This window comes from Nuphar pumila, chromosome 2 (assembly GCF_984573655.1).
Source record: "Nuphar pumila chromosome 2, dmNupPumi1.hap1.1, whole genome shotgun sequence".
NCBI lineage: Eukaryota > Viridiplantae > Streptophyta > Magnoliopsida > Nymphaeales > Nymphaeaceae > Nuphar > Nuphar pumila.
In genome coordinates this window covers 31,362,445-31,506,623 of record NC_143250.1, presented here as the reverse complement: position 1 = coordinate 31,506,623, position 144,179 = coordinate 31,362,445, and the positions used below count along the sequence as shown (strand labels likewise).

The 144,179-nt window shown below is 37.7% G+C and overlaps 3 protein-coding genes and 2 pseudogenes across 7 annotated transcripts in view; 3 read left to right on the top strand and 2 right to left on the bottom strand.

Moving 5' to 3' along the window:
* Positions 1–18,818: 18,818 nt before the first annotated feature.
* Positions 18,819–28,329, bottom strand: LOC149845168 (uncharacterized). 4 transcript variants are annotated; one of them, XM_089995570.1, is made up of 10 exons: positions 28,194–28,329; positions 27,732–27,846; positions 27,483–27,609; positions 27,278–27,355; positions 23,065–23,431; positions 22,723–22,835; positions 22,085–22,249; positions 21,851–21,990; positions 19,370–19,462; positions 18,819–19,268 (listed from the first exon to the last, which is right to left on the bottom strand). In XM_089995570.1, the coding sequence occupies exons 2-10, from the start codon at positions 27,797–27,799 to the stop codon at positions 19,109–19,111; spliced, it is 1,311 nt and encodes a 436-aa protein (XP_089851696.1). In that variant the 5' UTR covers positions 27,800–27,846; positions 28,194–28,329; the 3' UTR covers positions 18,819–19,108. The 4 variants fall into 4 exon arrangements, with proteins under 4 accessions (XP_089851696.1, XP_089851697.1, XP_089851698.1 ...); XM_089995571.1 differs by lacking the exon at positions 28,194–28,329 and adding an exon at positions 23,643–23,871; XM_089995572.1 differs by lacking the exons at positions 27,483–27,609; positions 28,194–28,329 and adding an exon at positions 23,643–23,871 and having other exon boundaries at positions 27,732–27,755.
* A 27,467-nt stretch (positions 28,330–55,796) lies between these two features.
* Positions 55,797–107,561, top strand: LOC149845167 (chromo domain-containing protein LHP1-like). Of its 2 annotated transcripts, XM_089995569.1 has the most exons (6): positions 55,800–56,128; positions 56,267–56,292; positions 56,400–56,486; positions 56,598–56,728; positions 56,816–57,434; positions 107,214–107,561. In XM_089995569.1, the coding sequence occupies exons 1-6, from the start codon at positions 55,868–55,870 to the stop codon at positions 107,224–107,226; spliced, it is 1,137 nt and encodes a 378-aa protein (XP_089851695.1). In that variant the 5' UTR covers positions 55,800–55,867; the 3' UTR covers positions 107,227–107,561. The 2 variants fall into 2 exon arrangements, with proteins under 2 accessions (XP_089851694.1, XP_089851695.1); XM_089995568.1 differs by having other exon boundaries at positions 55,797–56,128; positions 56,598–57,434.
* A 15,021-nt stretch (positions 107,562–122,582) lies between these two features.
* Positions 122,583–130,280, bottom strand: LOC149845166 (NADH dehydrogenase [ubiquinone] 1 beta subcomplex subunit 7 pseudogene; annotated as a pseudogene).
* Positions 127,013–133,147, top strand: LOC149845165 (DEAD-box ATP-dependent RNA helicase 41-like; annotated as a pseudogene).
* A 6,171-nt stretch (positions 133,148–139,318) lies between these two features.
* LOC149845164 (DEAD-box ATP-dependent RNA helicase 41-like) overlaps positions 139,319–144,179 on the top strand; it is a 5,387-nt gene continuing 526 nt past the window's right edge. Inside the window, exons 1-2 of the mRNA XM_089997493.1 lie at positions 139,319–139,619; positions 142,469–144,179. The exon at positions 142,469–144,179 is cut by the window's right edge and continues 526 nt beyond it. Of these exons, the coding sequence (XP_089853619.1) occupies positions 139,325–139,619; positions 142,469–144,012 (1,839 nt within the window). The 5' untranslated portion in view covers positions 139,319–139,324 and the 3' untranslated portion in view covers positions 144,013–144,179. The remainder of the gene's footprint in view (positions 139,620–142,468) is intronic.

Below are 144,179 nucleotides of genomic sequence, written 5' to 3'. Positions count from 1 at the left end.
AAGCGTGATATTCTCAGGGTAATACCTACCCTAAAACTCTGAAACTCTACCCTCAATCATCGTATCATACATCAATCTCTTACGTGCAATCATGTCATGTTACATCATAAATTAGAAAATATGCATAATCAATTTTAAGCATCATACTTGTACTTTATAGATTCCTAAGCATGCAAAACAGAGTCCATTTGCAATAAACAAATTAGCATACTTAAAGCACTTATAATCACATTGGAAGATGCCTAAACTAGCTAGCATGTGTTTTAATCAACTAAGGAGAAATTTATAAATGCTCACTTACTTGGAACGCTTAATTCTACTTTCTAAAATATATCCTTAGCCTTACGCAAGTTTTGAATTGAAATCAATGAATACCTTGTATTATTATTTACAGTATCATCTTAAAATGACCAAAATACCTTTAGACTAAAATATTCAAACTCTAACTTCATTCTTTACGAGTTTGTCCTCATATCTCTTACTAATGGATTCTGCTCAAGTAGTAGAATCTACAGATTCAATAATCATATGAATCCTACTTTGGGATACCAAGTTATGTCGTGTTTATCATTTAGGCATATTAAGGGCAAAATGGTCAATTTGCTCTTTCAATCATTCATAACGACCTCTATGTCATCTTGGTGCTATGTCACTTTAAAATTCATATCCAAATTTTGATTTGGACCCTAGATTCGATATACCTGGTCCAAACCTGTTTGTGATGGTTTACTACAAGAAAAACTCTAATTAACGACGAAAATTTGTGACAGATTTTTTTCATCGCAAATTTGCAATGGATTAGCTAGAGAAAACTATATGTTGCTAACATTCGAATTATTTGCGGAATTAGCGACAAAAAAAATTATATTAAGAATCCATCGCTAATTAGTGAAGAATTCATGATGAAACAATTTTGTCTCAAACTCCGTCGCAACTTAGCGACGGATCAACGGTAGAAATTTTCTGTCGTGAATCCGGCACTAATTATCGATGGATTCGCGATGGAATTTTTTTGTCGCTAAATTTCCCCGTAAAACCCTAATGTGAGCCCCTTTCTTTCCCTTTTTGTTTCATCCTTTGCCCATCGCCCGTCGACCTCCCCCTTTGATTTAGTCCCCCTCTTACTTCTGCTCCCCTCTCTTTCGCTCTCATCATTTTTTCTGTCGGCGAGCCTCGTCTGGCAACCCCCTTCCGACCTCACTCTGTCTCCCTCTTCTGATTCTGGTCTCTCTCGTCTGTTGACACCAACACCGACTCCTTTCAGGTAACCCCGACTCTCCTCGCTCTTTCCTTTTTCACCGGCTGGTGAGCCCCTTTCTTTCCTTCTGTTTCCTTTTTCGCCAAGGAGGGGATGAGCCCCCTAACTGTCTCTCGGTCTTACGGGATGCGAGAGAGGAGCTCGGCCCCCTCTCTGTTCTTTTTTTGCCAGGGAGGGGTCGAGCCCCCTCCCTGTCTCCCTATCTTACAGAATACGAGGGAGGGGCTCACCCCCATCCCTGTTTTTTTTTTAGCTAGGGAGGGGCCGAGCCCCCTCCTTGTCTTACGTGATGCGGGGGAGGGGATCGACCCCCTCCCTGTTCTTTTTTTGCTAAGGAGGGGTCGAGCCACCTCCCTGTCTCCCTATCTTACGGGATGCGAGGGAGGGGCTCGACCTCCTCCCTATTCTTTTTTTGTCAGAGAGAGGTCGAGCCCCCCCTCCCTGTCTCCCTGTCTTACGGGATGTGAGGGAGGGGCTCGGCCCCCTCCCTGTTCTTTTTTTCCAGGGAGGGGCCAAGCCACCACCCTGTCTTCTTGTCTTACGGGATGCAAGGGAGGGGCTCGTCCCCCTCCCTGTTCTTTTTTCGCTAGGAAGGGGCTAAGCCCGCTCCCTATCTTACGAGATGCGAGGGAGTAGATTATTTTATATTATATTGTTTTATGTATTTATACTTTGTAAGTACGTAGCTGAGCTAATTGTGCGATGCTTAGTGCTAAGCATCGCATGCGGTTAAAAATGCAGTGCAAAAAGAAGTAAGAAAAAAATGCAAAGGCAAAAGCAATGCAAATCGGGTAAATACCTGTGATGAGTAAGTGATGCAAGCGCATCACAGGTTGTTTAATTTCTTGGATGCAACACTTTTCTGTTCACACACTCACTTAGTTGTGGATATCTAGAACTGCTTTGATAGAGTTTGAAGATCATGTTGAGTATGATTTTAATGTATAAAAATAGAAGTGTTTTTATTTTTGGAGTTTGGATTTCATGTTATTCATTGTAGTAGTTAGCGGGATATTGGAGTGTGTTTGTTGCAGGTACATGTTTGACATTGTTTTGGTATGAATGATTTGAATGTATTACAATATTTGATGTGACTGTATCCATGCTTTCATGAAGTTATTTTCAATTTGATTATGCCTTCCATGTGAAATTGTATCATGAAAACATGCTTCAAATAAATGTATCGTGTTATGAATGGGTTTGCACATGAAAATGAATGATAAGTTATCAATTCTTCAAACATACTTCAAACGAATGGTTTTGCGTATGAAAATATTAAGTTATCAATGCATGCATCATAGTTCTTGTGATTGAATGACATTATATATATATATATATGTGTGTGTGTGTGTGTGTGTGTGATATATATCAAATCATTACATTCACCATGAATGCATAATAAATTAGATATTTTTTCATCATAGCATTCTTATGATTCTCTTTTAACTTGTTAGGATAATATATGTATCATCATAGGACAAAATGGCTACAAACCGTGAATAGATGTACCATAGGATAGTTGACAATGAAGTATCGCTTGAATATATGGATGGTGTTGATAGATTTATTGAATTTGTAATAGATGGTGTTGACAGTTGAGATTTTCAGATGGATACATCTCTAACATTGCTCGGGTTGTGAAGATAGACGAGGGACAATTATATGAGTTGAAGAGCCATGATTGTCATATTATCATGCAACGGTTGATTCCCCTAGCATTCCATAATATGTTAGACAAACCTATATGAGGGGTATTATCTGAGTAAGTAGATTTTTTAGAATATTGTGTGCATTGAAAGTTGTAGTAACTGAGGTAAAGAATCTAAAGGATTCTGTCGTCACTACAAATTTTCAGCTAGAGAAGATATTTCCTCCAACATTTTTTGATGTTATGAAACATGTGATCATACACTTGCCATATGAACTTAGGGTTGGTGGTCTTGTGCAATATCGGTGGATGTACCCATTTGAAAGGTAAATTTTTTTTTATATTTTTTTTCTAGTGCTATTGGAAATTTATTGTATTACGAGATGTATATTGTTGACATATGCATGTTTGACCTCAAAAAAAAAAGGTTTGGAATAAAGCAAGAGTAGAGGGTTCAATTTGTGAAACGTACACTTTAGAAGAGATTTTAAATTTCTTATCTATGTACTTTGAGCTTCACATTCCAACACGTTACACTTGCCCACCTCATAATGATGATGGAGAACAAGTTATTGTGGCTGACAAACTATCGATATTTAAACCACTTGGGAATGCCTTTGGCAGTTGCCGGTCAAGACTCTTGAAAGATTGAGAGCAAGGTGCAACACAAATCTATATCCTTTTTAATTGCTCAGAGATCGACCCCTACATCGAGTAAGTATACATAATATGTTATACTAAGTTCTCTACGTACATGGTTCGGTAATAGAATTATTTATTAAGTGCAGACGATTTGATCTGCAGTTGCGAAGAGAACTTCCTCATCTCACTGATTCAGAATTACAAAAAGAACGTGAAAATAAGTTTGTGGTATGGTTGAAAGAGTTGGTAAGAACGATGACATGCATTCTTTCTGTGTAAACAACAATATGTTACTTAATTGGTCATATTTACAGTCATTGTTTATGCTTGTAGGTTTGTCGTGGTGATGTTAATGATCAAGGAATATGTGATTTACAAAATGGTCTGACCAAAGTTGTGCAATGTTACAATGGATACATTGTAAATGGTTATTGATTCCATACAAAAGACTACGATGTAAACAAGTCAACGATGAATAGTGGCGTGTGTGTCAAGGATAGCAGTTACGTTGAAAATGAACTTGATTACTACAGTGCTATAGAAGAAATAATGGAGTTGACTTACTTAGGCATAAATAACAGGGTGACTTTATTCAAGTGTCATTGGTTTGATCCCACAGCAACAAGAGTCGACAAAGCCTCAGGCATTGTGGAGGTGAATCATAAATCAAGGTTTGGAATATATGAACCATTCATATTAGCATCGCAAGCTCAACAAGTTTACTATACTTCATATTTGAATACAAGGAAGTCAAATAGAAATGAATGGTGGGTGGTTCTAAATGTGAAGTCTAAACTATACCCCGAGTATGATCAGTTACAGGAAGACAAGATTGTTGAAGAGGGTGATTACTATCAATCAAATGATATGTATGACTTCTCTTATGGTTACGATGTCACACATAGTCTGCATGTCACATCTCCATTATCCGATGGCACACGTATGGAAAAATGTGATCCAAATGATATACTAAATGGATGGGCGCCCAATGAAGAAAAAAAGGACGAAGAGGAGGAGGAGGAAGAAGAAGAATATGAAAGTCAAACAAGTGATGAGGAAGCATACTCGAGATAGTGAAATATATTTTGTAATACATACCTTATGTTTGATGTGAATGATTTAAATGATTTGAATATATTGAAATGTATTGCAATGATTTGAATAATTTGAATGTATTGTAATGTTTGATGTGAATGATTTAAATGATTTGAATGTATTGCAATGTTTGATGATAATGATTTACAATATATTGCAATGATTTGATGTGAATGATTTGAATGTATTGTAATGTTTGAATGTATTGCATGAAGTTATTTTCGATTTGATTATGTATTCATGAAGATATAGAGTTGTGTAACTGATCCAAATAAATTTTTTATTTGATAGAGTATGGTTCGTGAAGGTCACAGTGGTCGAGCACCCAGTGGTAGTCAGTATCAGCCTTCATCTTCATGGGCTATTTTGATAGGTATATCATTTAACTAATTATATACTTGATTAGTTTAAATGTGCATTATGTGAATTTTTAACTCAATTTTTTATAGGTGGTGTTTCGCCTGCACATGACCCACCTACACCATCTATTCATACACGTAACGAGACAACGCCGGATGCAGGGTCTTCTCAGTCTGACACATGATGACTCATTCAAATAGTGTATATCGATAGTCGATCGTAAGTATTTCATTATCACTTGTCTAATACTTATATTATAAATAGTATATATCGACAATCGATTGTTAATGTGTATCAATTCATATGCAGCGCGAGGTTCGAACCGCAAGTAGTAGTACAAGAAATTAGGAAGTCACTACTGCAGCATCTTTTAGGACCGACCACTCAATGGAAAGAGTACCTGAAGGAGGTGTTGGATAGATTATTGTTCTTATTCATGGTATGCAATCGTTTATCATAACTAATGTGTTTTATATTTAATTTTTTGTTATAGTCATGTGTGTTAACTTTCTGAAAGTATTTATAGGCTTCGCATCGCTTTGCGAATGTGAACGAGAAGAAGGATGCAAGGGTAGTGTGGCAGAAGGTGGTTGTCAATCGATTTGCCGACATGTTGTATAATAAGAAGACTGCAGCAATAAAAGCAGCTGGTGGGATAGATGATCTATTGTAGTGGAAGGGCAATGACCCTTCTATTATCATGAGAGATTATTGGGAGGGAATGTGCGACAAGTGGGCAAGCAATGAATTTTGAAATCGCTCAGCAAACGCTGTATAAAACCGAGTGAAGATGCCCAATGCCTATCTACACACAGGTGGATCTAGGACTTTTGGGAGCCACCAGAAGAAAATGGTAACTCGTCAATATATATTATCAAATTTATAAGTATTTTTGCATACTTTTAATTGATTTTTTTTATCATTTAACCTTACAGAAAGCAGAAAAATGAGGCATTGTGCCTTCCATTGATGTGTTTGTTGAAACACATAAACGTAAGAGCACGAAAGAGTTTGTATCAGAAAAGGCGAAAACAACATCGGTATGTATGTATTGTATTAATAAACATTATAATATACAAGTTACTATGAATTATATTATCATAAATATTGTAATTCTTAATTATTAATTCATATTGTAATCATTACTTTATAAGAGTCATACGAGCAACAGATGGTAGAGCGATATGGCGATGACTCCACTCAACATCCGTCTTTTGATCCTGCAACATGGGTGACTGCAATCGGTGAACCCAAAAAGGGTCATGTGTTCGGGTTTGGGAGTAACATGAACACCACACCAGTTGTTGCCTCCTGCAGCCAGGGCTCTCAGAGTTCTCCCACCAGCATCAACTCTCACCATCCGATTAACCCTGTTATGTCTTGGGATGGTGTCTGTCAGCGTCTTGAGGACAAAATGCGTGACTTTTTATATGAAGTCATTCTCAACCTTGTCTATAATGAGTTGTGCTACTTTTTTCAGGACAGGAGAACTTCGTCTGAATTCAACATGAACTCCAGTGCCCGTTAGGTATAAAGATTCATGTAATTTGTTTCATGTTGTTAGATTTTAACCTAGTATATGCATGATATAACACATATAAGCATGATTTCATCACTATAAAATTTTTTGACTGCCTTATAACACATATATGTACGATTGAATCACTATGAAAGTTTTTTGACAACCTTAGAACACATACAAGCATTCTTTCATCACTATGACAATTTTAGAACACATATGAGCATGATATTAGCATATATGAAAGTTTTTTTACTGCCTTATAACATATATATGCATGATTGAATCAATATGAAAGTTTTTTGACAACCTTAAAACACATATATGCATGATTGAATAACTATGAAAGTTTTTTTACTGTCTTAGAACACATGTGAGCATGATTGAATCACTATGAAAGTTTTTTGACAACCTTAGAACATATATGAGCATGATATTAGCATATATGAAAGTTTTTTTACTGCCTTATAACACATATATGCATGATTGAATCAATATGAAAGTTTTTTAACAACCTTAGAACACATATATGTATGATTGAATCACTATGAAAGTTTTTTGACAACCTTAGAACACATATAAGCATGATTTCATCACTATGAAATTGTTTTACTGCCTTAGAACACATATATGCATGATTGAATCACTATACAATTTTTTTACTGCCTTAGAACACATATATGCATGATTGAATCACTATGAAAGTTTTTTGACAACCTTAGAACACATACAAGCATGATTTCATCACTATAAAAAAATTTAGACTGCCTTATAACATATATATGCATGATTATGATACATAACACATTTATTTGACAGCCTTATAAACATTATATATATGCATGAATCACTGTGACATTTTTTTGACAACCTTAGAACACATATCTGCATGATTGAATCACTATAATTTTTTTTTGTCAGTCTTAGAACACATATCTAAGTTTTGTTATTATCCTTCACTTTATTGTTAGTCTATGTGTCATTTAGCCATTTACTTTGATTGCATTAGACTAGGTGCATTGCATATAATTTATTTCATTATATTTTGTTTATCAATACTAATATTTTGGTTTTCTTGTAGGATGCTGGAGATGATCAATGTAAAGGAGCTGATGGAGGCATGGATGGAGAGGCAGATCGAGACAATGAAGCGGATGATGCCCCAAATCTTGGCGAGGATTAGATTCATCTGTTTAATTTGTTTCACGTACTTGTAACTAATTAGAACTTGGCAAGGACTGTACTGTAACTTATAACTCTTGTTAAATTTGTTTCATCTGCTTTGTATATATATTTTTTATGTGTACTTAGTTTTTTATACATAGGTTATATAAATTATATAACGAGAAATTTTTCTCGGTATTCATATTTCAAAAAAAAAAATTACAATTTGCGATGGATATTATCCGTCGCTAATATCTATCGCCAATTTAAATCAGTCGATGTTTTGAGATAGAATTTAATCTGTCGCTAATCCCTCGCTAAATTGGTGACAGACATTAGCGATAAATACGTATTCGTTGTTAAATTTTAGCGACGGATTAACGATGGAATACATTCTTTCGCAAAACCAAATCAGTCCTTATTTAGTGACGGATTAGCAACAGACATTATCCATCGCTAATTAGCGATGGATTGGCGACAGATAAATTCTATCGCATTTTAGCGACCAGGATTATGTGATGATCGATTTCCATCGTTAATTTGTCGCTAATCCGTCGCTAAATATGTTAGCGATGGATTAGCAACAGATAGTGTTCGTCGCTAATCCGCATTTTTCTTGTAGTGGTTTGGCATAAGCACAACGTCTGTGTTGGGCATTCTTGGATTTTGTACTAACTCCACTAAGTCCACTTATTTTCAGATCCATTTGGGTATTTGCAATCCAAGTTGTGTTTTTCACCCAACTTGGATCTAGTGTGATTGGAAAAATCGAGGACTTTACTATCTCGATTTTTCCACTGCAGTCACCCACTCATGTGCACCCATATTTATATATTCACATATATATATATATATATATATATATATATATATATCAAAATCTAATTTTGATTTGACCCACATCGAGGCCTGACTTGGTCTAGACCGAGTTGGTCTACCCTTAATACCATTCAGGCTCAGTCTATCTGTACCGAGTTATCAAGAAAACAGACCCTAACTCGGTCTGTCTAGACCGAGTTGGTCTGCTATGGCCAAATAGATAACAGACTGAGTCAGTCTATCATGGTATACAGACCTGACTCGGTTCATTAAGATCGAGTCGGTATGTAAGAGCACTCAGACCTTGGCTCAGTTTGTGCTGACATGACTCAGTCTAGGTCATGCCCAAACCGAGCAGTATGGCCAACTCGGTCTGCAGAAATGCTGACCGAGTCTGCCATGCACTATTTCTACAACATTTCGGGCAACACCATTGTTGCTGAACTACTGCAATTTCTGTAGATGGGGCGGCGCTGCTGGCGATCGTCAATCGTCTGCAGCTGCCATCCTATTTTTTTCTAGTGCCTGAGGTGATTTGGGAAAGGGATGAACCTCCTGCCTCCTTGCAGTAGGTGGTCCTCCCCTCCCCGTTTTCGTCACCAACGGGTGGCAATAGCAGAGAAAAAAACCCTCTTTTGCTTCATTTCTTCTACTGTAAGGCACGGATAGGGTTCTCCATGTCCTTGTTTTGCTGCAACTCATCGACAACCGTGAGGTATCCAGTGACCTCTATATTAAAACAATGAGAGGGAGAGGGCTTACCTGTCGGCGACTAGTGGTGGGTCCTCTCCCACTCCTCGCTCCCTCTCTACTCCTCTGGTGTTTGAGTAGGGAAAGGGGAGGAGGCACACCCTTGGCCTTTATAGCCATGGGGGGTCGGTTACCCCCCCCCCCCCCCCCCTCTCGTATTAATTGGGGGAACCCCCTCTTCCTCTCCCACAATCTGATTTGTGAGAGAGGAAGGGGCGGTGGTTCCCCCTCCTCCCGTAACCCCCCCCCCCCCCCCCACGATGGAAGGTGCATTACAATTTCACCCTCCTTACAAAAAGATTCATCCTGAATCTTTCTCAAAAACAATTAAGGAAACTGTGTGTGCATATCTGCCTCATTCCTCCATGTAGCCTCATCCTTACTGTGATACTTTCATCTCACTAAGACCATTGGGACAACCTTGTTTCTGAGCTTGTGCTTCTTAAATTCAAATACCTCAATTGGTTCTTCCCGAATACTTAAATCTTCTTGGATGTCTAACACTAATTCTACTGTATCCAATATATGTGAAGGGTCGGGTACTTACTTTTTTAACATGGATACATGAAATACGTTATGTATTTTTGGAAAGTGATGGAGGTAGTGCCAACTGATAGGTTGTATATCCTATCCTTTTCAAAATTTTGAATAGCCACATATATCTAGGACTTAATTTGTCATTCTTTTCGAACCTCATTACCCCTTTAAATGGTGATATCCTAAAAAAGACATGATCACCTATCTCAAACTTCAACTCTTGTTGACTCTTATCTGCATAACTTTTATGACGACTCTGAGCTGCTTATAGTCTTTCATGTATGAATCTCATCTGCTTCTCTATTTGTTGAAACAACTCAGGTCCTAAGATTTTTCTTTCAGTAACTTGGTCCCAGCATAGAGGCGTTCTACAACGTATCTCATATAAGAATTCATAGGGAGCCATCCCAATACTAGCTTGAAAACTGTTGTTATATGCAAATTCAATTAGCAGCAGAATTTCATGCCACGAGTTGTGATACTCCAGTGTACAAGCTTGCAACATAGCCTCTAGTGTCTGGATGGTTCTTTTTTACTGCCCATTCCTCGGTGGGTGAAAAGCTATGCTCGTTTTCAACTGAGTTTTCATTGCTTCTTGAAAGCTTTGCCAAAACTTGGAGGTAAATTTTGAATCTCTATCAGAAACAATGGAATCTGAAACTCTGTGCAATCTTACTATCTCTCTTATAAAAAGATGAGTCAATTGTTCAAAAGAACATGTTTTACACGCGAGAAATTTGCAGACTTAGTCAGTATATCTACAATCACCTAAATCACATTTAATCCCTCTCTTATCTTAGAGAATTCTGTAACAAAATCCATCGTGATATCTGTCCATTTTCATATAGGGATAGGTAGTAGTTGCAATAGTCCACCCAACCTCTGGTATTCGATCTTTACTTGCTGACATATTAAGCATCTACTCACAAACTTAGTAACATCCCTCTTCATTCCCTTCCACCAGAAATTATTCTTTAAATCTCTATACATCATTGTACTTTCAGGGTGAATAAAATACCTGAAATGATGTGCCTTGGCAAGCAATTGTTTCTTAAGTTCCTCATTCTTAGTAATACATACCCGATCCTAAAATCTTAGCATACCTTGGTCGTCCACTTTGAAATTTGGATCTTCACCATTAATTATTATTGACCTGATTCCTTCTAACTCTTGATCTAAGAGTTGTTTTTCTTTTATTTTGTCCCCAATTTCTAACCCTAGGATCATCTGGACAAACATCAGTCGACCCGAAAGATATTTCACCTTTATTTTTTATTCTACAATGCCCACCAGCAGATTTAATATGGATAGTCTCGTGATTGATTTTGCTTTTTGACTGAGTGTGTCAGCTACTACATTAGCTTTTCTCGGATGATATTTCAGTTGAAAGTCATAATCTTTGAGTAATTCTAGCCATCACCTTTGTCTCATATTCAATTCTTTTTTAGAGAACAAATATTTAAAACTTTGATGGTCAGTGAATACCTCAAATTATTCTCTATATAAGTAGTGTCGCCATATTTTGAGTGCAAACACTACTGCATCCAATTTTAGGTCATGAGTTGGATAATTTATCTCATGCACCTTTAGTTGTCTTAAGGCATATGCGATAACGCTATTGTGTTGCATCAAGATGCAACCCAATCCTTTATGTGATGCATCACTATAAACGGTAAAACCTCTACTGTCAAAAGGCAAAACTAACACTGGTGCAGTGGTTAATCACTTCTTAATCTCTTAAAAGCTTTTCTCGCACTTTTCATTTCATTCGAACTTCATATTTTTTTTTGTCAGCTTAGTCATGGGAGTTGCCAATATTGAAAATCCTCCACAAAGCATCTATAATAACCAGCTAACCCCAAGAAACTTCAAGTTTTTATAGCATTCTTAGGTGTAGGCCAGTTAGTTACTGCTTCAACTTTTGGTGGATCCACCATCACTCTTTCTTTACTAATGATATATCCCAAAAATGAAACTTGATCAAGCCAGAATGCACACTTAGAGAACTTAGCATATAACTTATGATTTCTAAGTATTTGTAACACGATTCTCAAGTATTCTGCATGTTGTTCCTTACTAGCCGAATATACGAAGATGTCATCCATGAATACCACCATGAACTTATCCAGAAGTGGTTTGAAAACTTTGTTCATTAAATCCATGAATGAAACTGAGGCATTCGTCAACCCTAAGGGCATGACCAAGAACTCATAATGACCACATCTTGAGCAAAAAGTTGTCTTGACAATATCCTCTTCCCGAATCTTTAGTTGATGATACCTAGAACATAGATCCAATTTAAAAAAATAGGCCGCACCTTATTGTTGATCAAATAAATCATCTATCCTTGGCAGAGGATACTTGTTCTTTATTGTCACTGTGTTTAATTTCCTATAGTCGACGCACATACACAATGATCTATCTGTCTTTTTCACGTACAAGATCGGTGTACTCCAATGTGATACTGATGGTCGGATAAATCTGATATCCAGCAACTCCTGCAGTTGATCTTTGAGTTCTTTGAACTCAGCAGGTTCCATCCTATATGGAGGAATGGAAATGGGTGTTGTACCTAGAGCTAGATTTATCTGGAAATCGACTTCCCTATCCAGTGGAATTCCTGGAAGTTCTTCGAGAAAAACAACTATGAATTCTCGTACAATTTCTACCTCTATGACTGAAAGTTTATCGTTGACTTCAATCTTCATATAAGTCAAGTATCCAATACAGCCCTTCTGTAGATACTATTTGGCTTCAAGACATGAGATGATTTTCGGTTTTGCAAGTTTTCTAACACCCTAAGAAGTAAAAGTAGGGGTTCCAGGGTGTTGAAAACTTATATTTTTTCTTCGACAATCAACGGTTGCATGATGGTTAGATAACCAATTTATGCCCAAGATAACGTCCACTTCCTTAAAGTCTAATATCTGGAGGTCTACCGACAATAGACGTTCTTTGACTTGTACCATACATCTTTGGATGATTTCATCTGCATACACTGACTTTCCTACTGGTGTCGCTACTTGGTATTTTATTTCTAGAGGTACAGGTAAAACAGGTAATAGTACCACAAAAGTAGGGGCAGTGAAACTATGTGTAGCACCTAAATCAAAGAGAACATATGCACTAACACCAAAAATTTAGAGTGTACCTTCCACTATGTTTGGGTTAGCCAAGGCTTCCTACAAAGTCGCTGCATAAACACGACCTGGAGCAACTGGTTTCTCTCTGGGTTTTGCTCCTTATCCCTGTACTGGCTGGAGACATTTCCTTGCAATGTGTCACATTTATCCATAATTGTAACATTTGATATTATTTTCATCGCAACGACCTTCATGCCAAAAACCACAGGTCCTACAATTGTTGTTTCTCTTGGAAGGTGGTCATCGGTATCGAGGTTTCTTAGCGTTTTGGTTGTTCAGGATTCTTTCTCTGTTGCTTATTGTTATTTTCTACACTGCTTCCCTCTTATGGCTTCGAAGATCTGTCGTTGCCTTGCCTCTTCTTGAAAACCTTCAGGATAATGAACTAGTTTGTCCATATTGTACTTGCTTGGGTTTCTTCTGTGCCTCTAGTTTTGTTGTTCGGGCATTCCAAAACTGATAACGAGATGCCATCTCCACCAACTTGTCGAACCTTTGAATTTGCAGAGGTCCCACCATCCTCAGAATTTCAGGCTTTAGTTTGCGCTCGTATAGCTTGCATTTTTGTTTTTCAGTAGATACTAAAGCCTTCGTAATTTTGGATAGTGAATTGAACTTGGCGGTGTAAGTCGCTACACTCATGTTTCCTTAATTGAGCTTTCTAAACTCTTCTTATTTCTTCATCCTCTCAATCGTAGGAAAGAATTGTCTGTAAAACTTGTTCCTGAAGGTGATCCAGAGAACATACTCTCTGCTACCCAGGACATCTTTGATGGATCGCCACCAGTACTCAGCATCCCCAATTAAGTTGGATGTCGTGACCCATGCTTTCTGGTCCTTTGAACATTATATCACATTTAGTGTTTTCTTTGCTTGCATCATCCATTTCTCTATTGCTACTCCTCCAAGAGTTTTGTCGAAGGTGGGCACTCTCATATTCTTGAACTTTTCAGCCCAAGAACTACTTTCTGACGCTACTTGATTTTGGCTTTGATATAGTGAATTTTGTAATAACTCATACAAAATTCTTTCTGTGGTATAGCCGGGAGGGAGTCACACCACTACCAACTGTAGCACGTTCGTGCCAAGGTGAAACCGGTAAAGCACCTCCACCTTCTACTCTCATGCTCCTTAGAGGTAGGTTGCCTGATGCCTGTGGAGACACAGGACCAACGGGGCTTGCAACACTTCTCCTTGCAGAAACCTCATTCACATGTCTCACTTAAGAAGGGTCTGCTTGTCTCCTGCTTACTTAGAAACCTCTTGACTGGTATGATATTTCCTGACAAGTCCTCATACTACAACATTAGTAGAGTGATTACTAAAGGATTACATTTACTTATTTATATTCTCACAAGTTCACACATTTGTTAAAAGAAATTTACTATTTGTTAAGAAAAACAATGTTTTTATAACTTTTTACGGGTTTTTTTATAATATAACCCATTACTTACTATAAACATTAGGCCTCCATAGGCATTTATTACATGACTTAAACAAAATATCATACAAACACTAAGGTGTCGGGGTACGGAGGGGTGTAAATAGGGTCTTCTTCTTCCTCAGAGTTTTTAGGAACTCTAACTGGTGCTGGCACTGCCATATTGCTAAAGGCACGTAGGTAGGCATGCCTATTCATATGGCCTCTGCCTCTCCTCAGTAGGGTCATTCCTCGAAGAGGTTGCGCTGATTCTCTTATTTGTTCATCTTCTATGATATTAGTGCCCTTGTCTTGTTGCATCATCGACCTTTGAACACCCTCGTGACAGAAAGTATCGGGTTGCTCCTGACTTTTTCTGCTATTGGTAGGTGTAGTGTTGCTTGGATCTGTCCTATTTTGGCCGAAGCGAGGCCTTCTGCAGCCCAAACAACATGTTTCAGCTCCCCTACCACCTTGATTTTCCTGTGAACCTCTTCTGACGTGCCTGTATGAAGGACATCCTCGTAACCTTGGCAATTCTCCAACGGGTGGTTGGGGTGGTGTTACTCCTTCCTCGCATTCATTGTGCCCACAGTTATTGATTGTGACTGAAACTAAGGCTGGAAAAGAAATGAGAGGTATCATACTCTTCATTGCCCTAGTGACATCCAGTATGGTCGTCACAAAGAGCGAAAGAGCAAAGACCATCTGATCCGTCTAGATCACTTCAGGATGTCTCAGCCTGCCAGAGCTCCTACTGCCTCTATGGTCGCTCTCATTGTCACTATCATTGTTAGTGTTCATTCTTGCTAACAAGAGGCACTCATAAATTCAGGACTTACATGAACCTTCATATGACTCTTTTGCCACTTATACATTTGGATGTAATTGTAATTATCATTCTTTTAGAACCTTCAAATTATTTCAAATCCAAACAAAATTTTTCTTTTAAAATCTAACTTTTTTCTCAACAAAACTGGCTTTGATGCCACTTGTAACGACTTGATTCGGAGCCTCTTGAGCTCGGGTTCATGGACGTTAATTCCCAGAGAGAAATTACTATATAATCTCAAGAATCAACTCAAAATATTGCCAGAATTTTTTTTTTTCATTTAATACTTAAAGGTCCATACATTCATTTTTTTGCAATAACCATCCAAATGCATAAACAAAATAAAAGAGTAGAGACAAACCATACTTTGATGTGGCTGATGTAATAGAGTCATTTTAGGTCCAGTGAGTGATGGTAGCAGTTCCTAAACCTACAGTTGTAATAAAAAAAGGGGATGAGTCTACAACCCAATAAGATTCTATTTACAAATAGACACGACTGTTGCAACTGTAGTAAGCTCTAACCTCCTAGTCTTAGTTTATTTTGTTACTTTACACACATGTTATTTATGAGTTTTACCCCCTTTACCGCATTTCTAACATCATTCTCAGACACCTCTATTCTATTCGGCTATTTTGGACATAGCCTTCTCGGGCGTAGCAACCCATATAGACAACTCTGAGTCTACGATGTTGGCCAGATATATGAACCACTCACAACAACGTAGTCCAAACTGACCCAGACTACGGACATAGGTATTGCAACAGCTTGCCAATTGTAAGTCAAGAGCGAAGGAGTTCAATCGATAGCTAGCTGAAGAGTCAGGGTGGTTATACCTGCCCCCAAGGTGTCTCAAGGAGCTATACTTGCCCCCAAGGTTTTGTGGTTCATGCTACATCCTACATGTATCCAGTGGATAATGTTTTAACCCCTAAGGGTCACCTAGGAATGTCTGAGATATTCTTAGGTTACTCACGAGGTATACACCTCAATATTGCCCCAGACCATGCCTCCTAGTAGAGTTCTTCATCATACACTGTATAGTCATCCTATACACAATTTTCACTGAACATTCACATCTTGAAGTCAGTGCGTTATACAACCATCAATGTATGTCTACTAACTACATCTTTACATATCTAAACTATTAAAGATGCCAACCCATTAAAGATAAATTCATGACACTTACAAAGCCCCCCAAGGCATAAGTGTGATATTTCTAGGGTAATACCTACTATGAGACTCTGGAACTCTACCCTCAATTCTCGTATCATACATCAATCTCTTACATGCAATCATGTCATATTACATCATAAATCAAGAAATATGCATGATCAGGTTTAAGTATCATACTTGCACTTTGTAGATTCCTAAGCATGCAAAACAGAGTGCATTCACAATAAATAAATTAGCATAATTAAAGCACTTAAAATCACATTGAAAGATGCATAAACTAGCTAGCATGTGTTTTAATCAACTAAGGAGGAATTTGTAAATGTTCACTTACCTAGAACGCTTAATTTCACTTTCTAAAATATATTTTTAGCCTTACGAAAGTTTTGAACTGAAATCAATGAATACTTTGTATTATTATTTACAGTCTCATCTTAAAATAACCAAAATACCCTTAAACTAAAATATCCAAACTATGACTTCATTCTTTAAGAGTTTGTCCCCACATTCCCTACTAATGGATTCTACTCAAGTAGTAGAATCCATAGATTCAATAATCACCTGAATCCTACTTCAAGGTACCAAGTTATGTCGTGTTTATCATTTAGGCATACTAAGGGTAAAATGGTCTTTTTGCTCTTTCAACCAATCATAATGACCTCTATGTCATCTTGGTGTTATGTCACTTTAAGATTCACATCCAAATTTTGATTTGGACCCTGGATCTGATATGCCTGATTCAAACTTGTTTGTGATGGTTTGGCATAAGCATAGCGTCCGTGTTGGGCATTCTTGGATTTTGGACTAACTCCACTAAGTCCACTTATTTTTATATCCATTTGGGTATCCGCAATCCATTTTGCATCCAACTTGGATCTGGTGCGTATTGGAAAAATCGAGGTCTTTACTATCTCGGTTTTTCCACTGCACTTGCCCACTCATACGCACCCATATATATATATATATATATATATATATATATATATATATATATATATATATATATATATATATATATATAAAATCTAATTTTGATTTAACCCACATCGAGGCCCAACTTGGTCTAGACTTGGTCTACCCTTAATACCATTCAGGCTCGGTTTGTTCGTACTGAGTTATCAAGAAAATAGATCCCAACTCGGTCTGTCCAAACCGAGTCGGTATGCTATGGACAAATAGACCTGAACGGGTCCTAACAGACTGAGTCAGTCTGTCATGATATACAGACCCGACTCAATCTGTTAAAACCGAGTCGGTCTGTCAGAGCACTCAGACCTTGGCTCAATTTGCACTGACTTGGTTCGGTTCGGGTCATGCCCAAACCGAGCAGTATGGCCAACTCGGTCTGCAAAAAACATAGACCAAATCTGTCATGCACTATTTCTACAACAGTTCCAGCAACACCATTGTTGTCAAACTACTGCAATTTCTGCAGATGGAGCAGTGCCACTGGCGATCGTCAATCGCCTGCGACTGTCGTCATTTTTTTTTGTTGTTCCTGCAACGATGAGGGCAGCGACCGAACCTTTTGCCTCCTTGCAGCAGGCGGTCTTCCCCTCCCTATTTTCGTCACCAGCATGTGGCAATAGCAGAGCGAAAACCCCTTTATTGCTCCCTTTCTTCTACTGCAAAGCATGGATAGGGTTCTCCCTGTCCTTGTTTTGCTACAACTCGGTGACAACCGTGAGGTTGCCAACGACCTCTATATTAAAACAACGAGAGAAAGAGGGGGCTTACTATCGACGATGGGTCTTCTATTGCTTTTCCCTTCTTGCTCCCTCTTTCCTCCTCTAGTGTTTGAATAAAGAAAGGGGAGAAGGCCCACCCATGGCTTTTATAGCCATGGAGGATCGGTTACCCCCTACCCCTTCTCATATTAATTGGGGGAACCCCCCCTTCCTCTCCCATGATCTGATTCGTGGGAGAGGAAGGGGTGGTGGTTCCCCACCCCCCACCCCCCACCCCCCCCCCACCCCCCCATGGGGGGGTGCGTTACAGCTTCCCTTGAAAGCTTGAACAGATCTTAATTGTTCGGAGATGTCCTGACCGTGAACACTCCAAATTGTAGAACTCGACTCCATCACACCCACCGATTGGTACCCAAACATCAGTGGATGACCACATGAGAAAAAAGAGCATTACCCAATCTTTTTTGAAATTGTTAGAAAAGATAATCAGAGTGTTCGAAGATTCGTATGGGCTCATAAGCTAGATAATGCAAATAAGGCTGGTCTCATAGGATCACGGTATACTTTTTATCGGTCTCTCTTTTTTTAACATGGAAAATCCAAACCGGAGTCAGAGACCTGGCCGATCTGGTCTTAGCCTGCCTTACTTACAGTTGCTGTCCCAGCAGCACAAACTCCTTGGGCACTCCCTTCACCCCTAGGAAGCCTCTTGCTTCGCCTTGCAGAAAGGGGCACCCACACGGGCACTTGTTTTTGCCGATGCTAATATGTCAAAGGTTAAGTTTTTGAAGTTGCATTACTCAAGGAGCAACTAAATATGACTTTACATTAGTAGAAGAGTTGGGAGCCGTCCCAGCCGCATAAAACTCCTTGGGCACCCCCTTGACCCCTAGGAAGCCTCCTGCTTCGCCTTGCAGAAAGGGGCACCCACACGGGTTCTTGTTTTTGCCAATGCTAATATGTCAAGGATAAGCTTTTGTAGTTGCATAATTCAAGGAGCAACATAAAGATGACTTTACATTAGTAGAAGACTGATTGGAAAAACCATGTAAAATGAACATTAAGGAACTGTTGATTTGCTAGATTTTTCCAATATTTTCCAGGATGATTCGATCCGTAGAAGATGCAGCTTCTCCACAAATGTTTCTAAAACCTCTGCCTCTTCTGCTGGCGCAAATGCCATGCATATGCTAAGCTCTTGGACTGCTTCTACATATCTCCTGAACAAACAGTGAAATGATCCAATAAATACATACTGATGCTTTGTTTGATTCCTTTTGCTCCCCACTGCTCTGAGAGAGAGAGAGAGCAACAACATTACCTGCTGTGGTAGAGAAGCAAACCATGGTCTCTCCTCAAAGCCCAATTAAGAGGTTGGAGAATCAACAGCCTCTCTGATGCCATGATAGCCAATCTGAGGTTCAAAACATCAGGTTGAAAGCAGTCAATAGAGAATAAAAAAAGTTCTGATACTCAAAGATTCGTTGCAAGAAGCACGTGCCAGTTTCTCTACTTAGGATGCATGAAAAGCAGAGTGCCTATGGAGCCTGTAAAGCAACTAAAATATCCTGCAAGATATTCATATGAATGCTGAAGACAGTTGATCTCTCATTTCTAAATCCTAAGTGACATCAAAGATTATAAGAACTAAGTTCACACGGATGAAAAGATTGTGATTATGTAGAGAGAGCAAAGCTAAGACATTTATTAGGTCTAATTCCATATCCACTGGAATGAGATGGTATTTCAGCCTTATCCCTGCTAACCACACGGGAAACTGCAATGAATATCTTTTTATTGTATTCTGTCATAAGGATGGAGTTTGGCATTGAATGGAGAAAATGGTCGAGGAAGTGGATCTGTGAAGCTCACTGTATTGAATGAACTCAATGCAATGAATTTAGGTTTTCATCATATTTAGTAACTGAATTCTCACATATAATGACTGATCAGGTCCAAATGTAGAACATGCATTTGAGCAATAAGCCAGCTACATCGTACTTTCAGACAAATGCAGGAAATAGGAACAAGATCTTGGCTAAAAGTCCAAAACTTTCTTTTAAGGTAACAAAGTACAGATAACATAGCACAGTACCTTTCTTAATAAACCAAGAAAAAAGTTGTCATGGGTTTGATGCAGGAATGCAAGCCCATGTATGCAGGAATAGCTGTCTGCAAGTTCTCATGCAAATCCATGCAAAAAACATACAACACAAACACATGGATTGAATTCATACATGAGAAAAGTATATATCAAAAAATACCTATAGCATATAGAGAAACAAAATGTGTTCAGATGTGGTTTATAAGCAGATGAACATGTAAATAATTACTCTAAACTTCAATATTGGCACACTGATCATTTTTCATATTTGAGAACATCTTCAAACAGTAAATCATAAACATTCTACTGATATGTACTAGTGATAAAGTAAGCTTAAGCATAAATGTTCTGCACACTTTTATTTATAAGAATTTGTTTTACAACCTCCTCTGCCCATGGCTCCCAGTCATGATGCTAATCCCACCTGTTATCATTCTTTTTGTAGCCACAAACTTCATCCCTCATCTTGATCCCCAACTGGACCATTCTTATGCTTCCACACTGGACTCGGTGCTTACTAGTAGATTCCCAAAATAAAAGGGTATTTTCATTCTTATAGAGCGCATCACCTCTTTGATACTCTCATTGAGTCATCATTTGATTTTTAGATAGAAATATGTGCATGAAACGGCAAGACATGGCTACTTGAATTCCCTTATCCTTTACTTGATTAATCAACAGCACAAAGCTCAGCTTTGGAACAGTAAGATGTTCTATGTAACCGTCCACAAACAAAAGTTGGAAGGCTCTTTAGCGCGTAGGGAAAAAAGCAACTCTTTTCCCTTTCCCCCTGACTTCCCAAAATTGTCACAGCATCTGATACTTGTGACTAATGATACATGAATATACATACACATATACTTATGTTTGTGACTATGCGAATTCAAATTTCACAATATAAGTCAATAAAGCATGAATATCCTCTTAAAAATTGCAAATTCCTGAATGGAAATTTTAAACCATAATAAACAATAAATAATATATCTAACTTGGAAATTGACATCTACATAATCAATGATAAATTTAAAGAAAAAGGTAATTAGAAAGTAAAAGGGTAAATGAAAAAGCTGCCCAACTTAATCAGCTATTCACATAAGAGCCACCAACCTTCGTTTATTACATTTAGTGGCTTGTGTTTTCCATCAAATACACAATTGGTCTTAAAACATTTAATTGACAATTGTTGACCCAAAAAAATGACTAAAATGTCCTGAACATTATTTTCCTAACAAAAATAAGTTGGGTGGTTCTTTGTGATAGCCTATAATTTTTCTGGCTTTTTGTAATTAACCCAAAATAAAAGATTGTGTCCACTAAAAAACATGGATGAAGTTAGAGACATGTAGCTGACCATGTCGGATCAGGTTTGGCTGTGTCCATGAAGTGTCATGGCATGCCAGGTGCCCATGTAGGTTTCATGTCATGTTGACTTTGGACACACACGCAAAATGTTGGTTCATTTCACATGATGGATAGCATAAGGAGCACATGAAACTGATTATTAGTAAGGACATTCATACAGGAAGCTTCCATGAGATCAATATCTCAGGAAAATTATTGTTTAGTTCTATATTAATCCATGTGCCTCAGAGTCCTTTTTATCAGAAAACTGAAATTCAACCAATATCAAAGGAACCGTGTGCAGTGTACACTAAGCAAGAAATTACACAAATAAATTCCAAGGGCAAAATTTTATACCTCATCTCTTGGGGGCGCAATAAAGGTGGCCAAGAACCTTCAATATTTCTAGAATTGTCAGGACTATTATAAACAGGCCTGAGTGGAGAAGTCAACATCAATCCATGATTCATCCTTGAAGCACGTTTCCAGTGAAGCCTCTGTAAAAGGATACCGTAAGCAAGGATATTGAGAAAATTTATGTTAATAGTGTTATCTCATGAAGACTGTTGTTTTTGTATCTATTAGAATTACAATCAAATTGGCTAATGCAATCCCAATGATGTCTCTATTTGTCACAACTTCAAGCCCTTGAAGTGACTTGCTGTCCAAGTCGTAGGCCTTTGATCTAGGATCTTCAACACACTGTCCATTTATAACAGCAAACAAGTTGTGCCCTGATGATGCCTTGAAAAGTTCCTGAGAACGGAGATTGAGAAAACAAACCATCAGCAAATCAGCATGCAAGTCTTTCAAGGCAAGAGAGAAAAAGGAAAGAAATTTTGCAATTTCAGTATAATGGAAGATGAGAATATGCAAACCTACAAGAACAATTAAAAAGATGGAAGAGCTAAGAACTTGACAATTCGACACAAAAACTCTAATTTATAATATTACAAGAAACATTCAACAAAGTCAAAAGTTGTCCACGTGAAAGTTGACAGCCTCCAGAAACCCATTTAACAGTAACCCAAACTAAAAGGTTTTCAGATGATAAGACATTTTGCAAGAACATGTAACTACTAGACTGAGACTGCTGGAGGTGTTGTTAACAGAGAATAGCACTCCTGCTTGGAGTGGCTTCAGAGTTCCAACTTCAAAAAATTCTACAGTTTTTCATAGCCATTATCAACGCATTCAGTATGAAGTACAAATAAACTTATGCAACGTACCTCCAGACTATAGATGTTAGGCCATATCAAAAAATCTTCCCCAACTCGAGATCCCACCATGTTAATGCCTAGTCTTCGACAAACTTCAATGTAAATTATGCTAAGGATGATAGCTGCCAACAAATGAATAGCTATTCCAGGTAAGCTTAATAAATAACAATCTCTGATCATTCAGTAAATGGCACACACATTCAAGTGAGCATATAAAATAAGAGACTGTTCACAGGGAAAAACTCAAACCTAGCTCATTATTCAAGCAAGAATTTAAACATAAAATGAAAAAGGAACACTGCAAATAAGTGGGTAGACATAGTAAGGAAATAAAGAAAAAGAAAAACATACTGCTGCTGAATCCAGATCTTAATGCAGTGTGCAAATATGAAAACTTTGAATCCACCAGAACAGGAGACCTTTTGAATCTTCTTGTTTCAAAAAGAACTACATTCACAGCTTCTAAAACCTGCACCAAATGGCAACCAATATCTCTCGAGATTAATTCTGCTTCTACTTCCGTTGCAATAACATCCAGCTCTTCCAGCCAGCCAGAAATGTTCTTGCCAGCCATAGGAATATCTTCAACATTATCCCATCCATATTTCACTTCAACAGGGAATGGTGAATCTTTCCGTTCATTTGAAAATGAAAAATCATCCATATCTCGGTTAAAAGAAGCAAAAGCTTCATCTTCAGCTGCAATAAACAGCAAGGCCTGCAGAAGACATGTTGCATAGTTCAGCAATCATGTTTCCCAGATGAAAGAAGTAAAGGATAAAAATTTCTGATCCAGAAGATATATAACCACTGAAGTCAATATAGCAAGCAAAGACACAAGTTTATGTCTCTAGCCATTTTGCCAGAATCTGCAAGGTGTTTCCACAAAAAAATATATCAAAAGAATCAAGCAATAGATATAGACCTACCCTTAGGTTGTGCTTTACTCTATTAAATCCCCCAATGTGAAAGGAGAGAGATTCTTCCAACTCTTTGAAACCTAAGATTTTCATCCAATTCATTACATTTTTCTCCGAAATGGCTCAGTCCCTCTGTGTGGGAAAACAGATTCTTCTTTCTGACTCTGAGACCTAGGTTTTTCACCCAAATCATTCCATTTTCCTTCAAAAAAAGCTCAGCTGTTTGCACTTTAGAAAGCTGGAAGGAGTAAAACAGAAGAGAAAATCAACTTATCATCAAACAATTTATGAAATAATATTCTTGCATTTTTTTCTAAAATTGCTTCCTATAAAGATAAGTTTTAGGGGCTTCTACCTTTTTGGTGTTTGAAGCAATGTTCTGAAAATTTAACAGAGCTTAAGGTGGTTTGCTTGAGGATTAAATTAATTGAATTGAACAAATCAAACAGAATTTTTTAGATAGTAAAATGTTTCACTGAGAAAATAGTTGAAGACATTATCATGAATGACTTTCGAAGTGTTTCCCAGGATATAGTTCAAAACAGAACCCACATTCATTTCCTAAAGGCAACCTAGATGGGTCAACACAGGTGTAAAAAATCTAAAACATGTCAAAGAAAATTTCAGAGTTAGTAGAAAATGCATCAAAAGAAAAAAGGATTTCAGGTCCATTGTTGCCTTCATTTCTTGGAATCAATTCAATAATTAAAAAAGTTTTGGATAGGTTTCAGATCCATTTGAAGGGTAGCAAAAATGTACAAAAAGAATTTAAAAGTTTTGAAATAGAATAGGAAGGATTAAATATTCACATATTGTTCTAACTCAGTTTAAATTTATCTTTAACAAAAAAAATATGAAGGGACTAGACACCTTTCAAAAGTTGTGTTGATGTTAGATACGTGAATTTAATAAAAATTGGCCTCCAATAGTGTTAACTGATTTTATCATTCTTTTCAAATAAAATCAGGATGAACAAAAAAAATGATAAAATGAAAATATTACATTCATTTTGTTAATTTGTCATTTTGCAATTAAAATGTCGTGAAAATGATGCATATATTTATCACCAGTGGAAGATATAAAGTATTTTCTAATGAAAGATTGAACAAGCAAATAACAGAACACTAACAAATGGTTCGGTTTAAATTTACATTTTGAAATAAAAAAAACCACGAGAATAGCCTCCCTTCAAAAGTTACATGGTTGGAATGTAGAAGAATATTAAAGCATGTGAATCTTCTGAGATAGGAAAATGGAGGTTTGAAGAAAATAAAGCAAATTTTCATGCATGCTAGGGAGAAAACCCCCACACCAACAGTGGCATGAATGAGAAAACCATGCATATGGTAGAAGTTTACCACATTTTTTTTCCGAAACAATGACTCCTAAAGAATAGTGAAGATGCAGATGATAGGTTAACCTATTTCTTACTACTATAACTGCTGCCCTTGATTCCAGTACAGCACAAAATTTCAACCTTTGACAAGTGGGACTTGTGTAAATTGTTCAGTAATCATTTTTCAAGAGACCCTACAAAACTTGACAACCTTTCTCATAAATTCAAATAAAGTTGTGTTTGATAACCAAATGTCCTGCTATCTATGTCACATGAATACTCCAATTTGGCCCCCATATCTCGTCCCCAAATATACTGGTCATATTGAAAACCATAGAAATGGGCATATCCATGTGACATAGCCTGCCATGGTGGATAGATGGCCAGAAAACAGGCTGAGATTGCCAATCAATTTCCTTGTTTTTTTTCAAATCTTCATTGTGAAGGACACTGGTACTTGCCCAAGATCCCTGGCAATCTTTGCCTGATATTTTCTAGAGGGAGATATTATGTGGATCCAACAGGGAAAGTTCTCCAAAAGTCCTTTATAAGAATTTACTCCAAGTTTATTACCAACTATATTTCATAAGGACACTTTTTCCAATTTTATCATAATTTTCTAATTAATTTGAAAGACATAAACCATACATCAAGATTCATTCTCAAAAAGAACAAAAGAAAGAAACAGCCTCTGCACAGATTTCGTTTATGCTCTCCCATAGTGGAAAAATATACCATCCCATTAATATACACAAATTCCATTATAGTCCTAAATACATATATATCTTTTACTGTTTTTTAGCACATGCTGACATTTCAACAGAAATTTATGAGATGCAGGACAAGATTACCCAAAGGATGGCTACACAATAGCTGACCATCAAAGGTAATGCAGCATTATAAGCAGGAAAACAAGAAAAAATTTACTCAAATGTAGGTTATCTTGCAGAATCGCAACACCCGCTTGCACAGGTATCATAGGCTAGTGGGCTTTGACCATTCTTAATGCTTAATATTAGCTTTCCCTGTCTTTTTTTCTTGCTGTTTTTTCCACGTTGTTTTAGCAAGGATTTAACGCACTACCACAAGTCTAATCATAAGATGCATTGAGTGGCAATCCCATGGACAGAATCAATGTCACCTTATCAAACAGAAAAGGATCATCAAACCATGGTAAAAGTGTGAAACTTGCCAGCATTCTCAACAAGTGACAAGCATGATCACCATGTAAATAATGTTTTATTAAGGCTCTATATATAAAATGGATTGGTTATGCATTAAATTTCAGCTTTCAAGACTGTGCTTAGCCAAGTGAAACAAATGACTGCATGACAAGTTGTGCAATAATTATATATGTTTCATGATAATTACATAGAAAATATCAGCGAATATCATTCTGACTTCCAATAGCTTAAAAACACTAAATCATGGAAACTATAAACCAGTTAAAAGTACCTTTAGATCTAACACTACAACCAGCAAAAGAAACATTCACAACAGGTATCTAAGCTGAATGTCCAACCAAAGGAGATACAGATAAACACATAACTTGATCAGCCCATAACAAAAACTCTAGTAACATTGTCACTTCACCCCGATGGCCAAACGGGGAGTGAAACAGAACCAAATCAGAAAACCAACACATCGACATATGAGCCAGGATGGACCTGGCTCATTGGCTTGAAAAACTTGATAAATTTGGCTTAACAGGGCCAAGAAGCAAGTTCCCTTGCAGGAAAATACTCAGAGAGCAAGACTCAAGATACAACATCAATTTAGACAGAAGTGAAACAGCAAATAGATAGCTTAATCTGTCATAATGCAAAATACAACACATACAGATCAAGGCCCCATGCTAGACAAAAGGGGAAATCTCATCATCTTAGCCACCGGAAACTAAAAATCAAAAACTTGTAATAACATTTTCTCCAATCAAATACATTTGCACAAAGCAAAATGGCCCAGTATAATCATACATATCCTCTCAAGGCCAAAATACATCTCATCAAGAATAAAGCTGAGCTTCAGGCACATTTATAAAAATGCAGCAATATTTAGCTTAAATAACTTTAAAATAACAAAGAGGATGACCATTATGTAACCATGCACGGGGCCACCATAAGAAGAAACCTCTGCCATGCCCACAGGAACATGAAATCGAGAGGGGAAGTGGACTATTAACACTGGAAAACTTGACCAAGATAAGAAGCATAAGGAAAGAAAGAGAGCCACAGAATCCGGTACACGTCGACGATAATATCAAATTTTTTACTTGGATTCAGATCCACAAAAAGAGAGGACACGATACCTTAGCAAGTGAAATATCACTGTCCTTGTTCGCGAAGGAGATCTCCTGAGTGAACTTCTGCCTTGCCATCTTAAGAACCTAAAATTTCCAAGTAAAACAAAAACAATACTCCTCTGAGATATAAGGGGGAATAGGGGATGGAGGAGAAAGTAAAAACGAAAGCACCAACCACCGCATTTCTATGGAGAATTCCAGAGAGAGAAACCTTGGTGTAAGAATTTTCTGTCTGGCTAGGCTCGTTGAGAGTAGAGGCGGCAGCAAGCGGCCCGAAGACCACCCGTCGTCTTCCTTGACTCGAGAAATCAGTCGTGGCCGTTGCCATCGTTTTGTTACTACAACCCCACCAAGGATTGATCCTGAGCTCGTAATATCAAAACCAATACATACATATCCACGCATACCCACATAATCAAAACAAACAAAAAACGGTTGTTGGTCATCATCCAATCCTTACCGGAGAGGCAAGCTCCCCTTGGTCGAATAAACGCATGCAGCAATCGTCGGACGCAACAGAGACGCCATAGAGAGAGGGAGAGAGAGATCAAAGGATCACGCGTTGTTGCTGGCTCCTACGAGGAAAAACGATTCGTTGTAGTAAGAGAAATAGTTTATGGTGACGATAGGAACAGGAGAGGTCGAGTGACGCTTTGGTGGTGTCACCATCGAAGAAGAAGAAGAAGAAGAAGAAGAAGAGTCAATGCCTCCTCCAAGACACCTGGCCTCGACGAAGGCAAAGGACAGACCCCACAACATCACTACCACCAACGAATAACGAGAGAAGAGAATCACGAATTGGACTCTGCAGAAGGGCAGAAGCAAGGCACCACAATATCGGCCTTCGATAGAACCGACGGGTTCCAAGAAATGAACGAATGGTGGGAGCTTTAAAGAGTGAAATGAATGAGAGAGTTCACACCCCTGAATCCCTTCCTTCTTGACCAGTCCCCCTCGCCTTCTCTGGTGGTCTTCATTCTTGAATATCTCTCACAATGATAAGGAGGACGAAGGCGAAGCTTTGGAAAAGAAAAAAAGTGATTGTGGACAATGATGTCGCTTGACAGACGTGTCCTTTGCTTTCATATAAAGGCCTTTTCTTTTCTTTTCTTTAAAATTGTTGTGCATTTCTTTGTCGCTCATAATGTCGTAAGAATCGGCTCGATCCATGAATCGTTCTCCAAACTATTCAGCTGAATTGGGCCATATTGATTCGGAGCTTAATTGATTTCAATAGCTCAACCTCTAAAGAATTAACTTTGTTCATCTTTATTTTCTTTTAATGAGTAGGTTCAGGTCATGTGTATCTCGATTTTCTGTGCAGATATGATACATATGGGGTGATTCAGGCCTATACTGCCTGTAAAATTAGCACTCTCTCTCTCTCTCAACAGTATATATGGATTAATGGAGCTAAGGTTACCTTTGGTTATATTTTTGAAAAATGAAAATACTGTTCAAGAGATTCACTTTAAACATCTCTCGTAGATCTAAATCTTATTTTTGAGCTTTGTAATAACTCATTTTTTATGAGGTTGATCATGTGTCAAAAAGTTTAAATGAGATTCACTTTCTAAATCTAGGTTAAAACTGGGTGATGTGCAATGGATGATGACGTTTTTTATTATATCTAAAAAAAAAAAAAGATTAACGGAGTCGCTCTTTTCAGCTTTGGAACGGTTTCTATTATTACACGGAGCACTAACGGCGTGTATGCGGGTGATGATAGCTGTCTGACATCAAAAACAGAAATCGAGTGCGTCGCTTGCCCTGTGATGACGTCATCCGCTTGGCATAAGGTGAGAGGTGAGGTAGGGGGGGGGGGTGGAATGAATGATTGCTTTGAGTAGAGTTTTGGAATATCCGCTGGCATCTTGAAACTGTTTTACTTTTACGTTTAGAAGAGTTATGATATTTATTTGCTACTACATTGTTTAGTATTAAATGCTAATCTTGGAATATGATTGGGCTCTATAAGCCATCATTTACATTATTTTTGTATTTTCTTGTTTAAGATAATCTTTTTTTTTAAATTAATGTTTTTATTTTTGAATTTCTTTTAGGAAATCGAAAGTTAAAAAAACAGCTAATTTAAACTATTGGAATCAATTTTATTCAGGCCGGTTATGTGAATCATTTTAAAAAACAATTCTGTTGAAAAAACAAATTCTAATTAACATTTGTTTAAAATGCACATATTTCTGCCCCAACCCCCTTCTAATTGGGGGTAGAAATTCATGAGTCTATTGAATAATGAGTCTCAGATTTTCAATTTAGGGCGGATTCACATGGTTAGAAAAATGAATGAGTCCAGCATTTGGATCCCTCATATTACCCCTTGGATTTGAAAGTTGGATCTAAGGTACTATGATATATAGTTGAATTCAAAATCTAGTATTTGATGAAGGTAGATGAGAAAATGTTTCTTGTTGACTATGTTTTGTAAATTTTAATTGGAAAATCATTGATGCAAGTTGTATTCACTCAATCTGGCCTTATAGATGTGTTCAACATGTCTTGTTTGCTAGGAAACATATTTTGGATCATATGTTTTTGACATAAAAATACGGATTTTTTATTTTTAAAATTTTGGCACATTTTGGGTTGTTGATTTTTTAAGTCCAAAGAAAATGTATACATGTTGCAAGTATAGTTGCATAGAAATTCTATTTTGCCCTAAGTATCTCATTTTAGGCATACCAATACCTGGTATTGATATCGATATGAAACTAGTTTAAAAAACACTGAAACCAGTTTTAGAAATGCCAAGAAACTCATCTTTTAAAATATAACAAACCCGTCTCTGGTACAAGTGAAACCAGTACCAAACCCGGTTTCATCTGATGGTGGCAGTCATTGTATCCCTCTCAAATAAGGTGAGTAATAGGACATCTACATCCTCTCATAAACTGTTCTTTTATATGTAGATCTGTCTTATTTCTATTGAAACCATCAGTCGGCCTATCACACTTTCATTGTAGTTGTCATGAGAAGTTATTTCTATTTATTTAATTCAAACCTGATTTTTGTACTTTTTATATTAATTTCATAGTTAAGGTTCTAGAAGACACACAAGATATCATGCTCACAGTTGCATCTACTTTTAGCTAAATTTTGCAAGTGGCAGCCACAATATTAGCTTGAGATTGTTTGTCTATTGTCTTAAAATATTTTGCTTTTACACGTAGTTTGAGCCATTGGCCCAATGCTATAACATACATGGTGAAATGATGTAATATTTTAATTTTTTTAAGTTGGCAGTTTTGCTTTAATTCTTAGCATTTTTTTATCTTAACATATGTGATGTCATTCCTCTTATAACACAAATGATGAGATTTAATTTTCATGAACTCATCAATTTTATTAGAAACTTGTACCATCATCAAAGAAACCACATATCAAAACCTTGTATCAATGTCTATTGGAGACCAGTACCATAAATTTTAGATGCATGTTTCAATGAAAACTTACCCGAAACTTTTAAGGGCCTTGCATGCCAGTATCCGTCTTTGGCAATTATGGTTGCAACTACATGACCTAGGGCTTATTTTCTAACAAACTATATAGATGGCATTTGTAAGGTTAGTTCCACAAAAGAATCGCAAAAAATGAAAATAAATTGTATTTTCTAATACATTGTATGTACAAAATATATATATATATATATATATATATATATAGAGAGAGAGAGAGAGAGAGAGATGTGCAAATTCCAGACCATTTAACTTCCTAACCATCATAGACTCATTTAAAAAACATATTTGCATATATTTTTTACTTAATATAAACTTGTAGACGCGAACTCTATGCTTTATTTAGTAAAAAACATGTATTAGTATAAGCATTTTTCATGTTTAGATGTGTTTTTAGATCAACAAAAAGATAAACTGTTCATATTACATCGAAAAACTTGATTAAATTATCAATGGAGTTTTTGCTGCAGGTAACCATGTGTTGGGAAGTTGCAAGTTCAAAACCCAATGATAGGTTGTGAAACTAGTGGAGGTCTGCCTAACCCAGCTTGCTTATAAAAAAACTTAATTTTGTTAAATTAATTTAATCTAAAGCATAGTTCTTAGTGAATAAGTAATGATAAAACACACCATAAGTTTGGATTAAGCAAAAAACACATGCAAATGAGTTTTTGAAAGGGACATAGAATGGCGTGGGACATAAATGGTTTGGAACAAAATTGGAAAACTCGCCAAGTTGACTTGTCATCTCGGATCGGACAGTCACCGGGTCAAAAAAACTAATGTAACTCGTTCTTGACCAATCCCGCCCAAATTTTTGCATTGAATCTGCTGAGTCTCTCTCTCTCTCTCTCTCTACGATGACTGGACCAGAAAGGAAACCTCAATCTGGTCAAGTTCTTTTTTTTTGTATATGAGGATATAGGCTGAGTGGACTTATTTCGAAGGTTATTGAGCATTCGCTCTCGTTGGAGAGTTTGCCCCCATTATCCAGCCAAAGTTGAAGAACCCTTTAATCTCTCTCTCTCTCTCTCTCTCTCTCTCTCTCTCTCTCTCTCTCTCTCTAAAGCGATATGTGAATTTTTGGCATTTTCTTTTCACTGTTTCTGACTTGAAATAGTGTCACAGACAACCATATGTTCATATATGGCGAGTTGCCATTTCGCCCTTTTCTCTCCTGCCTGCAATGGGCTTTTTTATTGCTCTTTTTAGTTTTTTAAATTTTATTTTTATTTTTTTATTAAAAAGGGTGAATCGGGGGCACCTTTTGAAGCATTTGTTTTTTTCTTCGTATTATTGTCATTTTTTTGTCCTCTCTCTCTCCCCCCATAATTCAAATGTTTTGTTTATATTTAAGAAAAAATATCTAAAATAGTATAAGATATTAAAATATTTTTAAAGATTTTTATTTAATATATACACATATATATTTTTAAATATATATGTAAGAAATTCAAATTTCAAATGAATATACTCTTTAAAAAACATTCTTGTATTTATGAATATATGTTTGTTATGATTTTTTGATAAAACTAAACAGAAATAGTCACGGAGTCAGGTTTGGCCGATCCGATACCGAGTTCGAGAATGTGAACCATGGTTTGAAACCTACTCATCTCTCTCTCTCTCTCTCTCTCTCTCTCTCTCTCTCTCTCTCTCTCTATATATATATATATATATATATATATATATATATATATATATAGGCTATTCAAAGTTAAGATGATGAGATCAATAAGCTATAGACTGAGTTAGAGAGAGATTTGACCAAATTTTTCCAAAACCGCATCCAGGAGGGCCTCATTCTCTATAAAGGGCATGTAGTTTTGCTTATGAGAGCCGATATGATTGATGATTTGCTACGTTACTACCATAACTCAGTCATTGAAGGTGATGAAAGGTTTAAGAAGACCTACCAAGGTGTCAAGGGGACATTCTATTTCAGTATGAAGGGAAGAATCAACCAATGTCTAAGAGTGTGCCCTACTTGTCAAAAGAACAAGAACATCAAACCTCTGGTAGGGGTCTGCCTAACCCGAGCTTTCTCTATCAAAAAATAGTGTTTGATCAAATCTTGTTAGCGGCAGAAAACTATGTAATGTGTGCAACAACAAAAATAATCATTAAATAGCAAACAATGCTTGTAGTTTTTTTTTTTTGAACATAGAACAATGCTTGTAAGTATATAGGTTAAATTGTAGAATGTTGCAACCATTCTTGGTGCACCAATCTTCATTTCCTTGGCTTTGTTTTGGAGCATATTACAGTAGTATTTGTAGTGTAATCCGAGACGATCATCTGATGTGGCACTCATCTCAGGGATTTAGCTGCCGTTTGAAAGGAGTTGAAGCCAGTCGACATTTTAGGCTAAGAATCTGCAGACTCCAATTCTTTCAAAATACCCATTTGAACTTCTCTTAAAATGGAGGTATTTGCAACCCCTTCAATCACAAGTATTCTGGTGGGTTCTTAAATTTTTGATGTTTCAAAATTTCTATCTCATTTACTTCAATAAATCTTATATTCACCTATTTTACTTCAATAAACAATAAAATTTTACCTCAATAAATCTTAAATTTTTATGTTATATATACATTATATATATAATATTATAGAGTATATATATACATATAGGCCTTGCTACGGCCTAATTTATAGGCCGTAGCCCAGCCCAAATACCATGGTACTGGTTTCCAAACATAGTGAGGAATCAGTAGTTACCAGTCTGAATCCTCGAAGAAGTTGTTTATGCTTTTAAATAAAAAAGGGAGTCCACAACTCCTCTCAAATCTATTTTTTCTTGAATTCCGATAGCTCTACGCTCCTAAACTCTTTCCAAGCTGAAAGAAAGAAAACACTATGATGATGCAAGTTGCAGGAAAACCAAAATGCAGGGGTTGTATATCCAGCTTTGTCTGACGTGTCATGAGGTTGATATGCCATGTCATGCCACGACAGTCCGCCTAACCCACGCAGTCACGACAATCACGAGAGTCTTCTGGCTGTACTTGTCCACGTATGGTGGGCCCATGTAATAAATGCAGGTGGGGCAAACTGGATCCGAGAGTCCAGTCCATTCACAAAGCCCATTATAGGGATGTAAATGGTTTGGATTCAGACGGGATGTGGCCAATACCATATCCGACTGATCATGTCAGCTAAAACTAATTGGAATTTGGATGGTGAAAAGCTCGAAACAGATCCACCTTTCTACATGTAAATGGATTCTGATATTTGTTAAATTCAGATATTTGTCAGATTCAGTAGCAAATAATCAAAAACCATATCCGCAACTGATTATAATCTGATATCATTTTGGTTAACCAAATGCAACTAAATGAAATCAAATTTGGTCGGAAAAATCCGATTCATTGACATCCCTAAGGCCCTACCCCATTCTCATCTTAACTCTTCACGGTGGTTTTGGATATTTTCTGATTTGGGAAAAAACAGTCTCTGACTGAACGCACCACCCTGTTCGTTAGATCTTATGGCAAGGAATTCTGGTTCTAAGTTAAACTGGAACTGGTTTAGGTTGGATCTAGCTATGTGGACCCAGATCCAGGTCTGTGGAGTATTGATGGTAAAACGGGTAACTCTCGGGTTGGGTTATCGTCTTTCCCTGGCTGGTTAATTCAGCTCAGTTTCACTAATCTCGCCAACTTCGATCTAATAATATGGACCCAGATCCAAGTCGTGGAATATTGGTAGAGTAAGCTTGATATGATGGTAAAACGGGTAACTCCTGTCTTGGCACAGCTGGTTAATACAACTTAATGTCACGACTCTCTCCCTTAGCGATGGAAAATCTGATTTTTCTAGTGAGAAAAACTTTTTTTTTTTTTGAAAGGCAAGCTGGGGTTAGGCAGACCCCTACCAGATTTCTATTCAATGGTATACAGTATTACAATAACATCATCCCTGCCATGGGTCCAATATGGGAGGTGATCCTTCCAGGATTTGCTGACACTAACCTCGCTAGGAATGGAACTATGCAGTTAAGAGTTATATTTAGATTTTTGAACAGTAATCCTATCAAAGCTATACAAAAAATGCCTCACTTGGTGAGGAATGAGATTATCGTTACCTTTTACTTCCAACAGTTGTTTGGTTTTAGCAACAACGTCCTCTGAGTTCTGCATAACCCTCAACACATGCTCTCTTGCCATAAGAATAGTCTCAGTTAATCTTACCAGCTGACTTTCATCTCCAAAATTCTGTCGATTTTGAGCATTCCAATATGAACCAAAAGAGAATCTGAAAGGTTCTTTCCCAGCTTCACCGGGCGACCTTATCCTTTAATTTGATTGAGATCCAAGGCGAATCTCATTCCTTAAATTCCCTGTGAGTCTCCATTTTTGTAACGCCACCGAGGTGAGTTATGCTCACCTGGGGCGGTTACTCTCCTATGAATGGAAAGTGAGGAGAGGGAGGGGGGAAACACCTCCCTCAATAAGGAAGGAGTTGCTCCTCACCCATGGCTAGCCATGGGCCCCCTCTCTCTTTTTCCCTGTCGATTTTGGTATAGGGAAGAGAGAGGAGACACGAAGAGAGAAAGAGGGAAGAAGAGCAGTGGCGGACCGTCGGCCAAGTAAGTACCTCTTCTCCTATTTTTTTGAAAAAAAAGGGGCCTACAATCGTGCGATTGCTGGCGATTTAGAGAGGTGTAGGAACAAAGAGGACCTCGTCCTTGATGCTTAAATCGATGGTGAGGCATAGAGGGGGTTCCCTCTGTCCTCACAACTGGCAAGTTGCCGATGACAAAAAAAAAATGGCAAGGGCAAGGGGCGAACTCTGTCATCTGTCGTTCGTGGTGGGAGGTGCAGAGGGGTTCATCCCCTCTGTAGTTGTCGACGACCTGAGATTTCAAAGAAAACAACAAAGCAGAACACGATGGTGGTGCTGCATTCAAGTGGACGATGAGGGGTGCCCTGCAGCAACCATGAGATTGCCAGAGGCAGCTGCACAACATAGAATTGGGGAGACAGAGTCGACCCCGAGCATCGAGCAGACTCGGTCTACACTTAACGATAGATTGAGTTGGCCGTATCGCTCGGTCTGGGTACGACCCAGACCGAGTCGGGTCAGTAGACGATCGGGATGACTCGGTTTGGGTGTGCCCAGACCGAGTAAAAAAAAAACACTTTTGACAGACCGAGTCAGGTCTGAGTATTTTTGGCAGAACATCTTGGTCTGAACTGATGGAGTCGAGTCTGATTTGCCTTTGGGAGACCAACTCGGTCTGAACAGAACGAGTCGTGTCTGTTTTCTTGACAAATCGGCTCAGAGCATATCGATTCAGATCCATAATCGGGGCAAACCGACTCGGGTCTGCTTTCGTCAGACTGATGCGGTCCAGACCGAGTTAGGTCTATTGTTGTTAAACTGACTCAGTCCAGATCGAGTTGGGCCAGTGCTTAAGACAGATCCACTCGGACTAGACCAAGTCTAGTCTGATAGACCGACTTGGTCTAGACCGAGTTGGCCATGTTTTAGAATAAAAACTAATTGAATAAATAAATAAATAATATATATATGTACGTAAGTGGATATAGACATGTGTACGAAGCGGAGTAAAAATCAAGATGGTGAAGACCTCAATTTTCTCAATATGAGTCGGATTCAGGTTTGGATCCAAACTCAGATCAGATATCGTGTACATAAAGAAAATCCAAAACTAATTGAATCCATTTGGGTTTAGTCAAAATCTAAATTTTTTCATCGTTAATGTCATACTTGTACCAAACCATCATGAAAAGATATAGATTAGGCGTACATGATCAAAGATCTAGTCAGGTTTATAGTTGAAAACTTAAATGATACACATTAGAATAAGAGTGGATCTGGATTCGAAATGCAATCGAAAGATCCAGTTAAACCAGATCTAAACTATAGTGAATGCAAATTAGGTGCGGTGTAAAGACAATAAATCTGAAAAATTTTACGTAAACCCAGGGATGATTAAAGAGTAAAATGACTATTTTGCCCTTGATATGCCCGATTAGTAAACGAGACAACTTTTTATCCTGATATCAAATTCAAGTAATTTTTGTATCTTTGGATTCTTCCCTTTGAGTAGGATCCATTAACAAGGGATGTGATGACAAACTCTAAGAAAATAGAGTGAGAGTTTGGTATTAATACATACGGGTATCTTTATAATTTTTTATAAAGATGAGACTTTAAATAATGATACAGGATTTTTGTCCATTTCAGATTAGAACTTATGAGAAGTCTAAGGTTATTCCTTAGATTTAGAATTTAAGCATTCCAGGTAAGTAAACATTTACAAATTTCTCTTTAGTTAAATAAAATACATGTTGATTAGTTTAGGCATCCTGCAATATGATTTGTGTGTTAGTTTTATTTTATTTTGAATAGAACAACTATTTAGCATGCTTATAAATCCATAACCTTGATGTTGTGTATGATGCTTAAATATGATGATACATGTTACATGTCTCTTGATTTATAACATGATTTAAATTATGAATATATCCTATGTGAAAATAATCATGACATTACTGGATATAAAAGATTGATGTATGACTTTGAGAAATAAGTGTAGGGTTCTAGAATTTCATGATAGGATCTATCATGAGAATGGCATGCTTATGCCTTGGGAGAGACGTTATAAGTGTCATGAAGTGACGACTTGACTCTGCAGTGAAATATTATCCTTAAATATACGACTTGTGTATATGTGTTAAAAAGAGTTAGTGAACATACATGGATGATTGTATAAGACACTAACTTAATAAATGAAAGTTGAACAAATAATGTGCATTAGATAACAATATAGTGCATAATAAGGAACTCTACTAGGTGAGGCATGGTCTATGGTACTATTTGGGGTGTGTACCTCGTTCGTACCTTAGGATTTGCTTAGAAGTTTGTAAGTGACCCTTAGGGGTTAAAACATCGCCCATTAGACACATGTAGGATGTAGTATGAACCATAAAACCTTGGGAGCAGATATAGCTTATCGACACCTTGGAGGCAAGTATAGCTCCTTGAGTACCTTGGGGGCAAGTATAATCTCTCAAGCTCTTCGACTAGCTACCGATGAGCACTTTATGGCTCTCGGCTTATAACCGACGAGCAACTACAATACTTGTGAGTCCATAGTCTGGACTGGTTTGAATTATGTTATTGTGAGTGGTTCATATTGTAAACACCCTAAATTTTCTTCATAAATTTTCAGACACCCTCTCTCGCAGATGTCAACCTCTGTAGGTCAGTATAAGAGTCTAACCCTAAATATGTCTTAGTTTAGGTATCATTTCACCCTATTTTGTCAAAAAATATCATTTTATCCCTAGGTCAACTTAGATCTTAGCCAGTCAGAGTCGACCAAGCTCATTTTTTAGTTCAGAACAGTTAGAATGTCAGTCATTTCTAGCTTCCCTAAACTCACGATGAGCGAACCCTATTTATTTCTAACCATTTCAGCTAAAATTAGTTAATTTCTCAAGAAATTAGCTCGTTTCTATCTTGAATCCCACCCAATTATACCCGAGTCTGTCAACTCCAGTCGACCTTATTCTCTTAAGTCTAACCTCAGCTCATCAAGAGTTCAAGTGACTCAGTTCTAGTTCAAATTCCATTTTCATAGTCTCGGAGTCTATTTTAACCCATTTTGGCTCATTTCAGCTAAAATTGAGCTAACCCTTGTTAGTTGAGCTAGCGTTTGAGCTCCAGATTTAATTCATCTCAGTATTATTGATCTTTATTTTATCTCAAATCGAGTGCATTTCTGTCACCCACTTCACTCCAGTGGTCATTTCTCTAAGAATTGTATCATTTCTTAATTACTCAATTGGGGAATTTGTTTGAGTTAGTATCTTTTTAGTTCATCCAAGTTTACAAACCCTAGGATTTAGTTTAAACCACTCAAATCTAGTCCAAACCTCAGTCTTCAGTGTCACTCCATACCCTGCAGGGCCAAAATCATTTCTCGAACCATGTTGTTTGGAACTTCATTTTAAAATTCCCCCAGCTGGTACAACCACTAATTGAAGCTTGGATCAATCCCCTTCCTAAAAATTTTAGTTATATCTAAGACTCAATTCACATTTGGATCGGATCTAAAATCGGGTCTGATGTTCAATAAGCTGGAGAGGGTTCGGTCGATCTCGTTCATTGGAGATCACCCGCAGCTCCGACTGCTCCTCTCCCTCACTCTCATTTTCTCAGAGAAACAAAAAGGGGAACCCGATTAGGGTTTCCTTTTCATTTTTACTTGTAAGCATTTATTTAAAATAAATAATTTCAGTTTTGGTGCTAAATTTTTTAAAAAAAATTAGATCAAGCCTTATATATTATTAATAGATTTTCCCAAATAACACAACTAAAAACACAAAAATGGGTTGCGGGTTGACGGGTTCGTGTAAACGGGTTGGCATACCCCTAACACGAACATGAACCGTTTAATAAATGGGTTAGGCGGGTTGACCCGTTTACGACATGAACCCGTTTAAGCTAAACCCTAACCCGGCTAAGAAGCGGGTTGGCGGGTCGGGTTGGCGGATTGGGTCAGAATTTGTCACCCCTAATTGATATTATGCATGATCAAAGGACCACCGTAGAGGATGGTGAACCATGTCTACAAGCCAACGTCAATGATAAAGCTAGGTACAAGTTTTAATTTATGCTTAAGATAATTATGCAATTATTGTATTTTTATATATATGTTTAATCTTGAACATTGAAAATGTAGAAATATTGAATGCATGGATGGGTTAGAAGAGTTAGATATAATGAATCTTGACTTGGTTTATATAATCGATGGGTCAATTAGTAGTAGTAGTCGAAAATTGGATGATATTGATGATGATAACTATATCATGTGGATGGGAGAGGACGAAGACAATGGTGACATGGGACAAATAAAGGCAAGTAAAAGCGATGGACGAACGACATTTGAGAAGTTGAAGCCTTGGTATATTATAGAAGTTATATTAACATTTGTTGGCATAAGAACTGCTTTATATTTTTACACTAATGAGACATTATTGAATAGGTTTTTGTTTAATGGATTCTCATATAATGAAAAGCAATTGAAAATCATTGAAGTGGAGTCATCTCATTTATATAATCAATTGTGTAACGAACCACTTAATGATTGTGAACAATTTCAGTGGCTAACAACAAGCTCAAACGATCGAGAAATTGCTATCGGTAAAAGGTTTAATGATATCCATCATTATTACCAGTTTTTGAAAGATCATGTCATAAAAAATGACTATAAAGCAAAATTCTCAAAGAGCTACGATAATAGAGTCATTATTGTATGCACGAGACCAAACTCTAGAGTATAGTTGTTTGCCTGTGGAAGATCTATTGCACAAAGATGCACAGAGCAGGGTTATTTCAAGTGAAGAAATATCAAAACAAGTTTGCATGTGGTGGATTACTGGGCAATCTTGTGTTGGAAAAAGTGTCTTTCAAGTAGATTTCATAGCTCGGTTAGGACGACCGACTAGTGTGTTCTTCATCTTCAACAAGGAGACTCTTGTCAATGCAGTCTTGAACGATGTTCTTTAAGACAAAACAGTGGTCGGTGTCTTGCCCTACTGCCCGATGGAATTTGCAGAACTGATTCATGAATCTTCTCATGATCGTGGGAGAGTTTGTGGCTCTTGGGAGCTTTACTAATTCCTTGGTCAACATATATTCAAGGACTTCGTCGAGTGACTGCTTTAGAGGAGTAAACTTGCGATCGTTACTCTAACCGTCACATTTTATCTTTTCTTTCTACTGAAAGTTGGACTGAACGGGTTTGTTGTTTTGCTTAGAAGACTTCTCCTTCTGACCTGCATGGTTGTCCTTGCTACCTTTGTTGTCATTGTTGTCGGAGGTGGCAGAGAGGGTGAAGTTTGTCTAATTCTTTGAATCTTGATTGTTATTGACGAGTGTAATACTTTTATAGACTCCGTTCTCCATCCCCATCTCGAGTCACTCGGCTCGTTCAGTAAGTTCAATGAAAGACTTAGAAGGTGAGGTGAAAATAAGGCTTCTTAGGGGTTACGAGAAGTTGTTCAGGATAATTTGGAGAGTGTGCTCCTCTAAGATGGGGTTTCTCATTTTCTTGCAAGTGCCCCTCCATCTGTAGATTAAGTTTTTGGCTTTTTCATTATCTCTCTACTTTATATTGTAAAGATGATTGAGTGTTGGTTGTGCTTCAGTGTTGAATAGGAATCACTCGATGAAAAGATTGACCACTTTATCGAACTCCCGCAACTCAATTAGATTAATGTGCTCGAAGTACCACTTAGTTGTGGTGCCTTCTAAGCTGCATGGAAAACATCTGCACAAAGCCCGATTGTCTCTCTTGAATCAGTTGCATTCAACGAAGAACATGGCCAGGTGAGCTTTAGGATTGTCAGTCCTATCGAATTTGACAAATTTATAGGAGAGATCTTTCAGACTATCATCCCCTTCAAGGCCATCATAGAAGTCCTAACTTATGTAGGTTTTCTTGCTTTTATCGTGGGCCTGCAGGTCCTTGACCATCCTAGTCACTTCCTTCAGCAGAAGCTGGATCGGATCATCGACTGCAGGGGTCTTGTAACACCTCAAAATTTTTAACCTTAATTATAGTTCAAATATTGAAATTTTGAGACCATTTTTTTTTATAAGTATAAGTAAATCAGATCTTATAATGCGAAAACAATTTTTAAAAACGGTTAAGACTTTGGGCGTGGTTACACTAAAGCTAACAATCAAATCAAAATATACGGGATATACACATTTCAAACCACGTACAATATAAGACTGAAATATAAAGAGTTTTAATTTCATTTTAAATCAGAGTATGAAAACAATACATCATTATCTACATGATCAAGCACTTAAAACGAAAAGATCATGAATACGAAGATCGCAAGGTAAGAGTGAACCCTCGAGGATGCAGCTCGACCAGCCCTTCGCTCCAACTAAAGATCATACTTTACCTGCATTACCTGTCCCCCATAAAACGGGGTCAGACTCGCTAAAGTCTGGTAAAGCAATCCAAACTCAAACTTAAAGAAAACATATCAAGCATTTAAAGGTAAAGATATATTATTTATCCATCGTCAAGTGATAGACAAGGAAACAACGCCTTATTAGTCATTCATTTCAAGCATTCGAACATAAAGCATTTAAAAGCATTTTATCAATTAATATTCTATTCAACCTTAACTCACGTAATAAAGCATAATCCATATGCATTCAAGTCATCGCATATATATATATAAGACATTCAGATCATTGCATCATTTTCATATGCATTCATAATTTTTATAAATAATAAGTCAAATCACATTTGATCATTCCAACGTGAAACACACGCACATACTTTATAAGTAATTTAGTTAGATATTCATGATACACATCAATCATGATAAATAGGTGTGATATATTTACTCAGACAATCATAATGCAATCATTGGCAATAAAACTATGTTGGTGTGATGTATCATTCACCTAATAAGTCAAAACTAGTTATTTATAGGCGTGATGTGTCATTCACCTATACACTAACATAAGCATCACAATCATAACCTCATATCAAGATCTAAAATCAATAAGAATCCGATTATCATATCTTAGTTCAAAATATAATCATGCTATAATAGAAAAGTCAAATCTATAGATTCATAACTGGCTATCTCAATCAACTCAAAAGATCATCACAATTCATCATAACATTTCATTTATTCATAATAAAGATTTACAAAATCCACGCCGGATCATCTGGTCTGGGAAATGTAGAACCTCACAAGGAGTTATCGCTCCAGACGGATGATCTGTCTGGTCTTGGACAATGCACTTCCTCACAGGAATATATCATCTTCGCGGGCTACCCGCTCTTGGACAATGCACTCCCTCATAGAGACTTACCGCTCTAGCCGGATTACCTGATCTGATCATACACACCTTCACAGACAATCCTTTAGGAACAGTTCCTTAATGGGTACCATATCGAGTGAAAACTATTATGATACATGCATCAATACAATTGATCACTCTTAGGGTAGTTAACTATCAACACATGCACAAGCATGTATACAATCAAAACATCACATCATACATCACTTCATATGACATTAAAATTATAAAATCACACATTTAACCAATAAGGCTTCATGAACCAAAGTTTACTATTGAACTTAAACATTTATCGCATGCATTCATAATTTTATTTCACGTGGCATTTAAATCATATCATACATAAGCATATTATCTTACGCATCATATCATCGCCACAAATAATATTGCACTTCATAAATTGAACCTCGAAGCATGTGTAAACAAAACATGAGTTCTATGCATGCATACATGAACATGCATATTTCATAATACGAAGCAACTAAACCTCAACATACATAACTCCTACGTAGTTCAAAATTTACACACATGATAAAAGTCATATGCATTTTTCACCACATGAATCGATATATTACCTTAGATATAATTGTGTAAGGGTTGGTCAAAATCTCATTGACCATCCTACCATACATCATACGTATATATTTCTCAAGCAAATAAGACATACAAGTTCAAAACAATTTATAACATTCGCATGCATTCTTCCAAATAAGAATAAATGAGTCCATCATATGACAAGACAATATATATATAACATCTATAGTATGCATCGAACATGACTTATACATATTCATAGTAGTTATATGTGCACCATGTATCAAATTCATACAAACACACAAAGTAACATAGTATGCGTAAACCAAAGTATGATGACACACATTGCATACATATTATACATTCATAAGTGCGCAACCATTTAAACCCACACACAGGTGTACCTATACCAAACACACTCCATATTCTACTAACTACAATTATGACAAGCACGATCTCCGAACTACAATCACAAGAGTGCTAGATATCCACAACTAAGTGAAGTGTGTGAACATAACTTGTATTTGCAATTCATTTAGATATTCAGGGCAATATCAAACATGCTCTCTATAAGTTCAGTTAAGGTATCTTACCTTAATAATGTGAAGAACAATGAATCGAAACTCAAAAGATCGACCAGTTTTAAAGTTCACAAAGATCGCTACCCTAGCAATACAACGGACGCTTCGCGTGCGATCGCAAATGTCAAAAACTCAAAAAATGCCAATTATAACAAGATTAGCCAAAAATAGTTAATTACCTTATAAATCATCACCGAGAGCCAAATAACACACAAATATACTTCAATAATTTACAAACTCCATCAAAAATATATTTAAATATATAATATATATATATATATATATAAATAGTAATTTATAGCCCAAAATAGTTCTATTGCAAATTATACCCTGATTGGCTTGAACAACTGAATATGTAATAAATAAATAAATAAAATTCAAAAGCTAGAAACATATTTCTAATTTGGAGATAAAAAAATGAGTTCTTTATTTATTAATAATCCTTAAAAATTATGGGTTTTACATCCTACCCCACTTAAAAGAAATTTCGTCCTCGAAATTTATACAATCATTTAAACAGGTGGGAGTATTCATCAAGTCATTGACCCTTCTTATCCAAACCATCTGGCGAAAAAACGATCACAAAATAAATATGAGTCTCAGGCATATTTTTAAGTTAACATCAATAACATTTCAAACATCACAAATCATACAGATCTTTCATATTTAATATTGACACCTTTCATATATGTGCATCTACAGGATTTAAAAATGAATACTTTACTTGCAACGGTCGTCTTACTCGCATCTCGGGGCCACTGTTACCAAACTGCTCTGATACCAATTGTAACACCCCAAAATTTTTAACCTTAATTATAGTTCAAATATTAAAATTTTGAGACCAATTTTTTTATAAGTATAAGTAAATCAGATCTTATAATACGGAAACAATTTTTAAAAACGGTTAAGACTTTGGGCACGATTACACTAAAGATAACAATCAAATCAAAATGTACGGGATATACACATTTCAAACCACGTATAATATAAGATTGAAATATGAAGAGTCTTAATTTCATTTTAAATCAGAGCATGAAAACAATACTTCAGTATCTACATGATCAAGTACTTAAAATGAAAAGATCATGAATACCAAGATCGCAAGGTAAGAGTGAACCCTCGAGGATGCATCTCGACCATCCCTTCACTCCAACTATAAATCATACTTTACCTGCATTACCTGTCCCCCATAAAACGAGGTCAGACTTCCTAAAGTCTGGTAAAGCAATCCAAACTCAAACTTAAAGAAAACATATCAAACATTTAAAGGTAAATATATACTATTTATCCATCGTCAAGTGATAGACAAGGGAACAATGTCCTATGAGTCATTCATTTCAAACATTCGAACATAAAGTATTTAAAAGCATTTTATCAATTAATATTCTATTCAACCTTAACTCACGTAATAAAGCATAATCTATATGCATTTAAGTCATACAAGTCATTATATATATATATATATATATATATATATATATATATATATATATATATGCATATAAGGCATTTAGATCATTACATCATTTTCATATGCATTCATAATTCTTATAAACAACAAGTCCAATCACATTTGACCATTCCAACATGAAACACACGCACATACCTTATAAGTAATTTAGTTAGATATTCATGATACACATCAATCATGATACATAGGTATGATATATTTACTCAGACAATAATAATGCAATCATTTGCAATAAAACTATGTTGGCGTGATGTATCATTCACCTAATAAGTCAAAACTAGTTATTTATAGGCGTGATGTGTCATTCACTTATACACTAACATAAGCATCACAATCATAACCTCATATCAAGAACTAAAATCAATAAGAATCTGATTATCATATCTTAGTTCAATATATAATCATGCTAAAATAGAAAAAGCCAAATCTATAGATTCATAATTGGCTATCTCAATCAACTCAAAAGATCATCACAATTCATCATAACATTTCATTTATTCATAATAAAGGTTTACAAAATCCACGCCGGATCACCTAGTCTGGGAAATGTAGAACCTCACAAGGAGTTATCGCCCTAGAAGAATGATCTGCCTGGTCTTGGACAATGCACTTCCTCACAGAAATATACCGTCTTCGCGGGCTACCCGCTCTTGGACAATGCACTCCCTCACATAGACTTACCGCTCTAGCTGGATTACCTGATCTGGTCATACACACCCTCACAGACAATCCTTTGGGTACAGTTCCTCAATGAGTACCATATCGAGTGAAAACTATTGTGATACATGCATCAATACAATTGATCACTCTTAGGGTAGATAGCCATCAACACGGGCATAAGCATGTATACAATCAAAGCATCACATCATACATCACTTTATATGGCATTAAAATTATAAAATCACACATTTAACCAATAAGGCTTCATGAACCAAAGTTTATTATTGAACTTAAACATTTATCGCATGCATTCATAATTTTATTTCACGTGGCATTTAAATCATATCATACATAAACATATTATCCTACGCATCATATCATCGCCACAAAGAACATTGCACTTCATAAATTGAACCTCGAAGCATGCGTAAACAAAACATGAGTTCTATGCATGCATACATGAGCATGCATATTTTATAATACGAAGCAACTAAACCTCAACATACATAACCAGTGTTGTGAGAGGCGTACGCCTCAGTACCTGAAGCGTACGCCTCAGTACCTGAAGCGTACGCCTCAGTACCTGAAGCGTACGCCTCAGTACCTGAAGCGCACGCTCAAAGTACTGAGGCGTTGCTGTGATGCGCCCCTCATCAACCTCCGACCAGTTGTGACCACCGGAGTTGCTGTGCTGCAGCTGCTGCTCAGTCTTCTCCGACCACCAGACGACCAGCATATCCCTCGCTTCTGTATCAGCTGGGCGCATGGTCCTCTTACTACCTCCCCTCCCACCGCTTCACTTCCATACCAGTTGTGAGAGGCGTACGCCTCAGAGGCGAAGCGCAGGCTCAACGCCTCGCTTCGCCTCATCGCATTTAACAACCTTGTACATAACTCTTACATAGTTCGAGATTTGCACACACGATAAAAGTCATATACATTTTTCACTACATGAATCGATATATCACCTTAGATATAATTGTGTAAAGGTTGGTCAAAATCTCATTGACCATCCTACCATACATCATACGTATATATTTCTCAAGCAAATAAGACATACAAGTTCAAAACAATTTATAACATTCGCATGCATTCTTCCAAATAAGAATAAATGAGTCCATCATATGACAAGATAATATATATATATAACATCTACAGTATGCATCGAACATGACTTTTACATATCCATAGTAGTTATATGTGCACCATGTATCAAATTCATACAAACACACAAAGTAACATAGTATGTGCAAACCAAAGTATGATGACACACATTGCGTACATATTATACATTCATAAGTGCACAGAGATTTAAACCTATACACAGATGTACCTACAACAAACATACTCCATATTCCGCTAACTATAATCATGACAAGCATGATCTCCGAACTACAATCACAAGAGTGCTAGAAATCCACAACTAAGTGAAGTGTGTGAGCATAACTTGTATTTGCAATTCATTTAGATATTCAGGGCAATATCATGCTTATAAAATTAGTGCTTAAACATGCTCTCTATAAGTTCAGTTAAGGTATCTTACCTTAATAATGTGAAGAACAGTGAATTGAAACTCAAAAGACCGACGAGTTTTAAAGTTCACAAAGATCGCTACCCAAGCAATACGAACCCTTTGTGTGCGATCGCAAATGCCAAAAACTCAAAAAATGCCAATTATAATAATATTAGCCAAAAATATAAATTACCCTATAAATCATTACCAAGAGCCAAATAACACACAAATACACTCCAATAATTTACAAACTCCATCAAAAATATATTTAAATATAATATATATATATATATATATAGAAATAGTGATTTATAGCCCAAAATAGTTCTATAAATGCAAATTATACTCTGATTGGCTTGAATGAACCAATGAATATATAATAAATAAATAAATAAAATTCAAAAGTTAGAAACACATTTCTAATTTGGAGATAAAAAATGAGTTCTTTATTTATTAATAATCCTTAAAAATGATGGGTTTTACAGTTCTGCTTCTTCAACTGGTTAATAGATTTGGGCTCTTGAATGAACAACTTCTGTTCTTCTTTAGAATCTTCTTCCATTGAATCTACACCTTCAGCCTCGTTGTCCCGCTGAACCTTTTTCTGAGCAAGTTGATGTGTTTCTTGATGGTTTTGCCCTTAGTCTTCTTCTTGGATCACACCTTTCCTGAGCTAGTGTCATCTCTTTGATTGCATCTTGGCCATCATCTTCTAGAATAAGGTATACATGGCAGGATTGATGTCATCGCCATCTTGTTGACCCTATCTTCTGGCCAAACTTGGGGAACTCATCCTTTCTTGCTCACTGCTAATATCGCTGATGCGCTGATATGGTGCAGTATTCTTGCCTGATCTGGTCTGAACCACTCAACAATGCCGATACTCTCTGTAAGATAAAATGGGTGTTCAGGATAAGAAAAAAATTTTGAGGGCAACAATTTGATTGAAAAGGAGAAGAGAAAAATCTGATGAGATCTGGTTGGCAATTCTGAAAGGATATCCCTTTACCAGGGATTGGGTTGTCACTGAAATTATGATAATTGTGTTGTTACTTCGATGAAGGAAGTACACAACTAAGGTGAACCCTAAAGGGAAGGTGGGCGGATAAATTTCTACTGCCATGATCATGGAATTCACAAGAAAATAAGGTGAACAGATTTTGAAAATAGGATTGAAATCCATGAGTAAACACATGATTTTTCTTAAGAAAAATAGCATGCAAGATCAAAATAAGGCTGAAAAATCGAGATCTAGAGGAAAGGAAGGATGAAAAATCGCCTAAAGTTTTGAAGGGAAATAGTGGATTTTTGAAAAATTATCCAGTTTTTTTAAAAAAATTATTAGAAAATAAAGAAAAATAACTAAAATGCATTTAATCACATCCTACACAATCAAGTATGCGCATACAACATTCCCTAAAAGGCTGACTCTAATTACACCAAATTTTGAAATGGTTGTAGGACCTTAATCCTAACTCTAAGGTTCTAATCATTTGTGTCCAATCATTCTATGTCGATATACTCGAGCCAAGATTCGATGTGCATGGCATAAAAATATTTTCTCTGGTCTAGACTCATGTTTTCCAACATCTTTGAGCACCTGCCGATATACTTTGGACTATGGCCCTCGGTACGTGGTAGGGGGGATCAACCCAAATAGGTGGCCCAGTTGTAAGACTTTGTCCCGAACTATGGTTATGAAAGAAAGACCAACAACATGGTGGCCAAGTAAAAGTAGGTGGGGTTATTTTTTAAATATGATCAATATACAAGAAAACAGAAGGCTCTAATGACCTAAAGACGTAGAATTTTTGAAATTTTTTAAGAAGCAAACATTATTTTCAATCAGATCCTAGATTGAGGAGGATTGTATGAGACCCAAGTCTAAGTGAGCATGAATAATGCCTCCTCAATTGGTCCTACCAAACCATGCCTAAGTTTACATGCAATCCATGCCAGTTGGGTTTGATTCTAGGTTCCTAGGTTCACATGAAATAAAATTGACATTCTAGAACACGATTTTGACAAATTGAATAGAGCAAAACACTAGATTGATCAGGCGGAGACAGGTCCCATCAAGGTCGCCAAACCTGTTATCATTGCAAAATTTTACTTTTGTAAGTCAAACTGACCTTTGAAAAAGATCTTAAAAATAACTCGCCTCTATTTTAAAATGCGAGAAAATTCTGAAGAATGGGATTCGCTTATCGATATGAGGTTCAACCATTCCTGACACCATAATCAGGGGTGATCGAACTAAGGATCAATCATGTGTTTTGTTTTACTCAACTATCTAAATCGATGTTCTATTTCTTAAATGCACACAGAATCAAGCATGTGCCATGACCTTGAAAAATTTTGACTGAAAACATGATGTATGCTTCAAGTATTGGAAAATACTTGAAGAAAAGATACTTTGAAAATCGCGAATCACATTGGGAGAATACTTTTAAAGAAAAGAAAAATTGATTTTTGAAGAAATCCTCATGTTTTGAGAAAATCGATTTTGAAGAAGATTCAAATAACTCTCAGAAAATTGATTTCTCTGAATTTGAACTCTGAAATTGGGAAATATTGAAGCTTGGAAAATTATGAATCTAGACTTAAAAAAGTATTTGAAAAGGGAAACTATTCTGAGAAAATTGATTTCTGAAGAAAGCTTGGATGATTTTGATGTTTTGAAAAATTTGATTTCTGAAGAAAATCCAAGTGACTCTAAGAAAATTGATTTTTCTGAGATTTGTTCTGAAATAAATCACCAAGGATGGGCATGTGGCCCTAGGAAATATTTCCATTATGTGATATAAATCTAGATGATGCATGGATGCAATTTGAGAAAATATTTTCTGAATAATTTTAAGAAAAATCATTGATAAAAAGAATTTTTGTACCTTATAGAATTAGGATGAAATAAATTTGCCATATATTCCTGACTATGACCATGAATATGTATTGAATATAGTTCATTTGATTTTAAAAAGGAAAAATACTTAGAAAACCTTTGAAAATATGCAATAATTTCTAAAAATAGCCTAAGAGTGTAGGCCAATTGTGGCTTAAAAGAAGATGATAAATTTGGATATTGTTCGTATTCTGACTGTGGCCATAAATATGAACTCAATCAAGTTTATTAACTTCTTAGAAGCGAGTGCATGTGTCATTCGAGTAGGCCATTGTAGATTTGAATATGCATGAATCATCATACATCACACGATTAATATCATTGAAAATAAACTATATGCAAATACAACCCTAATTTCAGTAGAAAAATAAATTCTTATTCTAATATTTATATCAATAATTGAATTAAAATAAAGAAAAAAGAAAAAAAAATAAACTCTTGAGCTTTCCTATGAATTTAGCAAATTCATTAGTGGATAAATATTGACTTTTTGAGATTTATCCAACAATATCTGAAATTGAGGAATTTATCCGGATATAAGCCTTTTTCCATGCCTCATTGAGATAAACATAATAAAAGATGACATAAAATTAAGTAAATAATAAAAATAAATAACTTTGAAATTCAAAATTTTAGGAAATATGACCAAAATACCCTTAAAATTTGACCTTATTTGTAAAATAAGGTTAAAAATAATATTTTTCAGAAAATGTTTTTGGAAAATGCTTAATCTGGAGATCAAACAAATTCAAAATGATGCAAAATCGGGTGGAGGGCACCCTGATATGATTATAAACATGATCAAATCCTAAAAATATAAACTTTTAATTAAAAATTCAAAATATTATGAAAAAAATGATTTTTGCCCATATTTCAGTTGAATCAGGACTCCACAGACATCCTGTTTTTATGAAATAACTAAATAATGCATCAAATGAATTTTCAAATTAATAAAAGTTGACATGAGCACTTATAATAACCCTAAAATCAAAATTCAATCAAAAAATATAAATTTTGAGATTATTTTGATATAAAAATCAATAAAAAAAGAAATATACGATTTTACCTGCGGTCACGTATCTGTCACAGTGTCAGGTCCGAATTAGATATCAAACAACCATATAAATTTTAAAAAGTTTAAAGAGTAAAACTAGATAGATGAACAAAAATAACCTTATTTACAGATTAGAAAAAACATCTTCGGTTAGGGAGATATAATTCAGACAATACGTACCTGATTCCGGCCTATATGTAACGATGTAAAACAAATAGATTCAGTTTGAGGTGCCAGGAAATAAATCAAATAGTCTTCAAAATTTATAAAATTTTACAGAGACATACTAAAGATTTTGATAGAAACAATTTTTTATATGGATTGGAGAAATCATCTTCGGTTAGAGAGATATCACTCCAGCAATATGGCCTAGGGTTTAAGCAAGCTTATCGCTTCCTGAAAAATAGATTCTAATTTCGGTTTAAATAAAAATAGAACTCAACCACCAAAATTTATAAAAAAATTAATTATTGCAGTAGACAACATGAGGAGTATACTGATTTTTATGGATTGTCGATTGGATCTTGAACGAGGGAGATATGACTTTCGAAAGATGCTCTTGAATTTTCATAGCATTTTTCTGACTCAGAAAATAGGTTCCAACTTTGATTTTTGAAAACAGGGTTACAGACATCTAAAAATCTTGATTTTTTTATTAAAAATTTCAAACATATGCATGATTTCAGCATAAAAAAATTCAGATTTTATTGGCAAACATAAACTGACAAAATAAATACATAAACAGACGACCAGATTTGCAAATAACGAATCTAAAACCCTAGAATAAAATAGAATTGATTATACATGCTAAAAACATAAAAAAATATATAAATAATAGAACGAATCATGATTTGATGCTTAAACAACTAAAATAAACATTAATATGATGAAATAAACAAAAAAATCAGAGAGGCACAGTTGGAAATTTGATTTAGCCATTAAAAGAGAGATTTGACCTATAAAAAGGTCGAATCTTGATCTTTGGGGGGCATTTAGCATAATAAACGTATCATCAATGATTCTAATGGATCAAAAATATGAAAATAACCATAGATGATCTGTAGATCATTAGCTTGAATCATTTTTTGCGTCTGTTGAACGAAAAAAAGTGAAAAGAGCATACACATAGGGGGCGACAATGGTGAAAACACATAAAAAATAAGCAAAAGAAGAAGAAGAAGAAAAGCTTACCATGGTTTCACCAATAGAGGAAGAAGGAGGTTGAAAAAGAGGAGAGATAACAACTCAATTTGAGAGAGAGGATGCCTTGGTCGACCCCCCATAGCCCCTTTTTATAGTTTTTTTTAACTGTTAATTAGAGATTTTTTTTTAAACTCCTCTTAATTAATCCAAGGGGGGCAGTTTTGCTTGGTAGTCTTAACCTAACTAAAACTCCAATTAGTCAACACTAATTAAACCTAATTAAGACTCCTAATTAACTTAAAACATTCTCAAATGTGGCGCCACCTACTGTGGACCCATATTTGATTTTTAAAGCCCTAATTACAAGATTTAAAAAGTCAAAATAAAGGTTGAGTTTTAAAATCAATTTTGACTTTTAAAATTCCTAATTTAATTAGAACACTAACTAAACTTGAACTAGCCTATACTTCTTCAAATGTGGCGCCACCTACTATGGGTCCCATTTGATTTTTCAGAAAATGATTTTGAAAAAAAAAAGATTTTGAAAGAAGTTAAAATGAAAACTAGATTTTGAAAATAAAAGTTTTTAAATCAACTAGAGTCCTAAATGAGTTGAAAATCTCTCAAATGTGGCACCAATTGTGTGGGCCTCACATTTGGGTTTTGAAAAGGTTTAAATAAAGATTAAAATGAATTTTTAAAATAAGGTTAAAGTCATCAAATAAAAAACAAAAGTTTAAACAAAACCCTAAGCTAACTAAAACTCCAGACTAGAGTCCTAAACTGACTAAAACTTTGAGATAGAGTCCTAAACTGACTAAAATTTTGAAATTTGGTTTTTTTGAAAGACAAATGAAGAGGTTTTAAAAGATTTTCTCAAAAATTAATAAAAATGAAGTCAGAATTAGAGTCCTAAACCAACTGAAACTCCAGAACAAAGTCCTAATTTGACTAAAACTCTAAAATTTTATTTTCTTTTGAAAGATTTTAAAAGGTTTTATTGAAAACAGATAAAAGTAGAGATAAAAGATGAGATTAAAATAGAGTCCTAAACCGACTGAAACTCTGAAATAACTAAAATTTGAGAAATCTAAATGAAAGAAGTGATCCAGAAGTGACGCCACCTAGATGGGTCCTATCCGAGAATTGAGACTAGTTAAAAATTGAGTTTAAAATGAATCAAGACCGTTTTCTAAGAAAAATATTTTGAAATAGAGGAATATAAGATCCTGGAGGTTGACAAATGGCAAATATCGATCTAAAACCCAGGTTTTTGAAATTGATTTCGAAAGAAAAGTTTTAAAATAGAGTTTGGATTTGATATTTTGAAAAATAAGAGTGCTAGATCTAAAAAATGACATGAAATAACATGAATTGCAATAAAATGACAAGAAATCATATGAAATGATATGCAAAATGCAGACTCTGGATGAGGGATTTGAAGTCCCGGGCCCCTGGGAGAGACAAGCAATTGAAAATTCCCGTCCGAGGATAAACAAAGCAATGACAGAGACGGTGAGGGTTTCCCACCTCGTGCAGTGGCTTACTTTTGGCAACGCGGGTAGCCCTGCTGCCAATATGCTTCTCTATTCCGTTAGCATCCATGGTCGCCCTCCTTTGATCAGGTGATTTTTCCATCGAATTCGACTCCTGCTGAGTTATCAGCATGATCTACAACTCCTACGTCTATCTCCATCGTTTGATTCATTAGAGGATCTTTATCGTCGCCAATCTCCTCATTCTCCAACTAGACAAGTTATTGGGTTATTCGGGTCAGTTATCGTGTCTATGCTATCGGGTCGACCCATTTAATAAACGTGTCGTCGTATCATGTAATATTGTTGTGTCAACCCGACCCATTTATTAAACAGGTTAACCGTGTCGTGTCGGGTTACTCGTTTAATAAATGGGTCATGTTCGTGTTTGCCACATCTGACCCGTTTAATAAATGGGTCATGTTCGTGTTGAGGTATTCTGACCCGCCAACTCGACTCGATTGCCACCCCTAATATCAATTGTTCATTTTTCATTGCCCGCACATCGAAGATCCACATTTTTCAAAGAACTGAGCTCGATCGATGGTGTCTGTAACACATATTCAATGTTTCAAATTTTGAGATTAATAGGAAGTTCACACATAAATTTTATGCGACCTTTGTGATATCCTTAAGAAAAAATGTGCGTAACTCCTTTTAAGTGGTTATTTGCGTTACCCATTATGCGAAGATCGTTGGTTCATCACATGCGAGAATTAAAAAGGTCATAGTGAATTTGGGTATTTATGATTTTGAACATTGAAAGAATAGCGAAAATTACAAAATATTTGTGAAAAGAGATCATAGTTTTGGTATAGTACAATTATTTTTCAATTAAATAAAGTAATTGTCATCTACCTAACAATTTGGTATGTATACTTTGAATTTAACAAGGTAATCTGACCCGTTTACATATTAAAACATGTTTTGTTAACTAATTTAACCCAATTTCTCTTTAGTTTTTTTTTCATTTGACTTAAACTTGATAAAGATCAAACAAGATCCAATTATGCCAAATAGTAAGGACTAGACTGAAACCTAGTATGACGGGTTTTGCTCCTAATATGCTCGGTTGCCCGTTCTATGACCGGGAACTCTAGTACCAAAAAGCTGAAACTTGTCATAAATGTGAAAGAGACGAAAATTGCTTTGATCACAAGTAGAATCAACAATCACAGTAGAGAAAGTGGAAGTGTGATTGTTGGTCACAAGGTCAATCTTGTAACCAACTTTCACAATATTCAAAACAATCTTATGCTACACTCATCTGGTGGGTAGCAATGCCCATGAGGGCCTACACTCGTCTGGTGGGTCGGACTTGTAAAATTCACTAAGTTGACAGGACGTCACACAAGTTTGAAAACTGTGAACGAAAGGTCAAAGCTGGTGTACTTTCCTGTGGGCGTTGGTATCTCAAAGGTTTTATCAACTGGAGCCAATGCGAAGTCGGTGATAAGGAGGTTTTATCATTGGATTAAAAAAAAATTTTATGACAATCATAAAGTTAATCACAAGTGCTTTTCTCATGTTTCACGAACCTTAAGAAAATGTTTAATTGCTGTTTACTATCAGGATCTTTAGAAAATCTAAGGAAACACGGAGCGTTGCTGCCTGAAAATTATGCCGCAAGGAAACTCTCCTTCATTCTGGTGTCGTGTCTTCTATGCTATATGAACAGATCATATCGTGTCAATTTCTTCGTGTCTTTGTGACAGACGAACAGTCCGAAAAGATGAGAGCTAATTTGGGGTGAAATAGCGAAGAAAGAAAAAAAAATTCGGAAGGCGCCACGCCATCTGCCTCGATCTGTGTGCATACGTCAGTGGGGTTCTTGCGGTTTGAGAGAGAGAGCAGCCATGAAGCAGTCGAAGAAGGCCTCAGCAGCGAGCACTCCGGAATCGGCGCAATCCAAGGAGCAAGAGAAAGGTAAGGAGAAGATGGTGGAGGAGAACGAAGGAGGAGGGAGGGGAGAAGAAGAGGAGAACCCTCCCGAGGAAGAGGACTACGCTGATCCCGAGGAGGAAGAGCAGGAGGCCCAGCTGCGCGCCTTGGAGCGATCCAAACTCGACGATGGATTCTACGAAATCGAAGATGTTCGGAAGAAGCGGACGCGAAAGGTATTGTGGAGAGAGAGAGAGAGAGAGAGAGAGAGAGAGAGAGAGAGAGAGAGAGAGAGAGAGAGTTTTGTTGGGTTGGGTTTCCTTTGGCTTAATCACCTTTCATTTTTTTGCGGGTTTGTTTGTTTATTTTTACAGGGTCAGGTCCAGTACCTCATAAAATGGTACAAGTTCCTTCTTATTCTTGTGTGAATTTTGCTCTGTTGGTTTCTTCTTCTTTGACAAATAATTGGGTTCTCTATGTTTTGCCGTTTTGCTCCTCTTTCTCAAGGCGGGGATGGCCGGAGACGGCAAATACGTGGGAACCAGTCGAGAACCTTCAGAATTGCTGTGACGTACTCGAGGCTTTCGAAGAGCGGTTCGTTTTGCTCCCTGTGTGTGTGTGTGTGTGCGCGCGCGTGTGGGGGTGTTTTTCATGGCTGAAGTTATGAGCCAAAATTTTCCTGTTTTTGGGAATGTCAATTGTTAGGTCTTCCCAGTCCAGCCGGAAGCACAGAAGGAAAACTCAGTATTTCTCCAAGAAAAGAAGAACAGTGCCTTTTGCCTCTCATTCCCGTGCCAGTGACGGGGCTGTGGAAAACGACGAAGAATCAGTTGAAGGTGACGACCACGGTGAATCTGCTACAGAGGGTAATAATCCTCCGGCATTGTCTGCTGATGTTGTTGATGGTCTTGCTCGTGACTCAGGGGTACAGGAGGAAGAGGAGGAGGCACACCCGGATGTTATGGCCAAAGAGGGGGAAGGCGAGGAGCCCGTGTCTACTTCGACGAGAATCACCAATGCTGATGCCGATTCTGGCAATCCTTTCTGCGGGGCTGATACTGATAATAGTGCTGTTAAGAAAGGTGACGAGAAACAAGAGGCCGGTGGACAGCAGGTTATTAAGGGTACTGAAAATGATAAGGAAGAGAGAAGTGCTGCTGGTATTTCAATCCACTTCCAAGATATCGGTAGCTCTCTGCCTCTGATCAATCGTGATGATGGTTCCACCAATAGGCCCAACTTGCAAGATGGGCAAAACAATCGATTCACAAGCGCTAAAAAGCGAAAGTCAGGCAATGTTAAGTGGTTCAAACAAGATCCTCCTTGTGTTGAACAGAAAGAATCCAACTCGAGCCATGTGGCTGATCCTTGCGTGGATAAAGATGGCGTTCCACCTACTGAATCCATGGGAGATGAAGGAATCAACGCTATGAAGGATAGAGAGCTCTCGAGTTCCACCACTCGAATTATTAAGGCCATTACTTACACCACTTCGACGACCACCAACATCCAGGAAGTTGCTGTATCATTCAGGGCATTGAGGTATGGATATGATATACTCAATTTCTTTTCTTTGTTCCCTTGCATTGCCTAGATATTCTACTGTGTCATGCCGTGGCATTATGCTACACAGTGATGCATATACTTCAGTTAAGCATGACCAAATGCTTCATATTCATGGGTTGACTCATTGACTGTGTTTTTGAAATCGGTTCTATCATGAAAGATTTATCTGAGGTGTCCTAGGTCTGAGATGCAATTACTTGGCTTACGGTTTATTGCATTTCCAGTTGCCAAATTCTCAGCCCACAAGTACTCCACACACTTGGTTAGGTGGGCTGGCTTAAGGCATTCAAGTTAAAGGATGTCCAGACTCGAGAAGTTGATATCCGGTGTGTGCGCCACTTGCTGCACCAAAGCCAACGGGAAACTCATGGAGTTTTACATTGCTAACAATAACACAGGCTATGGTCCAATGCTGTAAAAATAGTATTGTATATTCATGAACCAATATGATTTAGTAAAAAGAGTCACTTTAATCAACTTGTATTGCATGATATGAGTTTGTATTAAACTGTATCATATAGTCGTATTGTATGAGTTGGCTTTTATCGAAAACTTAAAGTTCCTAGTGGTCAGGAAGGTGGCATCCAACCTGTTTTTTGTTACGAACTGTCCTGAAGCCATTTTGGATCCAAATCCGCCCAAGAGACCCAGTCCGACAGGGACCGAAGGACCTCCTTTCCTATTTTGATTCTTATTTTTGGTCTTTTACCTCTTTTAGGACTCTTAGGTACTCTATAAATAAGTGTTATTATTCTTGATTAATTATGAATAAAATTAGTGAATTAATTTTTGTTGTTGTCCCTGTTCTTGAGCCATACTCTTAGAGGGAACACCTTTTCTTTCTCTTCTCTTTCACGTTTTCCTTAGCAGCAACCCACTCAAATAGGGATGGCAGTGGACCGGGGCGGGGGCAGGGGACAAGGTCTCCACCCCACCCCGTTTCTGAATTTTAACCTCCACCCCCGCCTCCATCCCCGCACGGGGATGGATTTTAACCTGCACCCCCCCTCCATCCCCGTTTCATGTCCTCCATCCCCGGTCCAAACGGGGGTGAGGCGGGCCCCCGTTTCCCCTTAGTCTATAGTCATTCCTTAAAGAATTGGGGACGGGGCAGGGCAGGGCTAGGCGGGGATTGGGACGGGGCGGGGCGGGGAAAAGCGTAAGTCCATCCCCGCACGGGGATAGATTTTAACCTTCATCCCCACCTCCATTCCCGTTTCATGCCCTTCATCCCCAGTCCAAACGGGGCGAGGTGGGGCGGAGCCCCGTTGTCCCCTGGTCCACTGCCATCCCTACACTCAGATGGATCAATATTTTCCCTTTGCCCTGTTGTTGGCCCTATCTGACGTAAAGCCTAGCTAGATCGAGAACAAATTTATATCTTTCCTAGCTTTTCCTTACGTTAGAGCCTTCTTGAGGTCGAATTTGTCGAAACCATCCCTCTCTAGGGGTCAAGTTTCTATTAGTGGTATCAAAGCATCACTTTTGGGAAAGAGTGTCAACCAGCCGGACTACCCTGGTCTACACAACAATGGCTTGTTAATATATATATATATATATATATATATATATATATATATATATATATATATATATATATATATATATATATATGCCCAACATGAGCATTTTGGTTATTTCACATTATGTAACTAGGTTAGTTAGAATAGTTTTTCTTTTCTTTTTTAAATTTAATTGGCCATTAGGGGCTCTATGGAAATTACCCATAGAGCCATTGGGATTGCTCCTAACGTCTCCATGGGAGCTCCCTAGGCTCCCCCTTGTATGTATTGATGTGTATAAATAGGGACATATTGTCCCCATTTATTTTAACGCCTCTTGCTAAGCATTTCATTAGTAAAATCCTTATTTTTATATTTTGTTGCATTCCCTAGTTGACTTAGTGTTATCCATAGTGGATTTGTGGTTGTGCATATTGCATTATGCTTTTGTATGCCCTTAGTTGGCTTCTATGTCACATGGGTGCGGGGGTGCGGCACTTTCAACAAACATGGGTGCGAGGGTGCGGCAAAAAAAAACACATATATATATATATAATTTTTAAGTTTTAACAATTAACAACATTTAATGAAATAAAAAACAATTATCACAATATCATCAAATCAATTCATCATCATGCATGCAATAAATCAAATTAACAATTTACAATTCTATTCTACATCATAAAAACCAACACCACAATTATAAAAACAATCAAATAAGTAAAGCAGAAAAGAAGTAAATTATATAGTATACTAACAAAAGAAGCAAAAAATACATAATTACATACCAAAAGTATATCCTACACAACGTATATGGCGATGAGGTAATTATATACCAAAAGTATATCCTACAAAAGTTCAACAACACTAGCAGCAGAACTCACATGTGGGAATGAGGATGATGCAAGTCCTTTCCCTTTATTCGTTATTTTTGTCCTTAAAACACAAAAAAATAGTCAAAACCCATTCTTATATCAAAAAATGTGAATCAGTTGGACAAATTCACTTTCATTCTGAATTTTCAATGCACATTCAAGACTGCAACAATAATATAAAAACATCGAATGAAACCTGCACTATTGTAGTATCTTCTAAGCATATTCACAATAAACAAACTTTCTTGTGCAACACCACTGATGGAAATGTGGAAGATTAAAGCTTGTTCCTATGTTTCTTGTGCAACACCACTGATGGAAACTTAGACTAATTGAGATACATTGATAGGCCTCTGATGTTGGGAGCTGATTGGAGATGACCAACCACAACTCCAAACTGCCTAAGAGTTCTATGTGGTCATCATCTTGATGATTAATGATTGGGAAACAATTAAAAAGCTTTGTTGCTTACATGGTCACAACTAACAAATGAATGCAATGAATAGTCACAACCCTTTAAAGAAAGGGAGTAAAAAGGGGGGGAAATTATCTTAAGAAACTTATGAACATAATGGTATAGATTTATATATAAGTGGCACTTGCACCAATATAGGAATCTTTGGTATTAGAAATTTTATAAGCCTAACTATTCGTTGACTAGTTATTTCTTAGGAACACCCCCAGAAAAAATAAGTGACAGAACACAAGTCACATTTACACTCAAAAAACAACTCGCATCTCAAAATTTTCAGCTCATTAAAGTCAGGGTGGTGCTGCAATGACAGAACAAACACTCCATAACAACATATGGCCGGCTATAGGGTCGAATGAGATAGGTCCCACTATCCTAAACGAGGTCCTCCAGTTCGAACACAAGAAGGTTATCTCCTAGCTTGCTTATCAGAGAAAAAACATAACTTGTCATTAACAGGTTAATCGTTTAAAGATTACAAGAAACCTATGTTTTACAGAATAATTAACTTTATAATGTTTTAATAACGGCTCACGCTTTCATTGACAACTTTACAGAATATCAGAAACCTATTCATAATGGCCATTTTCTGGCACACATATAGGGCCCAATGTTCACATAACAGTTCCAAAAAATAGCAGAAACCAACAAGAAGATAACCTGGGTACAGGTGCCTTTGCGGGTGTAGGTTTGCAGGTAAGGGTACAGTGATTGAGAGTGAGACTGAGAGTGAGAGAAGAGAGACTGAGAGTGATGGAGAGCTCGTGAGATTGAGAGAGAGAGAGAGAGAGCGAGTGAGAGTGGGAGAGAGAGAGACATACCTGATAAGTGAGTAGGAGCGGCCGGAAGGAGTCAGAGAACATCGGCGTCGACGAAGTCATCGGAGGCGATGTCGGCGTCAGCTTCAGGAGGGAGGTTGGGGAGGAGGATTAGGGCAAAAGTATTTTGCCCTAATCCTCCTCCTCTCAAGCAATAAAACATTGATTTTTTTTTTCAGTCTTAAATTTGGACAAAAATGACCCTGGGTGCGTTGACCGCACCAGGTGCCTCACCCGCACGTGCACCTGCGTCGCGTCGTCGCGGGTGCGGCACCCGGTTGGCCGAATCCCCGTGACTTAGGTTGGCTTGTATTTATCTTTCGCTCATTTTATTACATTGTATCAGAGCCATAGTTTTCTTGATCTTGTAGAAAGTGTTCGTGTTCGTGTTCGTGTTTGTGTTTGTGTTTGTGAAGAAGCATCCAAAAGTGTTCGTGTGTTCATGGTGCTTGCAAGTGGCCATACTCTTCTATACTTTTCTCCTCTCTCTATCATTCAAATAGAGCATGAACACAAAATTGACCTTTCCTTCAAACTCAATGATACTAACTACATGATCTGGGCCTCCACTATGGAGAACAACCTCAAAGAAAAGAAGCTTTGGGGATACGTGATGAGCACGATTCTCGAACCTCAACTCAAGCTCACCAAACTTGAAGGAGGTCAAGAAAATGCTCTTTAAGGGATGCTCGATCCAAAGCTATTGAAGATCATAAATAAAAAATAGAAGATTGGGAGAGTAACCATGCTAAGATTCTTGCATGGTTCATGAATAATGTTGAAATGAAAATTTGTGCTAATATTGCCAAATTTACAAAGGCAAATGATGCTTGGTTGTTCATGAAAGACATGTCCACTCAAAAAGATCTTGCAAGACAATATTACTTGTAAGAGAAAATTAGAACCAAGCATGGGGACATGAATGTTCATAATTTCTTTAGTGCATTATCCCCTCTTTGGGATGAATTGACACTATTAAAGCCTAAGTGGGTGGCCACCGAAGACGTGAAACTTAGGCAGGAACAAATGAAAAAAGAGTAATTTTTTCAATTTTTGTATGGATTACGTTCGGAGTTTGAACAAGGTCTTCTCTCCTTCATAGGACATCTTCACTTCCTTTGGAAGATGTCGTTGCCGAAGTATGCCAAAAAGAAACTCGTCTTGGCATGGCTAAAAGAGGAGATGAAGTAATGGCCATATCTAGGCCCTGGAACAATGTTAGATCTTATAGACCTCCACAATTTGGGCGGCAAAATGGCTCATGGATCAACAACTATAGAGGATTAAAAAAGCCTATGTCATTTTTACAGTAAGCCAAGTCACATTAAACCACTTTGTCCAAAGCTTAGAAACAAGGTGACTTTCGTAGAAGAATCCACACCAAAGAAAGCGGAAGAAGGCAAAAGTGGAGGAGAACTAAAAGACACTCTGGTAATTAACTATGACGCTTCAACAAATGCTCAAATCTTAATCTTCTACATCGGGTACCGCCATTGCTTCCACTTCTTATCCCGGTGAGTGCTCATGGATTCTTAACTCGGGAGCTTCCTTTCATATGACCTTGCATGAGATTGCTTTGTCTGACGTGTGCACTAACCCAAATTTGCCTTGTGTTTCCACGGCAACATTTTTAAAAATTAAAAGTATTAGAAATTTAAATTCTTAAAACTTTTTTGTTCAAAAAATTAGGATTGTTCCTAAGTTAAATTTAAGCATTTTTTCTGTATCTCAACTTACTGACCATGGATATGAAATTTCCTCTTCATCTAAAAGTTGCTTTATGTAGGATCTTCAGTCAGAGAAATGGATCGGGCAAAGCCATAGGAGGGGAGATTTCTATTTCATTGATTCTTTATCTCTTCCACCAAAATATTTTTTTAATTATGTCCAAGATAATGATATTGAAACTTGGCATAAAAGATTTGAACATCCAAACTATTCAAAAATGTATCTTTTTCCTTTTAAGAAAAAGTTTTGTAAAGAAAAAGGTGTGCAAAGCAGTGTTATTAAAAACGCGCCTCAAGGCGCAAAAAGCGCGCCTCGCTTCAAGGCGAAGGGCTTTATGCTTTGAGGCGTACGAGTAAAGCGCAAAAGCCCTGAGGCGTGCGCCTTATATGCCTTGAGGCGCACGCCTTGAGGCGAGTCGCGCCTTAGGATGAGGCGCATATGCCTCATTACTTTTGGTCAAATGAGGGTCAAAACCCTCATTTGACCAAAAATTAGGGTTTAAACATAAAGGGGTCGGGGGCCCTTTATGTTTAAGCCCCTCGTTTTTTTCTCACCCCACTCTCTCTCGGGTTTTTTTTTCTCACAGCAGTCTCTCTCTCTCGCCTCTCACAACATTCTCTCTCTCGTGGTGGAGACCCGAAACAGTTACGCTCTCTCTCTCTCGTTTCTAGTTTTTTCTCTTTCTCTCTCATTCTCCTCTTCTTCTTCTTATCTCTTCTCCTTCTCAGCGCATTTACACGTCTTCCTCAAGGTAGCTTGTGCACGTAAGTCTCAAGCTACCCTTATCACTCATTCTTTTGCCTTTCTATTCCTCTAAATTGTGAACTTTTTTCGTTGGCAATGCAAAATGAGAACTTGTCATTTGTTTGCCTTCATGCTTCTTAAGCAGTAAAATTGAGTCAGTTGATTGATGAAATACAAATTAGTATGCACTATTGAATATTTACTTTGCAGATTATTACAATTTATGTAGTATGGATTTAATGATTGATGAATATTATTGTGTTGTATGACTGAATATTTGTTCATTTATTCTTTCTGAAACCATTATCACAGTTTAAATCTTTTTTTTTGCGGGGTAACTTTCAGTCATAGTCATGTCTTGGTTGTAGGTAAAATCTTTGTTCTTGGGATATTATAAGCTTTTAGATAAATCTTGGCAAAAATCTCTGTACTAAAAAATACAATATAACAATAATAGTAAAATAAGTAGGTTTCAGTATTTTTTTTTTCAATAATGTAAAGAGAACACGAAAAATCTCTTAAAAATAAAAATAGAAACTAAGAGTACTTGTATTTAAGTTATAGAAAGCATAAGCAAGGGAAAGTTCTGTAAATATAGTGATAAATATCAGGGTATTTTAGAAATGTTTTCAACTTTTTTTTTGAGATCTTTTTTTTTTTAATTATACCACATGATAATTTCATAATATTTTCAGAAATATTGCATATATTGTGGCGATATTTTGAATATGATTTGAAATTGTTGATGTCTCTTTTTGATAAAATGATTTTTGAAAAGATTTTTAAATGAAAAGTAATGTGAAAACCAGACACCAAATATAAAACCGGTTCTCACAAGTGGTGGAGACCGGGTCGAACTCAGGGAACGGGGGATACTTGTATTCAAAACACGCAACTAAACTACGCTTTATTGCCAAATGAAAAAGTACTAAGAAAGTAAAGCTAATTTACTATTAAACAAATGAATATCCTACGCAGATGGTTTAAAATGGTTTTATTACAAACCCAAAAATTGAATTAAATTCCTAAATTCTAAAAGAAAAGCAAAAGGTGTCTTCTATGCTCGTGCTTCGTGTCGCGTGTCGGGCGCGCGCACAAGATATCACTTGCTTGCTTTCTCCACGTCTTCCTGCACAATTCAAAAGCACACGAGCAACACAAGAGCTATACGAAAGATATACTATTTGAATTGCAAAATTATGAAAAATATACCAAACGAATGCTAATGGTAAAAGCTAATGCAAATAATTAAAATACTAAACAACAACAACTACACCTTCATCCCCAAAAAATGGGGTCGGCGATATGAACCAAAAAATAAAATCATTTCGGGTCTTCCACATGAATCCTTCTCCTCCAATCATTTCTATCCAATGCCATGTCCTCGGTGAGGTTCAAAGCATTCATATCCTTTCTTATCATCTCCATCCAAGTCTTCTTAGGCCTACCCCGACCTCTTTTAACTAATATATTATCCCATTTCTCCATCCTTCTAACTGGAGCATCATTAGGCCTTCGCCGAATATGTCCAAACCATCGTAAACGATTCTCTCTCATCTTATTTTCAATGGATGCAACACCTACCTTCTTACGTATCACCCCATTTCAAATCTTATCTTTTATTGTATTTCCACACATCCATCTAAGCATACGCATCTCAGCTACACTCATTTTTTGAATATGATGTCTCTTGGCAGCCCAACATTCCGTACCATATAGTAAAGTGGGCCTAATTGTCGTCCTATAAAACTTTCCCTTCAACCGCAGCAACTAAAAAAAATAAACACTCAGCAACAATGTGAAACAACGTGAAAACAGCTAATGAATGAAATGCAAACAAGTAAACAACACATACTAGCCATATGCAAATGCGAGTAAACAACAAATGCTAAGCGAATGCACAAGATTGCAAATGCAAAATTAAGATGCAAGAACGAAATGTGAAAAGTGTAACCGCAAATGTAAAAGAAAAATATGAAATTCAGGATCACAATGCAATGAAATGCTGGTAAATGAACAACTCTAGAATATGAGATGAATAAAATGAAACTCAACAAATACGAGGAAAATGCATATGCGATTATAGAAAAAAAAACAATTCATAGACTAGCTAAGATGTGAAAATCAAAGGCACAAGCTGCCTTGAAAATGAAATAAAAAAAACCTAATGCTGTAAAAATAGGACCCAGCCGTGAAAATCAAAGGCACAAGTTGCCTTGAGGATGGAAAATCAAAATCAAGTGCCCTGAATGGCTTTCGGGTGGACTCAGTAGAGTGGCCTGCCGGAGATGAGGCTCAGGTGGACTCAGGTGCTCAGCCGTGAAATAAAGTTTAAAATCTGCCCTGAAATGAATTTCAGGTGCCGTGAGTGACTCAGGTGGACTCAGGTGCCGTGAAATTGAAAAACGAATAATTGCAGTTGCTGTGAAGAAGTTCACGACAAGAACAGAGAAAGCACGATGGATGCTTTCCCGGTAGGGGATTCCGGCAGGCTGAAACAGATCCGGCGAATGTAGTGGATTCCAGCCAGAGATCTGAAGGGGATTCCGGCGAATGAAAACCGGTTCAAGCAGAAGATGAAGATTACGGTGGATCTCCAGCAGCAGAGGTGATGAGTCCAGTAGAACACACAGGAAAAGGATTTCACGGTGAAATCAAAGGCATTCACCGTGAATTCAATTGCAGATTCCTACGGCAGATTCGATTGATCTGATTAGCAATTCCGGCGGATCTGGTTTCACAGATGAGCTGAAGATTTCGGCAGATCTAAAACTACCAGCTGATGAATTAGATACAGATTTCACAGTAAATCTGTCTGAAATTTACAGAATCTTCCATTCCTGGTGGAATTTCCAGAGGCACTTCACTGTAAACACAGGTTTCACGATAATGCAAAGTGATTTTCACGGTGAATCAAAACTTCACCGTGAAAATCACATCTGATCTTGATTCACAATGCAAGTGAAACCGTTAGATTTTGGATACTTCACTGCAAATACAGAACAGATGCATAGCTGATGATTATATGCAGTATGACAAATCAATTTATTTAATGATGCTAATACTGATTCGATGATGAAAATGAAGGATAGAGCGTGAAATGAAAGATGCAATGAACTAGTTGCAATGAACTACACTAAATGAAATAGAATTTACAGAAAAAAAAATCAGAATTCGTGAGATGAGAAGAAGGGAAGCGAAGAGAGAAGAAGAAAGCAATGCTTACCGTGGCTGGACTGGGTTGAGGAAAGAAGCGGCTTCTCCCTTGTCGTCGACGGAACCCGGTGAGAAATCTAGAACTCTGGTGAAGGAGGGAAGAAGAAGGAAAGAGGGGGAAAGAAGAGAGGGGTTGAGAGGAAGAGGGGTTCACGTATTGGCAAAGAAGGACCCCCTCTCCTTCCCCTAAGTGGGTTTTTTAAAGGAAAAAGTTTTCAAAAACACTGCCTCTTATTTCACCTAAATTCCGAAAAAAGGCTTCCTGCAAATTGCTTTCTCTAAAAACTAGTTTCTACACTATTTAACCTAGACTACTTTTACTACACTTTCTAAGAATTTTTCTGAACTAAATCTACTTAAAATCCAACTACTACAAGTGACTAACTTCTAAAAAATTATTAAATCGCAAAATTAACTCGCAATTTATGTTTTTTTCAAAATTTACCTTTTTCGCACATTTTCTCGAAACTAACGATAAATGTGGGAATTTAATAGAATTATTTATCGGATCATGCATGCATTAATATTATTTAAATGCTAAAATAAATGCATGATCAAATACCCCCATGCTTATCATTTGCTAATCCTCGAGCAAGTTGAAGCAAAACTGCAAGAATCAACAACTACTTAAACTAACTCACTTTCGTAGGAATCACGATTGCATTTAGCACATGCAATATGCCCTTTCAATCCCTAGGTAAGGTCTCGTGAGGGTTTGCAGTGATGCTACCTACAAACATCTCTGTCATGTATGCAAAATATTACACATTTTCAAAAGTAGTAGGTAATTAAAGACTTTGTTTTTACAAATATTTCCTGTTATTACATAATCAAAACATAATTAGTCTTTTATATACCACCACAGAAAAAGAATTTCTTTTACTTTTCTAAATATCATAATTATTTATGTTTTATTCTCGAAAAATTAAATAAATACAAGTTATTATTTATTCATCCTCGCTCATATGTTTTCTGCACAGGTTTTCTCAATCACACTTCTAAGTAGTGAACTTTTTCTTTTTCAGCTCTTTTAATTTTCAATTTTTCATGCTTTTTCTTTTTTTCGCACTTATTTTTATTTTATGGCTTGTGTATGGTCTGCTTTTATGCCCTGTGCAATGTCAATACAACAACAACAACAACAACTACGCCTCTAAAAACATTAGATTTCGAATAACATTCATAAGTTCAAACTCTTTCTTTAAAGACCTACTTTTCGTGAAAAATATGTAAATATGTGCAACGTAGACAGAAATATCAAGGTGTGCAAACTACATCCTCCCCTATGCTTGAATGACACTCTCCCAGTGGCACTCCCCCATGCTTATATGAAACTAAGTAAATGCACATGCAACATAATAAATGAGGGAAAATAGTAGAATCAACCTGACATGAATTATGAATACACATTCTACGAGTACACAGAAGGAAATATGCACATGACATGAAAACTCACGAATGAAAAGAAAAAGAAAAACCTAAGAAAATCTACAAATCCTAAGGGTAAATCTAATAATATACAAGATATGGACTGCCTCCCATAAAACGCTAAGTTTCACGTCCCCAGTCAGAGGAATCTCTGGAAAAACCTTCATCGTCCATGAGATCAATGGACATGAAGTCTCGCTCAATCGGGCTCTCTGAAGAAAAGAGTGTCATCTATGACACTGCGCACTGTGTTCTCGCCCACTCTACCCCTAAAAGTGGTATCATGACTCTCGCTACAGAAAGAACGGAGGTTAGTCTCCTCTGGGAGACTATTCTCAAAAGGAGAGTCTAGGACCAATCGACTATCACTGAATGTAGAATCAAACAAAGGATGAATATGATCTTGCTTGACTAGGTCAAGCATCTTTTGCATTCGCATCTCTTGCTTGCTGTAAGCAATCGATGGTCCTAATGTTTGAGAAACTGGGGTTCGGTGAATATATGATGATAATGCATGCTGCGGGCCTTGCCCCTTCTCCTGAGGCCGAATGAAGGAGATCGACTCGTCAGTGGCTATGACATTGGGATCATGAGTCGATTCTTGAATGGGGTGACACACCTTCTCATTCCTAAGGGATGTAACTGATTTGACCTGCGCAGGGTGTGAAATTGTAGGGTGCAGGTCAAATGACATGGAATTCTCTTCCTTGGGGATGACAACAGGTTGACTAAATAGGTTTTCCTTGCTTTGTCTGCTGAAGGTCTCAGCCAACTGTCCCATTTGAGTCTCTAGCTTGGCTATCGACTGTGTATGAGAACAAAGAGTGACTTTAATGTCAGAAAAAACCTCTAACATCTTCTCCTGAAATGATATGCTCGATGTGGGCTCCTGAGGAGAAGGCAAACTATACTGGGGGTGGACCTATGGAACAATAGGACGCGAGTAACCTTGTGAAAAGTTACTCTGTCTAAGCTGTGTCTGGGAGGGCTGATGGATTGGTTTCGCCATTCTGGGTTATATGTAGGTGCAAATGAATCGTGCACGGGTCTAGCGAAACCTTGGGCAGCCTTCACCTGCTCCTGAACGAATTCAGGATATATCGGTGCTGTCGAACACTCTGAAACACAGTGTGCAGGGCTAGCGCATAGCTCGCAGACTCTTCCTACTGGACTTCGTGAAGAATTGGTTAGAAATTGATCTAATTTTCTAGACAACTGGTCAACTTTGGTTTGCAAATCTCGCTCGGACCCTACTTTGGAAATCCCTACTTTCCTAGGATCATTAGGCACAGATGTAGTACTATCGAGCCGTGAAGACAAGGCATGATGCATCGCGTTCTCACTCAAGGTCTCAAATAAAGACCAAGCCTCGTCCTCACTCTTGAGCATGAAAGTGCTCCCACACGACGAATCAACCATTTGACGCTTCTTCTCAGTAAGACCGTCATAGAAATATTGCAGCAGTTGCCAACGGGGCACCTGGTGGTGGAGACACTTGCGGAAAAGATCCTTCATCCTCTCCTAAGTCTCGTGAAACAATTCTCCCTCTATTTGCGAAAAGCTGGTGATGGTCTTTCGATACTGATTCGTCTTACCAATTGAGAAATATTTATTTAGGAACTCCCTTTGCATATGTTCCCAAGTGGTAATTTGAACTGTATCTAACGCCTTCAGCCAATGCTTGACTTTATCCTTCAGAGAGAAGGGAAACAAGGTTAACCTCATAGCATCGTCTCCAAAATTGTTGATTCGCACTGTCGAACAAATCTCAAGGAATTCGTCGAGATGATAATATGGGTCTTCATTACTAAGGCCATAAAACGAAGGTAGCATCTGGATCACACTAGCCTTAATCTCAAAGTGGTTCGCTCCTACGTCAGGTCTCGTGATGCAGGAGGCAAGAATATACGTATTGGGCATGAAGTACTCCCTAAGGGGACGAATCATCTGCTGATCCTCAGCCATGATTGTAGATCTCTGGGCTCTCCTAATAAGGGATTCTGGGTCTTCAATCGGCTCTACCAGCTCGGGGTCAAGCGAGCGTCGCCCTTGCATACACCACGAGGTAGACCGGTATAGCATACGTCCTAATTTGGGGTTTTCTATCTAACCAACGCGTTAGTAGCCAAACCACAAAGCGAGTAAAAAAAACAAATACTGAAAACGAGAAACAAACAAACACCACACACTTGCACTCAACAGGATATTTGCGAAAAGCAAACTATGAGCACGGTACCAATCGTGCACAGTCACCTCTAAGGGAATCCTATAGGTGGGTTGTGCAGGAAAAGTAAACTGTTCCCTACGTTGTGCAAACACGTGGTTCTAATCCTAAGTACGAAAAGCAAATTAAACAATCTTAATTAATCCACTAAACCATCTTAATTAAAGAATTGAATTAAACTAACAACCTAAAATACGAGAACAAACACAAGGCAATAAAGTGAATACTTGTATTTCGCCGTTTCTCGGCAACAACGCCAAAAATTTGATGTCTCTTTTTGATAAAATGATTTTTGAAAAGATTTTTAAATGAAAAGTAATGTGAAAACCAGACACCAAATATAAAACCGGGTCGAACTCAGGGAACGAGGGATACTTGTATTCAAAACACGCAACTAAACTATGCTTTATTGCCAAATGAAAAAGTACTAGGAAAGTAAAGTTAATTAACTATTACAACAAATGAATACCCTACACAGATGGTTTAAAATGATTTTATTACAAACCAAAAAATTGAATTAAATTCCTAAGTTCTAAAAGAAAAGCAAAAGGTGTCTTCTACGCTCGTGCCTCGTGTCGCGTGTCGGACGTGCGCACAAGATATCACTTGCTTGCTTTCTCCACGCCTTCTTGTACAATTCAAAAGCACACGAGCAACACAAGAGCTATACGAAAGATATACTATTTGAATTGCAAAATTATGAAAAATATACCAAACGAATGCTAATGCTAAAAGCTAATGCAAATAATTCAAATACTAAACAACCAAAAAAAATAAACACTCAGCAACAATGTGAAACAACGTGAAAACAGCTAATGAATGAAATGCAAACAAGTAAACAGCACATACTAGACATATGCAAATGCGAGTAAACAACAAATGCTAAGCGAATGCACAAGATTGCAAATGCAAAATTAAGATGCAAGAACAAAATGTGAAAAGTGTAACCGCAAATGTAAGAAAAATATGAAATTCAGGATCACAATGCAATGAAATGCTGGTAAATGAACAACTCTAGAATATGAGATGAATAAAATGAAACTCAACAAATACGAGGAAAATGCATATGCGATTATAGAAAAAAAAAACAATTCATAGACTAGCTAAGATGATGTGAAAATCAAAGGCACAAGTTGCCTTGAAAATGAAATAAAAAAAACCTAATGCTGTAAAAATAGGACCCAGCCGTGAAAATCAAAGGCACAAGTTGCCTTGAGGATGGAAAATCAAAATCAAGTGCCCTGAATGGCTTTCGGGTGGACTCAGTAGAGTGGCCTGCCGGAGATGAGGCTCAGGTGGACTCAGGTGCTCAGCCGTGAAATAAAGTTTAAAATCTGCCCTGAAATGAATTTCAGGTGCCGTGAGTGACTCAGGTGGACTCAGGTGCCGTGAAATTCAAAAACGAATAATTGCAGTTGCTGTGAAGAAGTTCACGACAAGAACAGAGAAAGCACGATGGATGCTTTCACGGTAGGGGATTCCGGCAGGCTGAAACAGATCCGGCGAATGTAGTGGATTCCAGCCAGAGATCTGAAGGGGATTCCGGCGAATGCAAACCGGTTCAAGCAGAAGATGAAGATTACGGTGGATCTCCAGCAGAACACACAGGAAAAGGATTTCACGGTGAAATCAAAGGCATTCACCGTGAATTCAATTGCAGATTCCTACGGCAGATTCGATTGATCCGATTAGCAATTCTGGCGGATCTGGTTTCACAGATGAGCTGAAGATTTCGGCAGATCTAAAACTACCAGCTGATGAATTAGATACAGATTTCACAGTAAATCTGTCTGAAATTTACAGAATCTTCCGTTTCTGGTGGAATTTCCAGAGGCACTTCACTGTAAACACAGGTTTCACGATAATGCAAAGTGATTTTCACGGTGAATCAAAACTTCACCGTGAAAATCACATCTGATTTTGATTCACAATGCAAGTGAAACCGTTAGATTTTGGATACTTCACTGCAAATACAGAACAGATGCATAGCTGATGATTATATGCAGTATGACAAATCAATTTATTTAATGATGCTAATACTGATTCGATGATGAAAATGAAGGATAGAGCGTGAAATGAAAGATGCAATGAACTAGTTGCAATGAACTACACTAAATGAAATAGAATTTACAGAAAAAAAAATCAGAATTCGTGAGATGAGAAGAAGGGAATCAAAGAGAGAAGAAGAAAGCAATGCTTATCGTGGCTGGACTGGGTTGAGGAAAGAAGCGGCTTCTCCCTTGTCGTCGACGGAACCCGGTGAGAAATCTAGAACTCTGGTGAAGGAGGGAAGAAGAAGGAAAGAGGGGGAAAGAAGAGAGGGGTTGAGAGGAAGAGGGGTTCACTTATTGGCAAAGAAGGACCCCCTCTCCTTCCCCTAAGTGGGTTTTTTAAAGGAAAAAGTTTTCAAAAACACTCGCTCTTATTTCACCTAAATTCCGAAAAAAGGCTTTCTGCAAATTGCTTTCTCTAAAAACTAGTTTCTACACTATTTAGCCTAGACTACTTTTACTACACTTTCTAAGAATTTTTCCTCTTTATTTTTCCGAACTAAATCTACTTAAAATCCAACTACTACAAGTGACTAGCTTCTAAAAAATTATTAAATCGCAGAATTAACTCGCAATTTCTGCTTTTTTCAAATTTTACCTTTTTCGCACATTTTTTCGAAACTAACGATAAATGTGGGAATTTAATACAATTATTTATCGGATCATGCATGAATTAATATGATTTAAATGCTAAAATAAATGCATGATCAATTGTATTAGGGTCTGTGGAGAATTCTGGAAATTTGTGACCTTGCCTTTTCACCAAGAAGGGGTCTATCACTAGATTCACTACAACAAATTGACTCACTAGCAACGACCCTGAATCGTTGCCTAAAGTAGCCCCAACTGTCATCATTTGAAGCAGTGACAGACCATGTCCGTCACGGGAAAACCCGTTGCACAAAAAGTTTGAATCGATTAGCCTTGTTCCATTTTAACTCTTTTCGCTTGGCTTAGTTCACATTTTTTGGTTAAAGATCTTGTGCACTTTTTGGTTTCTCGTATACACAAGCATGTATGCATTCATTATTCAGATTGCAACTGCTATTAGTTTATTGTTTGTTTGTGCATTTGTTGACTATTGAATTATTGAATCATAAAATGCAGCAAAATCTTTTTCTGTTATTTTGAGTGTCTTTTATCAAAGAATGGTACTTGTAATCTAAATCTTTGTGTTAATATATATTTTCTTATATGCATTTTTGCAGTTGAACAATGGGAAAAGATGTAGGATGGGTTCATGGAGCTAAAGTTTTAAATCCCACTAAAGATCCCAAACTCGTAAGACATGTAATTTGCAATTACTGTCATAAACAGACTACAAGAGGCATCTCATCACTTAGCTAACACAAAACATGGTGTAAGCATGTGCGAAACGGTTCCACCTGATGTGAAAAGATTTTTTCAGAATCATCTAAGGGATCAGAAGAAAAAAAAACAAGAGGAAGAACAAAACAAGTTGAATATCGGGAGGAGTGTTTATTTTGGATCATCAACAAGCGATAATGTGAACAAAGAAACCAGTGGATCATGTAGTGATGCAAAAACAAACACAGGTGGTCCTATGGATCTCTTTGTGAACAAAGAAGCACGACAAACCACAATAAACACTGTTTTCAAAAGGGATGAAAGAAAAATGTATGTCGTGCCATTGATAGACTTTTTTATGCAAATGCCTTATCATTTAATCTTTGCAACAGTCCATATTTTGGTGCAATATTAGAAGCTATTGCAAATTATGGGCGAGGGTTCAAATCGCCTTCTTATCACGAGATCAGAACATGGATTTTGAAGGACGAGGTAGATTGTACTCACGAAATTTTAAAAGAGTTCAAAAATGAATGGTCAAAGGTTGGTTGCAGCATTATGGCAGATGGTTGGATAAATGAAAAAGCAGACAACTTAATTAATTTTCTTGTGAACATCTCATCTGAGATAGTATTTTTGAAGTCCGTTGACATCAGCGACATGGAAAAAACTTGTGTAAATTTGTGTAAGTTGTTTAAAGAAGTTGTTAAAAAAGTTGGTGAAAGTAATGTGGTGCAATTCATTGCCGATAATGCACCAAATTATGTGGCACCTGAGAATATGTTAACAGTAGGAAAAACATGTTTTTGGACACTATGTGCGGCGCATTGCTTGGATCTTATGTTAGAAGATATTGGAAAGATATCAATTTTTAAAGATACAGTGGAAAAGACAAAAAAAATCCAAGATATATTTATAGTCATGCATGGGTATTAAATTCGATGAGAAAGTTCAAAAAAAAAAAAAACTTCTACGTCTAGCCGTCACTCGTTTTGCCACAACATATTTCATGCTTCATAGTATTTGATGTTATAAGAAAGAGTTGTCGAGGTTCTTATCTTCAAATTTTAGGTCATCTAATTACTATAAGAAATCTGATGCTAAGAACATTTCTTATATTGTTCTTAATGATCATAAGTTTTGGGCTGTCATATCATATGCAATTAAAGTTATACTGTCTCTCGTGAAAGTGTTGCGATTAGTTGATGCAGATGAACCTGCTATAAGATTTTTGTACGAGGCAATGAATAGAGCAAAGGAGAAAATTGCTTCAAACCTTGACAAGGTTGGAAGAAAATATAAATCTATTTGGGATATCATTGATAGACGATGAGACTTGCAACTTTCATAAGCCTTTGCATGCAACTGCCTATTATTTACATCCACATTTTCATTATGCTGACAACTTCAAACCGGATGGAGAAGTTATTGTTAGAACTTGAGTTCTGGTGCTGATATGCAATGAGGAGAAAATAAGAAGAAAAGATAACAGAAGAAGAAAACACTAAAGTAGAGGAAGGAGTTGCAGAGAGGCTTTGGGCTGCAAGTAATTTTATCATGGACATATCTGTCCTACAACAAAACATAGAATTACATGTGTGTCCCCAGTAAACACGTCAAACACGTAGTTCTGAGTTCGGGTCTGGATCAGACCCAAACCGAACCCAGACTGAATTCACGACACTTAATAGCCTCCCTCAAGTTGTGCATGGTCTTGTACCATGGACAACTTGTTCTTGAAGAACCAGAATCTGCTTTTCGTCAAACCCTTTATAAATAAATCTGCCACCTGGTCTTCCGTAGGTATGAAATGAGGCTCAATCTCTTTGTCTTCAACCTTTTGTCGAATGAAGTGCTGATCTATCTCAAGATGTTTTGTTTATCGAACCCAGACTGAATTCACGACACTTAATAGCCTCCCTCAAGTTGTGCATGGTCTTATACCATGGACAACTTGTTCTTTAAGAACCAGAATATGCTTTTCGTCATACCCCTTGTAAATAAATCTGCTACCTGGTCTTCCGTAGGTATGAAATGAGGCTCAATCTCTTTGTCTTCAACCTTCTGTCGAATGAAGTGCTGATCTATCTCAAGATGTTTTGTTTTACTGTGGAAAATAGGATTAAAAGATATTTTGATGGCACTTTGGTTGTCACACAATAAGATAGATTTTGAGATCCGTTCCTGCAATTCATTCAACAAATGCCTTGTCCAGGTAGCTTCAGCAGTTGCAGCAACCATTGATCGGTGTTCAGCTTCAATACTTGATCTAGCTATTGCCTTTTGTTTTCTACTGCTCCAGGATACTAAGTTTTCCTCAAGAAAGATGCAATACCCGGAAACCGACCTCCTTTTATCAGGATCTCCTGCCCAATCCGCATCACTGTAGATCATTACATCATGCATGCCCCCTTCTTTCCAACTTTTCTTATATATCAACCCATCTCCAATGGTACCTTTTAAATACCTCAACACACGTTTGACGACATCCCTGTGTCCTGTTCGCGGCTCATGCATGTGTAAGATTGTGCCCAGCGTCATTGGGTTGGTGCAGAGAAGGGAGAAGACGCCTGTGAGAGAGAGGGAGGCTGCGACAATGAGTGGTACGATCCTCAACAACAGGATCGTGCCTTATATGTTATACTTATATTAAAATTAGATTGGGTCCGGATATTACATTATGTTACATTAGATCCAGACCCAATACAAACAATAGAATAAATACATGGATTTCGGGTCCAGATCCAAACCCATAATAGGTACAATGATACAACGATCCAGTCAGTCTTAATATCCTCCCTCAAGTTGTGCATGGTCATGCACCATGGACAACTTGCTCTTGAAGAACCAAAATTGTATATTGGTAAGACCTTTAGTGAACAAATCCGCCACCTGATCAGCCATCCGAATATAAGCAGATTCAACTTCCCTGTCTTCTGCTTTTTGCCAAATAAAATGTTGATCAATCTCTATATGCTTTGTACGGCTATGATGAATGGGATTGAAGGAAATCTGGATGGCACTCTGATTATCACACAAAAGAGTAGTGGGTAGAATGGTTTCTCCTAATTCTACCAAAAGATGTCTCAGCCATGTAACCTCTGTTGTATCTGCTGCCATAGACCTATACTCAGCCTCTGTACTGGATCGTGCAACTGCACGCTGTTTCTTGCTACTCCATGCTATTAAGTTTCCATCAATAAAAACACAATAGCCAGACACTGACCTTCTGTCATCTGGATCTCCAGCCCAGTCAGCATCTGCATGCACAATTAGTCTATGTTGCTCTCCTTTGGTCTTAGATTGATGGTAAACTAAGCCATCCCCAAGTGTTCCCTTTAAGTACCGAAGAATTCTCTTGACAGCATTCATATGTTCTGTGCGTGGATCATGCATGAATTGTGAAACTTGATTCACTGCATACACAATATCAGGTCTAGTGAAAGTGAGATATTGAAGCATACCCACGAGGTTGCGATATTGTTTGGGATCTCCATATGCCTCCCCATCTAGAACACTGAGTTCATAATTCAATACACTAGGAGTGGACAAAGGTTTACAATCCTTCATACCTGCCTTATCCAGTAAATCCAAGGTATATTTGTGTTGAGTTAGCGAAAGATATCTATCCCGATGGTCTACTTCAACTCCCAAGAAATAACGCAAAACCCCCAAATCTTTCATCTTGAACTTTCGACTCAAGAGAGTCTTTGTAACTTCTATATGTTCATCAGAATTCCCAGTGATAATAATATCATCTACATATATGAGAAGTAAAGTACTGACCTGACGATCTCGAAAAATGAATAAGGAATGATTGAGATAAGATCAAATGAATCCACGTCGTTGAACTTCGATAGAGAAGCTATCGAACCAAGAACGAGAGGCCTGCTTTAGCCCATAGATGGCTCTTCGTAATTTACAAACATGAGTGTTGGGATTGCATTATGCATAACCAGGAGGCTGCTCCATATATACTTCTTCTTTCAGACTGTCATGCAAAAATGCATTTTTGACATTGAGCTGATTGAGAGTCCGACCATATTGAACCGACAAAGATAAAATTAATCGAATTGTTCTCATCTTGACCACTGGGCTAAAGGTCTCATCATAGTCTTGCCCATATTCTTGAGTAAAGCCTTTGGCTACAAGTCTTGCCTTGTAGCGTTCAATGGATCCATCAGGTTTGTACTTGATCTTATAGACCCATTTAGAACCTACAACATTTTTGTTTGAGGGTCTAGGGACAATCTCCCAAGTTCCACATTCATGCAAGGCTTCCATCTCCTCATTCATGGCTTTAATCCACTTGGTTGACATGTATGCATCCGAGAAGCTGACATGTTCATCTTGCTTTTCAATCTGAGAAACAAATAATTGCAGATCTGTAGAGAAGTTATAACTGACCCATCTCTCAATAGGATGGCGAATTCTTCAGTTCGTCTGGGCTGCACATCAATTGGCTGATCATTATTCTTGTTTCGTCGTACATAGACGATTCCTTGAAATTTTGCGGCATCTGAAGTAGATATGCTAGGAACCTACGCATTTCTCAATTCTTCCATGTGAAGTTTAATACCGGTCTCACTCGGTTCAACAGGTGGCATGATCTGAGGTTCAATACCGGTCTCACTTGGTTCAACAAGTGGCGTGTGACATGAGGAAGCATCATATGTGTCTATCTGGTTAAGCAACTCAGTGGCAAGCCACAGTTGGTACCACTCAACGGCCTCATTGTGTCCATCTATACTTCCTGGGTGCTAAACAATGGTTTCATCAAACACAACATTTCGTGAGACTTTGATGCGATGAGTGATGGGGTCATAGCATCGATACCCTTTGTATTGGTCAGCATATCCCACAAACTTGCACACACATGCCTTGTCCTGAAACTTATTTCGTTGAGAGTTATCAATATGAACGTAACATATACAGCCAAACACTCGCAACTCATTATAATCGGGTTGAATCCCGAAAAGAGCAAAATAAGGGGTTTGGTTCTTTAGCAATGTCATGGGTAGACGATTTATGATATACACAGCTGAGTGGAAGGCCTCAGTCCACAAACTCACGGGAATGTGAGTGTCATGCAACATACTCAAGACACTTTCTACAATGTGCCGATGTTTTCTTTCCGCCACACCATTTTGTTGTGGTGTATGTGGGTAAGATATACGACGACTTATTCCATTATCTTGAATAAATTCAGTAAATTCCTTTGATAGATACTCACCTCCTTCATCACATTGAAAATGCTGAATTTTAGACAAGAATTGATTATAGACTGAAGCGAAAATGAACGAAAGAGTTTGAACACTTCAGATTTATGTTTCATAAAATAAATCCAAGTATATCTGGAGTAGCTATCAATAAAGGTTACGTAATAGCGACTTCTGGATAAAGAAGTTTGTGGGGCAGGACCTCAAACATCAGAATACACAATTTCAAAAGGTACTGAAGCTCTTTGATTTATTGAATTAAAAGGAATGACATGACTCTTGCATATTTGACAACTGGAACAAAGTGGAGTATCAGACTCAACACTCAGACTAGACTCTGGAACAAGTCCACTCGACACAGGGTTATTACACTGAGATAAACTAAAACAATCTTTAGACGACACTGGATGGACTGGCTGAACGACAAATGAATTTGATGAAGCACCACGAACATAAGAAGAAGAAAGTTCCTTGAGGATATACATGTTTTCTTGTCGTTCTTCTTCAACGAGCGTCTTCTTCCTGAGAAGATCCTTGACACATATAGAAGGAGTGAATTCAACAAAAGAATTAGTATCATCAACAAGACAAGTTTAGAGACAGAGACAATATTCTTGACAATACTTGGAGAATGATAGACATTGGACAAATTTAGAGAAGAATTAGGGAGGGAAAGGTTAACATTTCCAGTGTGAGATATAGAGTGAAGAGTACCATCTCCAGTTTTAATATGAAATTTTCCGCGATAAGGAACGAGTTTTAAAATCTTACCGACATCACCTGTCACATGCGCTGCAGCCCCAGAATCAATGTACCAGGTTCCTTGCTCATTTTGCTTAAAGCTTAAACTTGAAAGAGCAGATATCAGAAGATTCTTCACATTATCCTTTTCATCATCCTTCGAGCCTTCTCCTATTCTTCCTCTGTGAGAGGATCCTGCACCATTGAATTTTCCCTTGTTTTGTGGATTGAATCAACAATTAGCTTTGATGTGCCTCCTTTTGTTGCATTGAAAACATGTCGGTATGTTTCTAGAGCTCTGATTCCCTGGGAAAGAATTAGGTGACACGTTGGGCGTGGGCAACAATCCTCATCCTCCTTGACTATTCCTTCTCTGTCCACGTCCACCTCAAAAGCCTCCACGTCCTCGTCCTGACATCATCCCTGTAACCAATACATCATGGTGGCTCGAGTGCATCTCTTCTCCTCGAATAGTAACTTCATATTGTAATAGCTTCGCGCGAAGATCCTCAAAACTTGGTAAAAAAGGAAGGCATAGGAGGGATGTGACTAACATGTGATAATCAGATCCAAGACCATTTAGTGCCTGTTGAACTTTTTCTTTGTCAGGAATTTCATAGCCCACCATGGCGAGTTGATCAGTGATGGTCTTGACTTTATTCATGTACTCTGTGATTGACAAGTTTTCCTTCTTTAAGAGCTGAAATTCTTTCTTCAAATGTAGGATTCTGGCCTCTGAAATCTGTGAATAGGTTTGCGCCAACCTCTGCCATAGCTCCGTAGCGGAGCATTCATCGGGAATGCCCACTAATACCTCTTGGGAAAGAGTAGAAGTAATATATGCCACAACCGCCTAATCCTTTCTCCTCCATACTGTGAATTCTGAATTACGAACCGATTTGTTGGAAACCTCCCCTTTATCATCTCTCTCTTCTTGCAAAACAAACTCTGGTGGTGTAGGGACATCCATCAAGATATCCAGAGAGATCCAAACTCCTAATAAAAGGCAATATTTGCCTCTTTCAAGTTAAGTAATTCGAGTGGGTGAGTTTCTCAGAAATAAGTTGACCAAGGAAGCTAGATGGAAGGGAAGGAGAATTCATGAAGGGAATAAGAATAAATGGAATTGAAGAACGAGAAATATATCAACAAGACAGTCCCACAAGTTAGAGAAACAATCGGTGTTCATGACCCTTTTTTTTTAGGAACGGGTCACTGCTTCTCGAATACCTTTAGTGGACTGCACAATTAGTACTGGTCAGAAGCTCCACAGATTATCACAAACTCCAAAATATAACGTCAGGTTGGACAAAATTGGGTATACGAGTTTGAAACCCAATAGATGTTGTAAGATGAGAGTTCCGATGTGAAGAGTCAGAACTGATGTTAATGCAAGGTAGATGCACCAATCAGATCTGATGCACCAATCAGATCCAGAAGCAACGATGAAGGGGTAAAAGATTTTTTTTTTTGTGTTTGCAATGGAAAGACACGAACTCAGACCTGGAACATAAGATGAATCTCTCGAGTTACTTTCTGGAATCGGATTCACGCCCTTGAACTGAAATCAGATGCGATCCCGCTCTGATACCATGTAAGATTGTGCCCAACGTCGTTGGGTTGGTGCAAAGAAGGGAGAAGACGCCTGTGAGAGAGAGGGAGGCTGCGGCAATGAGTGGTACGATCCTCAACAACAGGATCGTGCCCTATATGTTATACTTATATTAAAATTAGATTGGGTCTGGATATTACATTATGTTACATTAGATCCAGACCCAATACAAACAATAGAATAAATACATGGATTTCGGATCCAGATCCAAACCCATAATAGGTATAATGATACAACGATCCAGTCAGTCTTAATAGCATGAACTGTGATACTTGATTGACAAAATAAACAATGTCAGGACGAGTAAAGGTAAGATATTGAAGCATACCAACTACACTTCGATATCTTGTAGGATCTGGGTACAAATCTCTATCCTGTGAACTAAGTTTTTGATGTAAGACACTCTGTGTAGACAAAGGTTTGCAATCTTGCATACCGAATTTCTTCAATAAATCTAGTGTGTATTTATGTTGTGTCAGTGTCAGGCAACCCTCCTCCCTGTCTACCTCGACTCCAAGGAAATAACGCAAACCTCCTAAGTCTTTCATCTTAAACCTTTGACTTAAGAGTCTCTTTATTTCTTCAATGTAGTTCATCGAGTTCCCTGTGACAATAATGTCATCAACGTATATCAACAACAAGGTGGTGATGTTTTTACCCTTGAATATAAACAATGAGTGATCCAAGAGAGATCGACAAAACTCAGGTTTCTGTATTTCTAAGGAGAAACTTTTAAACCACGAGCGTGAGGCCTGCTTTAAACCATATGTGGCTCTTTTTAGTCTGCATACATGTGTGCTTGGGTCTCCCTCAGCATATCCTGAAGGTTGTTCCATGTAAACTTCTTCCTTCAAGTCTCCATGAAGGAATGCATTTTTGACATCTAACTGACTCAATGTCCTTTCATGTTTGGCAGCTAAAGACAATATAATTCTTATTGTCCTCATTTTAACCACGGGACTAAAGGTTTCATCATAATTCTGGCCATATGCTTGTGTAAACCCCTTTGCAACAAGTCTTGCTTTGTATCGTTCTATGGTGCCATCGGGTTTGCATTTAATTTTATAAACCCACTTGGAATCAACAACATTTTTGTTAGGAGGTCTGGAAACAATGTCTGACATTCATGAAGGGCTTCCACTTCTTCATTCATGGCCTCAATCCATTTATTTGATTTCATTGCTTGATGAAACCCCACGGGTTCATCATGCTTATCAACCTGAGATAAAAAGAGTTGAAGATCCATGGAAAAATTATTGTAACTGACCCACCTGTCAATAGGATGTCTGATTCTATTTGAACTCCTCAAGTTTCTAGCAGACACATAAGTGTCTGGTTCAAGGTGAGAAACAGGAGGAGCACCTTTTTCTCTTCGCACATACACATACCCTTTGAATTTATCAATTTGATGAGATTGTGGGTCTGTCCCTCCTTCAGCATATGAAGCTCCACTGACCTGGTAAGCATGCTTGATTTGAGTCAATGTCATTTCGGTCAGCCGACTGTGTTTCCTGAGTGCACTGGGATGAACAATCACCATAAACACTTGCAAATAATTCTGCATTCATCCATGGATGATAAACTTCTTCTTTGGGAATTCTTTGACATGTATCAAAAGATGCATTTCCAAAATTATTCTCATCAAACACAACATTCCTAGAGATTTTAACACGTTTAGTCATGGGATCATAACACTGATACCCTTTGTAATCATCGGCATATCCCACGAATCTACACTTGGAAGCCTTTGGTTGAAATTTATTTCTGAGAGAATCATCAATATGAACATAGCAAGTGCATCCAAATACACGCAGAGCATCATAATTAGGCTGAATGCCGAAAAGAGAAAAATATGGTGTACTATTTTGTAAAACTATAATGGGCAAACGATTTATAATATAGACTGCAGAATGGAATGCCTCTGTCCACAAACCAATGGGAAGATTGCTATCATGCTCATGGCCATTTCAACAATATGTCTATGCTTTCTCTCAGCAATCCCATTTTGTTGTGGCTCATGTGGACAAGACACTCTACGCTTTATTCCATTACTTTGGAGAAAATCAATAAAATCCTTCGATATATACTCACCACCTCCATCACAGTGAAAATGCATGATATTGGTAGAGAAATGGTTTTGAACAAAGGCATGAAAGTTACGAAATATGTGAAAGTTTCAGACTTGTGTTTCATAAAGAATATCCAAGTATAACAAGAATAACTGTCAATAAAGATGAGATGATATCTGCTGCTAGAATAAGAACAGACGGGTGCAGGACCCCAAACATCAGAATAAACAATTTCAAAAGGTCTTGAAGCTCTTTTATTTATAGAATCAAAAGGAAGAACATGACTCTTACGCATTTGACAACTGGAGCACTTTTTATTGTTTTCCTCAGGAGTTAAACTTGATTTAAGTATTAATTTACTTGATACAAGTTTCTCAAGAAAAGAATGATTGCAGTGACCAAGATGATCATGCCAAAGACTTGGCTTATGACATTTAGAAAGGCTAAAAGCAGACTCAAGACCTGACACATATAATTTAGATTGAAAAGACTTGGACTTCAATAAGGGCTTCAAGACGGAACTTGTATGCGCAAATGGATCTTCCTTGAAGATATACATATTTTCTTTTCGCTCCCCTTCAGCGAATGTCTCCCTCGTTTGAAGATCCTTGACATACACAAAAGAGGGAGTGAATTCAACATAAGAATGTATATCATCAACAAGTTTAGACACAGAAATAATGTTTTTTTTATGTTAGGAGCATGAATGACATTTGACAAATTGTGAGATGATGTGGATAAAGGAATGATTGCATCACCAATGTGAGAAATATGATGGTGAAATCCATCTCCAGTAACAATACTATTTTTACCAAAGTAAGGAACAGAGCTCGAGAGCTTACCAACATCCCCCGTAACATGGGTCGCTGCTCCTGAATCAACATACCATCATCCTTGATCATTCTGCTTCAAATGCAACCCAAACAATGTTGCCAACAAAAGTTGTTTTACCTCCCCATCAATTTTGGTAACATTATCTTCCTTATTGCTTTCAGTGTTTTGCAACTTTCCTTTATTTTGAGGATTAAACCAGCAATTTGCTTTAACATGTCCCTTTTTATTGCATAGGTAGCATGTCGGGACAACTCTTTGATTTTGGTTCCTCGCATTGGAGTTGAACGGCATATTGGGTGTGGGAAGCAAACCTGGACCGACAAATCTACCACGACCTCTTCCTCCTTTGAAGCTATTTCCTCCACGACCACGACCAAAGGAGAACCCAGTAGCTAAAACATCTTGGGAGTCAGATTGAGCACCAGAATCTTCAGCAATGCCTTTCAACGACATTTCGTATTGAAGGAGTTTTGCTCGAAGGTCCTCAAACGTGGGAAGCATAGCAATGATGTCACCAATACATGAAAATCTGGGCCCAAACCATTCAATGTCTGTTGTACATTATCCTTGTCTGGCACTTCACATCCAATAATGGCAAGTTGATCTGTAATAGTCTTCACCTTATTCAAATAGTCCATAATAGATAGATTGCCTTTCTTGAGAAGCTGAAATTCACGCTTGAGGAACAAAACTCTGGCTTCAAATATTTGGGAATATGTCCGTGTCAACTGGTTCCACAATTCCATCGTTGTATAGTCATCGAGAATAACAACTAGTACTTCCTGAGACAGGGTAGATGTAATATAGGCAATTAATGCCTGGTCTTTTCTCATCCAAGAAACATAATCTGAGCTTCGAACAAGCTTAGTAGATGCAACACCTAGTGCGTCTGTTTCCTCCTTTGCGATGAACTCCGGTGGGGTTGGAATTGATCCATCCAGGTGACCAAAGAGATCTTGACTCCGGATAAAAGGAACTATTTGTCTCTTCCAGGTCAGGAAATTGGAATTATTTAATTTCTCATAGACAAGTTGATTAAGGAAGTTTGATGACAAACCAAACTGGTTTAAAGAAAGGAGCAATGAAATAGCTAATCAAACTTGGAAATAATGTGACTGTTTAAAAACAGTCCAAAAGTGAACTGGTTGTAACAAATTTTTTTTAACAGATGTTAGATCACGAGAAAATTCAAGTAATCAATACAATATGCATGAATCAAGTCACCTGAACATGCCGTGTTCGATTAGCGTTAATTGGCAAAAGAGAACGTGATTCCAAAATCATGATAAAGGTGTTTACAGACTGATTAAGAATCAGTTTTGAGATGAGAGAACCAGAAAACAGAATCTAAGAAAAAAAAAGGTTTATCTTGGAATACGATAACAATTTCAGAAGGGAACTCTATTCGAGAAGATAACGATTCAAGAAATCAAGATGAGAAAGGATGTGTCACGATTCAAGAAGGTACCGATTCAAGAAAATGACTCAAGATGGAAATACAATAGGTTTTAGAAACTTGTGAACAAACATTAAGAAAAACACATGTTTCAGTCTTTTAGATGGAAACACAAAAACTTTTTCAAGAAGAGATGGCGGCAAGGAGAAGAGATCGTATTTTTTTTGTTTGAGGAAATACGATAACATAGAAGAAATAGTGGGGGAAGGATGTTTTCCTGACTGAAATCAAAAGATCTCTTTGTTCATACCTTTTTGGAAGCAATACTGAGCCCTAGACCCAACCTTGCTTTGATATCATGTTAGAACTTGAGTTCTGGTGCTGATCTGCAATGAGGAGAAAGTAAGAAGAAAAGATAACAGAAGAAGAAAACGTTGAAGTAGAGGAATGAGACACAGAGAGGCTTTGGGCTGCAAGGGTTCACACTTGAATTAATTCAGCGTGACCTGATGATACATTATATTTAACTATTAGGTTACAAGTAATTTTATCATGGACATATCTGTCCTACAACAAAACATAGAATTACATGCGTGTCTCTAGTAAACACGTCAAACACGCAGTTCTGAGTTCGGGTCTGGATTAGATCCAAACCGAACCCAGACTGAATTCATGACACTTAATAGTTATGAGTGACTTTTATGATTGTGTTGAAAAATTGGTTTCTGATGCAAATGTTTGGTTGAAAATTACAACACAAGTCGATGCATTTAAAAAGACAAAGGGGTTGTTTGGTAGAGAGACAACTATTACAACAAGAAAATTAAGAAGTCCTGGTAAGTTTGTAATTATGTTGTTTGTTAATTATGACATTCTTAATGTTTTTATCAATTTTGTATTGTTTTATTTGAATGCAGCTGATTGGTGGAGTTCATTTGGGCACGAAAATCCTAAGTTGATGAATTTTGCAATTCGAATTCTAAGTTTGACATGCAGTGCATCGGGCTGTGAGATGAACTGGAGTACTTTCTCATTGGTTTGTGACTTTGTATTTTATTTTTGAAATACATTTTTATAAGTGTAATTATCTTATAATTGATTATCAATTATTTGAAATTATAAGTGCATACAAAACGGAGAAATAGACTTGAACAAGAGAAGATGAATGCATTGGTTTTCGTAATGTACAATATGAAATTGGTTACATCATATAGAGTCAGACGATGAGTGGATTGTGGAGAAGGAAGATCCAGTGTTGCCTAGTGATCCCAATTGGTTGGAGGATTCATGGTTGGATCCGAACTTCGACATAAATGCCATTGAGCATGTGCTTATTGAAAAAGTTACTTCACCTCATGATTCAGAAACTAATTCTAGGCAAGACAGGTCTTTAAGAGATCAAGGTAAAGCTAAATTCCTTTTACCTTGCTATGAATATAAATATATATTTTTAATTACATAAAATAAGTATTTAATACATGATTTTTTATTGTAGGAAAAAGAAAAGCAAAAGAAGTGACCGAGGATATGGAGGAAAAAAGTGCAAATGATGAAGAGTCACATAATGAAGATGAAGGAGAACCTATTTATATGGATTCCTCAGATGATGACATTGAAGACTTTAGATATTGATGATGACAAGACACAAGAAGAGCCTAGGCCCTAATTCATATCATAGACTTATGACCATTTATATGTTTTATTAGGTCTTTCAATTGCAATTGTGAATGTTAACACTCTTATTTTGAAGAGTTTTGAACAAATATATTAACATTTGGTTGTTAATGCTAACATGCATTTTCTAATTATGACATTGTATTGTTAATGCTAAGATGCATTTCGTTGTTAATGTTAATTTTTTATTTAATGAATGCCCATGTTTTATTTTTTAGATACTTACATAGATCAAGTTGTTGCATTAATGTTACTTTTACATGTTAATCTCATATTTTTTCAGTATTTATTTGAGATTTTTTATTTCCTGTTGGTTGTTGCTTCATCAATAAAGATTTTTTTATTTTTTTATAATTTTAAATATTTTTTATAGTTTTTTTAAGTTAATTTTTTTTGAGGCTTACGCTTTACGCCTCGCCTCAGATTTTGGTGGAGCGCCTCGCTACGCCTCAACACTTTTCACAACACTGGTGCAAAGATTGTATACTTGGCAAAATGAAATCTATGCCTTTTCCAAATAGAACTTTTATCTCTAAAAGACCTTTTGAGTTAGTGCATTCAGATGTTTGGGGTCCTCCGGTTATATCGAAAAGAGGTTATTCATATTATGTGACATTTATAGATGGTTTTACTAAATATGTATGAGTCTACTTTGTCAATTTAAAATTCGATGTATTTTTCTTTTTTAAAGAATTTCATATGATATTCAAAAATCAATTTCAAAGCAACATTTTCATACTTAGATCCGATTCGGGTGAAGAATATTTGTCAAATGAATTTGCTATCAACGGTCTTGTCCTAGAACTCCCCAACAAAATGAGCTAGCGGAAAGAAAACATAGACATATTTTAGAAACCGCTAAGACCCTTCTTATTGTTAAAATATATAAATATACATGTATTGTAACTTGTAACTGAAATACCTAGCAAGGGTATTTCAGTCTTTTCACTGTAATAGGTGTCAGCCCATTAGGGGTTGAAAACCCTTTTTCACCTTTTTATTTTTTGTTTTTTATAATTTTTTGTTTTTGACTGTTGGGCCAACTCCAATATAGCTGTTGGAGCTGCTCTAAACCGGTCATATTCCGTTGGGAGCAGCCCAACAGCCATATTGGCTGCCCCCTTTAGCCTCTTGTATTATAAATAGGCCTCATGGCCTTTGTATTATTTCATCTCTTTCTCAAGAGAGTTTTGTATGCAATATACTTTCTCATTTGACCCTTGTGTGGGCGGTGTGATTATTCAATCAAGTGTTACCACTTGATTGAGGTGTGTGTTCTTGCATATTCATTGGATTCGATCTACTTCATTACATGGTATCAAAGCTTGGGTGTTCCAAAAGCCATTTTTAGAGAAGATCGTGAGCTTGGCAAAATACAACAAATCACGAATTGTTGCATCGGGAAGCGAACCACTTCGAAAAAAAAAGTCTTGTATTTTCTTCCTCGTTCTCTCTTTCTCTCTCTATCCACTTGTTGTAAATGGAGAATGAGAGGGAGGTAATAGTCCCCATTCCCATACGCTTAAATGACACAAACTATGTGATGTGGGCATCTATAGTAAAACATAAAATATGGGAAAAGGGACTTTGGGGATTGGTTGATGGCACCGAAAAGGAGCCTAAACCCATTCTTACAAAAATCGAGAATGGAAAAGAAGTTGCGCTTCAAGGAGAGGAAATGGCTAAAGCCGTTTCCGACTATGAGAAAAGATGGAAGGAATGAAGGATGGGTCATTCCAAAATTATTGGATGACTCATCAATAGTGTGAACATCCACAAGTGTTCTAGTTTGGCGAAGTTTGACTTCGCTAGTGATGCATGGAAATACCTTAAAGACATGTATAGTCTTAAGGATATCGCACATATATGTAACGTCCAAAACAAAGTAAGGACCATGACTCAAGAAGAGATGATCATAAGGGAATACTACAATGCTCTCTCTCTCCTTTGGGATAAATTGACTCTTCTTGAACCAAAGTGGCATTGCCCGCAAGATGTTGAACTCTGCGAAAATCAAATCAAAGCGGAGCATTTCTATCAATTCATAAATGGTCTTAGGCCCGAATTTGAAGGAACTAAATTCGCTCTTCTTCATAGAGGAGGGGTCCCTTCCATAGTTGAAACTCTTGAAGAATTAACGATGAAAGAAAATAGATTGCAAAAAGTCATCCACTTCTAAAGATGAAGAATCCGTGCTTGCTATGTCAAAGCCCGGAAATTATACCAAGAGTGTAAACCACCTCATTTTTTAAGAAATAAGAATGATAGAAATCCCAACAACTATGAAAGAGATGTGATCATGATTTTAAAAGGAGTGAAAAAATTATTTGTTATCATTGTTATGAACCGGGACACATCAAACCTTTTTGTCTCAAAAGAAAGGAGGATCATAAAAAAGACAAAAGAGTGACTTCTGTTGAAAGGAGTGAAATGGACGACTTCAAATGCATCGACTCGCTCTCTTTAGCTCAACTAATGGAGGCACTACAACCTATGCTTAAAGCTCAAGCTACTTCTTATTCGGAAGCGGCCATATCTACAAGTGACAGCCATGGTAAGACCTCTTGGATCCTTGACTCTAGTGCTTCATTTCATATGACCCCTAATGAGTCTATATTGACCGAATGCAAGTTTAATCCAAATGATTCTTGTGTTTCAACTGCCGATGGCACATCTTTGAAAATTAAAAGTTTTGGTATTTATCAAAAAACACATATCTTTCGCATACCAAACATTAGAGTAGTACCAAAATTAAATTTAAATCTTTTATCAGTTTCTCAAATTGCGGATTATGGTTACAAAATAGTTTTTTCATCAAATGATTGTCTAATACAAGATCTCCAGTCCGAAAAGCCGATTGGGCGAGGCCATAAAAGATGAGATCTCTATGTCATGGACAATCTTAAATTACCAAAACATTTTTTTTGTAATTTTGTGGAAAAGAAAGATATAAAAATTTAGCACAAAAGACTAGGCCACCCTAGTGTGATCAAATTACAATTGTTTTCATTTCTTTCAAATCGTAAAGAGAAAAATTTTGTATGTGAAGATTGCATTCTTGGCAAAATGAAGTCTTTACCTTTTGTACCAAGACACCTTATAACTAAGAATCCATTTGAATTAGTGCATTCAGATGTATGGGGATCGACTCCGGTCGTGTCCAAAGGAGGTACTTCCTATTATGTTGTGTTTGTAGACGATTATAGTAGACACTCTTGGATATTCTTTCTAAAACACAAATCAGAAGTACTTGATTATTTTAAAAAATTGCATAGTTATATAAAAAATAAATTTAAAACCAATATTCAGATCTTTAGAACTGATTCTGGGGGAGAATTTGTGTCAAAAGAGTTTGAAAATTATCTTGACCTAAATGGGATTGTTCATTAAAAATCGTGTTCATAGACTCCTCAACAAAATGGACTTGCCGAAAGAAAGCACAGACACATTATTGAGACCACTAGAACACTTCTAGTATCTAGAAATGTTCCAAAAGATTTTTGTGCCAAAGCCGTCTTTATGGCGATCTATTTGATAAATAGAATGCCTTCAAAAAATATTAACCTATTGAAAAACTTTGTAAAATGTATCCTGATTACAAAAGGTTAAGGGTCTTCGGATGCAAGTGTTTTGTTCTTACCAACAAGAATGATAAACTCTCTCCTAAAGCAATTCCTTGTGTGTTTTTAGGCTATGCCGAAAACCAAAAATGATATAGGTGTTATGACATTGAAAGAAACAAATTGTATGTTTCTCGAAATGGTACATTCCTTGAAAATGAAAACGGTTTTAGCAAAGAAAAAATCGAAGAGAGTTGTGATTATTCGTTCCTCTTTGACCTAGTCAATGATAAGTGTGAAAATATTCATGAAAGTGAAGATATGCATGAGGCAAATAAGAATGTGAGAATAAATCTTGATGATATAGACTTATCTCACAATAATTTACAAACCTATGCTCGACGTACCGAAGGTCACCCACCATGTACCCTAGAAAGATACTCTCAAAATCAAGAAGAAGATTCTTCTAACCTTAGAAAATCTATAAGAATTTCAAAAGCTCCTAGTAGATTTGTATCGTATAATTCTTTTGAATCAAGGTATAGATCGTGTCTAATGGCCATTCACTCGTATTTTGAACCTCAATCATATCATGAGGCTAAACATCATCAAGAATGGGTTAAGGCCATGAACGATGAGTTAGAAGCATTAGAAAGAGCAAAAACTTGGAAAATCCAAACATTACCTAAACGAAGAAAAACTATAGGATGCAGATGAGTATACAAGGTAAAAACCAAGTACGATGGAACATTAGAAAGATATAAAGCTAGGTTAGTGGCCAAATGATACAATCAAGAATATGGGATAGACTATGATGAGACGTTTGCCCCAGTCGCTCGAATGACCACTGTTAGAACTCTCATTGCTATAACATCGATTGGGAAATGACCTATATTTCAAATGGATGTTAAAAATGCAATTTTAAATGGTAATATAGATGAAGAGGTGTACATGAATCCTTCATCAGGCTTGACTTTAGCACATGAAAAAACTCTTCGGTTACGTAAGGCCTTATATGGCTTGAAACAAGCCCTCAAAGCTTGGTATGATAGGTTTAGTAATGTGATGACACAACTTTATTTTAAATCTTACTTTACTGACACTGCATTGTTTGTTAAGTCTTCTAATGCAGGAATGATGATCCTACTTCTTTACGTAGATGATATGATAATCACATGAGATGATAAGCAAGAAGTTAACCATATCAAAGATGTGCTTAAAGCCAACTTTGATATGACAAATATTGGTTTTTTACGATACTTTTTTAGAATAGAAGTTGCTTACTCACATCGTGGTTATTTTTTGTCACAGACTAAATACGCAACGGTGAACATTGAAAGATCAGGACTCTCGGATGAAAAATTGGTCGATACTCTGGAAGTCATAAATGCTAAAATGAAGAAAGATGATGGAGAGCTCTTGCAAGATCCAACACCCTACAAACAAATGATTAGGGCTTTGTCTTGTCTTTCTATTACCCGTTCTGATATATCTCATGCTATTCATTCTGCTAGTCAATTTCAGCATGCTCTTACTATAGTGCATATGAGCGCTGTAATGAGAATTGTTAGATATATTAAAAAATCTGTTAATCTTGGCTTGTTTTTATCCTCCTCCTCACTAGAAGTCATTGCATATTCTGATTCTGATTTGGGAGGGGATGTCAATGATAGACGCTCAACCACTGGGTTATGTGTATTTGTAGGTGACTCCCTAATTTCATGGCGATGCAAAAAGCAACAGAAGGTGTCACTCTCCTCCACTGAAGCTGAGTATCGTGCTATGGCGACAACTACGGTTGAGTGAGTGTGTCTAAGACAACTTTTCGAAGACTTGGGGGTTCATATTGCAGAACCTTCAAGATTATGTTGTGATAACAAGAGCGTTGCATACGTTGCAAGCAATCATACATTTCATGAGAGGACAAAACACATTGAGATGGATTGCCACTACGTTCGTGAAGAATTTTTGAGAAAGACCATCACATTGCCCTATGTTTCGTTTGAATATCAAGTAGCAGACTTCTTCACCAAAGCACTTCCGTATCCAAGATTTCACTTCTTACTTGGCAAACTCTCGATTGTTCCACCATGAGTTTGAGGGGGAGTGTTAAAATATATAAATATACATGTATTGTAACTGAAATACCCATCAAGGGTATTTCAGTCTTTTCACTGTAATAGGTGTCATCCCATTAGGGACTGACAACCCTTTTTCACCTTTTTATTTTTTGTTTTTTATAATTTTTTGTTTTTGACTGTTGGGCCAGCTCCAATATAGCTGTTGGAGCTGCTCCCAATAGTCATAAATATGATCGTTGGGAGCAGCCCAACAGCCATATTGGCTGCCCCCTTTAGCCTCTTGTATTATAAATAGGCCTCATGGCCTTTGTATTATTTCATCTCTTTTTCAAGAGAGTTTTGTATGCAATATACTTTCTCATTTGACCCTTGTGTGGGTGGTGTGATTATTCAATCAAGTGTTCCCACTTGATTGAGGTGTGTGTTCTTGCATATTCATCGGATTCGATCCACTTTATTATACTTATTTCTAAGGATATTCCAAAATCTTTTTGGGTCGAAGCCGTTTTAACTTCAACATATTTAATAAATCGAATGCTATCATCATCCTTGCAAAACATTCTCCTTGTGAAAAGTTATTTAGAATGTTACTAGACTTCAAAAGATTACAGATTTTTGGTTGTAAATGTTTTGTACTCCTACACAAAAGAGATAAATTATCCCCAAAAGTCATTGAATGTGTTTTCATTGGATATGGAGAAAGTCAAAAGGGATATAGATGTTTAGACTTCAAAAACAACAAACTTTATGTTTCTAAAGATGTGACTTTATTAGAAAATAAGAATTGATTTTGATAAAAGAAATAAAAAAAGGAAGTAGACCATGACTTTTTATTTGATCTTGCTCCTAGAAATGATAATTATAACGAGTCTTTGAATAATGATAATCATCCTGGTAGTGAGTATAGAACCTTGTAATAGTTATACTAAGGATAGTGATATAGTAGATGAGAGATCTACTAAAGATATGTGTTTATACCCGGTGTGAGGAAAGTAACCCTCAAAATGCTTTAGTAAAGTATTCTTCTCTAGAAGAAGAATCTTTAAATAAAAATTTAGAGATTGACCATAATTCTTCTATAGAAGAATCTGGCCTTAGAAGATCTAGTCATCCTTCCATTCCACCTAATATGTTTGTGTCTTATGACTCCTTGTCCCCATACTGTAGGGCATGCTTAATAACATTACACTCTTATCATGAACCATCTAATTATAATGAAGCTAAAACTTCTCTTATTGGAATGAAGCTATGAATGTGAAATTAGATGCTCTTATGAAAGCCAAAACATGGGAAATAACTACTTTACTTTTAGAAAAGAAAACCATAGATTGTAGATGCGTGTTTAAGGTTAAAACCAAGAGTGATGAAAGTCTAAAGAGATATAAAGCAAGGTTAGTTGCCAAAGGCTATTCTCAAGAATACAGGATTGAATATGAAAAAATATTTGCCCCAATAGCTAGGATGACTAGTGTTAGAACCTTAATAAGCTTTCATAAAAAAATGACCTATCTATCAACTAGACGTCAAAAATGTTTTTCTTTATGGAGCATTAAATGAGAAAGTTTATATGGATCCCCTACCGGGCTTTGGTATTGACAAAGGAAAAATTCTTAGATTAAAAAAGACGTTATATGGTCTCAAACAGACTCCTAAAGCCTAGTATGATAGATTTAATAGTGTTATGATTCATTTGGGTTTTCATTCTTGTTATATTGACACAACTCTTTTTGTTAAAAGTGCAGATACCAATGTTGTTATTCTTTTGCTAGATGTGGATGACGTGATAATAACAAAAAATAATGAATAAGGAGTTAATGAAATTAAAAATGTTTTAAAAAAATTGATATGTTTGACTTGAGATTTTAAAGGTATTTTTTAGGTATTGAAGTCGCCTACTCTCCAGTGGGCTATATTCTTTCTCAGATGAAACTTTCCTTGTGATAATTGTGCTAAGTTTGGGATTACAAATGACAAGAAAGTGGAGACACCTAAAGTTGTCAATGCAAAGCTGAGACTTGAAGATGAGACACTTTTAACAATCACCAGACCAAACATAGCTCATGTTGTTCACTCTGCCTGTCAGTTTCAACATGCTCCAACCACTGTACTGCGTTGCGGATTATGAGGTATATAAAGAATTCTATAAATAAAGGGTTTTTCTTATCCTCATCTTTATATTTGCTTGCTTATACTGATGCTGATTGGGGAGGAAATTCGAATGATAGGGTTTCAACCATTGTTTTTTATGTTTTTCTAGGGGATTCCTTGATTTTGTGTAGGTGCAAGAAGCAACAAAAGGTGTCAGTATCATCTATTAAAGCTGAATATAGGGCTATGGCTACAACTATGAAACTTGTATGACTAAAGAATCTTCTTAGAGATATGAAAATAGACATCTTTAGACCTTTGGAAATGTGTTGCGACAACAAGAGTGTCATCTACATTGCCTTTCATGAGCGCACCAATCATATCGAAATGGATTGCCATTATGTACGAGATGAATATTTGAAAGGGGTTATCGAGCTTCCATATGTTATTTCTAAGTATCAACTTGTTTACTTCTTCACCAAATCTCTTGTTGCACCTCGTTTCATATTCTTACTTCACAAACTTTCAGTGTATACACTGTAAGTTTGAGGAGGGGTGTTAAAATATGTATATATTTATATATATATAAATAAATAAATGAATAAATTATATATATATTATTTATTTATGTATTTATTTATATATATCTATAAATAAATAATATATATATATATATATATTATGCCCAACATGGGCATTTTGATCATTTCACATTATGTAACTAGGTTAGTTCTATAGTAGTAGGTTAGTTAGAATAGTTTTTCTTTTTCTTATTTTTGTAATTTAATTGGCCATTAGGAGCTCTATGGGAATTACCCATAGAGCCGTTGGGATTGCTCCCAACTGTGGCGAACGCTCCCGCTCAAAATCCGACCTGTTTTTTTTATATTTAAAAGGAGTATGGAAAGCAATTGAATGAAACTTGGTTTCGATTTCAAGAGAAAACATTCTCAACTCTAAACCGAACTCAAGATTCAAAACCAACTAATCATTTTCTTTTCATTCAAAGGAAAGTTCATCCATATATTGTCCATCTACAAAATCTTATGAACTACAAATATTCATTTACAAAATGTCAAAATTCAAAACACATGAAAGTCCTTAATTTAAAGAAGAACAAAGCAGAAGAACATAATTAAGGATTTGATTAAAAGATTTTTAACACAAAGTTTTGTAAACAGGAACACAATAGAAGAACTATTTCTAGAAAGGTTCCTTTGAATCCCGATTGAAAGAAAATTCATTCACATTTAAGAATTCATTGTACAGTGGAATTTAAAATATTTCATTAATGTATTTCGAAAGTTCACATATAAAAACTTAGGTGAACTACAAGTAACCTTTTACAAAATCTTCCACATCAGATAATAACAAAGACAATCTCAATCACACAAAAGGGACAAGTCTCATATCACGTACTACCCATCATATTCATATCACAAAATCCACTCAGGAGTAGACTCTCCCAAGCATAGGAGTCGACTCTCCTGGTTCACGAGTCGACCCTCGGGCCAAACTATGCTAAAAACACATGTTTGAGTCAACTCCTCTCTCTACTTCCCACATCCCTGCATGGCCTGAGCTCAACCGCCACAAAGCTTGCCTGATGGAGGAGCTGAACTGCCGACCCTGTCGTGTCCCTCTTAGCCTCCTGCTCTACCGTCTCCCCCTTCTCTACAAGCACTGGCAACTGCCTCTCAGCTCGTGGAGGGCCGCGAGGAGTCGTCTTGCTTGAGATCGTCTGTGCTAACCTCTCCCTCACCCTCCTTTCTGCCGCCTTCTGCACCCGCACCTCCTCCCTTTGCGCCAACATCAACAACCACCTCCCCGCGAAAATCGGCCATCAGCGCTCCCATCGCTGGCTGAGGCCACCCGCTGGCTGAAAAAGACTCGCAGGGTGTCGCCCTGTGCTAGCTCTGTAATGAGATATGCGAAAATACAAAGAGTGCTATAAGCACTTACAATGTCCTACAATGAACAAACAAAAGAGACAATAGCCAAGTTCACAAAGGGACAACACAACACAAAAAATAAATGTCTCTTTATTGAAAGAGAGAGAGCTCTCAAGAATGCATATTACAAAGGGGTTCACCTCTATTTATACAAGAAGAAGAAAGAAAGGGAGGCCACAAGGGCCTCAAAAGGTGCGCCAAAAAGGGGCTCCCATAGAGTCGTTGGGAGCCCCCAACGATTCTATGGTGGGCCCCTTTTATGTGGCATAAAATATGAAAATAAAAAACAAAATTAAAATAAATAAAGAAAATAAAAAGAGGAAAAAAACAAGTACCCATATCAGGTATTGTATGAAATGACCATAATACCCCTATCGGGTATTATGGTGTATATATATATATACATATAATGATAAATATATTTTAACAAGCACCACCCCCTCTCTCAGCCTCTACTACTGCCTGCCGTCATTGTCAGAGATGTGCGATCCGTCTTGCTCGATAGCCTGCCGGACGAAGCCTGCCCCACCCCTCCTTCCTCTCTTCAGTTTCTCGTAGAACCAGGCAAGGCCGTCAAGGGTTTGGCCACCGACTGGACCCTATCCGATGACCACTTGCCGGACAGGGTAGGCTGTCGCGAGCCACTCTCGCCTACAAGATTCTTCTCACCATTACCAGACAGAGGGTTCACCCCTTCATAACGAGGGTTGACAGTGGTGGATGCTCGTCCCACCATCCTTCTCATATCGGCAGTGCAGAACCCCACCAGTTGGGTGGTCACTGCTGGGGGAAATCCGGTCTATCATTCGCCGACTGGATCTTGCCGGCTGCCACCCCTCCAACCGGCCAATGGGGCAGCCAGTAGGAATGCACATGAGCCAGGCTTAGACTTGCTTAGCTCGACTCAGATAAAAAAACTAGATGTTCAAGCTTGAGCCGAGCTTGAACAACTTTTGTCCAAACTCGGCTCGAGCCAAGCTTGAACAACTTTTGTCCAAACTCGGCTCGAGCCAAGCATTTTTATTAAAAAATTTTTTGAACTGCAATGGAAACAGCGAGTTTCGAACTACCCACCTCCTCCGTGGATGGTTAACACCTTACCCGTCTGAGCAAGGCTGCTTGCTGTGTCAAATTTGCAAATATAAAATATACATATACTATATTTTGTGCATTATATAACTACACAAACTGAGCTTAATCAGGCTAATCGAGCTCAACCGAGCTTGATTGCCCGATCAAGCTCGGCTCGTTTATGTGTACCAAGCTTGAGCTTGTTTTCAAGCTTGGCTCGTTTATCTACCTGAACGAGTTCGAGCCGAGCTTAAATGAATTGAACTTGAGCCGAGCCCGATTTAGCTCGGCTCGTTGTGCATCCCTAGCGGTTGGTGTTTGGGAGAAACAAGCGGTGGGAAGTAGCCCCACCGCCTTTCCTCATGAGGGTGGGAGACCACCCGATGCGTGGGTGGTTGGATCTGGTTCGATTCATTACCGGTTCGATCCCCTTCCATCCGGTTCAGACCCTCCCAAGTTTGGTTTAACCTGGTTCTTGGATTCATCACCTTATTTCAGCGGGTCATAACCTAATCCAACTTCAACCATGGCCAAATTCACCTCGAATAGACCCGTTTTCTGCCTCAAACCCATCAAATCCGACCTACCCCTACCTATCCAGGCTCTAACTCAATCTATGGTCCAAAATTAGGCATTACCTTAACCCCACCTAGTTCATATCCAAACCAAGATCGGGCCCGTACTTTACATGTCCCAAGACCCAATCTCATCAAGGCATGTGGGAAAACCACACACTTAGTGTTTGACCCCGGATGTCACAAGGATCGGTTGCGGTAGCAATTTTCAGAGAGCTCTCGCCTTGAGGACAAGGCGAGTTTGAGAGGGGTGTATTGTTACGAACTGTCCCAGATTTGACCCCGAGAAGCCATTTTGGATCTAGATCCACCTAAGAGACCCAGTCTGACAAGGACCGGAGGTCTCTCCTATTTGGATTCTTATTTTTGGTCTTTTACTTCTTTTAGGACTTTTAGATAGACTCTATAAATAAATGTTATTGTTGATCAATTATGAATGAAATTAGTGATTTGTTTTTTTTTTGTTCTCTCTGTGATTGAGCCCTAGTCCTAGAGGTAACACCTTTTCTCCATCTCATCTTTCACGTTTTCCTTAGCAACAACTTACCTAGAGGGATCAATATTCTCTCTTTACCCTGCTGTTGGCCATATTTGACGCAAAGCCTAGTCACATCGAGAACAAATTTCTCTCTTTCTCAGCCTTTCCCTACGCCAAAGCCTTCTTGAGGTCGGATTTCTATCATTTTTTGGTGGGGGAGAGGTAAAGGTCATTTTGACCCTATTTTCACATTCAAAGCTTGATATACACTTTTTCTTAATGTTTTTGGATCAAACCACCCAAAAAATTTGCGGATTTGCCTAAAATCAAGTCCTAGAGATTGTTTTTTGCCAGATATGCTCGAAACCAACCTTGGGAAAGTGTTTTTGAATAAATTTTTCCTCAAAACGAGCCCTAAGGATGTGTTTTGTATGAGATCTACATGGTATGAGCTTGAAAGTTTATGCAAGGATCTTCGATTTTTAGGGTGAACAAGGGTCTTAAAACTCAAAAACATGAGATAAAAGGTTGAATCTACCTTTTCTTAAGGTGTTTTTGCTATATACATATTGGGGAAAGGATTGCTTGAAGAGATCTAGCTTGGGTGCATTGTTCCTCGATGTATGACAGGAATTGGTTGGTTAACTGATGCAAGCACCGCAAGAATGATATTCTTGGAGTTTTTTTTTTAATGAAGCACCATTTGGTTGGCACTTAACAAAATGTTGTGCCATGCATCTCTAGAAGGTTGTTAAAAGTTGTGACGTGGCAGATGAATGAGCTGTTTCAGGAGAATCAGAGAAAGAAAATAAAAAAAACAAAAGGAAGCAACAGAAATTGGAGGTTGGAACATATCACAACCATAGATGAAGTGCTTCTTGATGAGTATGGGACCTTTGAGGTGAATGGCTGTGTTGGAGCAAGTGTCGGTGTCCTGAAGAGGAAGATGTGCAAATTCTTCAGCTATAGGGGCAAGGTCATGGTTATAACTGTTAATAGTGGCACTCGGCAGTGTACCACTTCCTACCACTAGGGAGAGGAGTAGCTTCAGAAAGAGGGTTTATGAGCCAGGGCACGGGATTGATAATTATTTCCGGCTTAAGACGACCTCATGTACCTAATCTAATACATATATTTCCATGGCTTATAAACAAATGATCAGACATACATACTTAGTAGTTGGGTACTTCTTTTATGATGCTTGCATGCTATACAATGCAACAAATTCTTTTAACTTTCAGGCTATGGCTGATGCCATTACCAACATAGGGCCTGGTTCTAAGATGTCTTAATCACACATTGACTGGCAAAATTCTGAATCAAGTAGTATGGTGAGCTCAAAGAGTCTTAGAAGACTACAAGTTGCAACATTGTGGCAGATGGATGGACGGACAACAGAGAAAGAAATTTGGTAAACTTTTCAGTCTTTTGCCCAAAGGAAATCAAGTTTGAAAGGTCTATCAATATGTTAGACAAAAGACAACAGATGAACTGGCCAATATATTTTCGGAGGTGATAGAGGAGGTTGGGCCCTCCAATGTTGTGTAGTTCATCATTGAGAATGCAGCAAACTCCAAGGTTGTTATGAGGATGGTCTAAGATCACTATAAGAATTTTGTTTGTTGCTTATGTGCAAAAACATTGTACGGATCTTATGTTTGGCGGCATTGAAGAGATGGATGAAATTTCTTATGTGATTGAGACATGCAAGAAGTTCACAAAATTCATCTACAATCATACATGGATACTAAAGATGATGATGATGAGGTTCTCCAATGAAGTTAAGTCATATGTCTTGCATTGACAAGGTTTTCCACTATGTCACATGGGTGCGGGGATGCGGCACTTCCAAAAAACCCGGGTGCGGGGGTGCGACAAAAAAAAATATATAAAAAAAAAAAAAAAATATATATATATATATATATATATATATAGACTTATAACCAGTTTTTTTTTGCTGGTGTGTTTGTTTGAAGACTTGTTACCCACGTTCTGCTTGTTGTGTACTTTGGCGCAACGGGACAAAATTGATGAACCGAAAGGATTGGCAATCTGATCGACCCAGCCTGCTGGGTTCTGCTAACTGTCATGATTCAATCATGTCTGAAACTCCCTGGTCTTCACGAAAAAAAATATAAGCGAAAGGTTTGATGTGGTTTGTTGGAGAGAGAGTCTTCACGAGGCCTACGGCTCCACCACCACTTCCACGCCATTGCCTAGGGTTCTTCAAATTTCATTTTATATACAGTTGCACACAGATCTCCGGTCTGGACTCTGGATGACAGCTAAAAGGAATTTATTGGATTTGACATGTGGAAAAGAGAGGTCTACACCAGGCTACGGCTAGAGCACCCATCTCGTCAGGAGAAAAGTGAATACTAATAGCCACCAAGGCTACCACCACCATTATCATTTATTATGGAGAGAGAAAATCCTTGACGAAGAAAGATCTGGATGGTTGAAGGATAAAGACTTCAAAAGGCTCTTGAATTTTTTTGGTTTTAATTTTTGAGGAAGATGGATCATCATTTCCAAGTTAACAGTATGTTTTCCAACACTGTGAATTCATTGTTTGGAGGCAGGAATAGCATGGGATGCCAACAAAGCTCGTTAGATGTTGTGGACACAAGTGCCCCTTTATAAAACAAGAGCAGCAGCAGCAAGCAGGCATCCACGCTTCGGCTGTTCTGTCCTTTCATTCTCTCATCACTACCTGCACCTGCAGGGATCCGGCAAGGGGTGGGGAGAGGTGAAGAATCTGGAAGTCCTCGTCAGGGAATAGGAAACTCTAAAGAGACTTTAGTTATCAAGGCCAAAATCAAAATCCAGCAAGGGGCGGGTCCCGCTGCGCGGTCAGCTGTCAGCAGATTTTTTTTTTAAAAATTCCGCAGCCCATTTCATAGGGAAAAATTAAAAATAAAAAAATCAAAAAAATTGGACTAAAATGACCCTGGGTGCGGTCAACTCACCCAGGGTCGGGTTGACCGCACCTGGTGCCGCACCCGTATCGCGTCGCGTCGACGCGGGTGCGGCACCTGTATGGCTGAATCCCTGTAACATAGGTTTTCCACAAATGTTTTGATAGTTTAGAGCATGGTGTTGCATCAAAATGCATTGAAGCAGATGTTTGCATCAATTATATTTTAAAAAAAAGAATTGGAAATGAGTTAAGAGAATTGGTGTTCTTTTCAGAGTTTTGGCAGGAGTGCGATATATTTTTGAAGATGACAGCTCCTTGTAAAATTGTTGAGAGAAGTGGACAGTGACGAGAGGCTAGCGATGCTCTACTTATATAATGATATAGACTATGCTACATGGACTCTTCAGTGCAACACGGGTGTTGGTGCGTCAAGAGAAGTTGGGTGCGGTCAGCTCACACCTAACTATTTTAGTTCAATATTGGACTTGATCAACTTTGACCAAGCCCAAAAATTGTCCAAGTTTAAGAAAACCTTAAAACTTATAACATATAGTTATATATTAGTAATTATATAACATTAAAAGATTGTTAGGTCATTTATATAATTGTAAATGCATTATATATATGAATTGAGGAGATGCCATAGGCGCTGCTATGACCCGATTAACATTGATAATGTGGACAGAATAGATGAACGGGTGTAAGAAGAGCTGAGCATCCTCGATGATGCTAACTAGAGGCAACTGAAAGGTGAAGGCCAATTTGTAGGCTGAGTTTGAGGAGGAAGAAAATGATTATGAGCTGCAGAAGAAGGGAGAAAATGATTTTGAAGGAAGATCGTTTATTTTTTATTGTTTTCATTATGATTGAATTTTTTTAGGTAGAGTTACATGTCTTTTTTTTGTTATTGGAGTGATTAATCGGTGAATTCATGGGTTGTTTAGTGTTGTTGATGTATACACAATTTAGACTAGTTTCTGACTTAATGTAATTGTTCTCGTAATTATTTTGTGTAACATTCACAAATTTTCTGAAATTTTTAAATAAATTTTTTTTTTATAAATGAGGTGACAACGGTTATTTAAGTGTATTATATTTAAATATCAATTATTTATCGATTATATTTAAATTGGCATTATTTTATTAATTAAATTAATTGGCAATCACTTATTGATTGTATTTAATCGATATTTACTTGTCAAATAATAGTGAGTTGGCATTTCAAATTAACATTCGTAATTCAAATTAGATTTAATACCCATTTGGAATCCATGGATCCATATTGGACTTGGATCCCCTTATGGATCCATATAGGGGTCGAAATTGAGGAAGAACCCACTAGAGCATTCTAGTGGGGTGAGGTGACAAAGAAATAGGAAAGAAAAGGGAATGAAATTAGAAATTTTAAAGTCCAAGATCCCTTGCAAGTGGGGAATATTCTTGGCCATGTGGCTAAGTGGGCACATGGGCTCCTCCCTCCCTCTTAGTCGACACCCTCTCTCTCTCTCTTATTTAAAAAGAAAAGGATAAAAAAAGACCCTAGCCACCCTACATCTCCCTCCATTTGGCTATAAATAGCCTCACTCCCCTCCCTATCCCTTCACTACTATTTTTCATTTTGTTGCTCTCTCTCTCTCTCCTCTCTTTGGATGCCTTGGAGTGAAGAAGCTCTTATCTTTCTTAATTTTGGGAGTGGCCTCTAATTAGGTTCTCCCTAAATCTACAAATTTGAGAGCTTAAAATGTGAAGGAGGTTAACATCTTTTGGGTTTTACCTAAAAGCTTCCAACAAGGTAGGGAATCCTATGCTCTATGGTAATTGTAGGAAATCTAACATACTAGTTGTTTGTTATTTCAATGCTCATATGTATATTGCCTATATTGATTTCTTTGCATAACATGTTTTGTTTATGTTATATGCATACTTACCTTGTAAATTTTTAATATTTCAATGTTGAATATCAATTGCCCATATCGATTTTGGCTAATATGTGTTTATTATGCCATTATCAACTTTTGGCTTAACATGTTAATGATTATGTAAATTTCATTTTCCTCTATGCTTTATGGATTCATGCCCATATCGATTTTGGCTAATATGTGTTTATTAGACCATATTGATTTTTGGCTTAACATGTTAATGATTATGTTTGTAAATTTCATTTTCCTCTTTGCTTTATGGATTCATTTCCATATCGATTTTGGCTAATATGTGTTTATTAGACCATATAGATATTTGTCTTAACATGTTAATGATTATGTATGTAAATTTCATTTCTTCTATGCTTTATGGATTCATGCCCATATCAATTTTGGCTAAATATGTGTTTATTAGACCATATCGTTTTTTGGCTTAACATGATAATGCTTATGTATGTAAATTTCATTTCCTCTCTGCTTTATGGATTCATGCTCATATTGATTTTGGCTAATGTGTTTATTATGCCATATCCATTTTTGGCTTAACATGTTATGCATGATCAGTTATGTATATCAAGCTTGGGTTAAATGCCTATATGCATATGCATAATCGGTTATGCTTATCAATTTTAATTAAATTGATGAAATGCTTATACATGATTGGTTATGCATATCAAGTCTGGCTTAAATGCCTATATGCTTATGCATGATCGGTTGCGCATATCAATTCTAATTAAATTGATTATGTGCTTTTCATATCAATTTCATTAAAATTGCTTAAGCATGATTAGTTAAGCATATCAAGCTTGACTTAATTAAATGCCTAAATGCTTATTCATGATGGGTTATGATATGAATTTTAGTTAAATTGCCTGTAAATGATTATGCATTCTTGGATATGCATATCGATTTTTGGCTTAATGCCTAAATGCTTAATTGATTATGCATACCAAGTTTGACTTATGCATACCAATTGCCTATATGATTATGCATGATTGGTTGTATATCAAATTTGGTTCAAATGCTTAAATGCTTATACATGATTGGTTATGCTTATCAAATTTGGCTTAAATGCTTATGCATGATGGGTCTTGCATACCAATTTTATTTAAATTGCCTATATGCTTATGCATGATTGGTTATGTATATCAATGTTGGCTCAAATGCCTAAATGCTTATGCATGATGGGTTATGCTTATCAATTTTAGTTAAATTGCCTATATACTTATTCGTGCATGGATATGCATATCGATTTTTGGCTTAATGCCTAAATGATTTTGCATAATTAATTATTCATATCAAGTTTGGCTTATTTATGATTGATTATACATATCAAGTTTTGCTTAAGTGCCTATATGTTTATGCATGATTAGTTAGGCACATCAAGCTTGGCTTAATTAAATGCCTATAAGCTTATACATGTCTAATTTCGTTTAAATTGCCTATATGCTTATGCATGCTTAAGTTGATGTAAATTTTGGCTTAGAGTTGTGATGTTTTGAATGGCCAATATACATGCTTGAGTTTATGACAACTTTGGCTTAGAGTTGGGATGTTTTAAATTACTAATATGCATGCTTAAGTTTATGACAACCTTAGATTAAGAATTGTGATGTTTTAAACGGACAATATACATGTTTAGGCATATTGAGTATACACTTATCAACTTGAAGAAAAAAAAAGTTAAATGTGCATGCTTATGCCTCTTGAATAGGCACATATTAACTTTGGCTTAAAGAAAGAATGAGTTAATATGCATGCTTATGCCTATTGAATAGGCACATATCAACGTTGGCTTAAAGAAAGAATGGGTTAATCTGTATGCTTATGCCATTTGAATAGGTACATATTAACCTTGGCTTAAAAAATGATTATAGTATGATTATGATTATGCATTTGTCAACTTTGGCTTATGACATGAATTGTGTTGATTGGAAAATGCCTATGAAACTTCCAAATAAAAAAAAATGACTATGGAAACATAAAGGAGGGAAATGCCTAATGATTTTACAAATCTAAAAAGATCCCACACATACTTATGAATTAAAAACCATTTGAAAGGACCATGTGTATGATATAATGTCTATCATAAACATAGACTATGCGTGGATTCAAAATTGAATCATGATATGGAGCATGTTCTTATATGCTCTCATGAAAGGATCAAGTACCATATGATAATATTACTTGTGGTTTCATGACATGCAATAGATGCCTACACTATTTGGCTGCTCATATTGAAGCTTGTGCTGTACTTTAAGGTTATGTGAATATGTGATATGTGACCTAATTATATGTTGCTCTTGAATGAGTTAGGGTTGATAAGAACTCAAGAAATGCGAATAATGCACCATTCATAATAATACATGTATACATAAACTAAGGGATCCATCTTCACAAGTGAAGATGCTCAATGGTTAGAGGCACCAGAGCATACTCAATGGGTTAGGGATATAAATAATGAACAATGTATATACTCATAATGGTTTGGTTAGTGTGCGTGTGACCTATTGGGAGTATGCACACTTGGTGAAATATACACATTTTAATAAAGAGGTCATAGTAACCCATTTAGATTTATGGTCTACCTTGGAGAGGGTAGGTGGTACAACCCCGAGTGATACCATTGTTAAAAATGTTAAGTGAGTATTGCTGAATCGCGGCTCACTTGGTCTCTAGTCCTTGGGAGGTTGGAGATCAGAAACTACCAAAGTTTGTCCTAGGTGGTGGATTCCCACAACTACTGCAGTTAGTTCAGGATGCATCCTAGTTATTATCGCCTTTACGGGGTGTTCTCCTAGACAAGCTCCACCCATTTAAAAATCTGATTCAGTAAGTCACTTGAGAAAATTAAAATACATGGCATAATAAACATCTCTTATAGTCTCCTCTGTCTCGATGATTTCTCACGCGTATCCGATGGGAGTAGTAATAAAGAGAAACAAAGACCTTATTCAATATCAGTTTTTTTTTTGCTAAATTAAAATCATGCTCTAATAATGCAAACACTTTTAATTTGCACATCTTAAGGTTACTACATGTTATTAATATCTACCTTGCATAAACTTGTATTGCATAAACTTGTATCTGCTATGATAAAGCTAGGGTTATGTATGTTTTGGTTATCTACAATTATTGTAGGGTTATGATTAACCTATCAGACTTGATGAGTCTTAACCCTTCTACTTTATCATTTGTAGGAATCATTTGTAGGAGATGACTAGAAGTTGCAGGTGATGACAGGATGGCTTGATGGAGTCCTGACACCACATTTTATCTTTTTCGTTCTTGACCTCATTTGATATTTTGGAAATATGAACCTTGATGTTTAATAAGTTTTAATTCAATTAGAGTTTGAAATGAATTGTATTTGGACTAGGAATTTTCTGTTTAACTCCATGTGTGTGAGTTGGACCCAAGTATGATAAATTTTGGATCCGAATAGTTAAGGTTGAATGGTTGCCTGTAACCCCCCAAGATTGGCTAACTTAGATCACGCGAATATTTTCCGCTGTGTTATTGCTTGAATTGAAAGATCGTTTATCAAATTTTTTTCCAAGTTTTCAAAGTTAGAAATTTTGAGGCGTTACATTTTGTCTTGCTGTTGTTTATCATGTTGTACTTGTGTATATATTTATGTCTAATTGATGTTCTAGTAGCTTTAGTGCTTAAGTTTCTTTTTTCTATATTTTCAAATTCTTTATTTAAAAAATTTGAAGTCTTTTTGAGTGTCTTTCAATATGATATGATAAGATACCAAACGCTAAGCCTGTATTATTGAACCTTCCATTATGGGTTCTGTGCTTTTTACAACATTAACATGGTCAACGTGGCATCTCTTGACCCATAACGGGATGTCCAAGACTCCAAACCAAATCCGTGGTTTCTTGTTATAGAAAAAAAGCAAGTAAATTCTCTACTAATTGAATAAAATGAAGAGGGGTGGTTATGGTCCTGCAGTGGGTGATTTTCTATTCACATGGATCATTGTTTGCTTGTTCTTATCATAAGGTATTCTCTTGCAGTGAGCAGTAAGAATGTCAAGGGATATAAAGTCAATATAGAGGATGAGGGGAAGATGGAAAATATTTCCCTGACATGAATATGATAGAACAGAAATTCAAATGGTCAATACTGTGCTACTGTAGTACTCTTTCCACATTTTTCCTTCTCATTTGTAATCATATAGATTATTTTTGGAGGAAGTCAACCATTAAATTGTACTTTTACCTCGTGGTTAAGCGTTGGCAACATTATCAACAATTTACCTCCTAAATTTTTTAAAAACCCTCCTAAAAAACATTATCAACAATTTGATACAATAGAACATATTGAGAAGCAAAACTCGATTTTTTTTGGCTAATTTCAAGTGCTAGTACTTAGGGCTGTGGTAAACGAACCAAAGGAGCCAAACATGAGGTAGTCAAGATCAACCTGTTTCTGTAGCGAGTTGAGCTGAGCTCGCATGATGAGAGTCGAGTTTGGGATGGCTTGGTTACAAAAACTACATTGTTTGGAAGCTCTAAGTAATAGGATTTGAACTCAAAACCTTTTGCTTACAAGCCAAACAGTTGAGCTATCTATTTCATCACTACATTACCTGTCATAAAATATATTGTTTCAAAGCTGGAAGTAATAGGATTTGAACTCTAAACCTTTTGCTTACAAACCAAACACTTTATCACTATATTATGTGATATAAAATGTAGCTAAACACATTTGTTACTGTCATGGAAAAAACACATTTGCTACTACTTGATGAGCTTGTACAAGCTGAACACCTGTTGTTCATGCTCAGCTTGCCGAGCTTATTTTTCAAGTTCAAACGAGCTCTTTATGAACTGAGCCACCAGATGCTCGTCTCATTTCCCAGCCCTACTAGCAATACATGCCTTTAGAATGATTTTTTTTTCATTTTCTGATATACCATTATGAAAATAGGATTCTACATATATAAGGGATAATGTGTAAAATCTGATAGAAACAAACTAATGGATATGATGCAGGAGTTTCAAATGAACATGTCACTGCTTAGAAGAATGGGTTGATCAAATTTGATCCATTTTCAAAGGAATCTGGCTCTGACATCTCCAAATTTGGCAAATTGCACTATTGGGCAATGCTCAATGCTCTTAGGATAATTTCCAAAAGTTTAGTTGAAAGGGTGAGGGAGTTGATGCCAAGAATTGTATCTCTCCAAATCGTTGCATTTTCATTATCTGTATAAGGATTACCGTGCATGGGGTCGTTTACTCAATACACAAATGTGAGATTCTTTCTTTCATTTTGAAGATTGATAAGAGAAGGCCTTTGATTTGGAGTTCCCTCTTTTTTAGCATGAGAAGCACTTTGTTCGAGGTGAACTTGGACTCTCTAGATTATTAAGAATCCTTGCATTGGTCTACACGGATTAGCATCAATAGGGCGTCTGGTTGGTTCTTCCCTTAATACCCTGGCCTCTATTCTTTAATGTAGCAAGCGAGGGGTTCAGCCTACTTATGGAGAAAGTTAGTAGGGACTTGTTTTTTGAGGTACTTTCAAATACATCTCTATCCGACCATCTTTAATTTGCAAATGATGAACTATATAGGAGAGATAGCAATGAACAAATATGGAGAGCTTGGTTGATCCATTATATGCTTCACTAGAGCACCAAGTTTAAGCATTTTTGAGAAGTGCAACCTAGTGGTCTTTCGCTTGGATGGGATAACTAGGTAGAAGCCTCCATGATTTTTGCGTGTGAGGTGGGTAACCAGCTCATGGTGCTCCTTCATGGTGGAATATCTAATGAGCCCTTTTGTGCAACAGTAGAAGAAAGAGTTGCTACCTTTACCATCATGCTAAGGTACTTTCTGTGGCAGGTAGAGTTATTCTCATCATGCCTCTCCTTCATTCATTCCCACCTATCATATCCTTCCTTAAGATCCCAACTGAGTGCAAAAAATACTACCCAAAACTTTTTTTATCTCTTCATTGTAAGAAGTGGGAAAAATGAAAGTAAAGGACTCTCTTTTGTATCTTGGGACCAAATTGCCTCACATGCTTTGTAGGGATTTAGGGGATGGGTACCATGAAGAGGTTTTTTTTTTTTATGAAATGGTGGTGACCAATGTTGTAAATATCATATTGGAACCCGTATAGAAAAGTTTAGGGGTACAGGTGTATTGCACCATATCATAAGATATGAGAGAAAAAAGCATTTAAATTTTGCAAAAAAATAAAAAACTCATAAAAAATTTAAAAATTAAGAAAAAATGTAAAACTTAGAATGCGAGAAAAAAATAAATTTAAGAATGAGTACAAGAATTAAAAACAAGTAATTGAATAAAAATAAACAGACATCTCATTAAGAGGAAATAGAGATCAATAATTCATTACATGAAGTCGATAACATAGAAGCATATTTAGTTATATGACTATAAAAGTCAAGACTGGGGAAGAATAAGACTTATCACTTGAATTCTTCTACATAAACTTATAAAGTCAATAACATAGTAGTTCACAACTACATAGTTTACTATATGACTAGAAAAGTGAAAAGGCTCAACAACAAGACTTATCAATTGTCTTCATTATCAAACATTTTGCATTCATAATAAAAAATGACATCTTGTTGTGCTGTTTATGCTTTCTGTTGCTCTTCATCTCTTCATCTGAATCATTATTTGCAATTTTGTTATGCTAGTGCATGAATGCCTTGCACATGTACCAATTTTTGTAATCTTTCTTCTCTTCTATATATCTCACCCAAATTGGCAGATATTATAGCATGTGCATCAATGGTCACACTGGTGTACCATGTTCTTGAACAATGTGCTGCTTAATGCGACGCAAACCCCGATTAATCAATGCATGACAGAATCTACATTTCAAAAGTCAAAACATTATGCTGTTTGAAATTGTCAACCTCACAAAACTACCATGTCGAGTCATCAACACGTCCAACCATTGCTAAATTTAATTATCACAAATGAAATTAATTAAAAATTAAAATAAAATATCACTCTATACCAAAGTCAAAAGGTTTACAACTTTACAAAAAGGTCATACAAGCTTATAAAACAAATTATATATATATATATATATATATATATATATATATATATATATATATATCAGCTCAATGTTTTTCTCCATTTGCTGCAGTGTCCACTAGCCTAAAATGTTGATGGTTCATCTTAGTCTTATGAATCAGAAACAACGTATTGCAATTTTTTTTCAATGAAAGCTACATTACTTGTGCATTCTTTTATCATCTTGAGACTCGTAAGAAGCTTGACATGAACATTAGAGGGAATATGATAATCTTACAATAGACTTGATAAGTCTTACTATGTGGCATTTGAATATATTCAACTTACCATGCATTACAAAACTACAAAAATAATAATTACTATCCCTCTTAAAGGTGTCCCTAAATCCACCGGTTTGCAATATTTCCTTGCTGGATTGTTTGAGCTACATCTTTTACCATCCACGACACCTTTAGGGCATGATTTTGAGATTTAAGAATAAAAAATAGGTGATTTAGGATGAAAAAGAGAAAACAACTAAGATCAATAACACATTTAGGGCTAAAGGAAAAAATGAAGAATTATATTAAAACAAAATCAAAAGAAATGAGTTTATCCTCGGGTTTAGTGCTTTAAGCCCTTTTCCAAATTTAATATCACACAAATCAAATCCTTAGGGTTCGATTTTGAGGGTTAGAGGTTAAAAAAAGGTTGGGTAGGACAAAAATAGGTGAGATGTGAGGTGAATTATACTTCTAGAACTTAGATCTAGCAAAGATGTGAGGTGAATCATACTTCTAAGAATCGGATCTAGCAAAAGCTCCAATTTTTAGGTTGGATTTATCTCAAAAAAGGGTGGGTAGACTTAGAAATGATATATATTTTTAGGTTGGATGTATCCTCATTATAAAAATCCTCCCTACACAAAAAAAATCCCCAAGAGTATGTTTGCAGGTTTCTGACCATGGAGATCACATCTCCACGGTCAGATTTGCCGAAAAAACACACCTATAAATCCTCCTCTTTTTTTTCTCTCCCTCTTTTATATATAGTTAGCTTTACCAAGGTTGTTAAATGCGATGAGGCCAAGCGAACATGTTATGAAGCGAGGCGTAAGCCTCGAGGCGTTGAAGCGTAAGCTTCATGATCAAGAGAGTAGGTCTCAATTCCGGTCGCGGAGAGAAGAAGTCCCCTCGCCGGAAACCTTGTCAGAGGGTATGGGCTCTACTTCCCGACAGGTCTGTGACTCTGTGCAGGTTACGGCAACGGTCGGAAGAACTCAGTCCGTTAAACTCGCTGGAAGCTTTTGCTTTTTTCCCGGCGAGTAAATCCAATTTCAGGCTACGAAGAGAAGAAATTTCACCGTAAATCTAGCCGGAATATCCTCCTCTGCTCATTGTGTAATTGTTTTCGGTTTTAGCCACAGATCGGAGGAGGCACTGACGCTTCAGGTACTGAGTGTGCGCCTCAGTACCTTGAGCGTGTGCCTCGCCTGTGAGGCGTACACTTCAAAGTACTGAGGCGTACGCCTCTCACAACACTGAGCTTTACCCCTATACCTTTAGAAAATCTCCCATGTCATACATACCCTACGGCCTATACCTATATGACGGCTGTCATTGGACATAAGCTGGTTGAAAATTAGAAAATAATGTGCTTTTAGCTAAGTGGTGGTGGGCTTTGTGCATTGAAAATAAGGAAAAAGGTTGGCCTTATAAAAGCTAATTACAAATACTCAAAGGGGCCTTGGAATTGGGCAACAACTACTACTTGAGATGGATACAACTAGGGAGGGATACAGGGACACGACCATTTTTGTGAAGTTTCCAATACCACTAGTATATAATCAAAATGGAGTATCCGTGTGACATAGTATGTAGATGGGCTAAGGGTTGTGGCGTTTGGAAGGTAGTCGTGGTCATCGATGTTTTCAACAGCTGCGTAGCTGAGTGATGGGAGAAGGCTAAAATTCATTCTGGACGCATGTTTGTTGTGGCCACTCTTTGTTGGCATTCAACTTCTTGGCCCTATACACCTTAGGCAAGGAGCCAAATTGTTGGGTGTGGGACCTCATTGGACTCCTAATGATAGTTGTTTTGCAGGGTAACGAGTTCCAAGAGTAGTTAAAGCTTCTCAACATACATGCTGGAGGGTTGGAATCCTGTTGAAGACCAAGACCAAGACCAAATCATTTGGCTTGTGGATTGACTGAGCGCTTTTAGAGTTTCTTTGCTACATTATGCTTTGCTATAACCAGACATGGATTGGTTGCCCCAAAATGCACTAATAGGGTCCTTGTCCTTCAACGAGGAAGAAGACCTTGTGTGGCTGGTATCTCTCAACAAGGTGCAAACTGAATTAAAACTTGAAGAAATGCTGCATTCTTTGGCTTGAAGATGCCTATGTGCAACACCTTTTTAAATTGGCTTGGCTGAGTATTTATCAGAGGCTCCTTCTCGAATCTCATTTACATGATCTCATTCTGAGCCTGCCAAATCTATGGAAGGGAAGGAGATATAACGGTGGTGGGTGCAGTTTCCATGGTGGTTTCTATGGTCCAAGAGGAATGAATAATCGTATCTTCAAAGGGCAGGCCTCTAATCCAGAGTTGATGCATATCTAGGTGATGTCCGATATTCTTGCCTCAACCAAGATCAACTGGCTAAATGCAGAATTTTCGTTGCTCAAAGATGCTGTCTTGATGTACTCAATGGTCTTCTCTTAGTGAGAGGTGTAGCTTTGTGACTGCTTGTCACTCCTGATTTAATACATTTTACTTTCTTTGAAAAAAAAAGAAAAAAGACACCAACCCTCCATAACAGTCTTCATAAACTCAGCCCAGAAGGTATAATGTTCCAGATGACTTGAGCGGACCAATTTACAGTCAATTGATATTTACTTCTTTTACACTTAAAACCCTTTTAGGATCAAATCTTTATACGAACTTGCCTTGGAACTTATGCCCTGCAATGAAAGACAATAGAGGAGAAGAAAACAAAGGATTGAGGCCGGCAAAACTGTCGCCCTTTTATTTGATTTATTAAAATAAAGTTGGTTGATTTTTACAGACATTGCAACTAGAATAACTAAGTGAATGAATCATATCTTTAATTGAGATAAGACCCTTATTATAAAGCACATCAATAAAACTAAAATTACAGTGACCATCGCGGCGATGCCAAATGCCAGTCTCTTTTATTGTTTGACTTAGCACTAAAGGTAAATAATGAAGGCGACGAACGTGATGGCGATAGCGACTTGGAGAAGGACAACAAACACGACGAAGCTTCATTCAAAACGTAGAGCTGCACAGTTTTTCCCTGTAGTTAACATCAATTTCGTGTGAATTTCCTTCACAAAAACAAGACAGAGAAAAGATATGCAAGAATTAATGGCATTGGATAACTGAGATGGAAATCATGTCCTTTTGAATGCTAGGGACAAAGAAAGATATTAAATTGATAAAGCGGAGCATGACTCGTTGAAACAACAATTGTTCCCAGGTGAGTGATGGGGGTGATGTTTATGGTCGTCACCAATGACTACTCTTCCAAATCCACCAAGGTTTTAAGCATGGAGAAGCTTACCTGAGTCACCTGTAACATGATGGGCAGCTCTCGAGTGCAAATACCATGCATTCTGTGAAGAGGATATTTGTTGTATACTTGCTGTTGGCTGCATATAGGAGTTTGTGGCCATGGGTTGTCGGTGGGATTATGTTGCACAATGAGATGTCCAAAAGACGCATTAAGAGTATTTAGATCTTAAGAACTTTGTAACTGAGGATGCATAATCACCACGCTGGTGGTCGTGCATAGTTTGGTGCATTCCCTTGAAAGGGAATAGTAGACAACTAGAAAACAAACAAGAATTGGTGCTGACAGAGAAGACGATGTGTAGGCATATACCTCCAATAACAGTCAGAGCTTGTATGTCCCTGTTTTTCCACACATTTGACATATTCCTCCTTGCTTTGATGAACTAGGAGTAGGCAAAATACCAACTCCTTCACGACCAGCATTGTTGAATCTTCCGCTCCCTCTTGGACCTGATCTACCTCGAGGAACATATGATGATTGGGCAGGTACCATGCTGCTGAACTTCATCTTTCCTGGGTATCGAAGAAATGTTGAACATTGATTCGTGCTCTAGCAACATCGTTTTTAATTCATCAAAGTTGATGTGCGGAGGAGTGGCAAATATATTATATTCAGTCCCAAAGGCCGTGAACAGATTTCATACAAACATCTTCATCCGAAAGGGGATAGCCTATGGCTGCCAGTTGGTCCACAACCTTGATATGATGTAGGTACTCCAACGCATACTAATTACTTCTAGTGATTTCTGCAAATTCAGCCTTAAGCTGTTATATTTTGGGTGTGTATGTAAAATGGTCTACAAATCCTTGGTCGTCATTTCTGGTATAAGTCTGTAGAAAGGCCTCTCAAGAGAGGGTGACAGTGATGTAAGCCACCACTGATTGATCATTCTTTTGCCAGATCACCAACTCTGGATTTAGCCATTGAATCCGACCTTGATTCTCCCTTTTGTCTTTCTGTGGCACAAATTCCCTTTGCATAGGCATGAAGCTGTGGAGGTGTCCCATTAAATCGTGGCTATTGATGAATAGAATGATATGTTTTTTCTACGTAACAAAGTTCAAGGAATCAAGTTTCTCGGTCACAAGTTGACTAAGAAACGATAAATTTATCGGAGATGAATTGGAGGCCATGAAAACAAACAGAGAAACTAGAATGAAAAGAACAAACTCGATGAAGGAAAAACAAAACAAATTCAGGACCAGACTGAAATCTGTAATAGCTGGACACATTCAGATCTGAAAGGACGTTGGACAGAATTTATACATATATATATATATATAAAGAAAAGAAAATAAATGCTCAAAATACATATGCAGACACAACAGTAGAAATCAGAGGCACATAAACAGAGAAGGATAGGTGCTGATGCCTGCCGACATCAGCAAAAGTATGTCCTTTTTTTTTTTTTTGAGAATCAGATCTGATCTGATTTGGGGTGGATCAGATTAGAACAGTAACACTCTTTCTTTCTTGTCTCTCCTTTTTTGGGGGGTTTCCTTTTCAATAACCTTTTTTTTTCAAACGACTGGATGAAAAGTTAGATCTGATGAATTTGATGACAGTAACAGAAATATAAGAATGAAAGAAGAGGGAAACATGATTACTTATAAAATCTAGAAATAAGCCAAATAACATCATGCTGAGCTACAACTAAGCTTCTTTTACTCATTTAATAATAAGAAATCAAATGATTAAGTTAGGGTGTGACTGTATATTGTTAGATGTACATCATGACTAACTATCAAGATCAACGATCAAAACAATCAACAACCAACAAACAAGCATTAAACTTCACATATTAAGAATATCAATTAATGATATCACAATTTAATAAAAGCACTTATAAAAAAAATAAATTTAGCATACATATATATATACATGTGTGTATATGTCTGCATTAAACTAGCAAAACCTTGTGTCAAATTGACTCTGCAATGTCACAGTTTAACAACTGGTGTAGCTAGGATTCATGTGGGGGGGGGGCAAACAGGGCTGTAGAAAAAAAAATTTATTTGTGTGATAGTCGGGGGTTCGGGGGCAGCGCCCCAAAAAATTTTTTTTTTGAGATAAAATAAAAAATGGCTACAATTAACAATAAATATCTATTTCATATGGACAAATCAAACTATTTGCAGTAGTCAGGGCTGGGCTGGGCTACAAAAATGGATAAAAGTCTATTTCATATGGAATTAGGACTGGGTTTTAAAAAAAAAAAATTAACTGTTTCCCCCTAGCTACGCCAACCGAGTCACACCATGACTTGTCCGAGTGTTGCTTGTTCCTAAGGAAGCATTTGGATGAAGGCATGATGCGTAGAAAAACATAGTTTTCTAAAAACTTTCTTTTTGAAGGCTTAGTTTTTTAACCTGGTTTTTCTGAAACCATGAAAACCAGGTTTTGTTGTTTGGATGACAACCTGTTACCTAGTTTTGTAGCCTGATTATTTGAATTTGTGTTTGGTTGACAAATAACAGGGTTTTGTAATTGTCTTTCACCAAAACAACTCGCATTTACTTTTTCAGTAAGCATGCTAGGTTTAAAAAAAAAGTTGTATTGTTTCTTTTTTTAATTTCTTTTACAAACAAATACACACTGATTGTCAAATATATATATATATATATATATATTCATATTTATAAAACATGCAATTAAAACATGTAGTTCTATAAGAAAAGAAAAAGGTTTATTAACAATGCTAATCAATTTTGTCTGACAGTAGTTACCGAGGTCACATAAATGTGTACATTCATCGGATAGAGCTCAAATTTTTACAAGTTATAGATAATTTCGTCAGTTTTTTGATGCCACAAACCATTCATAAAAAAATTTTTGAATGAGGGAGATACGACCGATTTAATGCACACATATACTTTTTTGTTTCGACTGTCACGGTTCAGTGTTTAATCCGAGAACAAAGCTCAAAATTTTACAAAAGTTGTAAAATTTTGTTAGCTTTCCAATGCATTGTTTCGACTGTCACGGTTCAGTGTTTAATCCGAGAACAAAGTTCAAAATTTTACAAAAGTTGTAAAATTTTGTTAGCTTTCCAATGCATTGTTTCGACTGTCACGGTTCAGTGTTTAATCCGAGAACAAAGCTCAAAATTTTACAAAAGTTGTAAAATTTTGTTAGCTTTCCAATGCAATAAATTGGTAAATCAGATACAAATAATTTATCGATATAGTGTCAGGCAAAAAATACGTATTAACGAGAAATATGCATTCAGGTGAGCCAAGACAGGCCACCCGAATTCATATTTCTGTTTTATTTTCACATAAACATATCAAATAAAGTTTATAAAATAACATTTTATGATTTTTATATAACTTACTATGGACAAATTCTATTTTTGTCGTTGTTAGGACAAAAAATCGATCCGTCTCTCTGAACCCTATTTTCTCAAAAATAGTTTTGGTATTTTTATAAACAAAAATAACAGAAAAAATATGCTAAGCACCACATTACATGTACATGAATATTAAACTAGAATTTCTAACTAAAGGTTTTGCAAGAAATCAATAAACATTACATGAATTCTAAGAAATTGTGATTTTTATTTCTGACAAAATCCATAACATGCGTTACATTTTTTTGTTCATTTTTAATTTCAGCAATTTGACCATTTAGGGAGTGTAACCTAATTTTTCTTGGAGAAACTTGAATCAACCCTCCTTAATTAAATCAATTTACATTTTACAAAAACTCTTTCTTTTCACAATAGTTGAAATTGAATTTGAAAACTTGATTTTGATAAAAATGATTTTTGAGAAGAGTTTTCTTCCAAAAACCCTCTCTATTAAGTTTTTCGACAAACTCAACACCAATCTCATGCATGAGGGGTTTGTTACAGGGTTTATTTTTATTAAAATTAAAATAATTTGTGCCTATGAGTTCTGATTTACGTGTAGAGAATAGAACCCCTACCTTTTTTGCAAAAACATTTATTTTGGTTGCGAAACAAACTTCGCAAGCAAACTGACCATTTGCTTCATATGATGACTACGTCAAGCCCACTATTCACGCTCTAATCACGTATGTAAATGCACCTCTTGGTTGGACAAGAGAGAAACTACAAAGGAATGGAGGAAAATAGAGAGGAGAAGGAAGAAGGGATAAGAGGGAGCAAGATAGAGAAGAAGAGTCAATTCCAAGATAGGCAAAATGGTGGTGAGGGTGGGGGAGGCATAAGCCCCTCCTATTTATTTATAGGGTTTAGGTCAAGGGTTGGGCTAATCTCAGTCCTTGATCTATTCCATGCCCCCTTTCCTTTCATCTACTTCTTCTAATTTCTTTTTCTCTCTTTTCACTTTTTACTTTTTTTTTTGTTATATTTAGCTTAGGTTAATATTTATTACATGTAGATATATTTTATACTACATAGGACATACTATATCAAATGAGAGGGTATGGGTTGGTCGACCCTCATGTGGTTTAAATCTTTCCAAAATACAAGATATCAAACTCGCTTGCTTGACTAGTCAAGTTAGTCAACTTTTATTTTATTTTATTTTATTTTTTTCTTTCTTTTTCTCTTTTCACCTTTGTTCTTTTAAGTGTTCCCACCTTCCCATCCTAGAAGTCTTTAGGATGGGATGCCCCCCACCTCTTGGGAGGCTTCCCTATAAAATATGGTAAGTTTTGACTTTAAGCTTTCATGTTTTGATTTTTAGAAACTTTTAAAACCTTATAAATTTCAGTTTTAAATTCTTTTTTTTTTACTTTTTAAAATTTAAAAGGAAGTGCCATATAGGATGAGACAGCCCACCTATGGACTCCTACAACTTTATTCAATTTAATTGAATCACATTTTCTATTCTAATTAACTATTTCCTAATTAATTAAATTTAGTATTTTGGATTTCAATTCTTTCAAAACTAGAATTTAAATCTAAATAGAATGACTCTAAATGTAACTAAAATTATTTTCAAATGTAGGTGAATGTCTCTAAACCAAAAATTCGGCTAGTTAAATTTTATTTTATTTTCTAACAAAATTCCGATTCTTCCGAAATGAATTTCGAAAGAAATTTTTTACTAGGGTTGATGGGACCCCTTGTCGTTTGAGTGTATTTGCTATATATTTTTTTCTAAGTCTTACACAATATATAATATAATACTTAGTGCATATTAGCATTATCAAATTATCACATGTAAAAGCATTTGCAAAAATTTATGAAAATTCCTCAAAAAAATGCGAGTACATGGGTACTTGGTGCCCACCCTAACTGGCAGTGTAAGGTTAGGTCAAGGTGGGCATCCTAGACCCACCAACCCATGCCCTCCTCCATATCGTCGATCCTAGCTCTCTCTCTCTCTCTATATATATATATATATATATATATATATATTCTCTTTGACACAGGATCTCTTCCATTTTGGCAGCACGCCACCATCAGCGGTGCACACACACCTGAATCTCTCTCTCTCTCTTAACTTTGTCAGATTGGGTCTGGCTATCCATCGTCTGGCGGCCTTTGTGGTGCATGGCTCTAGCCTTGGTGGTTGAGACCATGAGTCTCCTTCTCTTTCTTGTTTTCAAACTTTTTTTAGAAGGCTTGATATGACATTAAATTTTGAGTTTTGCCTTTTTTTTAATTAGCATATCATTAGAAATACTATGAATGTTTAGTTAGGGTTTTAAGGTTTTTTGTGTTTTTTCTTTCAATTAGCATTAGTAATGAATAATGAATACTTAATTTTGGTTAGAATATTAGGGAATCTTTTTTCAATTAGCTTGAATCTATGATTTTTTTAGACTTTGGGTATGGGTTTGGGTTTTTTCAACTAGCATGAATATATATATATATATATATATATATATATATATATAAAATTAAGGTTTTATAGTTTTTTTTGCTATTTTATTTTTAATTATTTTAAGCATGATTCTATTAATGAATGGTTAGTTTTGGTTATTAAACCCCTAAATCTTTGTTTTTTCTTAGAATTTAAGTTTTTATTTTGGTTTGTCAAGTGACATAATTATTTAATTTAGAGTTTTGCTTTTTCTTTGAATTAAAATATTTATGAATGATGCTTGTTAGGATTTAGGGTTTTGATGTGGTGTTTATATAATGACATAAATAGTTAATATATTTAATTTAGAGTTTTGTTTTGTTTTGATTTACATATTTATGTATGATATTTATTAAGATAGGCTTGATGTGGTGTTTATAGAATGACATAAATGGTTAGTTTATTGTTTCAAGGTTTTTTTATGTATTTTTAATTACTATTAAGCATGAAGTAATGAGTATTGTGCATTTTTTTTTGTTAAGATATTAAAGTTTTTTATTAGTTAACATAAATACATAAATTTTATGTTTTGGATTAGGGTTTTCTTGTAATTTTTTTAAATACCATTAGGCATGAATCCATGAATATTTCATGATTTTATTTCTGTTAGAATATTAAATTTTTTTATCAATTAGTATAAATGCATAATTGTGATGTTGTAGAATTAAGGTTTTGATTTAATTTTTCTAGAATAATATAAATGCTTAATTATGATTTTAAGGTTTTTTGTGTTTTTAAAATTACTATAAGGCATGAATCTATGAATATTGAATGATTTGATTTTGGTTAAAATATTAAGATTTTTTTATCAATTAACATAAATACATAATCTATAACGTTCTTAAGAATTAAGATTTTGATTTGTTTTTTTAAATGACATAAATTTTTAACTGTGGTTTGAGGTTTTTTTGTAATTACCATTAGGCATGAATCCATAAATATTGCTTAATTTGATTTTGGTTAGAATATTATTAAGAATTTTATATGAATTTTTTAATATCGTAAATTAGTATAATTTATTAGTAACCATTTTTTTACTTTGCATTTGTGCCATCCTAGGACTTTGTTTCTGCCGTGAGACACTCCTTGCCATCTTGAACACCCTCTGAGAAAGTGGTGCATGTAACGATCAATACCTTCCATTCTTCCTTCCTTCTATTCGTCTTCCTCCTATTCATGGAATTACTCGAGAGGATTTCGATCTTTATTCTTTAGTCATTTGGATTTTGCCCCGATCCTTCTGTTCTCTCGGTTTCTAGGGTTTTGATTTTAGGGTTCACGTTCTTCTGATCGGGGCTTTCATTTCTCCTTTGCAGGAAACTCAACGCCTGCTCAGCGTACCACGTAATTTTCCATGCTTTGATTAGAAAATTTCAGTATGGATTGGTTCGATTGTTCGTGGTTTTTTCCTTTTCGTGTTTTGAGTGACCTTAACATCTACTCTTCAAATAAACCAACACCCCTGGTTTTTCCCAACCCCATTTTCAAGATTATGGACATAAGGATCTATGTTGTGAAATATACATTGATATAATAATGTTGTTGTTGTTGTTTATGTTTTTATTATTATTGCTAACATATAAGATATGATGGTGATCTTGATACTAATTTGAACACAATGTATTGCAGTTACTGTTTAAATATTTACTGCATCAATTTGGTGGGTTCCTACGATGATTTTTTTTTGTTAAGGATGTTTCTTGCTATTCTTTATAGATGTAAAAGATGCATTTGAATTGCAGCTAATCTGCTTGCCTTGTGTAAGCAAGAGGTGTACTGAGGCTTATGTGTCATTGGATACTAAGGCTTACACCGGTTTTCCTTTCTCATTTTTTTTTAAATTTACTCTTGAATAACTTTTTTGCTCCTTTTTTTAGGGCACATTTGTGTGGGTATGGTTAACCAAGAATTCAAAATAAGATCCAAAATAATATCAGATGATAATGTGTGGTATCTTTGTCAATTCAATTTTTGATGTTTTAAATTTACTCTTGAATAACTTTTTTGCTCCTTTTTTTAGGGCACATTTGTGTGGGTATGGTTAACCAAGAATTCAAAATAAGATCTAAAATAATATCAGACGATAATGTGTGGTATCTTTGTCAATTCAATTTTTGATGTTTTATGAACACATAATTATGGAGCTCCGTCGCAGGGATCGTTATGCATCATGTTATCGTGTTGGCTCCTTTACGGTAGATCGAACTGCTCTCTCTCTCTCTCTCTCGGAACCCTAATCCCTCTTGTTCTCTCTCTGAGAGGCGAGAAGCCCCAAGCCTTCTGTAGTCGGACCACCTTCTGCTAGCCTCCTCGGTTGGTTGGTTGTCTCCACCTGTGACCCCCCTCCTATCGATAGAGTCCACCGGATCCCCACACCGACCACCACCAGAGGTAGCCACCAACCAATTTCCTCTCCCCTGTTTCATCAGACCACCGCCATCCGCCAGAGCCCCTTTCTACCGGCCACCACTTACCAACACCTCCCGTTGCCAAAAACCACCTTCATTTGAGGTCCCTGCCACCCCATGTCCGCCAGGCTCTTGTTCGTTGAAACCCCTCCTGCTATTGGAGTTCCTTGCCAGTTGACCACTTGATCATCGATAAGCCACCCTTGCTTCCACTAGTAGACCCAGCCGGACACACATTCTCCTCCCCTTTCTCTCTCTCTCTCTCTCTCTCTCTCTCTCTCTCGAACCCTAGCATGCACCATTCAGACGCATCAGCAGTGGATCAATTGGCGATCAATCGGTGTCTGAGTTGTCGGCTACAGTTTGGGATCGCTCCCTCTTGCTTCTCCTCCTCGCCCCCTCCTTTGGGTCTTCTCTCTCTCTGGTGTGCTCTGCTGCCCCACCAACCACTCGCCGGCACCACCTCGTCGGCATTCATCTAGCCCGCTGCTTCTCGCTAGTGTGCCCTGCTGCCTCGCCCCTTGCTCGCTGGTGTCCCCTGCTGCCCCACCCTCTGCTCGTCGGTGCCACCTTGCCCTGCTGCCCCACCCACCGCTCGCCAGCACCACCTCGTCGGTGTTCAACTAGCCTTCCCCACTCGTTGCTCGCTGGTGCCATCTCGTTGGAATTCAATCGGCCCACCCTCTACTTGTTGTTGGAGGGACAACGGGACCCTGATCATAACGTGTTGGCAGTTTTGGGTATCAACGGAATGGGTTGCTTCTTCTCCTTGAGCTTTTTCTCCTCACCTTCTGGATGACCCTCTCCAACACCAGCTCGTATTCGCACTTCTCGCAGTTGTGCCTCTCGCTCTCGCACTTTCAAGGGAGGTATATCTCTTTGACCCTGCTTTTGTTGAGGGGGATGAGTAGGTGGGCACTCCGGTCTCAGTAGGGGATAGGGATCTTGGCCTCCACCATCTTTTCCTGAGTTGTGATCATCTTCTTCAACGATCCCTCCACCTCCATTCTGCAACACACCTCTCTCTCTTTATGCACCCCCCAACGACCCGTTTCTGGGGTCTCGCTCCATATCGCTTGTTGAGCTCGAACCAGCGAGCCCTTCATTTCATCCAGGTAGCTATCAATGACTTGGGGGTTGCCTTTGCTCTCCGTCGGTGGGGTATCAACGTTGTACTCTCTTGCAGGCTCAAATATAGATTTTTCTCTTTGCTTTCGGCGTCACTGCGCTCTTGCCTTGTCGTGGGCTCGCTTCGCATCTCAAACATTCAATATTTTCTATGTGGGGTAAGGCTGGAGCCTCTCACTGCTTGCTCTGCTCGGGCAACACTGGTTTTGCCATTCTTCTTCCATGTGCCATCGATTCGGGCGGTGGATAAATCGTGGCAGCACGTTCCCTCTTCCTGGCAACGTTTCTTCTATGCCCTTCGCTCTAGATCTCAGTTAAGCTTTGTCAGGTCGGGGGATTGGTGGTGTGTTGTTTGTTTCTCCTTGAATTTTCATAAGCGACTTCACTGCCATAAGTGTGATTCCTCTTTTTTATCTCGACGTCACTCAATTTGGATTCGCAGGCGTTCTGCCTTCTCTCTTCCGCTATTGGTGGGGCCGTCTCTTCCTTTCCAAGCCCCCGCTGGGTTGGGACATTTTTATGCTCGTTGGAGTAATCCTCGGCCAATCAGACACCTATCTTTCTTGTCGTGGGTGCAAATCAGTGATCTTCAGCAACCGACAGATTCCTTCCTCGCGGTCAAGATTGGGTCTATCTAGGTCCCGGTCCGACCGCCGCCCATTACTAAGGTTTCTTAGTCCTCAACTCCGACTTTCCTTGCCTCTTCTCCGGTGAAGGATACCCTAATTCTGGCTTGACTTCTCGATACACGTGTCTCCCAACTGTCAGCTGTTTCACGCAGGTCTGGTTTTTTTTGGCATTCTTTTCCAAGTCTCTTTGGCGGATCCTCCAGGTATGCTTGAATGTAGTGGGAAATAAGACCTTCATCATTCAGTGTCGTCGCTCGTGCTCCCTGGTATGGGCTCACATGACTATGCCCATGATTGCATTGATTTCTCTGATGGATCTCATACAGTCAATTTGTCTCCTTCTTGGGACCTGACACCTTTTTCATCCTTCTCCAGGACATTGGTCATTTCGCATGTGGAAGGCCCCATATAGTCTGACCCTTTCAATGATTTCTCTTCTCGAGACCTGACACTTTTTTCTTCTCCTGGGCGAGTCCCTCAGCCTGCTTATTCTTATGTGCGTTCCCAAGTTTCATTGGTGATGCCTTCAGGTTTGCTTGCTCAAGGTGGGATTGTGGTGCTTCTGCCTTCTCCTTTGCCCCCTCGTGCTGTCAGGTTTGGAATCGCAGTCCCATACCAAGGTCTGCTCTCATTTTCATTCTCCAGGTCGGTCGTCATTTCTTCGCATCCTTGGGACCTGGCATTTTCTTCGACCTTCTCCCTTTCCAGTTGCTACTCGGTGGTGCGGGTGGACAGTCTTGCTCATGGTGGCCTTAGTTCAATCTCTTCCTTCATTCTCTTTCTATTTTTTAATTCTGCTTACTCTGTTATCCATATTACAGCGATTCATGCTATCTCCAACCAGGCCAACAACTGCATGGTGATTGACTTCTCGGTTCTTCATCTTCGCCCTTTTTTTCCCTCGTACCCTAGAGGTTATCTCATATTCCCCGCGTCCATTTTTTTTCCTATCATTGGCCCCGACGGCGGTCTGTCAGGGTGTGTGTCGACTCACTTGCCTTCCTCTCAGCTCTATCTGCATCCCAGTTCTCACCTCCTGGGTATTGAGATCAGTGACACTGCTAGACTGTTGGATATCTCTCTCCGTATCTTAGTTGCTAGCTCTATCGACTGTCATGGATTCAACTATTTCTGGTCTCCATTCTGTTTCAGGAATATCCTTTGCCCGCCCCCTTCTATTTCGTTCGGTTCTTCGCAGGATGACTCTCCCACCGAGAATGTTCAGCTTTCTCCCATTGGTAACCGTAGACGAAGGAGGGCTGTCTTTTCAGATTCGATTTCTCCTGGTTGGTCTCGTAGATCGCCTAGGTTGCGGCAGCCATGGTCTTTTCAGATTTTGTGCCATGAAGCTTGTTTGTTGGAATATTAGAGGCCTCAATTCTGCCTCCAAACGCTTGTTTTTAGTGAGTTGGATTAGACAGGCTAATCCTGACCTGTTTGCCATTTGTGAGACTAAAATAGATGACATCCCGCTTGCGATCGCTTCTTCCATTTGGTGGGGTGCGGATTTTTTCTTTAAGCCAGCGGTCAACCATGCTGGTGGTATCCTCCTATTCGGTAAGAAGTTTTTAAATTTATTGCAGCTGGACGTGGGTATCTACTCTTTGTTTGTTGCCTTCAGCATATAGTCGGTTGGTCGGAGAACAATGGTGTCCGTGGTTTATGGACCAAACCTCGCTAACAGGAGGCCCGCGTTTTGGGATGACCTTGATAGGGTGGTTACTTCTAATGATCCATGCCATCTTATTATGGCTGATTTCAATTGTATACTTTCTCCTCATGATTCCAATTCTATTGTCCTTCCTAATCCCTCTATTCGAAGCGTTCAAGACTTTGTTCACCGACATCTCCTTTATCCTCTTCCTCTTACCGGTGAGCGCTTCTCGTGGTCGAATAGGCGGTCGCGTCCGTGATGTCGGGTTCCGGACTGAGTATTTGTCACCCCTTCTTTGTTGGACCTCAACCCTGGCATTAAATGTGTCTTGCTTGCACCCTCTATCTCTGACCATGGTCAGCTCATCACTCTTTGGGGGGGGGATAACTTCTCCTTTTTCAGGCGCTTTGTTTTTTAGCAATGGTGGCTTCAGGAACCGGATTTCAATTCAGTTATTTCGGCTTCTTGGTTTAAACCTTCTGCCGAGCACTGGGCTGCTCTTCGGCTTATCAACAAGCTTTCACGTCTTGCTAAGGATATCATGGCCTGGATCCATAATTGTGACGTGAAATTTCAGCATTTGGATGCCTGGGAGCGTGAGCTTTCTAAATTGTACCAGTCTATGACTTCCCCTAACGCTTTTTCTGAACCTCAACTTTTGAGTCTCCAGGCCAGGTCCATTGAGCTATCTATGTTGGTGAATAACTGGAGAGTCTGGGATGCAATCTGTTGGAAGCAGCAATCCAGGGTGAATTGACTCAAAGTCGGTGATGGTAACACTAATTTTTTTTCACTCCTATGTGTCCCACCGCAATCGGAGGAAGGCCGTCCCTTCTATCTCCATTGAGGGCGTCTCTTTCTGTGATCAACTTGTCAACCAGGCCGTCACACATTATTTCAAGTCTATTTATGCCTCTTCAGTGGTTGCAGAGGGGAATACTGGGTCTGTCATGCTACAGACGATCTCTCATGACCAAGCCTGTGCTTTACAAAGAAGATTCTCGGATGTTGAGATTCTTCGTGCTATCAAGTATCTGTCTGGTTGGAAAGCGCCTGACTTTGATGGATTTCATGTTGACTTTTTTAGGATTTCTTGGGATTTTGTCAAACTAAACATGGTTAGCCTATTCGATGAATTTTATCGCAATTCCAGGTTGCCCTACCCTTTTTATTTAGCCATTATTTCGCTTATTCCTAAAGATGTCGACGCTTCGGATATCTCTCGGTTTTGTCCGATCTCGTTGACGAGTGCTCTTTACCGTATGATTGCCAAGGTTTTGGCAAACAGGATGAAATCAGTAGCTCAACAGTTCTTCTCAGACTCTCAGTTCGCCTTCATCCATAATAAGAGGGTTCATCATTCTTTTATCATGGCAACTGAGGTTGTGCACTCTTTGTATCTTTGTGGTCAGTCTTCTTTTGTTCTTAAATTAAATTTTCATAAGGTCTTTGATTTTATTCAATGGCCATTTTTATTTCTAATGTTATCGAACTTTGAGTTTGGTCATCGATTCTCTGGTTGGGTTAGGGAACTAGTCTCGAATGCCCAGGCTATGCTGAATATCAATGGCACTTTCGGGGAACGGTTCAAGCTGGAGTAGAGTCTGTGTCAAGGTTGCCCTCTTTCGCCTTTATTGTTTAATGCGGTCGTCGAGGGTCTTGTTGTGCTGCTTAAGCGGGCTGCTGCCTGCAGTTTCATTAATCCCTTACCAGTCCAAGTCTTCCATGCTCATGCTCTTATTTATGCTGATGATATGACCATTTTCGGTCGTGCTAGTGTTCCGCAGAATCTTTCGGTTCAAGCTCATTCTTCACTTTTTTCTCTCTTTTCGGCCTTTCTCTCAGTGAGCAAAAGTGTTCTCTTTCTATGTTCCACGTCCAGTCCTCTATGTTAGTTGCTGGGATGAAGATTTTTAATTGTGTTATATCTGAGCTGCCTATATTGTATTTGGGTTTGCCGTTACAAGTTAAGCGCCTTTATTCTGTGGCTTGGGCTCTGACGCTTCTTAAAGTTAAGCGCAAATTACTCTCATGGCAAGCTTTTTATCTCTTGTATGCTAGCCGCTTAACTTTAGTGAAGCACGTTCTCTCGACTATTTCGGAATTCTTTATGTCCATGTTTCTGATGCTTGTGGGTGTGGAGAAGCAATTGACAAGTCTGCTGGCAGGATTCCTTTGGTCTGAGTGTCATCTCAAGGGTAAGTGCCACCTGGTTGGCTGGCGTTCGGTGGTCTTGCCACGTTCTATGGCCGGTTTAGGTGTTCCTGCACCCAGACTCAGGAGTATTGCCTTGGTCTTTAAGCAATACTGGCTTGCTCATCAACCGGATAATCCTTGTGCTACTTTTCTTCTCTCTAAGTATGAGCCTCTTTCTCTCCTGGTTTTCCTACGCTCACGACGTGGAGTATTTTCTCATCTGCGTAAGTCTTGGTTGTCGGCTTTAGCTTTCTTTAGCGACAATTTTGAGGATCCCATCGATATTGGTAACTGGGTGCATTGGGCTATTGCTCCTACCAGAAAGTTCCTGACCAACAAAGTCTATAGATCGTTGCTTCCCCTGGGGGCGACCTGGTTGCCCGAATTTGCATTCTGGGCGAAGGGTCCTTCACCCCGTTCTCGGGTCCTGGCTTGGTTAATCTTGCACGATAAGGTCCAAACTCACTCCACCTTAAAGAGGTGGGGCTTCCAACTTTCGAGTTGATGTGTGCTTTGTCATGTTGCTGAAGAATCCTCGTTCCACCTCTTCTGGTCTTGCCCTACCTTTGTGGAGATCTTTCGTAGGACTTGGAGGCACCCGGAGGTCCTGGTTACGGAGGAGTCCTTTGCGCTAGACCTCATCTTGGGCATGGTCTGCATTCAGCGCAGTAAGCGGTGGTGGTTAATTTGGAGGTCGTGGTTGTTTACCACTTGGTGGTTCGTTTGGATGGTGCGCAACGATGCCTTTTTCAGGAATCTTCGGCCGACATTAATCATCTTGCTCAGAAAATCCTAGTGGATGTTTATTCTGCGTATTCATCTTCTAGATCTAACGTTTCCTCCTGTTGTCACTCTGCTTCCTCCGGATTTTATTGGTTTTGCGGTTCCTACGTGAGTCGCTTTTTTCGCTTGTTTGGCTCCTTCTTGTTTCTGTTTTGTTTTTATTTTTCTACTTTTGTTCTCTTTGGGTTCAACTCTGTTGACCCTTTCTCTGGTTGAAATCCTGTTTCGCCTCTCTCTCTCTCTCTGCATGTGGGTATGTGTGGAATTGGATGAACATGGGAAAAAGGACATAGGACACACCATTGTTGTGTAAGTTTTCCATTAAGAATAGGGTGTAAATGGGACAGGACACGTGGATAAGTTGGAGTGTTCATGTGACACAGGGATGGGATTGGCAGTGCATAGGAGGTGAGAATTCTATGGTTTGGGATGGCATCAATGATGTCTGAGAGGGGACCATTAGAAAGCGAAACTGGGAAGATTGGATGTGTTTTAGGGTTTCAGCATGCCATCGAGGGTCCTTGCTCTTCTATTGCCCTTTAAAATCTCGGAATTGTAAAGGCACTACTAAAGAATAGATTCTAAGAATCCCAAAGATGTTGAGGTTGCAGCAAAACAAACACTGCAACAGAGGATGCTAAGGATCCAGATTTCTACAGCACACTAAGATTCTTGGAACTCAAGGCTGCTTTAAAATTCTGCCACCAAACACATAGATTTTGCATAACAGAATTGGCTTTTAGTTTTTTTTCAAGCCGGTATTTCTTTTGGTACCTTAAATATATCCTCTTTGACACATTTTGTGATTGAGTATTTAAAAGGTTTTTTATCAGTAGAATGTGAGTCTTCATATTTTTGTTTGGATTACCGATTTGGGTAGGAAGGACAACATATTTTTAAGTATTTTCTGAAAACGTCGTTAGGCCTAATTTTATCCAGTGATTTAGTAGATTTTCTGTGGGGTTTCAATCTTTTCTTTGGTTGTTTTGATTTAGGTCATGGTGGAATGAAAGGGTAGTGATACCCAGTCCAAACAAAATATTGAAGCCACTACCAGCAATGGGGGTTCAGGTAAGAGTTTATAGATAGTAGATACTATATCATCTCTCCTAAAGGTATATATAGCATTGTTGAATTACCTGTACAATGTGCATTTTGATAATATTGAGCGATTCACTTATTACATTTTTAGGTGCTTGATTTGTCATTTCGTGATCTCTAAGGAGAATTTTTCTTTTTTATATTCACAATAATCTTTGTCGATCACATTATTCTTGCTGAAAATAATTTTAAGTGACAAATGCAATCTGACCAATGCGAATGGTAATATAAGAAGGGAAGCAATTTTAGTAAAATGGGTAATGAATTTTATATCTTGGAAACATTGAAGCTGGTGTTTGTGTTTCCTAATCAGGCTTTTAAATAGATGAAGGAAAAGAAATTTAATTGCACCTTGTGTGATTGGTCGGTGTTGGTGTAGCCTATCATATTCTCAAAAGATAATTTAAAATTGTTAATGTTCTTCAGATTCTTAGCGAGGTGATGGGGTAGCATTAGTTGTTGTTTTGTGTTGGTATAAGTTCACTCCATTATGTTTTCTTATATGATGCAGAAAGTCCAGTGAAGACAAAGTGCTGGGATCAGAGAGAAGCCTTGCCAGGGGAGCCTCGATGTGTTATATGTGGACGTTATGGTGAATACATTTGTGATGCAACAGAAGAGGATATTTGCAGCATAGAGTGTAAACAAGTTCTTCTTGCCAGACACCATTCCAACTCTCACAAGCCATCTGAGCTTAAAGCTCGTCCTGTAAAAGTCCCTGCACTTGATGAATGCTTTTACATAAATGATACTGGGCCAGATTCTACATGCCTTAATGGTACCCAGATTGAATCTCTGAGGTACAAAATTGACATATGTGTTAAGGGAGGTTGTGTTCCATCATCAATTTTGTCATTCTCCATTCGTGAACTTCCGCAGAAGCTCCAGAGCAACCTGAAAGCAGCAGGATATGTGATACCCACACCAATTCAAATGCAGGCAATTCCTGTCGCTTTGATGAGTAGAAACTTACTTGTTTCAGCTGAAATTGGATCAGGGAAAACTGCCTCCTTCCTGATACCTCTTATCTCCCGCTGCGCCAAATTTCGTTTTGAGCACTCCTCTGAAAAGAAGAAACTACTAGCAATTGTCTTAGCACCGACAAGGGAGTTGTGCTCACAAGTTGAGGAGCAAGCCAAGGTCCTTGGAAAGGGTCTCCCATTCAGGACAACATTGGTTGTGGGTGGCGATCCCATGGCTGGACAAGAGGTGTGGAATTGATTATTGCTACTCCTGGTCGCCTGGTCGATCTTCTAACCAAGCAAGATGTTGAACTGGATGAAGTAGGTGTCTTGGTTTTGGATGAGGTGGATTGCATGCTTCAGAGAGGGTTTCGTGATCAGGTGATTCAGATAATTCATGCACTAACTCAACCTCAGATGATGATGTTCTCTGCTACAATTCCCCGAGATATTGAGAAGATGCTAGGGTCGATGCCTAAAGATTTGTTCGTCATCTCTGCTGGGGTACCTGGCAATTCTACTGAAGCAGTCAAGCAAATTGTCATTTGGGTGGGATCTAAGCATAAGAAGCAGAAGTTGTTTGATGTATTGACAAGCAAGCAGCATTTCAAACCACCAGTTGTGGTCTTTGTGGACTCTAAAATGGGAGCCAATCTTCTGTGTGAGGCCATTACTGTCATGATTGGGATAAGAGTTGTTGCAGTACATGGGGACAGGACAATGAATGAGAGAAGAGAGAGCCTAAAATTGTTTCTGATTGGAGAGATTCTTGTACTTGTCGCCACAGGGGTGTTAGGACGCGGGATTGATCTGCTAAAAGTAAGACAAGTGATAATCTTCGACATGCCCAACTCAATACAGGAATACGTGCATCAGATTGGTAGAGTTTCCAAATTGGGTGTCAAAGGAACAGCCATTATCTTCATCAATGAGGAGAACAAAAATTTGTTTAAGGAATTCATCAAGGTTCTGAAATCTTCAGGCGCTGCCATACCTAGGGAGCTCATAAATTCACCGTACTCCCAAGGTTTTCGTGTTGTTGGCCATCAACAGAAGAAGCAAAAATTTGCTTCCTGAAATGCGAAGTACAGATTTTGTGGGTTCTGAGCCCAAGAAAGATGAGGGGTCACTACATCTTCTGAGTTGGATGATTTGCATCTGAACTTGAGTAGTCCCCGAGGGTCACTGCTGCATCTCCTGAATTGTGAGATTTGCAGTTGAACTCGGGCAACCTCTGGGTGAAAGTTAACCTTCTATTGGGAACTCTTCTGCCTACTGGTTATCCAATTCATTGTAGAGGGTTGGGATGTTCAAGCTCGGTTCCTGCCACACCATCCTTTCATGATCTGGTCATGTAACAAAAAAGGACTGTTGGAGGTTGAGAAACTGCATTGCTCAATGCTTAATCCCCAGTAGGCTATTGGTGTTGGCTTCTGGATATGGAATGCCCAGTAATCACCTGGGAGATGGGAGATAGTTGTTGATGGTTCTGTTTTCTTTTCCAATTATGCAGGCTGCACAAGACTGCTATGGTGGTTGAAAACTATTTTATAGTTGCAGAAAGATACAGCCTCAGGACTATTTTCGCACAACTAGTTCTCCACTTTCTTGAAATAACATTTGTATCAATGGGAAGTAACCTTCAGGAACAAACAACCATGCATGTAAAAGGTGGGAATACCTTGTGGTAAGAGTAATTGTGCATACTTCATGGGAGAATGGATCAAGATTGCCTTCAGATAACTAAACAGACTGAACATTACTTGTTGTGTACATAGATAAATTAAATACATATATGTAGAGTAGGTGGTAGCTGCCCAGTACTTTTCTGGCCTACTGCCAGCTTGTCAAGCTTTTGATGTTTTTTTTGTTGGTGAATCCTGTAAAACAAAACACAGGAAGCGTACTTGAATTCGCCATCGAGTGCGTGTAGGGAATTCAGCGTTCTTCTCAGTCGGTCGACGCCCATAATGAGCCCAGGCCTTAGGTTGACGGTGCACATTTCCCTTCCACGATATCAGAATGTGGAATTGTTTTGGTAGGACAATTGCTACTAATACGCATCATCTTTATAGCCCCTAACCCCTTATATAGTGAGAGAATAAGGTAATTACGTGAATGTGGTCTCTTCTAATTCACGTAACTCCCACCTACTAACCCCATTATGTGGCCACTAATGTGACCCACTAATGGCTATCGAACCGGATCACACTGTGGGTTGGACCCTTAACCCATAATGTCCAACATTCTCCTACTTGACCCATTCACATGCCACCCTTTATCACAAGGATGAATCGTATGAGCCATGGATAAGAATTCTCCTTTATGAAATGTCATATTTCCATGTACTACACTATAATTCACCTTCAGTGCTTAGGCATGTAGAAAATTACATTTATGAATAGGTTGGTCTCTCACCTATTCTATTGGTCGTTTAATATTGTTATTCTGATATTCTCTCTAACCCATATGAGAGATTCTTTATGCAAAATCAACAATAACACAAAACCTTAGAGAATCAAAAGCATAAACATAAATGTGATCACATAATGTATTGTCATACATGAGAAGGAATAAAAAAGACTCATCCCCTTTACATGTTGGTTATACAATCCCGATGCTAGCCTTTTAGTAAGGGGATCCGCAGTCATTTCCTTCATCCCAATTATATCAATAAATACTAGATGATTCTCAGTCATTTCTTTAACAACAAAATATTTTAACTCTATGTATCGACACGATGTTGAGATCTTGTTGTTATTTGAAAAGGACATTATTGCTTTATTATCACAAAAGATCTTTAGTGGTCTCTCAATAGAGTCCACTATACTAAGACCCATAATGGAGTTTCATATCCAAATGGCCTGTAACGAAGTCTCATATAGAGTAATAAATTCTGCCTCCATGGTATGAGCAACAATGGTAGACTGCTTTTCACTTCTCCATGAGACAGCACCACCTGCTAGAAGGAAAATGTATCCAGTAGTAGATTTTCTACTGTCAATACACCCTCCTAAGTCTGCATTAGAATACCCAACGACCTCTAGGTGGTCAACTTTTCGGTAGGTCAACATATAGTCTTTCGTTCCTTGTAAATAGCACATGACCTTCTTCGCTGCCTTTCAGTGCGCAATGCCTGAATTTGACTGATATCTACCAAGCATTCCCACAGCAAATGCTATATCAGGTCGAGTGCAGGTCTGCGCGTACTGCAAACTCCCAACTGCCGAAGCATATGTAACAACATCCATCTGAGCCTTCTGAATATCATCCTGAGGACAGTCTTTTAAGCTCAATTTATCCTCTTTCACTATGGGTGCCAAACTAGGAGAACAATTCTTCATCCCATATCTTTTAAAAACCTTAAGGATATAGGATTTCTGAGAGAGGCCAAGGACATCCTTAGTTCTATTACGACGGATCTCGATTCCAAGGACATAAGTGGCCTCACCCATGTCTTTTATATCAAAATGAGAAGAAAGAAAATTTTTTGTTTCATGTAATAGACTCAAATCATTAGTTGCAAGAAGAATATCGTCAACATATAAAACCAAAATTATGAACTTACTCCCACTAGTCTTAATGTATATACACTGATCAACAATGTTTTATGTGAATCCAAAGTTCATTATTACCTGATTGAACTTTTTATACCACTGACGGGGCCTGTTTAAGTCCATAAATTGACTTATTCAATTTATAAACTAAGTTATTCGAGTCATCTATACTGAAACCAGGAGGTTGTTGCATGTATACCTCCTTATCTAGATCCCCATTCAAGAAGGCAGTTTTCACATCCATCTGATGCAGCTCTAAATCAAAATGAGCCACGAGGGCCATGATTATCCTAAATGATTTCTTAGTCGAGACATGAGAAAAAGTCTCATTATAATCAATGCCCTCTATCTGTGTGAAACCTTTTGCAACAAGCCTAATCTTATACATCTCTGCATGACCTTTAGAGTCTGTTTTGATCTTATAGACCCATTTACAACCAACAGGTCTAACTCCATCAGGTCGAGGTACAAGATCCCACACTTGATTCTTTACCATAGAGTCAAGCTCTTCTTTCATGGCATTGATCCAATGTGTTGATCTTTCACTTTCAATGACTTCTGCAAATGTGAAGGGATATTCATCAATGTCTATGAAATCATTTGACTATTGTAAATACACCACATATTTCAGATGGATAACAGATTTCCTAATTCTGGTGGACCTTCATACAGGTGCTACAGGTGGTTCAAAATGAGCCTTTGTATCTTGTTGTTGGTGTATATCCTCATCAACAACCGGATCTAGTTGGGATTGATATTCATTGACTGAACTTTCTCTTACATTACTCGAATGAACAATGATAGAGAAAATTGAGTCTTTATCCTTAGCAGGTGTGAAACATGAATCTTGCATTTCCTCAAAATCAATATTTTGAGATGCATCTATCCCAACAGAATCATTTTCAAGAAATCTTGCTTTATCTGTTTCCACTATCTGTGGTGTGTGAGATGGACAATAAAACCTAAAGTCTTTCGATATTTCTGGATAACCAATAAAGAAACCACTAGTTGTCCAAAGATCAAAAGCTTTTATATGTGGGTTATACAATTTAGCTTCTGCTGTACATCTCCATATGCACATATATGATAAAGAAGGTTTTCTACCTGTCCATAACTCGTAAGGAGTCTTTTGAACAACCTTCGTAGGAACTTTATTCAGAATATGCACTGTTGTCCTAAGAGTTTCACCCCACAAGGTCAAAGGAAGGTTTGAGTGATTCAACATCGCTCGAACCATTTCTTTAAGCGTACGGTTTCTCTTTTCAGCTACACCATTCTGGTAAACACTACCAGGCATGGTATACTGAGGTATAATGCCTTCTTCTTTTAGAAACTGCGCTAATGGACCTTCCTTTTGTCCCATCTTAGTGAAACGACCATAATATTCGTCACCTCTATCAGACCTAACAACCTTAATAACTTCATCGGTTTGTTTCTCTACTTCTTTCTTGAAGTCCTTAAAAACCTGAAAGACCTCTGATTTTTCAGATAATAAGTAGAGATACATATACCGTGAGTAATCGTCTATAAATATGACAAAATATTGTTCACTCATATAACACGGTGAAAAAGGGCCGCACACATCCGTATGCACTATCTTCAACCTTTCATTGTTGCGTTTGACATCTTTCTTATACGTGTTAGACTGCTTAGCCTTTATGCAGTCAACACATGGCTCTATATTCGTAAAATCAAGGGATCCGAGGATTCCCTCTTTCACGAGTCTTTGGACTCGCTCTTTCGAGATATGTCCTAACCTCCGATGCCAAAGCAAATAGGATTGATCATCCTTTAGGCCACGTTTATTGTCAATCATTGTGTTCTCAATGGAGTGAGATTCCCGAATTTGGAATTTGGTTCTTAATCGATACAAACCATCACACATATATGCAGAACCTATATTCATTGATTTTTTCATAATAATAAATTCAGAATTTTCAAATTTAAAAGCAAAACCAAACTTATCAAGTTTTGAAATTGAAATTAGGTTCCGACTATAAGATGAAACATAAAATGTATCGACCAAATCCAATATAAATTCTGACTCCAACACAATTCTGCAAGTCCCAACGCTCTTGATATGCAAACACATCTTATTTTTAGAAAATATGCTTCTTTCATGCTCTGTTGGTTCCCTTTGGTTTAGAAAGGTCCGCAAATAGTTGACAATGTGCACTGTGGCACCAAAATCAATCCACCAACTATGCAATGAAATATAAATTAGATTGCACTCATGAGAAACAAATGACTTATTACCTTTATTTTCGAGCCACTTCTTGTACTTCAAACAGTCCACCTTTTTATGCCCCTTCTTCTTGTAGAAGAAACACTTCATAGAAGAGCCTCTTGACTGGGATTTAGCTTTCGCTTGAGAGTTTGAACTCTTCCCAGTGACTTTCTTCTGATTCTTCTTTTTGAAGGAGCTTTTCTTTGGCCTCAACCTCTGTTTATCCTTATGAGAGGCCATATGTGCACTTGGCACCCTCTCACCCTTCAATCTTTCCTCTTCTTCAACACACTTGGCTAATAGGTCATTAAAAGGCCACTCATCATTATGTGTGTTGTAGAAGATTTTGAAGGGTCCATACTCAGTAGGTAACGAAGTTAAGATCAGATGGACCAAGAAGAAGTCAGAGATGACAAACTTTATGTCATTCAGTTGAGTCACAATATTCTTTATTTCTTAAATGTGTTGTCGGATGTGACTGTCACCAACATATTTCATAGACACTAATTTGGATATGAGCGTATTGACCCTTGCTTTATTAGAAGTAACGAACTGAGCCTCAATCGCTCCTAGAAATTCCTTCACAGTTTTACAGTGAGGAATGACGCCTCGAATATTCTTAGCCACCTGAGATTAAAAAAGCAACATGCTAAGTCTGTTCGAGCGCTCCCACTTCTCAGAGGCAACCTTCTGGTCGACTGTACTCTACTCTGTAAGAGTGGGAGGTTCGTCAATTCTAAGGGTCAGATCTAAATCAATATAGCCCAAAGTGAATAATACGATTTCTTTCCAATCAGAAAAATTTGATCCATCTAAAATAGAGATATTACTAGAACCGTCGATATGGAAGAAACTTGATAAAATAAGGAAAAAACGGAAAGACATTATCATTATTGCTCAAACGAGACTCGTGATGAAAAAGTAAAATTGAGACCCTTTATTTTCACCTTTTCTGAGACAAACATAGTTGAGTCATTATTGTTCCACTTTGGTGAAAACGACAATACTCATAATTGCTTTGTCTCTTCAATTCTCAAGGAATTGACTTCAGTTGGTGAAACTAGTAGATCATGTATCTAGAGACAATTCAGCATTGTACCTTTGGGTACGAACATGCTTCATGTGCTGGAATACACTTCTACTATTATACCCTGTATAAATTTGGAACACAACAACGTATCTTTAGGTAGAATCGACGTTTCATAAATTCACACACAATCATAATAACGAATCTTAATACAATTCAAAGAATCCATAATCAAAACGACTCAGATCACTTTGGTGATTACATGAATCGGTCAATCAAGATCTTTTACCGAAAATCTTATTTGTATTATAGAGTATGCCCATGCACACATTTTAATGCATGTATATTCATGACATAATATAAGTTCATACTTCAATTAATATGCATAAAATAATTGTCATGAATTTAGTTACAATTCATGCTTAAAACCATCATGCACAACTTAACCAACACCTAATACATGAATTAACATGCATAAGTCATGCATTACTTAAAATAAATACTTTATAAAGCATGAAAAATAACAAAAGCATGCTCATATGGGTAAAACTCAGGGTCCTCAAATAGGAACCGGTCTGAAAACACTCTGAACCGGACTGAAACTATCCCGAACCGGTCATCAAAGAGTCCAAACCGGTTCTTAACCTTATGAACCGATACTTAATATGAACAAAAGTTCATAAAACCCTATGACCGTATGCCTAAATCCCTGTAATTCCTTATATTTATGAAAACAGAGTCTTAGCGTCTCGGAACCGGTGAAAAACTAGAAGGAACCGGTCAAATATGGCTCCGTACCGGTTCTGGAAGGGGCCGGATCAGATTTCTGATCCGGTTCAGGCCAAATAGTATCCAGATCTTGCTTAATATGGATCTGACCCGATTCAAACTGTACCCGGGTCAGAACCGATCCAAATAGGACCGAGTCACACCCGATCCAAAATAGATCTGGGTCTGACCCGGTCCAAAGAGGGCCCCGAATCGGACCCGACTCATAATGGGTCTGGATTGGACCCGGGTCTAACCCGATCCGAGAGACCCGATTCTTTCCGGATTAGACCCAGACCCAGAACTATTATGGGTCCGGGTCAGATCCAAGAATAAACATCAGACCCTATCCACCCAAAATGGGTTTGGATCGGGTCTGACATCGGGTCACCACGCCGGACCAGATCCGGCTATCCCTGTTAAAATGAAACAGAAACCCGAGGGTTTCTGTTTACATTTTCATGGAAAACCGAAAGGGTTTCTGCCCTTTCGGTTCCACGGCGACCCACGTCGCCGTACGGCGACCGACGCCGGTGCCCAGCCGGCGACGGACACCTCCCCCGGCGACGTCCATCCGGCGACAGCCTCCCCATCTCCGATTGACCCATATGGCGGCAGCAGCCTGTGCTTCAGAGGAGTACCAATACCCCCAGCGACAACCCAGCGGCGCCAGCAAGGCCGCCGGCGACCGACGGCTGCCCATGCCGGCAAATCTCCCCACGGCGATCAACCCGGCGAACCCACCCCCGGCGACAGGTAAGGGTTACAATTTTTTTTTGTCGCCAGAGCAGCCGGTAAACCGGCGATGCCGTTGGGCAGCCCGTGGCGCCGGCAAGGCCGCCGCTGCCACCTGCAGCTCTCCGGCAAAAGCCTATCGACCAAAACCCCCAACCCTACGGCTGACGGGTTTTGGTGAAAAGGGGTTTTTTAACCCCGCTTTTTCCCGGTGAGCAGCACAAGAGGTAAGGGGTTTGCCGCACTCCGCCCGCAATCCAGAGGTCCGGCAAAAAACCCTCTTCCTCCGGCGACATCTCACTACGATCCTGGCTCCGACAGAGTTTTCCTGCTACCTAGCGGCGCATATTTAACTCTCGGCCTCCTGCTGGGAGAGTTGTCGCCCCACGGCGACAGTTTCCGTACTCTGGCAAACGTCATCGCCCCACCGCGACTGACGGTCACCGATGGAAAGACACTGTCGCCGGTGAAGGCTGTCGCCCCCACAGAGACAGTCTGTCGAAAAAGGGGGTGTTCGGCGACTGTGTTTCTGAATACTGGCTCAATCTGTTACAGTAGCCGGACTGCGACAATAGTCGCAAAAATGCCGAAAAGGCCCTACACGGTGCAGCTGAAGCGTGGTGGGCCCATAACCCAATGTTGGCAAATCCTGTAAAACAAAACACAGAATGCGTACCTGAATTCGCCATCGAATGCCTGTAGGGAATTCAGCGTTCTCCTCAGCGGGTAGGTAGAGGCCCACAATGAGCCCAGGCCTTAGGTCGCCCGTGAGCAGGACCCTTCCACGATATCAGAATGTAGAATTCTTTTGGTAGGACAGTTGCTACATCTTCATAGACCCTAACCCCTTATATAATGGGAGAATAAGGCAATTACGTGAATGTGGTCTCTCTCCACATTCACGTAACTCCCACCCGCTAACCCCATTATGTGGCCACTAATGTGACCCACTAATGGCTGTCAAACCGGGTCACACTGTGGGTTGGACCCTTAACCCATAATGTCCAACATTTTTTTCATGTTCTCCTTAAATCTGACCGTACATATGATCTACATGCTTGATTTTATAAGAATCGACCCTTGGATAGTCTGATTCCATTAGTCAGGTAGGCTTTTATAAGGTTTTATAATCAATGGTCCAAGATTTTCATAAATATTTAAGTCTAAAAGTTTATATTTTTTATCGATAAAACATGATTCAAGTATTGATTTTCTATCAAATCGACCATGCTGAACACATCTGCAGGAAACAACCGGAAAACACTGTTCGCTCAGGGTAGGTTGGCTACCACTTTTCCCATGTATATACAAAAAGTATTAGTTATGCTAATTAGTAGTCTCTTCCAGTGTTTTAAAACTCGCCGAGTCAACTCGTTGACTCGGCTGACTCGGCTCGGCTCGCCCCTCCAGCGAGTCAACCCGGCAAGGCAAACTCGGTTTGCCAAAACTCGGGCTTGACTCGGCCTGACTCGGATTGACTCGGCCTGACTCGGGCGAGTTTTGGGATGTTTGAAATTTGTTTTTTGAGTTTCAAATTACAGTTTCGAAATATATAAGTACATATATTTTAACAAGGGTTACCCCCAGATTTTGTATAAAAAAGAAAAAAAAATCATTAAAGATAAAAAATCATTTAAACCCATAGAATAAAATCACCATGTTGTTCGAACTACTGTTCACCCTGTGTTATCAACTTATTCTAGCAAAATATTTTAAAGAAATGATTCTCACTATATATGGCGGGTCAACTGTGCCTATGGGAAGTCACATTTAGGTTTCATCATCCATTTGTTATGTGAACAAGCATTGTACATATTCAAATATTAGTAGTCTTTTTATAGTTGTGCCATTAATATATTTCCTGCATAGTTTTATACATGAGAAAATTGCTTATTTATGTTAATATTGGGCATTATGTAAACTTTCAATATGCACATTTATGGATTTGTTAGAGAGGGAATTAAAACTTTTAAAACAAGCTAGCATATATGATTGGCCATTTTAGGAACCTTAGGTAGTAGCAGACTGAACTCATGGTGACCAAATCCTCTAATTCAAGTCATGAATTAGTCAAAGTGCTTGTATAGATATCAAATTCAATTATTCAAGCAAACCTCTATAGCTCTTTGCAGTTGTTTTTATATTCTTACAGACATTTGGAGACTATGTTTACTCAAAAACATGGTTTCAGACATTATATATTGTTTTTCTTTTAAAATCAAAAGTTAACAAAACCCGGTCCGAGTCACCGAGTTGACCCGCCGAGTCACGAGTCAATAAAGAACGAGTCGAGTTCCGAGTCACGGGTTTTAAAACCTTGGTCTCTTCTAAAACAAACCACCATTTCCCAACCACTTCTTAATTTTTGTGTGTGATATATATCTCATGGTTTAGTAAAACAATATGTTTTGGTTGATTGGTAAAAGCACGTGGTAAAAGAATATGTATGGGACCGTTGTTGGAGAGGATATGAGAGTAGGTAAGAAAAGGGGTGATGAGCCTGGAGTTGTCAACTACATAGCTGAAAATGGCTCATCTCCGCTCTCAACAACATTCTCATCTCCCAAATTCGGGTACCCAAACACCAGTGGGGGTAGATTGTATAGGAGGTATTAATTAAACCTCATTAAATCTTGGAAACATTGAAGCTGGTGTTTGTGTTTCCTAATCAGGCTTTTAAATAGATGAAGGAAAAGAAATTTAATTGCACCTTGTGTGATTGGTCGGTGTTGGTGTAGCCTATCATATTCTCAAAAGATAATTTAAAATTGTTAATGTTCTTCAGATTCTTAGCGAGGTGATGGGGTAGCATTAGTTGTTGTTTTGTGTTGGTATAAGTTCACTCCATTATGTTTTCTTATATGATGCAGAAAGTCCAGTGAAGACAAAGTGCTGGGATCAGAGAGAAGCCTTGCCAGGGGAGCCTCGATGTGTTATATGTGGACGTTATGGTGAATACATTTGTGATGCAACAGAAGAGGATATTTGCAGCATAGAGTGTAAACAAGTTCTTCTTGCCAGACACCATTCCAACTCTCACAAGCCACCTGAGCTTAAAGCTCGTCCTGTAAAAGTCCCTGCACTTGATGAATGCTTTTACATAAATGATACTGGGCCAGATTCTACATGCCTTAATGGTACCCAGATTGAATCTCTGAGGTACAAAATTGACATATGTGTTAAGGGAGGTTGTGTTCCACCATCAATTTTGTCATTCTCCATTCGTGAACTTCCGCAGAAGCTCCAGAGCAACCTGGAAGCAGCAGGATATGTGATACCCACACCAATTCAAATGCAGGCAATTCCTGCCGCTTTGATGAGTAGAAACTTACTTGTTTCAGCTGAAACTGGATCAGGGAAAACTGCCTCCTTCCTGATACCTCTTATCTCCCGCTGCGCCAAATTTCGTTTTGAGCACTCCTCTGAAAAGAAGAAACTACTAGCAATTGTCTTAGCACCGACAAGGGAGTTGTGCTCACAAGTTGAGGACCAAGCCAAGGTCCTTGGAAAGGGTCTCCCATTCAGGACAGCATTGGTTGTGGGTGGCGATCCCATGGCTGGACAAATCTATAGGATCCAGCAAGGTGTGGAATTGATTATTGCTACTCCTGGTCGCCTGGTCGATCTTCTAACCAAGCAAGATGTTGAACTGGATGAAGTAGGTGTCTTGGTTTTGGATGAGGTGGATTGCATGCTTCAGAGAGGGTTTCGTGATCAGGTGATTCAGATAATTCATGCACTAACTCAACCTCAGTTGATGATGTTCTCTGCTACAATTCCCCAAGATATTGAGAAGATGCTAGGGTGGATGCCTAAAGATTTGCTCGTCATCTCTGCTGGGGTACCTGGCAAGCCTACTGAAGCAGTCAAGCAAATTGTCATTTGGGTGGGATCTAAGCATAAGAAGCAGAAGCTGTTTGATGTATTGACAAGCAAGCAACATTTCAAACCACCAGTTGTGGTCTTTGTGGGCTCCAAAATGGGGGCCAATCTTCTGTGTGAGGCCATTACTGTCATGACTGGGATAAGAGCTGTTGCAGTACATGGGGACAGGACAATGAATGAGAGAAGAGAGAGCCTAAAATTGTTTCTGATGGGAGAGATTCCTGTACTTGTCGCCACAGGGGTGTTAGGACGCGGGATTGATCTGCTAAAAGTAAGACAAGTGATAATCTTCGACATGCCCAACTCAATACAGGAATACGTGCATCAGATTGGTAGAGCTTCCAAATTGGGTGTCGAAGGAACAGCTATTATCTTCATCAATGAGGAGAACAAAAATTTGTTTAAGGAATTCATCAAGGTTCTGAAATCTTCAGGCGCTGCCATACCTAGGGAGCTCATAAATTCACCGTACTCCCAAGGTTTTCGTGCTGTTGGCCATCAACAGAAGAAGCAAAAATTTGCTTCCTGAAATGCCAAGTACAGATTTTGTGGGTCCTGAGCCCAAGAAAGATGAAGGGTCACTACATCTCCTGAGTTGGATGATTTGCATCTGAACTTGAGCAGTCCCCAAGGGTCACTGCTGCATCTCCTGAATTGTGAGATTTGCAGTTGAACTCGGGCAACCTCTGGGTGAAT

What these genes read in the sequence shown, in the direction of transcription:
- LOC149845168 (XM_089995570.1), bottom strand. Translation starts at nt 27,799, where the DNA reads ATGGCGTCTCTGTTGCGTCCGACGATTGCTGCATGCGTTTATTCGACC. An exon ending in GTGATATTTCACTTGCTAAG is followed by an intron (nt 23,432 to 27,277) that starts GTATCGTGTCCT and finishes TGTCTTCTGCAG; the next exon opens with GCCTTGCTGTTTATTGCAGC. An exon ending in AAGATCTGGATTCAGCAGCA is followed by an intron (nt 22,836 to 23,064) that starts GTATGTTTTTCT and finishes ATTTGTTGGCAG; the next exon opens with CTATCATCCTTAGCATAATT.
- LOC149845167 (XM_089995568.1), top strand. Translation starts at nt 55,868, where the DNA reads ATGAAGCAGTCGAAGAAGGCCTCAGCAGCGAGCACTCCGGAATCGGCG. An exon ending in GGAAGAAGCGGACGCGAAAG is followed by an intron (nt 56,129 to 56,266) that starts GTATTGTGGAGA and finishes TTATTTTTACAG; the next exon opens with GGTCAGGTCCAGTACCTCAT. An exon ending in CTCGAGGCTTTCGAAGAGCG is followed by an intron (nt 56,487 to 56,597) that starts GTTCGTTTTGCT and finishes GTCAATTGTTAG; the next exon opens with GTCTTCCCAGTCCAGCCGGA.